Source organism: Pinus tabuliformis, chromosome 5_1 (genome assembly GCF_031772625.1).
Source record: "Pinus tabuliformis cultivar Carrire ecotype Pingquan chromosome 5_1, CPIR1, whole genome shotgun sequence".
In the NCBI taxonomy this organism is placed as follows: Eukaryota; Viridiplantae; Streptophyta; class Pinopsida; order Pinales; family Pinaceae; genus Pinus; species Pinus tabuliformis.
The window spans coordinates 364,011,721-364,155,899 of NC_142305.1; the positions used below are offsets into that span (position 1 = coordinate 364,011,721).

General features: G+C 37.4%; 1 pseudogene; it reads right to left on the reverse strand.

The window, feature by feature from the left end:
- Positions 1 to 33,255: 33,255 nt before the first annotated feature.
- Positions 33,256 to 95,952, reverse strand: LOC149164948 (uncharacterized; annotated as a pseudogene).
- Between the last annotated feature and the right edge of the window lie 48,227 nt (positions 95,953 to 144,179).

Below are 144,179 nucleotides of genomic sequence, written 5' to 3' on the forward strand. Positions count from 1 at the left end.
TGGAACAATAAGAGGCACCTGCATATGCACCCCCCAACACAAGCTTATTGACCAAGTCTTTTAGCACGGAATGGTTTGTATACATCTTGAAATGTCCTCCTGGCAAAGAGTGGCGATATTTTTGGAGCACGTACAACATAGCCAACCCCCCGTATTCGATTGTGGAATAGTTATTTTCCGCTTTGGGTAACCTGTGACTTGCAAATGCGATAGGGTGATCCAAGCCCTCTCCACCATATTGTGTTAGCACCTCACCCAACACTATACATGACATGTCAATATGGACATGAAAGTCCACATCCCATTTTAGGAAGACTAGGATTGGGGCAGAGGCCAATTTCTCTTTTAGTACATCTAGGCTCTTCATGCAATCATCATTCCAGTAGAACATGACATCCTTTTTCAATAGTTTCTCCATTGGCGCAGTGATCTGGGCATAGATTTTGATGAACTTCCTATAATACCCCGTATATCCCAAGGTAGCGCGCAACTGTTTAACACTTCATGGTGCTTCCAAATTCAGAAATACTACAATCTTCATGGGGTTTACCATGGGTCCCTATTCGCAAACCACATGTCCCAAAGATTCCCAAAGGGAATGGGGAATGTACACTTTTTTAGGTTCAGCAAGATTTGCCTAACCAATCCAAATACATTCCAATCATCCAGATAGACCTCTAGGAATTTGTGGATATATTCTTTGAATGCTGCAACAACTATGCACGAAAAGATGGCCGACACATTCTTTAGCCTAAACAGAATAATGGTGTATTGAAAGCAGCCCCACTCAGTCGTGAAGGTTGTCTTCTCCTCTCTTCCGACACGATTTTGATTTGGAGGTACCCTGATAACCCATCAGTAAAAGAATATGATTCTTTCCCGACGACATTTTCCAATACTTCATCTGTGAACGGAGTCGTGAATGGGTCGTGCACACAGGCATCATTCAATTTCCTAAGGTCCATGCATATTCGCATCATGCCCTTCTACTTCTTCTCCTGCATATTCATAGGGCTTACCCAGTCGGATTCTTCCACTGGCTCAATGATTCTAGCTGTGGGCATTTTGTCTAGCTCTATGCAGAACTTTTCCTTGTACTTTAGATTCAAGCTGTAAGGCCTCTACTTAACTGACTTCATGTCAGGTTTTAGGGTGATCTTCATCATCCCTAAATCACCAACAATCCCCTTTAAGTTTGTGATCTTGGTTGAGAATAAGTCTTGGTATTCGCAGAGTAACTCAGTGACCTTATTGATCGTGGCATCATCCCAATAGTCACCGAGTGTTGCATACCTAGGTTGGGCCTCCGTACCAATGTTTAACTACTTTGTATTTATTGGTGCGGTAATGTTAGGGTCTTCAATCAATGGCCCTTGAACCTTGCGATATCCTTCAACTTCTGGGATGTTAACTTTTCATGGATCTTCATCATCTCCTTCAATGTTTATAGTGTAACACTCCAGCCTGCAGCTTAGCTGGGTCACCCATTCAAGCTGAAGCACTTCCATTGGCTCCTGGGGTATTTTAGAGATAGTTTCTTTTACTGCTTATAGTGCATCATCAACAATATCCCACCAACGATACTCAAATGTGAAGGTTAATAGGAATCCTTCGTGTAAGATATCCCATTTGTTCGTGCCATGGTGGAGCTTCATTTGTATATATCAATTCATGGGTATAATATCCAGCGTATGATAGAACAAGTGCACCCACTCAGGTTGTGGCTCTTCCCCATAGACCTTTGTCCATTTTGTGAGGTGTGCACGTCGATCATCCCATCCATCATACTTGTCTTTTAACCGCATCTGAGGCTTCCCAAATCACATGTGCATCATCCTTCGATAGTCACACCAGTCCTCAAAACTTCTTTCATGCATACCCCACCACCTTGCAGACGTAGCACGCAGTACCCATTTCAGAGCGTCGAAACGTTGTTGTTCTGGTACTTCTCTTTCAAATTTGTTCAGGAGTCATCCACCTCGCTTAACCCATCATACATAGGCAGATATCTTACCTCTGTTGCTATGCAGCGTAGTGATCTCGTCATCATGTTACAGTTGAGCGTGGTTACCTCATCTAACTAGTTTTGTCATCATTCTATCTCCTCGTCAGAATCAGATGTGCAGGAGCTTTCATGCTTCCATGATATTCGACCATCCATAGTTGGATTTACCCAGTCCTGCTCATGCGCGGTTATCTTATAGATGTAGTCCAGATAATTTTCGCTATCATAGTCGCGCACCAACTCCATGTAGTGCGATCCCTCTGCATGGTCTAAAGGTACCACTACATGCAGTGACTTTTTCGCAAAGATCATCTTGCACTTCTTTAGATTTATAATTCCTTTCATGTCAGTGGCCCAATCTATTCCAAATAGCATTGAGTAGGGATTGTTGTCATCAACAATCTCTATCACTTTGAAATCTGCTAATGCACTTCCTCCTTTGATATCTACTGTGATTCCCTGCAATCTCCCAATAGGTAGGATCTCTTGTTAGTTCACCATCTGCAGTTGGATAGGAGACCATTGCAGCACATGCCTACCCATGTGCTCCCATGTCTGCTTTGGTAGGACAGTCACATCCAATCCTAGATCTAGAATCACTTGGTCCAACTCATATTCCACGATCTACGCACTCAATCTCATCTCCCTTCCTGTTCGCATCGTTTGCTTCTCGAGCTTCCAGACTACGTGCGGTTCTCCTAGTGTAGTCCTAGTGCATCTAGTTATGAGTTCTTGCAGCCCCTTTACAGTGTTGCTGTCAAGCAGCAACTTCAGGCATGTCTCCAACAACATAGTGAGCATCGATGGGTCCATTTCTAGCTCCATTTTGTCTTTGCTTCCTAAAGTGGAGGCATCAACGAAGCTCCTTTTGGTTTCCATGAAGGTCTCCTTAGCATGCTCCAAATCAAATTTTGTTTCCTTCGTTGGAGCCTGGCGAACCTAAGTACTTTCACGATATTTACATTAGGGACTTCCTCGCGTGACTCAGACCTCATCATTTGCAGGTTCTGAGTCGGGGGAGGCTAGAGTTCTCCTTTATCATGAAACCTTTCTATCAATGTGGGATAATCCTCCATCTCATGGTCAAACAACATACAATAGAAGCATGATGATCACATTAGACTCATACAATTGCAGGCATAATGCCTTGGCCCTCCGCAATTGTAACATGTCAGTTGTCTACTACCTCTTCTTGGCCCCCCTCCACCTCAGCATTGTCTGCACTACTGAAATACGATGCACGCCATTCCTATGTTTTAATCAAGGGGTCGTGTTTCATCCTAAACTCTGTAGGTAGGAGTTTGATCCATCATCAGTTGATCACTTCTACAGGTGTGCTCATCATGTCCTACTGACCTGCAAAAATTACAGAACAACTACTCTAAATTCTACGTATATTTACGTAATAGATGGCAGTTATCTGTAGCATGTTTTCCTCCTATCCAAAAAATCATGCACCATAGTGCAAGCACCGCGCTTGGTCCTTCTTGTGCCTCTGGTCTTAGTGGCATTGGCCCTCCTCCCATAAGGTAATTCGCGAATACTGAGTGGTGGTCCTTATCGTGCCCTTGGCCCTTGCATTTTACACACCATACCTCATCGTGCATCTCTGGGTAGGTTGTTCTATCTTGTTTGAAACTCTGCATCTCCAGGCACAAGTTTCTCAACTGCGCATGAATCTACTGAACTCCTAGGTTAGGATCTTCTATTAGAGTCTCGTGCAATCTCATCATGACCTCCAAAGCCTCAGCCTGAGTGGTTAGCCTTTGTTGCAACAATACGTTCTGTAGATAGGACGTTAATAATGCTACAGACCATTCGTGGTGTTGCCCATCTGTTAATGTCATGTTAACTTTTGGAATTGTGCACTTCAGTCATTGTTGCAATTCGTACGGGTCTCACCTAGTAGCATTGTGATCTCCTTGAATCCAATGATCAATTGTGCCTCGGAATTTGGCCTTCTAAATTATTTGTTTAGCGCAACTTGGATATCCGCGATCCCTGTGTTCAGATTGTCATTTGAATGCTTAATGTACCAGGTCAACATGCGATCTTGCAGAGCATTGACCAATGTTGCCTTCTTTATATTGTCATCTATGACACCCTGTGCTTTCCATACAAATTTTATCACAAATCAAAATTGGTCCGAATCTTCGTTCCCTACTCCCTTGAACACTGTTAGCTTTATTATGTTTTCCATAGTGCTTTGCGGTGGTGGTAGAGGTGGTATGGGCGAAGATGGGGGTGAAGGCAGTGAAACTATTGGTGGTGTGAGCGGGGCTGTTATGCGCAAAATTCTCTGTCTTATCAGATTGATCGCACTTCTTGGTGAGACCTTCGCGAGCTCTTCTTCACCCCCTCGCAGAGGTGAAATCAAGGTGTTAGTTTCTAGTTTGGTGCTACCTTCGTTTCTGTAGATTCTCCCACTTTGCATAGCCCCAAACATCAATTTATTCATATAGCCCACTTTTCACACAGTAGCATTTTAATCCAAGTGTTCAAATATTTAACGTACTTACCTCGTGGTCTCTTGAGGAAGCATCTTTTTTCCTCGCTATAGCTGACTAAAGTATCTACTACGAATTCAATGATGAATCCTCCTATGATTCGATCAAGTCAGTGTTTGACAACATGCACAATCTTATCTTCTGATGCTTCTAGTCTGTGCAATGACTATTAAGTCCACACAATAGGTTTGTTGAGTTTACACCTTCATTGGCTATCTGCTGGCTTCATGATCCACTCGTATAATTCAATGGGGAAGGATGCAAATAAAATTTTGTGGATATCCGTATACAAGTAGTAGTCTAAGCACTCTTCCTTTGATAGTCACAAATTCCTATTTTCCTGCGCCGTGAACTCGTGAATATTTTTGTCCAACCTATCTTCAATTCCTTTCTTTGTCAGATTCCAGTGATACGACATCAGACATCACTATGTAGATCTCGGTCCCAGCAACATAACTATTTGTTGGCTTGTTGGGGCCTGACCTAGCTTTGGAGTTGATTAGCCAAACAAATCCCTATACTACTGGCCCTTTCGGTAACAGTCCACAAAGCGCGAACTGAGGTCTCACCTAAAGTAGTATGGGAGGGTGCTAGAAGCAGGTTTCTACACCCTTGAGATGTCTGAGAAGTACGACTATTTCTCTATTTTTTCCTACGCGCAAGTCGCTTCGTCCACTTCCCATTAATCATGGCCTGATACACTGCCTTCACGCAGCCCTAACTAGGGGCTCTGTCATGCTCTGTGCTATTACCCGATATCTTACTTATCTTCCAGTGTTAATTAATTACCTTCACCTACTTAAATGTCTTAAGTTACAAATAGCAATACAAAACATTCATACATGATCGCGTAGTAAATAAATAGTATACTTGCAAATTATATCTAATCATGCATTAAACTAGGAAAATATACACATAATTATAGCAAAACTTCTCTTTATTGATTCTCCCAATGGTTATAGGCTCAACCTATCATACACACTCAGCTGCAGGGGTCCACGCGCTCAGCTGCATACTACTAGGCCTCTCTGCACTCAGCTGTAGAGCCTTCTCCTACTCTACAACCCACAAACACACCTTACACTTTTACTCAATCACTTAGATTTCTCATGCTTTTCTTCTATTAATTTCTTAGTTATCTTTTTCACTTAGAGCCTCTCTCTATTTATACAATCCCATGGTCTGCAAACCATGGGTAGGTCTATCCAGCTGACATTACATTACAAAAAGTAGGGTGGACAACCCTATGAATTTATTATACTTTCACGCCCTGCGCCTGCAATTCACAGAGCTTTTACAAAAAGATTCAGTCAAAACTTGGGCTTTAAGCCCCAAAACATGCCTTGGGTGGATTCCATGCCCAACAATACTGCAAATTAACTACTAATAGTCATATATGTGCAAACTTTAGTCTTCATTTTAATAAAATTTTTATCACTTGCAGTAACCATTTATCTTTTTTTGGCATTTTCATATTCATTATATAAAATATTGATTTAGTAGTTTCTATTCATTTCATTTAATTTCATTCATAATCATTATAAACGATTAATTTAGTCATATATTCATTTAATTCATGTTCATCATTAATTAATATAAATTACTAATTTAGTAGTTTTAGATTGATTTTAAGTGTTCATTAATAATCAACATAAATTAATTAGTATGATTTTGCAACTAAATTTTAAAAAAAATCCATACAATGTGCATGTTTATCTAATATGATAACACAAAGTTATATATGTTAATTACAAGACTACAATTTACATATGAAATTTTGTTTCATCATTTAAAAACATTATCACTATGTTGCCAAAGCATTGCAAGTGAATACACCAACTTTGAAGGCCTTACCATTAGTCTTTATCAGTGTGTCTTATACAATATATTGGCTCTAAAGGTATCAAATGACAAATTCTCTTCTCTCTCTCATTTTTCATTTGTTGCTCCAGTGTTATTGTTCTCCTCTTTCTTCAATTGTTGATTCTTACCATCACTATTGAGTTGTTCTCATGAAAATGAAAGAAGATACAATGTAGAGTATAAGACATGACACACGATGAATACTTGAATATAAAATAAAGTAGACTATAAAAGATTTATACGACATATACCTCAACATTCGATAATGGCCACTATGCGGCTAGATGACCTGTATAAACAAGGAAAATAAAATGTCACCATAGAAAATAACACTTTAGGAACTTAGTATTCAACCTTCAACAAAACCTTAGGCACAATCATATTAACTAAGTTACATGTTAAAAATATTAGGCAATATATAACTTGTGAAAACAAATGGAAAAAAAAAAGACCAGTGTAAAAAATATCCATATTGCTTGTTCTAAAAGAGTCATGTTCCTTAAATTTGGATATTATTTTTCCCACAATAAAAATATCTCGCTATTATGACCTATGCTTTTAGAATCATGAGATTGATCCAACATCTTATTGGATCAAAACCTCACTTGGTTGAATGAAGGTGCTAGCTGTGAGTAGTGTCAAAACCTTAGGGAATCAGAACACTAAGGCCTAAGAAAATATATCACCACTTATCCACTGAAAGAAATAATTTCAATCCCACAATGGCCTGTAGGAGTACATTTCATTAGATGGATATCACACTCTGAGAGATGGTTGTCGAATATAATGAGAAGTGTACATATACTGTCACAATGCCCCTCACAGTTAGATCCTATAGTTGTGTCCTATAATATTAATCATATTATACTCTTTAATTATAAATTATGACTATTAGATAATTATTAGTTTGAATAATTAGTCTAAAATTTCGTTTTTAGTATTTTTGTATACATGAAAATATTAAGAAAAAAGGCACTTTTTGTGACTAGTTAACTTCGAGTGAATATAAATATACAAGAAATTATGGTGCCTCGGTGTTTCTATAGTGGTTATCCGCTCATTGTAACAATTTATCCCATGTCCTCTACTACTTTTGGTGAATTCCTCTTTGATTATGTCCAATGCCAATGCAATGGACATTTATCCTTGATGTTTGTCTGAGCCAAAGGGAAGCTCCAAAAGTAAAAACCAACAAGTAGCCTCAAATATATTATTGGGGGCCAAAATGTAGTAATTATATGGCAAGCCAAGAAACACTACACGTTAATAATATTCACTTTAATATTGATTAATAATTTCTTTACATGATCATGTAATACTAAAGTGTCAAGTACAGACATTTAAAATTAGTCATCCATCAATATCACCTTTGAGAGTGATTAGTAGTTAATACTTCCTATTACACACACAATAGATCACCAACTACAAGGATAACAATATAAACACAACAAAAATGAAATTAAAAGAAATGTTAGGAGGTCAAAAGCGACTAATCTTGATTCAAGAAAATACCAAGTCCTTAACATTAGCAAGGCATTATTAGGCACTAAAATAGAAAATCCTTCGATTGCATCATTTTCACCCTTTATTTAATTTCTCTAATTGAAAACATAGATATCAGAAGAAAAAAATTCGTTGAAAAAGTTGATCCAAATTTAAATAGGAATGAAAAAAATTATAGATATAACCATACATATAGAGATGCAGTAGAAATAATACTTCATTTCATTACTGTAAAATACTGAAATATGCTTACAAATAGAAATGGAAATAAACTAGCCAGGGAGATGGTAGCTTATCTCTGAGAAGAGATGTGGTGGCTACATGCCTCCAAACTGTGTTAGAATGAGGCTCAAAGGCCTATATATTGTTGAGAAACAATGGAAAACCCTAAACATCGAAAATCTAACCCTACAAGATGAAACGCCAAACTGTGGGCCCCGGTAGGGTAAATTGGTACATCAACTTTCTAGGGTCGTAACTTCGGCATACGATCTTTGTTTTACATGCACAATATCTCGTTAGAAAGATCTATCTGAGATCTACATCTTTGGGAAGAGCAACATCAGTCCGTGGACCCATGTTGCTCCTAGTTTTCCCAAAAAACCATCATTTAGAGCCTCAAAATGGCTCTAGAAGTCCAAGACCCGAAAAACTGCTAAAAATAGTAAACTATGCTACAATTAAGGAAACTGAAAAGCTGAAAGAAACAATGGTGGGGGTCCAAGTGGACTTGGCGGGTGGCCACAGATATCCACCCAGGTCATTCCTCCCCCATTAGGAAGCAATGGTCCCCAGTGCATTGAGTTCCTCCATGAGATGAGGAAACTTCTGCTGAAGTTGGTCCCTGGTAAGCCACCTTCCCTGGTGAAGGAGTTTCCTTGCTTTGAAAGCTCGATATAGTTGGATATTCTGGTGGTGAGTGTGCTTGATCTATGTGTCCATGATCTGATTAGTTGCAGTTTGTTTCATGCAATTTGGATTTAACTCTATGGGTGTGAGCTGTTCTGGAATGTCGGATGTGTCTAGTAATGGTGGAATGTATGGCTGAAGGTGGTCCACATTGAACACTGGGTGCAGGCCAAGGAATGGGGGAATGCTAAGCTCAAATTCATTGTCTCCCAAAACCTTGTTAATGGTGTAAGGACCATATCGGAGTGGTCTGAGTTTCCGATAGGCTCCGGTAAGGCGTTCCTTTTGGAAATGCAACTACGCTTTGTCGCCCACCTGAAACTTGTGTGGCACTCGATGTTGATCATGTCGTTTCATTTCTCTAGAATGTCATGGACCTACTGGTGAATATGTTGGATGTGCTCAATGAAGCTATTTGCCTTATCTGTTTCTGACAGGACATGAGCTGAATCTGCGTGAGTAGCTGCAAATGGCATGGCCACATCATTAGGACATAGTGGTTGGAATCCCATGCTCACCAGAAAAGGGTTGTTGCTAGTCAAGCTGTGGAGAGTCTAGTTCTAGCTGTGCTGAACATAGGGGAGGCTCTCATCCCATGTGTGTGGATGCTTTGAGTTGTACATGCGCATAATGTGTATGATCATCTTGTTGACAACCTCTGTCTCGCCATCATCTTGAGGATGGAAGTTTGTGGACTTAGTGAGTTTGGTGTCCAGCATCGACCATAGACTAGACCAAAATGTACTAATGAACCTGCTATCTCGATCTAAGATGATAAACTGTGGGATCCCAAAGCGTACCCACACTCGTTCAAAGAAGAGTTTAGCAGTGGCTTCTGTTGTGATATTCTTCTTGTAGGCCGCCATAATGTCCATCTTCAAGAACCTATCGATGACCACAAAAGCACAGTCATTTCCATGCTTATTAAAAGGAAGGCTTGACATGTAATCCATGGATATGGATTCTCAACGTCGACTAGGCATAGGCAGTGGGGTATAGAGGCCTTGCTTCTTGATGGTCAGTTTGGCAATGGAACAGAAAGTGCATGATCTGATGTACTTCCCCACATCCTGTCGAAAATTTAGCCAATAGAAATACTTTTGCAGTACTCCCACCATTTTCGCGACCCCGAAATACCCTATAGGCCAACTGTAGTGTGCTTCCCAAATCATCTTGGCATGCTTGCTTGAAGGAACACAAAGGTGACCCAGGTGGCATAACAGGGCATCCTAGTGGTGAAAATTTGGAACATTCTAACCCTCCAAGAGTGTCTGGTATGTGTGGCGGAATTCTGGGTCGCTTTTGTAGAGAAGTGGCCAATCATAAGTATCGTGCCCATAAGAGTTTAGCACGGTGGTTAACACCATGATCGGTGGTTGATTGAGGCAATCTGCATCATTATTGGTTCTTCCCTTTTTATACTTAATATTCAAATGGAACTGTTGTAGGTATGTGGACCACTTCTTATGCGAATCATTCTATAATTTCCCTTGGGTTTGCATGAACTACAGCGGTTGGTGGTCTGCGTTGATGACCATTTCCTTCCCCAAAATGTAATTTTTCCATTGTTGGCAGGCCTACACAATGGAATACATCTATTTATCATAAGTGGGATAATTCTGGACTGTGTCTGAAAGCGTCTCACTGTGATATGCCACTGGATGCCCATGTTGAGTAAGGATTTCCCCAATAGCATAGTCAAAGACATCTGTCTCGACCTCAAATGGTTGTTGCATGTCTGGTAATGCGAGCCCTGGTGCCGAGCAGAGGCGATCTTTCAACTTTATGAATGCCTTCTATTGAGATTTAGACCAAAAGAATTTTTCTTTTGCTCCTCCCTTGGTGACTTGACTCAAGGGCCAAGTGATATGAGAAAATCCCAACATGAACTTGCGGTAGAAGTTGGCAAGACCTAGAAAGCTATAGAGCTTTGTTAGAGTGGATAGAGATTGCCATCCCCGAATGACTTGGATCTTGGCTGGATCCACATGCACCCCTTGTTCGTCAATAATGTATCCCAGATACTGAACCTGGGTCATGCCAAAATTTCATTTCTCTAAATCGGCACATAACTTGTGTTGTCGTAGTGTTTGGAGAACCTGTCGGATATGGTGGAGGTGCTCTCCCCAACTCTAGCTGAAGATCAGGATGTCATCCAAGTATACCACTAAAAGTGAGTTGGTGAATTCCTGCAAGATGTCATCCATTAGCATCATGAAGGTTGCAGGAGAATTCGTCAATCTGAAAGGCATAACCAACCATTCGAAAAGGCCCTCCTTGGCTTTGAAGGTAGTCTTCCACACATCAGAGGGTTCGACTGGTACCTAGTGATATCCTGACATCAAATCAATCTTGCTGAAATATTTTGCCCCCTTTAGTTGGCCTAGGGGTCATCAATCCATGGGATCGGGTACCTATTATGGATAGTGATCTTGTTCAGTGCCCGATAGTCAATACAGAGTCTCCAAGTCCCATCCTTTTTCTATACCAACACAATCGGGCTCCCACCAGGCAATGAACTTGGACGAATGTGACCTTTCTAGAACACCTGCTGAATCTTCCTCTTGATTTCATCGTTCTACAGAATAGAGCATTGAGAGATTGGTCCATTGGGCAATGACGCAGCTAGGGTCAGATCAATGGAGTGCTTGACCTGAAAGTGCAGAGGAACCCCTGCGGGGGAGGTGAAGATGTCCTCGTACTCCTCCACAACCTTGTCCATCTATCGTTGTCATGCGGAGGGGCCCTGTTTGGAGGTTGTGGTCACTCTCTTCTTCTTTCCTTGAGGGCGTATCATCAAGGAAAAAATTTCCTGGTTTTGGAAATGATCTTATTGCATTGTTTTGCAGTAACCAAAGAGATGGTGGTAGGCAGTGCTACCTCCGGTATCATGTACAAATTATTTCCCAAGGTAACAATAACAACACGGGGCCTTGATTCATACACATGTCGCTTCCACAAGTATGGTTGTCCTAATAATTCATCACAAACGTCAAGGAGAGCAACGTCACACAATACCTCATCCGTGAAGGGCTTGATGTTGTATTGAAGGCGACACTGTTGGCTCACGCAACGATCATGTCATTGATGAAGCCACCCAATGGTGTACGATTGTGAATGTGCTATGGTCGGTAAGACTAGCTGCTTCATGACCTTTGTTGAAATGAGGTTCTTTTGGCTCCCATTGTTGACAATGAACTATAGCGAGGAGCCCTTTACCCACATCCAGGAGCGGAAGAGACTCGCCTCCTCCTCTGGATATTCAAGTTCCTCCTTTTGGATCTTCATGGTGGCAATAATGGTGTTGGGCTCTGCATCAATAATCTGCTTCCCTTTGTCATTCCCCTTATTAGGTTCTGACTCAGTGTCAGAACATGCATATGATTCTGAAACCTTAGATATGGGAATGTCAAGGTTAACTTGTACCTTAAAGGGTGTGGTGCTTCCAGAGTAGCTGTTGGAAGTAGATGTGCCGCCCCTAGGTAGCTGCTGAAGGATTTGGGCAAAGTTGTCCATCATCGCATTCCTTTGTCACTCAAGGGCCTCTTTGAGAAAGATTTTGATAGGATATCCTACCCCCTCATCTTTCTTTTCATCCACCATGGGATGCCATAGGGATTTACGAGGATGGTAATGTAAATTTTCGACCAGTTCAAGCCCTAACTCCTTATATCCTGACCTCATTGGGGACATGAAAAAAAGACAAAGAAAGAGTAGAGCACTCTGATACCACTAGTCCAAATTTAAATAGGAATGCAACAAATTACAGATATAACCATACATATAGAGGGGCCATTCTGAATGATACAGTGAAATACATAAAATATTTTCAGTTATATTACAACATCTCTACTGAAGAGAAGGTAGAGGAGAAAGAATGGCTTCAAAAAACGTAGCTACTATAGTGCTTGGCCAAATTGCCTCAACACCAAATCTGCAAGCTGAGACACAACTACCCACTTCTTCTCCCATGGCTTGCCTCACCATTGGATCCAGATCAAGGTCCTCCTCTTCTCCTCGTCGGCTCCATTCTATTGCTTCCTCCCTACTGGAGGTCAAGTCCAGGCTCGAATTGGGCACCACTTCTAACTTGTTTGACCTTGAGAATGATATTGTCTTCATTGTTGCAGCGTAATTTGGAGGTGCCAACAATGGCAGGAGCAGCCAAGGAGTTGTCTCCATGGCCAAGAAGAGAGTCGGGGATCTGAAGAAACCCGATCTTAAGGGCAAGAAAGGTTATGTCCAGGTCAATTTGAAGGTCCACCTTAATGAAAATCAGAACATCACTAATTATATGCATATCAGGGCCGCCGTTTCCACCATCAAACTCTATCAAAAATGAGGCCAAGGTTATTCTTATAAGTCATCTTACGGGGTAGGAAAATTTCCTAGGCATACCGGATCTGATTGATTCCTTGGGGTTTCGTAATCACACCCTAGATCTGGTGCACAGTGCAACCAATTAGGCTCTCATATGGTCAAACCCCCTTCAACTTGGAATATATGTAGTAGATTTCCCCCTGAAATAGCCAGATTTAAATCAATATTTTCAGATCCGAGGGTTCCCCTAGCTCAAAGACAAGAATGAACTGGAGAAGGTGTGTGGCAAAGCAAATATGGGGGAAAACATGACTGATAGCAGCCTTTCAATGCAGAATGACACAACACTGAACACCACAAGGCTATAAGATCCATCAGTTAGCCTAGATCTACCGATGCAAGAAACTGACAGAGCTCTGATATGCTCAGATCTAGACACCTGGGTAACAGATCAAGCCCTTTCTTTGACAGATCTATACCCTACTGAGGCGGATCTTATATAAATATTCATCAAAACATTGGAAGGCAGACATCTTTGCTGGAGGATTTGGAAGGGGAGCAGGATCCAGGATCTAAGGTATAAAATACAGAACCACCTTGGTATACCAGCATATAGGTAAAATCTGATTTATGTGGGTCTCAATTTACAGGATAACTACACCCTTCAGGATTATAACATAACCACAGACTCGACCATCATAATGAACCTCTGTCTGTAGGGTGGATGTTATAGAACCAGCTCAAAGAGAACAGGCTCCTTTAAGGATGTCGTCAAAGTAAGGGAAAAACAGAAACTAAACCAGCAACAATGCCAGAGCTTCCTGGGCCCTACATTGTAGAATAAAAAACTGAGAATCCTGCTCTCACCATCGCATTGCCTGAGGTAAATATATTCAAATTCACTGGATTTTGGCCCAAATCTGATGTTTTACACTAATGGATATATGATACATGGTCACCAAACTATGAAATATACTTATGCCCCAAGGGGTTTCTATAGTCAGATTCAAAACAGAACATGAAAGGGAACACATCCTCAACAAGGGAACATGGTTTTGGGGAAATGCAGGGCTCTTCATGATCCCTTGGTTTCAAGAATTCGATGCTAACACAATGGTGGTATCAAATATGCATGTTTGGGTGAGGTTTCACAACCTCCCACTACACTTCTGGCATCATAATGTATTAATCGCCATAGGGAACACTCTGGGAAAGTTCCTAAAGATTGATGGGGATAGACTTACAAGGGGAATATTTACTTTCACCAGAATATGTGTTGAATTAGATCTTAGACAAGGACTACCAGGAGGTATAACACTGAATTTTAATAATACACAACGGAGACAACCTTTAGACTACGAAAATACAACATTCTGATGTCGTGGATGTCTACAAATAGACCACCTCCATAATGTCTATCCACAAGCAAAACAAATCCCCAAATGGAACAAGAAGCAACAGAGAAAGCCAAAAGGATGGCAATACACAGCCCCCTTGGATGAAGAAGTAGACACAACAAAGAATAAAGCATAAATGGATTATCAAAAAGTCCAGAACAGTACACTAAAGAAAGAGGAAGACCCCAGCAACCCCCTGCAGCAAATAGAATGCTAGCCAACAGGATTGGAAATATCGGGCAACAAGAAAACTCATGGATCAGAAGGATCTAATTCTGACAAAGACTCTCCCATAAATACAATTGAAAATCAGTTATCCATTATAACAGCCACCCCCAATACTGGAGGTTGGAAAAAGTTGGAGAAAAAGAAAGGGAGAAAAGGATAGCATTTTACCTTTTATTTTCTATTTTTTGTTGTTGTTTAGTTTCCGTGAAAACAGAAATATACCATATGCATATGCTTCTTAGCATCTACAAAATGTAATTTTGTCTTATGAATAAAATTACGACTTTTTCCAAGGGAAAAAAAAAAAACATTCATATAGAGATGCAACAAAAATAATACTTTATTTCATTATTGTAAAATAATGAAATATGCTTACAAACAGAAATGGAAATAAAATAGCTAGGGCGATGGTAGCTTATCTCTGAGAAGAGATGTGGTGGCTACATGCCTCTAAATTGTGTTACAATGAGGTTCGAAGACCTATTTATTGTTGAGAAACAATGGAAAACCCTAAACATCCAAAGACCTAACGCTAGAAGATGAAACACCAAACTACGAGCCATGTTTGGGTAAATTGGTACATCAACTTCCCGAGGTTGTAACTTTGGCATACGATCTCTGTTTGATGCACAAAATATCTCGTTAGAAAGATCAATTCAATAACTACAGCTTTGTGAAGAGAAATGTTGGGTGAAGGACGCAAGTTTCTCCTAGTTTTCCCAAAAAACATCGTTTAGGGCCTCAAAACGGCTCTGGAAGTTCAAGACCTGAAAAACTGGTAAAAATAGTAAGCTGTGCTACAATTAAGGAAACTGAAAAGCTAAAAGAAACAATGGTGGGGGCCCAAGTGGGCTTGGTGGGTGGTCACCAATATCCACCTGGATTAAAAGGTCTCAAAACCCTAAGAAATACTCGAGTGATTGTCGTATCAATTAAATAGAAAGGCAATCATTCGATATGATTTTAACTTGCAGAATATATTGAAGAATATGAAGCTTTCTCATCCCTTTCTCCTAATAAAATTTTAATCTATGGGTTCTAGTAAAGTAACCAATTTCCCTCCAATATAGTTGAGAGATCACTTTGGAGAAGGACTTCTGGAAGCATTGGGATAGTAGAAATCGAATTAACTAGGAGGAAAATGAGGCACTTTAGTGGGTGCTCCAAAATATTTGAACGCAACTGAAAAATGATTTTATACTCCCTCCACACATTTCAAAACAGAAACCATTTAGGTGCATCTAATTTATTTTCCACCTTTCTATAATATGTAATTATTTGAGCAAGAATGGAGCATTCATAAATATTGTCATGAAAGAGGACTCTTGATAATCCTAATAAGATGGGCTCTAACAAATAAACAATTTAATGTAGTGAATAAATATTACAGGGTAGATTTCAGTGATTAAAATGACAACTTTATTTTTTAATCTCATTACAACAAAAAGAAATTCAACCCTAACTAGTTGGGATATAACAAATAGGGAATTTCATGTAGTAAAGAAAACTTACATGGTAGATCCAAATTTTTTGCAATGACAAATTTATTCTTGATCTTATTACAACATAGATAAATTCAAGAGTACATACATATTTCCTTATCTGAGACAAACTTTGAACACATTCCGAGATTTCATAGAAATATAATGCTACGATTTACCTGTAGGACATGAGAAATCTATCTGCATATAGCACTCGTCACTGGACAATAATGTTATTGAGACACCATCTCATGGAATTAGAATCATATAGATAGATAGTGCTATAGAGATACCTTGCAACACCTATTTAACACTACCTTCACGCTTCAAGTTCATCAATTGATTTACTTTAGTAGCAAATTCTAGTGGAATTTCATTAAATACAACCCAACAAAAGCCATTTGTGATAGTTGTCATTTCCTTCTCTGGATATAGCCCCCTATGGAAATATAATAACTCATAATCCTGAACTTTTGAGGTAATTAGTTCATCTTCAACATGGGATATTGGGTTCTTCACGTGGAAAAGGTTGCAAATATTAAATGTATAATGGAAACAAGCATGCAATTCAAGGTTGCTCCTAAAGTCTCTTGGGTGAATTATAAAACAACATCTACTTAAAACATGATATATGGTAGTAACAAAAACCTACCCAAGATCCAACTCAAGAATTCAAAATGTTTCAAATAGGAGATGTCTTAAACAATATCAACTATTTAATTGCATAATCACACTAAAATAAACAAATCTTTAAAGTGTTGAAAAGTGTGAAAAAAATGGAGTTGGAATATTATAGTTATGTTAGGGTAGAGATATCTTTGTAAAATGTAACTTCTATCTAAAACACTTAAATATAACTTTTATAGCTACATGAAATGCAACTTCTATATAAAAAAATGGAGTTGAATATTATAGTTACATTAGGGTAGATATAGCTATGTGAAATCTAACTTCTATATAACATTCTAAATATCCTTTTTTCATTCATTTAAGAGACTAACATTTTTTTTATCTCCAGTTAATAACTTAATACTCCACCAAAAATAGCATTGAATTGGTTCTTCACCAACCAAGGGGAAATTTTAAACCACTTTGAAAATGCTTATTCATTCCCCTGCCATTTTTCTAATATTTTATTTGTTTGTGGATTTAAGCTATTATAATGTAAATTCTACATATTTGAAAATTTACATGTAAAAAATTACCCAGATTGAAGTTATACAATTAAAATATGCACAATAAGATACAATATGCATAAGTAATAAGTAATATGATGTTTACATGTTATATCAAGACAAACCGTTTCTCATCTCATTAACTCTTATCTTATAGCTAGTGATGGATATAGCATTTAAAATTATGATCCATCCTTGTCATATCTGATATTTAAAGGTGAATATAGATTTTAAAAGCATCAACCTTGTTTGTTATTTTATGTGTGGACAATTTAAATTGAAGTTCCCATAATTTTATTCAATATTGTCTTGTACAACTGGAAATAAAATGATGCGGGGGTGGTCTTCCTTGTGGTTGTCGAACTTGTTTTAATTACCTAAATTTAGCCTATTTAAAATAAACAGGGGTGGTGTTTCTAGTGATTTTTAAACTTGTTTTAATTATCTAAATTTATCCTATTTAAAGTAAATAGCTGCACTGACCATATTATCTTCAAGCCAATAACTAGTGTTTCTAGTGATTTTCAAACTTGTTTTAATAAGCTAAATTTAGCATATTTAAAGTAAATAGTTGCACTGACCATATTATATTCAAGTCAGTAAATTTTCTTGAGGGAATTTTCACGATACTCACCATCTTTGAAAATTATGAATTATTAGTACCATCTTGCACTAAATAGACAATGTTGGCATATAATCTTTTATTGTGTTTTTTACTCTCTGTCACAAATTTATTGATAGTTTATGATTCTTTGTTTCGATTTCCATGTTATAACTCGATTCATCATTCCTGCTAGGATTTTTAGTTGTGCACACATCATATTGTTCACTTCTAATTGTATAAGAAATAGTGAGTATGCACAATGACATGTAGTGACATGTGAGTGTCTATTTTACTTAATGATATGCTTGTTTTTTAACCCATTCGAATCCTACCACAATGAAATTAAGAGAGACAGGGACACAAGAAGGACTATCAATAAAGGAAATTAGAGGCTTTAGAATGTAACTCATATTGTACCTGAATGTAACGATAAGTATTTGCAACTTCCTAGTCACCGATGAGCATTGAATCACACTGTAAAAAATTCCTTGCATTATGAGTATTTGGTTGCACCTACACTAATCCTCTATAATAGTTCCTTGACTTTCCTATAGATATAATTTTAGAAACAATCTTACTCCTACTATTATTCCCTATATGGATCATCTTTGTCCCCCCTATTGACTTGCCTATAGATATAATTTTAGAAACAATCCTACTCCTACTATTATTCCCTATATGGATCATCTTTGTCCCCCCTATTGACTTAGTCAACCAAATAGAACTCTACAATTGCATCATCACCTTTCAAAACAATGCTTGAGTATTTCGTGGTGATTGTCGAACTAGTCTCTACTTAGGTCCACAAAATCATTGACTTGCCTCCATCGCACAAACCTCTTTTCGTAATAAAATTATAAATCCCATTTTTTCATTCCTTGTCCCCTACATACCAATTCTTTCCAGTGGAATACTTTATCGTTGCTTGCTCAGTGCCATAGAGATCCACTGCTATGGCATGGAGAAGATTAGTGTCATAAAATGGTGCAGTGCATCATTCAACATATGTCACAGAACTCCTCTCATCTACAACAATAAGAGTCCTCTCAGACTTCCTGGTCTCCATCTCATTCATCCTGAAATAAGTGGATATTTCCATGGGTGACAAAGTGTGCTTGGGGATTTAATAGAACGAGCTATCACAAAAAAAGAATTACATTAAAGCATAATAGTTATCATCAGAAGGAAAAACCTTGCAAAGCTACTTCCTAACTAGATGAAGATACTCCTGAATTACCTCTACCTATGCATGGTAGGAATGAAAACACTGTCAAAAACAACATATACAACAATGTTGGGAAATCTCTTCTTCTAGTCAAGGGCATGGACAACTTTTGAAAAGTGTCAAGCAGATCAAGGTCCACCTCATCCAGGCTCCTCTAGTTCTTCTACTCTGTCTGTTTAGGTTATAATAATAGAAAAGGTCTTGTAAATTGATGGGTGGGTGAAATTTATCAAACCATTTGGGTTCTTCAATTTTTAATCATTGTCTGTAAGCATTGAGTCTAAATTTTAGAAGCCATTCATGTTCCTTCCTTTTAGCTGAAATTAACCTAAGCTTTGGAGAGTTGTAAGGTTTAATGGATCTAAGTATATTCTACTTAAAATATAGTAACATTGTTTAAAACTATAGGCATTGAGATTAGAATCTAAGGATGAAATAGAAAATATTTTATGTTCATGATTACTAGAAATTTTAATTTCATGTAACAAAGTTTGAGGAAGGTATAGTATTTTCATCCTACTAGAAAATTTGCTTGCATCACTCGATCCCTTTGAATTTCGGCATGGTAGATTCCATTACATGAACAACCAACCACTAAAAAGAAAGGCAAAAATAAAAATGAAAGGAGAAAATAAAAAATAAAATTGCATGAATTCTGACCCTAGAAAAGTTAAGGAGGAGAAAATTGATCTAAACAATAAGGACATGAAAAATGCTTACTTGTCCATTTTCTTTTGATGAATTATTGGCCACACTCAATATCTACATTATCATAATCATTAAACCCTTTGTACAATAAGCACATGCAAAATGTTTAATTGTGCATTGCCTTTTGCTGAATTTTTGGCTGCAATCAACATCTGCATTACCATAGTCATTAAACCCTCAACTCTAGATGAAATTTATGCTTTGATCATATAAAATATTTATCATTTAAATCATCGAAATTGTTTACCCATAAGAAGAAAAATCATCTTTATTAAAAAGGAAGAACTCTCCATAGTCCAAATTCATAGTCATGTACAAATGGCCATGCACTTCCTCCATCTAATCGTTGAAACTCTCCTAGGGTGTTTCCCATGAAAAATCCATTTGGGGTTCGAATCCCATGAAATCCCATACAAACTCCATTTGGGTTCAGGTTCAAATCCCATGAAATCCCATGCAAACTCCATCTGGGTTCGAATCCCACGAAATACATAGATCACATTGATAGTCTTCATTCTTCTGGAATTTCCACGCATATATCAACAACGTAGAGAAAAATGCAGTGCTACAATGTGATGTTGTAATCTGTGAATATTTTATTTGAACCTAGGGCTAAACTGGAAATAAAAAAGCAAATAAATATTTATAATGGAAAAAATAAAACAAATATTTATAATATAAAACAAAATATATAAATTGCAATTAGGTTAAATGATTTATTTTTAATAAGAATTTGTTATTTTTGCGTAAGATGCTAAATCAAAAGGAAGAAGAAGAAGAAGTTAAAAATGATAGTGGGATGAGTGTAAACATTTAAATATGGCCTCAATTAATAATAAAAAGTTAAATTAATAAAAATAATAAAATTCAATTTGTTATATTTTTATTTTGATATTCACAACAAAAATAATAAAATTGAATTTGTTATATTTTTATTTTGATATTAACTTGTGAATAGGCTTTGTCACAATACCATGGGCCAATACCATGGCTTATCAATACTACAAGTCCAAAAACCATAGCTTATTTCAAAACCAAAATATTTTATAATAATATGACAAGATTCTTAACTGTGGATATTCACCTCCACATTATAGTAGATATTATTAACTTGTAAAAAATATCCTTTGTTACAATACCACGCATTATGAATACCACATGCCCAAAAAAACATAAATTATTTCACAATCAAAATATTTTATAACAATATGACAATATTGTTAACCATGGATATTCACCCTCACTTTTCCATGGATATTAACTTGTAAATCGGCTTTGTTACAGTACCATGGGCCAATACCATGGCTTATCAATACCACATGCGAAAACCATAACTTATTTCATAGTAAAAATATTTTATTTTAATTTAATTATACAACATTTTTTTAATTGAATCTAAAAGGGAAAATGTTACTATTTGAGATATATCTAAACCTTTATCCTCATGACTATTAAAAATATTCCCATAGAAATTAAATTAAGGTTTTAATAAAATTACTCTAAGATGGATCTATGTCGATTATATATATATATATATATATATATATATATATATATATATATATATATATATAGAATTGGCATAGATCCATCTTAGCTAAGGATCCAAGGGATGACAGAAAGCAAATTGACTAATTATAATATATTAAATATAGTGAATGATTTTTTAATGTTTTTCATTATTTTATTTTCTTTGACATGATTAATCCAAAATATAGGTTTAATATTTTACAACAAAATAAGTTTTTTTTTTTTTAATTTAGATCATTTCTTAAACACAATACAATGTGACCAAATTTAAGAGAGAGTTGGGGAGAGGGCGGAGAGAGGGAGGGAGATAGTGAAAACGTTGGAGGGAAGAGAAAGAGAGAAAGAGAGAGTGAGGTGGGATAGAGGGAAAGAGAGGAAGGAAGAGAGAGAGAGAGAGAGAGAGAGAGAGAGAGAGAGAGAGAGAGAGATGGAGTTGGAGTGGGAGAGAGAGGGAGGAAAGAACAAAGACATAGTGATATAGAGGTGGAGAGGGAGAGAGAGAAGTGAGAAGGGAGAGATGGTGACAGAGTGAGGGAGAGACGAGAGGAGGGAAGATAAATAAGAGGAGAGGATAGAGATAGAGAGAGAAAAGGAAGGGAGAGAGATGGAGACATAGAGATGAAGAAGGATATAGAGGGGGGAGATAGTGATAGATTTGGACGATAGAGAGAGAGGGGGGGAGATTGATTTGGGGGGAGAGATAGAGGGAGATTGATGCTTTCCATGCAGTTGTTTCTCTCCAACAAACTTTCTTTCTTTGTTGTTGTTGGAATCTTGAACTCCCTTTACATGGGAAGTTGACACTTCACCCTTCACAATCTTGGAGCCTGGTTTTTCCTTAAAACCCAAACTAGCCTGCATGAATGGGGATCTTCTCTTAACAAGACTCTCATCTGAGGTGTTTATGCTCCCATGAAGCTTTTGATATTGAGATAATTATTTATTTTACTTTTCTAAGTCATGTCTCAATGAGATTTCTTTATTTTGTAGTCTCTCATAGTAAGCTTCCTTCTGACTTAGCTGATTGGTTAGCATCCCAGTTAGTCTTCTAGCCTCTTCTTGTTGAGCATTCAATTCAACTATTGTTGTCCTCAACTTCTCATTCTAAAGCTCATAGATTTTCAGTGGCTCTTCTCGCTTGAGATTTTCCTTTGATAGGTCATTGATCTCCTTTAGAGTCGCGATCAACCTCTTTCCTAAAAAATATACTTTCATATAGATCTTTTTCTTCATTGTCACAAGTGTTGGCTGAGTTACCATAGAGATCTAAAGCCAACACTAGTAAAAAATGAGAGATTAGTGAGTACACGACTAAAAAAATTAGTCACCACAATTATTTCAAGTGAATTACTACTAAATTTGAGCAAGTTTAAGTGACACAACTAAAAATGACTAACTTAAATGAGTAATTTATTATAGGGATAAATATATGACTAGATAATAAGTGACCCAACTAAAATGGACTAACTTATATGCCTAATCTAGTCCAAGACTAAGATATATGACTAGATAATAAGTGACAAAATAAATAAAGATTAATGTAAACGACTATTATAGTCCAAGAATAAAAATATACCAACTAACAAGCATAAAAAGTATATGAATTAGTCATTTATGTTAGTAATTTTTAATTGTGTCACTCTAGAAATGGAAAATTGCATTTTTTATACTGAAGTGTTACATTTCACTAAATTTTAACACTAAAAATGGTTTCATAAGTGTTAAAATTTTGAGACAAAGGGGTCTCTGAATCCATTTATGGTGTTAAAATTTAGATAATCCCTTAATCTTAAATCCAGTTGTAATGCTAAAAATTAGGTATATGGATTGAAAAAACCCCTTAAAGGGGTTTATGAATCCATCAATAATGCTAAAATTATATCAGTTCTATACATTATAGAGAATAAATTTACAATATATAATAATTTTTTGCTCCATTTGGAAGGAGGGACAAGAAATAGAATTTGAAACTAATATAAAAGGGTTTTAAGGGTTAATAGGAATTTGATACTCACATCTCAGAGAGATGACAAACTATTTGTTGTGGGGTTTTTGTGTTGTTGTTACATACCTCTTATGATGCCCATATCTCAACTTAAGTCCAAAGATTCATTAAAGAAGATCTATGTGGTTTTTACGTCTAACTCATATCCCTTGAGACTAAAAAATTTCTTGTAAGTCATAATTCCTTTTCTCACCCCCCTTACCCATGGTACATTCCTTCACTCCTATACACAATATGAAAAAAATCCTAATGGAATTGATATCCCATATATCCTTAAGATTTTTTTAGAGAGGATCTATGTTGTTGTTCAATTTCAAATTCATGGTCCTTGATCATGAGAAGCTTCATTTTACGAGTAAAGGTCTTTTTCTCCTTCCTTCATACTAATTCTAATTATGCAAGGAATAATAGTTTGCTCATATTTCGGGATAAGGTCCTCTTCATATCCATTCGTAAAGGCCTTGAAAGTTATTCCTAGTGTCCAAATTCTAGTAATGTTGTCCAAATATTAGTAAAGATAAAGGCCCCAAAAGAAATTCCTCCATTGGTCAAAATATCTCATAATGTTAAATCTAGGAAATTGACCTCATTGTCATAGGCGGAAGCTTAGTTCAAAGAAATAATAATTATTAAACCTTTAGGAGAAAAAATATTATCATACTTTTCTATATCCATGTTGATATCAAATACAGATATCATTGCCCTGATGATGGACTCACCTAGCTAGTCCGAAACGTTGGTTTCATAAATTGCTCATAGGTTTTTCCATTAGCATAAAAAAAAGCGAAAACCTTGACATAATTTTAATTTTGAGTCTTTTAATTTGAATCAGAATATGAGAAATAGTGGTCACATAAAAAACTAGAACTTGAATAGGTTATACTCTTTGACCCACATAAATATCATGGCATAAGATCACTAATTGCATACCCCTTTGTCCATGTTATTGTAAATTTTGTACATTTAAACCAAATGAAAGTTGACCCATGTTATGGTAAATTCTCTCCATTTAAACCAAATGAATGTCCAAATCAATGTATTTTGACAAACGTTTGGCGCCACAATGCTATGTAAATTCTTTGCGTTTAAACCAAATCAAAGTTTTTCGACAAAATTTTGGCACCACAATTTGTTCCACCTTAATTTTTTTTTCATCTCACAATGTGGGGTATGTATAGGCATCTTTCGATGCCCATGGCATCGATTAGCTTGGGATGCTACGGCTCAACAGTGCAACACATATTGCTCGACCTTGCAACACATTCAAAGCTTTCAGTCCTCAAATTCTATTTATGGATCACCTCATCCCACCTTTCTCATTATTCAATGCTCTCATATGATGCTCATTTATCTCGGTAGGCGTAGAGTCCACAAATAACAAGTAAAGGTATGCTGCTTTCTTTCAATATTGTCTTTGATATTTTTGTACTGTAATGGTATAAATGATGGGCACAAATCCATTTTATTTGTTCTTTTTGCTATTAAACACATTTTTTAAAATCATCTATTACTAAAAATAATCATCTGAGATTGAAGTATCTGGCTTCATCCTTACTCGAGCTCTCCTCTTTGTTTTGTCCAGGGTTTCTCATCTAGGGTTTGTGCTATAAGCCTGCTAATCTATTTTAGTGTGGGGTTTTTGTGGTTCAATTTTAGTTGATACACTATAAGTTAGTCAAGGAGATTTATAATGTAGACCCATATTTAGAGTAAAATTCAAATAGAGACAGTTTCATATTTCGTATAGGAGTTTGTATGAGCTTACAATAAAACATTAATCTTTGGTCTTTGTTAGAACTGTTGTTGGTCTATTTTGGGAATTACAATGTAAATTCATGTTCATAGTAAAATACAAATGGAGATAGTTCTAGATCTTAGATAGGAGTTTCTATGAAATGACAATCGAACATTAATTTGTTGGCCTCCAACAAATTCTTATCAACTTATATTATAGAGTGTTATGTTGCCAATATAAGTTCAATAGTCATGGGGATTACCATAAACACTATAAACACAATTAGGAAGATGATTATAAACTTAGATCCAGTTGAAACATGGCACTATGTATACTAGCACATCAATTTGAACATTATTATCTTAAGTGGTATTGACATCTTACCATTCTAACAATGTATCAAAGGCTTTTTTATCCTAGCCAAATCCAACAATAGAAGGAACAAATGGAGAAACATATAGTAATTTATAGAACAAGAAATCCAATGGTAGCTTGAGATAGGGCTTGACAATTAGAGATCATGCATGTCAGTTTGTACCTATGGTATGTAGCATGTTGTGTGTTTCTATAGGAATTTTCTGTTAAAAAAAAGACAAGTATTCATGGATTAGTTCACTTGTTGCATGGGTTTTCTCTTGTAGCATAGTGGAAAAGGAGAGAAGTGGGAGAGAGAGAAATTAGTTAGTCCTAGATCCAATAATAACATCATTTTTTTCTTCAATAACTTAACTCTTTTCATTGTAGAAAAGGTGTTGGGGTAGTGTACCTTGTTTTGCATGCACACTTCATTGGCTAAAATAGTCTTTGAATTCTTTATATCTTTGAGTACTATGGAATCATGGATCCACTCTCACAATCTTCACTGCAATGTAAATCAACTAGATCTTACCATTGATGTCTACACACAATTTCAAAATTCTTCAGGTACCAGACATAGCTTTTGGATTACTGCCACGAATTTGGAATATCTTTGAGATAATATAATGTACCTATATTCCCTCTTTCCCCCATAATTCATATTTTTTATTTCCTTTACTCTCAAATCATATTATCCTTCATTGTTCAATTATTCTTATGACAAAGGAGTTGAATTAGTGTAACGGTTGAAGTTGGTCCAGTAGCTTTCAAAAGCATGTGTAGTCATTCCCTAGCAAAAGATATTTCATGTACTATTGCACCATAACATTCCAGCAACACCCTAGGAGAAATATTTCTTCTATGCACTTTTTCCAAAGTTCCCTTGATGTTGGCATGAATCTATTGACCACTTTTTTTGGTGAGGATGACATTTTCTGTTATTATAAGTCCCCTAGAAAGTGCCTGGATATAACTACTCAATGGGCTGCAAATGTAGGAAACTCTTTCATTCCCTTAGCCTTGACATTCCAAAATTTTGAAGGGAAAGGTCAATAGGAGTGTAGCGAAATAGACATGATAACATTACATGGGAACATGGTAAAAATATAGGAGAAAAGACAAGGGGACTACAGGTTGGGGCACACTCTATAGTCCAGTTCCAGAACCCAACAATATGTAGATTCTCACAATCCAGATTGAACATTAAACACGCTGATGACATCAAAAAGAAAAAGAGGAAATTTGTACAACTGGACAAGTAAGTAGTGAGCAGTCAAATTCTATTGTATCAAGGCAAGTTCAATCCTTTCGAAAGCAAGTTCTTTAGATGAATTGAGGTCTACGTTTCGAGAATTCAATCATCCCATCCTTTGTGTAGTATTCCTCACCATGAACCTAGAAAAGGAGGAACAACCATGTAGCTAGAAATTGTGAGACATTCAAATATAATGGAGATCACCAGGAGTTAGACTAATATTTTCTTGTCTTATTGCTTCACCTGGTGCTACAAATAATTAGCAGAGTGTCAATATTATCTCACTCAAATTGATCTGGTTGTTACTGCAAACAGGACTGTTAACTGGTATATGTTGCTTGTTTTGAATAATGTCTTGGTTACACATATTACATATGGGTTCTTACTAGTGTTAATAACATAGCCCTTCTACTATGGTTTACAATGGAAATAATATCAATTGTTTCTTGCTTTTCTTATGTTCACTATCCTCTTCAAAGTTGGACATTTTCTCTAGATGTTTTGGTAACTGTTGATCTAAATTTAACTTTTTCTATTATATTCTCAAATATATATTTTCCATTACAATTTTCACGCTGGAAAATTTTCTAATATGCTTTTTCTTAGATCTCATGAGGATATACATCTTGCCTGAGATCTACATAGCCAACTTTGATCTAAAAATTACAAGATCTAAAAAATGAATGGAGTAGTTAGATTATAAAAGGATACTTCAAACCATCTCTTTCATAAGGAGATACATATCATTCTTATTGCATCATGATCTAACACATTATTTCCTACTTTTTGGGGAAACCATTTATCCTAAAATGGGGCCACTTTTCTACAAAGAATGATAACATAATGAGTCCTATACTTAGCAGTCACCAATTTTGAAAACCTTTGGAAACCCTGTAGTTTCATATAATGTGCTGAACTGTCTCTAGCCATTTTTATTTATTTATTATTTTTAGTAATGAGTTACCACGTGCACTATCAAAAAAGAGGGCCTGGCCATGCTTATTTTATAGGTTTCTGAAAAATATTGCTTCTACATCAATGTCTCTATGAGTTATTTGTTTTGCACTCTTAAGTTGAATTAGATTTGTTTGAGGCTAAAGGGAAGCATGCTAAAAGTTTGAATCTATTTTCATTGTGCCAACTTTGTCTTTGGTCCATCCATTTTTAGGTTTTGATATATCTACCTCTACAAAAGGTTTGATTTGCGCTCTTTATAAGAAGTAAAAACACTTGTGAAGTTTAAGCGGAACAATGATTGGATAAATTGAATGGTGTTTGTTAAGTGTAGGTCCCTTTATAACTAAAAGGTTTAGAATGGAAGTGGAAATGAGCCAAAGTTAAGTGAGCCACTTAAAGATTGATGATGAATATCTCCTTCTTATTTCCGAAGAGGCCTCTCCAATACCACAAAGAAAGTTGAAAATGCTGAAGAGAGCAGGGCAAGCCCTTAGTAATGATAGAAGGTAAGTTCCTCTTACTGATCAAAATAATATTGTTGATGCAAGTGATCTCATGGACTACTTGAATTCTAGTGAGTTCGTGAGAAATGGTCAAGGGTTTACTGCTAGTTTGGAGCAAATAAAACATGTAGAGGAACAATGCATTTCCCAAAAAAGGTTTTGCAACCTACTAGGTGAAGCAAACAAGGAGGATGATAAAGAAAATCATGAAGTTGATAATGTCCATACTGGAATTGACATGCTTGAAACAATAAACACATCCATGGATAACTATGTTGCTGAAAGCGGAAAAGGCTATGGAAACTTGAAAGTCCATGCTTGTATAAATGTGCATACAAGGGGGATTACCCTATCATCTAAAATCAAAGCTTTTCTTGCCAAACAAATGCTCCATGGCATAATTAAAATGCATTTTTGGAAACCCTTTGTATTTTCATTCTTCTACAATTTTTTGGGGCCTGCTTCAATTGAATCTCCTGACCAAAGAGATATCAATCCTATGATTCCATCCATCTGTTTCCACACCTTTTGAGAGAGTGGAAATGACATGATGATATGAAAGTTAGATTCACCATTTGATTTGCAAATACTACACTACCCAAGACAATGATTGTTTATCTTTTCGAGGATGTCTGATACTAGTACCTCATTATTTACGACTTAGAAGTAGTCACATGAAAAATGGGGTTTTGGAGACAGTTGAATCTCCAGACCTTGGAACTCCACCACTTTTTGAGGATCCATGTCTCCCTAAGTAGCCAAGGCATTATAGATTTTATTAATGTGTAATCTACAATATACTCTGGAAATAAAAGGGACTTGATAGTAATTGACTTTCTAATTCATACAAAAACTATTGGAAACACATTTTAAAGAAATATTTTTGTATCCTTGGAATCAGACATTATATATTAAAGACCGAAGAAAATATGGCAATAAAAGGAAAAACCAAAATCATCTCCCTTTTTCTCACAAAAAGTTGGGTCATCAAACATTGCAACTCTCTAATTGACGGGCCTCTCAAGGAGACCATAGAAATTTTGACCAATCTATTTTGCATAGTTGTTTGGAAAAGTGGAAATCTCGGAAAAAGTGTCCTGATATCTTTTCTAATTCTGTGAAAACCCATATATTAGAAAATATTTTTAAAGGTTTCTAGATATTTTGTTGTAGGGTATATTTCTTTGAAATAGTGAGTATATAATTGAATTATGCCTTTTGTTGAGAAATTAAATTTAGGAATGTTAACTGAAGATAATTATTGATATTTCAATTATTCTATTCCTTAAGTGATGCAAAGTAAAATGAATAAGAGAATTTATATCCCTGGCAATATGTCCATCTGACCAATTTGTGGGAATTTGGAAAATTTTGTGTCCCATATGTTGTGTCAAAAACCATAACTGGTAACCTTATAAAATATGCTAAAGAAAATCAAAATTTTGATTGTTAAATTTTTATTTAATTATATATGACATTAGTTTGATAGAGGAAACTTCATTGTGATGCTTCATGCAAATGGTCAGAATGTTTCTTGTTAAAGTCATAGTTAATCTAAGTCTCTTTCTGTCCATGTATGTGTGCATTCCTTCAGAGCATATGGATTCATCTAAACCTCTAAATTTCAATGCCAAAGGATTCTTACTTATACTTTGAACCTTATTCTATTGCTGATTCTAAATATTTGTTTCTTTTTCATGATTCTTCGATTCACACTTTTTTCTTGTGCTTATCTCTGTTTAGATTGCTTGGAATTAAAAAGTTGTAGTCCAATTTGACATTGAACATTCTAGATGTGGTATTTTTTATGTTACAAGTGGCACTGAAATGAGTTTCTTTGTAGATTAGATGTTAATTGAGACCCAAGCTATAATGTTGTTCGCTGATAGTGGAAATCCCTTAAACACTAGCTTTATAAAACCAACAAGTTTTGCTCAAAAAACCCCATGTGTTTCACCTGTAAGCTCTCGTTGAGCTCCATGCCAATAATTTTTTTATCTCTTCAGACTTCTGGAGCGAATTATGAGGTGGGAACTCCTACCATACCCTTGCCAAGTAGTCCAAACCATCACCAACCAATTTGTAAGTTACAAGCTGCTAAGGCATCCTCGTTCTGCCAATTATGGTTTTATTTGTGTTCCATTCTCATGTTGAGACCATGCGACAAGAAAATATTTATAATTTTATTTCTTATATTAGATGTTACTGTTCGCCTGATTCCCAACCTTCAGTAGCACATTTACCTCTTTGTTACAACTTACACAACCCAAAGGAAAGCCACTTTACCAATCAACATTGAGCTTGCATTTGATCCATCAATATCCATAATGTAATATTTTATACTCAATGGATTACTACCTCATACATTCCATGACCTAGGTTGTTTACACTATTTTTTCAGAACACTGAAATGCAACTAAACTATAAATTTGGTAGTAAAGAACTCTCTTAAATTCTCAACACATCTGGTCCAGAAATGAGGCATAGCAAATAATTTCAATACCCAGCTAAGACATTAATCTCGATAGAGATTTTTATCAATATATGCATTTAGTCCTTCAACTTATTTATCTCCAAGCCCAAAGAAAATTGAATGTTAATGGGAGAAGGATATATTTATCAAGCTATTAAAGCACACACTATCCAAGTTACTACAAGGTACATATTGATTCTCCAATGCACCCCATGCAGCTTAGTTCCCATGGATTTATTGGATGGTTTTCCCTTTCCTTTGATGGAAAAATATCCACATACATCCACATTGAAGTACTATGATCTTTTGCATAACCTCCGAGGCATTCATGCACAAACCTGAGTTCCCCTTCAAGTCTATGTTCTTATCTAACTTGTGCGAAAAATTTGAAGAGAAAGGGAGTGCCCCTGACAGCGCGTTACCACTCATATTAAGGTGGTACATGTGAGAAATATTACCTATAATGGAAGGAATACTTCATGAAAATCTATTGTTATCCAAATTCAGAAATATTAGATTCAAAAGTTCTCCATAAGCCACGGGTATTAGACCCGAGTTCCCAGAACTAGAAAGCCTATGCTCGTAAGCTTTCTAAGCTTTCCAAGTTCAACAGGAAATGGAGAAAACATTGGATTCTTATCTATTATGAAGTACTGGAGGTTCTGTAAACTTCCCAGTGAAGGAGGGAATTTGATTGTAATCTTATTTTTGTTGAGAGATATGAAATCAAAGTTTTTCAGGTACACAAGAGTTGCAGGAATGTGGCCTATGAGGGAATTAGAGCTCAAATCTATCTTCTACAATGTCCTCATATTTCTAAGGGATTATAGAATGGGTCCTCTAAGATTGTTGTAAGTTAAATAAAGGTCCAAAAAATTGAGTAAACTCCCCATTCTCTGAGGGATTTTTCCCTTGAAATAATTATAACTCAAATCTAAAATTAAATGCATGAGACTATTTAGCCTCCCCAAATCTGGTAGGATGCACCCACAGATATTGTTCTGAGAGTGTAAACACTTGCAATCCCCTCAAGCTACCAAAATCCCTAGTAATTTCACCAGTCAGACCCTTGTTAGCATGCAGGCTCAACTACTCCAAATTGGGGGCCAGCTTACGAAAACCCAAAGGAATTGTGATGTTGTCATGCATGAAATACTGGAGCATAAAGAGTGCCTCCAAAATTGAGAGGTTGAAAATTGAAATTGGAAACATAAAATTTTTCTTGTATGAAGGATTAGGTTTGTACCCAAAATTAAGCCTGGAAACATGCAAGAAATTGTTTTTCTCTTGTTTGGACTCCAAGCCCTCTCATGTTCCTTATGCACAAGGACGTGATATTTTTTTCTCCATTTGCATCTGCACACATATATGCCATTACTTCAAATTGAGCTTATGTTTCCTTAGGATTCATTTTCACATTAGAGACCTGTTAATCTACCTGGCCTCCATGATTTTTATAATGTGATTCTCCATGAATTCTTACCAGTAACAACAAAAACACTCTCATAGTGTATTTATAAGGATACATTGAATGTTCAAGAGAGAATAGATATACCAATCTGATAAACAAATTTAGTTCCTATAACGTGTCTTATGGATTGGGATGTTAGAATGTGTTGGATAAATGTTTACATCTTGTGAGGAGGTGATAGAGAATCCCAACGATATTTGTAGGGAGACTTCAAAACTACTCAGTGTGTATCTTCCTGTGGTGCAAGGGTTGTCTTTGGTAGTTGCAAGGTCAATGATTCTTTAATCAAATAAATTAAAAAATCAAATCTTTTATCATATCTTGTTATATTCTACTAACATTTCTACTATTGAATCTTTTATCATATCTTCTGCATATTTTTTGTATGCAATGAATCTTATGAGACTCCTGGTTTAAATTATAGTCATATGAAGAAAAGCTAATCACAGAAAATACTATACAATAAAGGTTATTTGTGGGTTATCTTGTGAGTTGAAAATAACTTGACTCATAGAGTTGCAACTCGCCTTCTAATTGTTCTTAATTAAGTCGATAGGGAATGCTTGGTTGATTTAATTGGAAAACTAAGAGAACGATGTGACTCTTACATGAATGATATAATCTTCGGGTCAATTTCTTCACCTTTGCATCTTTCAAAGTCCAAAACCTCACATGTCACCAATGAGGTTAGATCATTGGCTATGTAGTATGCCTCTGATAACAAATCATTTGGCGATTTGTTAAATGTTCCCACCTCACACCAAGTGGCAGGTAAGCAACTTCATGTATGGATTATATTTTATCTTTGTACCTGAGCTTGTATTCAATCCCAATGAAAGCAATATCGGTATATAGTTGTTTATTTGAATATAACTAGAAGCATCACTTGGCCCAATATATTAGGGCTCATGTTTTTGTTTTCTCAGAATATATTCAACAAGAACATTTGATACATTTCTTTTCAAAGTTCTATTTTGTTTTTTTTTATCTTTATCAATATAAAAAATTCACATTTTCAAATTCCTGTTGCATTCAGTAGTGCAATTAAGCCCCTGTCTTGGCATTCCTATGTTCTTGACTCCTTGAAAAGAAAATTGGATGATACAAGTGCATTGCATGTAGCGTGACTGCCATGGATTTATTAGATGATTTTCCCCTTTCTTTGATGGGAAAATATGCATATACATCCGCACCCAAGCACTGAGATTTTTGCATAACCTCAGAGGCATTGATGCACAAACCTGAGTTCCTCTTCAAGTCTATGTTCATATGTAACTTGTGCAAAAAATCTGAAGAGAAATGGAGTGCCCCTGTTAGCATGCTACCACTCAGATTAAGGTGGTACATCTGAGCAAGATTACCTATAATGGAAGGAATACTTCCTGAAAACTTGTTTTTGTTTAAATTCAAAGATCTTAGATTCAAAAGTTTTCCATAAGCCATAGGTATTGAACCTGAGTACCTAGAAATAGCAGGCCTAATCTCCTAAGCTTTCTAAGCTTTCCAAGTTCAACAGGAAATGGAGAAAATATTGGATTATTATCTATTATGAAGTACCAGAGGCTCTATAAATTTCCAAATGAAGGATGGAATATGCTTGTAATCTTATTATTGCTGAGAGCTATGAACTCCAAGTTTTTCAAGCTCACAAGAGTTGCAGGAATGTGGCTTGTGAGGGAATTAGAGCTCAAATCAAGCTTCTACAACATCGTAAGATTTATAAGGGATTATGGAATGGGGCCTCTATGATTATTGTAAATTACATCAAGGCCCAACAAGTTTCTTAAACTCCCCATTCCCTGAGTTACTTTTCCATTGAAAGAGTTATAACTCAAATCTAAAATTAAATGCATGAGACTATTTAGCCTCCCCAAATATCGTGGGATTCCCCCATGACGATTGTTTCGAGAGTGTCAACACCTCTAATCCCCTGAAGCTTCCAAAATCCCCGGTAATTTCACTAGCTAGACCATTGTTAGCACACAGGCTCAACTACTCCAAATTGGGGACTAGCTTACGAAAACCCAAAGGAATTGTGACGTTCTCTTGAATGAATCTTTGGAGCATAAAAAGTACCTACAAATATGAGATCTTGAAAATTGAAGTTGGAAAAATTGCATTTTTCTTGCATGAAGGATTAGGTTTGTACCCAAAATTAAGCCTGGAAACATGCAAGAAATTGTTGTTCCCTTGTTTGCACTCCAATCCCTGCCATGTTTCTTGTATCAAGGGACATGATAGTTTTTTATCCATTTGCATCTGCAGACATAGATTCCATTACTTCAAATAGAGATTTTGTTTCCTTAGGATTCATTTTGGCATTGGAGACCTATTAATCTGCCTCGTCTCCATTATTTTTATGATGTGCTGCTCCATGAATTATTACCAGTAACAACAAAAACATGCTCACAATGTATTTAGAAGGATACATTGAATGTGCCATAGAAAATAGATATACCAATATGAGAAACAAATCTAGTGCCTATAATGTGTCCTGCGGATTGGGATGTTAGAAAGCGCTTGATAAATGTTTACATCTTGTGAGGAGGTGATAGAGAATCCCAATGATATTTGGAGGGAGACTTCAAAACTACTCAGTGTGTATCTTCCTGTGGTGCAAGCATTGTCTTTGGATGTTGCAAGACCAATGATGCTTTAATCAAATGAAATAAAAAGTTAAATATTTTATCAAATCTTTTCATATTCTACCAACATTTCTACTATTGAATCTTTGATCATATCTTCTACATATTTTTTATATACTTGATATTATGTGGCTTAGAGATTTGTAAGTTTGTAACCGCTAGAGTATAGTTGGTTGATACATCGATACTTAGATAATCACTTACTAATATATCATGGATGACATTTCTAACTTCACAGTAATGTAGTGTTTGTCTAAAAGTAGCACCCATATGCATGTTTTCATATTTTCTACGACTAATTTAGCATTTTGCATGTTTTTTTTAATAGATGCATTATAACATAACAATATATATTCTATAGAAAACAATTTGAATACACTTCACTCCAGGGTTATTTTCAGAGATGGCTCTCATGCTCCTGTTCCTACCCATGTTAAATCTGTGCTCTAGCAATAGTGCATAGAATCAGTACAATTTTAAATTATTATGCTAGTGGAAAAACCAACAAATGCATTCCATGGGGTCACCCATTCCATTGACGTTATTTTTTTGTAATATTAATTGCTACAAGGGATAGCTAAATTTAGCATTTAGAGAAACCAACCCCTTACTAACTATGAACCACCAATTTCTATGACAATAAAGATTTAAAAGTAATCTACTAACATACTATTAAACAAGCTAGAACTGTCCTAACTAAAACAATATAGACTAATTATATGCATATTATTTCTAACATGAGAGATCGCATTATATGCTTCTTGACCTTGAGAATTAAAAAAATAACAAAAAGCAAAATAAGTCAAGCAGGGGAACCTTACTAAAGGAGTTTGTATAGTATCCAAATCATAACATATTCTTCAAAGATGGAATTAGTTAGGATTCCCATACTTTTTGTGAAATGATGGATTTAAAAATAGTTTTGAGGCTTCCACAAGAGTTTGGTGTAACACAACTACAATTTTTTCATAACTCAAATCTAGTTACTCAATGGATACGAAAAGATATTGTTCCAAGTAATTTCACCTTACAACCTCAATTAAGATGACGTTCTTAATCCCCTCACAAGATTTTTATACATATCTTTATCTCATATTTACAAAAATAGAAACAATATTACATATAGGACTCTTAAAAGCTCAATCTCAATTGGCAAGAAGAACATAGATCATCTCTATAATCCAAAATGAACACTCAACTAAATATAGCCATGAAATTGGATCTCGCTGTTAAGATATTAAGTCTTTCTTTATGTTTTTGTTGTTGTTAAAACAATAGACTATTTCGGGACTTTAGGTTGAATGGGTGATGTAATATTATGATCATCAGTTTTTCATTTTCAGAAGTACAAATGTAACAACTTAGATGTAATCTACAATTTTATTTTGAAAGATTCATGTACATAGGAATGTCAAGACAAGGGCTTAATTGTATTTTTACGGATAAGCCTGGATTTCTAGGGAATTAAGCATTAGGTGATTTCTCTTATTTAGATAACTTCTTGTGAATTATTTTTACTTCTTAGATTAGTTTCTTCTTTTAATTATTCTATTATGGTGTTCTTCTTCATCCAACAACCATCAATGCATAAACATAAAGAGACAAGAGACACAAAATATAGGGTATTAGCCAGGGGAAAAACCTCTCACTCTTTGAGAGGAAAACCCATACAAATTCTTCTTCTTATAGAGATTCCAATTGCCGAATACCAAGACCAGGACTCTTGACCTATTTGACCTCTCCAAGACCAAGACACCAAGCTTCTTACCTTTCCCTCCTTAGTCAATGATAGTCAACTGCCTGCTCCTTCGTTATGCTTTGAATTTCCTTGAAATCTCGACTTCCTTTCCTTTTCTTAAGGCCTGCGACTTCTTGGCCCTAAATTAGGAACCCTAGCACGTGTATATGACCATCCTTTCTACCTTGATATCCTTCTCTTGAGGTGGATGATGCCTCTTTGGAAACTTGTCTTGTGTTGCACCTCAATTTCTCCGAGATCTAACCTTCAAGTATCATAGTAGAACCTCGGCTTCTTCTCCAGTATACAAGTCTGCAATTTGGTATGTGTGGTGGTAAGTTGGCCCACCAAAAGGTCCCAAATAAACACTAGATACCTCGTTTCTCTTTCCTTCATCCTCACTAGTTATTAGACTCCCTTTATTACCCTTGCACTTCTTCCAAGCTTCAAATCTAGATTGAATTGTAACTCTGAAATTCTGCTCTAAAATAGCGCTACACTACCCTATTTATAGTGGTTGGAGCCTCATAATTATATGACTTGAGAGAGCCGAGTCGTCATCGTTGTTTGAGTAGGTTATATACTCCATATTCTAGCTGACTTGAAGGAGTTGTTTTGTGGTTGGTCTTGGAGGGCTTACTCACTGATTTAATGAATCATACAAAATGTAACATACCCAAGAAGGGTCCTTCATACACGACATTGATTCAATTTGACTTTATGACCAATCCTAAGAACTCGCAATGGGAGTCATACTGAAAATAAAATTCATTTCTCATGAAACCCTTGAGATAAGAATTACAATAATAATTTTATTTTTCTTCTTTGCATCAGTTACATAAAATCACAGTCATATATATCATTATTAAGACTGACCCCAGTTACATTTTTCAATGAAGGGAAGGTTTCCTAGTCACGTCATCAAGGACATATTGATGAGAAGAAAAGGGAAAAGGGACTTACAATACAAAAATAGAAGACTTGGGAATTACAGAAGAGGAATGCCCTAGAGACAGAGAGATATAAGATATTAGAAGACACCTACAAAACAATTCAAGGATGGAAGTGGAAGAAAAGGTTAAAAAGAAACAAAATAATTACATAGAGTAGTTTGATCCCATCTATGAAACAAAAATATAAGAATTCCTGACAACTAGTATCCCATGGAAAGATAAACAAAATTTGGCTCAGATGAAAACAAGTTTGAATGGATTCAAGTGCAAAATAGGGAGGTTGTAAAAACATAAAGAAGGTTGGGAACATAGAACATGACAGATACATGGATCAGAGGAGGTCGAGACAGAGCAACATTTCTTCATCAGATGTACAAGTTGCAACCACAACAAGAGGAGGCCAATTCTAGACAATGTCAGCTGAACATAACTACTTTAGGACAATCACCTAGGAAAATAGGTAGAGGTCCACTAGAATGATGAACCATAGGGACGACCTCCTGAGGTTAACTAGCACCCCCAACAGAGGCATACATATGACTACCCCTTCAGCAGGGAATCTAACCTGAGAGTTCATCCCCACACACTTATTATCATATTGTTTTTAGTCTTAATTAAATGTACTTACATCATTTTTAGCTAAACAATGTCTTTTAGAAGTTCAACAATATGATGATGATATTCATCCCATCAACTATTTAGTCCCACGAACATTTAATAAAAATGTATTCTATGATATTCTATTGTGTTCATTCCATGATATAGAGAAAGAAAGACATACATTGCATAATATGTGATTCAAACCATGTATGCACTATCTGTTATTACATAAACAATCCATGGAACTATTTTGTAAATCTGAATACAATGCAAGAACCTATTAGTATTAAAGAGGGTTACATGACTGATAATCATAATTGTTAAAAAAGGAGATTTTGATACAATAACATATCTGAAGCAAGTTGACTCCTTTTTGCATCATTAGCAAAGCACATGATTCTCATAGCACAAACTTACACTTCCAAAGTCTAAGAATTGTGAAGTGTGGACAGTAGATCTTATATTAAGAAATTATTTTTATAGATAAGCTTAGATGTAATCAACAATTTTCTTTTGAAGGATTCATGGACATAGGAATGTCAAGATGGATAATGTTGGTCCTAAGGGCCTTATATGGGCATAAAAAAAGGATATGCATGATTAATCTAAAGCTTCACTTGAGGGGTGATATCAATTCCTAAAGCTCCATTGTGTGATAAGAGTCAACTTGTTTGAGACTTTTTTCTAGTATTTAATTTGGTAAATGTAAAAAACGTGGTCTTTTTAATATTCTATTGTATTAATTCGATACAAAGTTGTTGAAAGCACAAGAGAAACATAAAAAACACCACCACCATCACCACCAGTATAAACAATAATAGTAGTAGTAGTAACATCAACAACAACAACAAAAGAAGTGGCAACACCATCACCACCATCATCAACAATAGCAACAACAACAGTAATAGTAGCAACAGTATACCAACAACAACATCTACAAATTCAATAGCTTTGAATGTTGCAGAGGAAAGCACAATAACAACAACAATGAAAAGATGTGTTCCATCTTTAAAATGGATCTTCTAATCGATTAGTGAGTAATGACTCCCTTATATGAAATAAAGGGGCCGAAAACACCATGCCAATGAAGATGTATGAGGAATGTCTAAAGCTATTACATCATAAAGATTCCATGGATGATGGATTAATGAAGGTCTTGGATAGTGTTTAGATGTTTGTTAAATAGTGAAGAGACTACTGTGAAATTCAAATGGTATTGATCATAATGTATTTCTTGCTCCTAATTTTACATTCATTGTTTTATTTTGTTATTATAATTGATAGGTTACAACCAGTGGTTGCTGCCCCCTTTAATTTTTTGCAGAGATTTGGAGACAATGTTGGTTAGCTACTAGAACCAAACCAGAAAAATATACCAAAGTCAACAACTACACATGATCAATATTCAGGGTACTATATTCTCTCACACAGACTTGTAATTCAATCTTCTACAATTTCTTTAAGGCTCGACCATGTAGGTTTTTCTACATAGTGTCTAGCAATTTGTCACAATTGAATTATTTTTGTTTGACTAGAACCACTTTCCTAGTAAACAAACATTAAAAGAGAGAGTTTGATTGTGATATTTCCTATCACAATATGGGTTTAGTTTCTTATCAGTTTGCATGTTACAGATACATGTAATTTTTACATAGTACAACATGTAATAGGGCAGCTGCTCTTCAGCGGGCTCAAGATCATAATTAGCAACTTCATGTGGCCACACAAGTGTGCTAAGGAACTTTCTCGATAATGTATATACAGATCATTAGAGCCATCCATTTCTATTTCTTCCTTATATAGAAATTTAGTGTATGCAGAATGGACATAGTTACCACTATCAAGGCCATTCAATTATAGCCTTTTTCCCTTACAACGTTTTTTTTAATTTTTATGATTCATAAAAGATATCATTTTGTTAGGGATTATTCAATGGTGCTTGTCTCATGGTTAAGTGGCAATAGTAAACAATCAAGCTTGACACTAGATATTCTGCAAAATAAAATAATTCCCATACACAAGATTGCCTTCGTCAGAGATATTTCCATCACCCAGAACTTTTCCTTAGATCATCTCAAGGGCTTAAGACTGAATTTGTCATGTATTGTTATTAATATATAATAATTAAGTATTGTTGTAAGAACAATTGTAATAGAATCTAAAAAAAATGAACTAATTATACATTAATTTTACTTACAAAAAAAACCATTCCTTACAATCCACATTTTCATATGTCGAGATTATCTACATCTTGAATGTTGTTAAACACATCTTTAGTTACGAATAGTTTAATTCCAGGAGAATTTTGATCACCCTACAAAAGAATTATCAAACAATAAGAGTTGATTCAAGACCAAAGTAAGGATTCTCTTAGAATATATAACTTCTAAGCTATAATTCTTGATATTTTTTGTGCATTATCCATGTTACTAGAAATATTACTTCCTACAAGAATGTCCAACTGTGTCAAAATATATAACTTTGCGGTAGCTACTAGAAAGGAAAATGTAAAATTTTGGTAAAGATCCATGTGAAATGTCTCGAAAGTCTCAAGTAGTCAAAACTACCAATGACAAGAGATGTAATAAATATAATCTGCCATTGCTTTGGTTGGGTTCTGCAGAACATGTTAGTAAGGCATCATGAGGTTTCCATTCTTAGTGTAAAGTTTCAGAGAAACTGAAAAGGACACTGGTAGGTCCCAAATTTCCATGTTAAATCCCTCGTTTGAACCAAGTTGGGAATATATAGGGCATGCATGTGCACTGTAGAGACAAATGCAATATTTGAAGGGGAAATACAATTTCCCTACACTAATATGAGGGCATCATCATGTTATAAAGAATATAAATCCAATTTAAAGAATAATGTATAATGTGTAGGTCTATTAACACTCAAAAACATCTAGATAAACTAGGGAAGGTTCTAAAGTAACCTTACAAAATCACTTCGCACTTCATGCTACTGCTTTTCTAGCTTCAACAGGGGAATATCTAACATAACATATAGAACTTCAAACTTTAAATATAATTTAAAAAAGTCATTAATGCCTTAAATCTATTGGTTGATGGAGTCAACGAGAAAGAAAAGCTCAATCGGGTAGGTTATACACCCAAAACGTGGGTTTAAAAAATTGCACATTACAACAACCAACATCATCAATAAAAAAGACTCGTCATGAACAAAAAATAACCTTTATTTGTAGAGCTACATGTTCAAGAAAGTCTATAAATGCTTGAATCACCCTAAAAATGCCAAAAGGGACAAAAGTATCACTTCCTTAGCACCTTATCCCCATATTGGACTGGGACATGCTCACATGTAAACTACAATAGTAGCTTTAAATTCTCATTGACCAACTAGCTTGATTACAATAACATGCAAGGACTTACAAGGAGTAGAAATGATAAAAGAAATGGAAGGACTGAAGAAAAACCAATCATATCAACCAACTCTCCATCTCTTATAAACTGAGAAGGGTAGTTTACAAAGCAGGTAACCAAGGAAAAGATGAGTAAAAACTAAAAAGATCCAAGTAAAACACTTTCCTTTTCAAAATGGAAAAGTTTCTTTCTTATCAAAAAAGTGTGCTTTCCTAAGTAAGAAAAGCATGATATAATAAAAGAAAATTGGTTTTTTCTCACATAGGGCACACATTCTCCAAACATAAGAATAGGCAAAGAAAGAATAGCACATATAAGGAGCATATTTCCTTACTAGGGTGGCATTATGAAAATAAACATTAAGAATTAAATAAACATTAGGTAATAATTAGTTAATTAATGATTAATAAAGCGACATGTGAAAGGACATGTCTCAACTAACAGATGTGACTCTTATGAAATGGCACTCCGCCTAGTCTTTATATGGGGACTTTCGTTGAACAATCATCATATCATATCACTTGTTCTCAAAAATTTTATATAAAAATATTATTTATCCTATGATGGATATTTTCATAATCCAAATATTCTAAATATAATTGTGTGATAACAAACTTTGTTCGTAGCAGCCTTCAGGTGCACTTTTGTTCAAGTGAATGGCTTAGGTACGGGTCCCAAAAGTAGATTGCATGGAAATTTTTTCAACAAAATGCCTTTCTTCCTAGAATAATTTTTTTATAACCAAGACTACCAAAATCATATGTAGAAGCCTCCGCCAAGCTTACTAGTTTCCAAGTGTAGAAGGACAAAGTAGGGTCCTGTTGTAGCGGCTACAACACCATCCAAAGTTTTTCCCTGCAACCAAATTTAGAGCCTTCCATGGTTTTTCCTTGATGATTGCAAACATTCAGGCTCATCCCATGAGCTCATGTCGAGTCTTTACACCCTCTTTGATTGACCATTCACTGGTCATCTTTTAGCATGTTGGGTGCAATGTCATGCTTGTAGTCTTGTTATGGATATGTTGAAGGTCTATCTTTGTGTGTACAAGTTGTGTGCACTATGTAAAAATATGTCACACTCACACACGAAGTTGTATGTAATGTCATGCAAGTGTCGTCATGGTCATTTAATGATCTATCTCAAGTTTTGCACTTGTCGCTCTCACCATTTAGTCAACGGCACTAAGCATATGTTTTCTTATTGGTTTGAGGTATCTTGTCATTGAGTCATGTTGAGTCTGTGTTTGCAAGTTCATGTATACATGAGTTCACTCAATCAGACACTTAACCATTTTTCCGAAGATCTGTCAACCAGACCACCCTCCACTAGCCGGACCTCCACTGAGCTACACTGTGCAGTCTCATCCCTTAGTGACCAAGCACTATTGCCCAGAACTGCATAGAGCTTGAGGTTGCCTTTCAAGCAATCTGTATTGTGCAATCCTCAGATAAACCTTGTTGACTGTCACCTAGAAAAATGCAAAAGTTGGCTAAGAATCCATCTCAATCTACACTTCCCGCAAGCCTATCCATCAAGCCTCCCATTGGTCAATTGAAGAATTTGATAGAAGCAGTGACCCAGGGCCACACTCAACTCCAAAATTTCACAGAAAAGGCCATCTTGCCTTCTTTCACTGCCTAAAGGAATTACATAGACAAGGAGAGCAAGCACCTATTTCCTATCACTGTACTATCTCTGGAAAGTGTGTAGTTTTGTCAGTCAGTCCCCCTGCTTGCCTACTTGCCACTCATAAAAATTTCATATTTCTGATGGATAGTCCACCTGCTTCGCAATACCCCACTTAGCTTGGAAAATGCATAGACATGTCCTGCATGACTCCCTCCCAGATCTATGCAGTTATGGCTAGCAAGATCCCAGAGCCCGATCTCGGCCTCATCTAGAAATCTACACAATTTTCACTACCAGTGCCTCCTGCTACCCACAATGCCTTCCACGAAAAATCTATGCAATTCTGCTTCCCAGTTGAGTGAGATCCTATAGATGTCACTGCTATCCTGGACTAGTCAACCTAGCCTCTCAGTGACCTTTGCGCAATTTTTCCCAACAGTTCCGCAGAGCCTCGTATCCCAGCCTGAAATGCTCTATGCACATTTTTAGAGCCTTTTCCTCTCTCTTGGTCACCTACACCCAAAAACGAAAGATGATGCATCATGGTAGACTAGGGGATTTTTGGATTTGATTTTGTTTAATCATGTGTGATTGCATAAAAAGGTACATGGATGAGACATGCCATGACGATGAACGAGATGAACAAGGAGTGGATGCTAGGAGACTTGTTTGCAAATGAATGAACACATGAAGCATGCCAAGTACCAACGAAGGGGATACATGTACATGAAATATCAATCGAACACCAAGGCCATTGATGACTTTTCACACCTTGTCCTGTGGAGGTGAAGTGATGATACACCAAGAGCACACTCATCACTCAGTAGCACAATAACTCGACATGGACACCACCATCAGCATGAACATACCTGTAGTGTCATGTTGAGTCATGTTATGAGTCATCTCGACCACATCACTATTGTGGTCCATACTATTATAAGAAATGTAATGTAATGTAGACATCCAAGAGACACACATACGAAGTTGAAGTGTCATGTCAGTTGAAGAGTCATGTAAGTCAAATAGTCATGAGGGAAGTCAAAGAGTCACAAGGGTGTGGTTCACCCTTGGCTATATATACCCATGAGTTGTACATGGAAAGGACATTTCACCTTGCCTCCTCCCACATAGCCTTGAGGGTGTGTAGTATTTTCTTTGAGGATCGAGAAATGGCTCCAACGCTGCACTATCAGGGTTAGCGATGTATGGTGTACGGATGTGTCTTGGAAATTTCACTTAATTCAGAAGCCTGTTAATAGGCAAGCACCTTTTGACACATGTATTGTATTTGTTTGTAAGAATATTCTTTGGATGCTTGTAATGCATGTTGCTTTAACTTGTACTAAGATAGTTGAACTATTTCAGTTGTTTTATTGCATATGTTGCTCAAAATGTGCTGTATCACTTGCTATCGTTGTCTCACCCTTGTGGACTACTCCGCCAAACACTAAACAAATTCATTCTTGTAAACTTGTTATAATCACAATCGTGTGGACTACTCCACTGGGTGTTGTATGTGTTATCTATTCACCTTTTGTTGTTTTCTTCCACATGCATGTGGAATACTCCGGCGGAAGCTGTGCCAATCCTGTTGTGTTGTGTGTCTCTAACTGAGTTGGGACTATTCCCTTTTCACTTGAAACTCACTCTCACCCTCTCCCTCTACTGTGAAATAACTTAGACACAAGTTACACTAAGCACTCACCAAGCACATGAAGCTCATTTTTTGAAGACTAAATATACCACTCTCATGTGCTAAGAAGCAAGATCTAAGGCATACATTTAAGATAATAGCAACCAGGCCATCATACCAATTATGACTCCTACACCAAAGGATGTGCGGTCTTGTTGGGACTTCATACTGGGGAGATCCTCTGCATGTTAGTGGGTCCAACATCGTCAAAAACTTTGGTGCTAGAAGGAGGGTCGTTAGTTGTTTATGGTTGAATGTCCTCTCACCCGCACTCATCAATCATATGGTCAAGGAAGGAACTCGAACTCCCTCTCACCTACATGCAACTCTGAAGTTGGTTACTCCTCACCTTCAAGATGTGAACAAGAAATTTCATATCAGCATCTCTGCTCTATCCATCGCATCACCCGTCAATTTTCCAAACCAGTCAGACTGGTTCCAAGAATTATACAAGATCTTCCATATGCATCAAAGAAGCCAAAGACCACTCCCACAGGATTTTTCGTCTCATCAATGAAAGAAGAATTCCTTTCTTCCCTCGAAGGTCTGACTGTTGGATCCCTATAATACTAGTGATTACCCTATTACTATTGTAGTTGTATCCCTTATTAATATTGTTGTGCCCCTATTATCCACATATTGTTATTACTGTGCCCTATAGAATCCCTCTATTGTTATTTTTGTGGCTTTATATTACTATTGTTAGGTTAGTTGGGTTATACTATGATTCCTTAGACTCCTATATATATAGAAAGGAGGTTTTGTCATTTGAATCATCCAAGGATTGTTCATTTATGTAATGTAAAGGAGGTTGCCCCCTCGAGGAGGCTGATTTATAAGGCGTTTTTCTATCTTTTCTTGACCTGGTTTCATAACATTTGGTATCAGAGCTTTGGATTCTAGGGTTTCGCTGCTCCAAATAGGTCATCGTGACATTTTTACTATAACTATTTTTCTGCGATGTTTCAGAAGCTAAAAAAAATCCCATTTTAGAAGACATCGAACTGAACCTCAGATCCAAATTTCAGGGTTTTTTGCACTATATTTGCGGAGATATGATCTGCGGAAGTTGGTCTTTTTGCAGACTCCTGAATTACATTCCAAACAGGCGACCTGGGGAAAATCCTCATAACTTTATCTATGAGCATTGGATTGAAATTTTGTAAGAAGTTACAGAAAGAGGACATAATTTAGTTTCTTGTGAATATTTTTAGAGCCAAAGGTCGAAAAAATGACTCATGGCATGTCGTACAAGTTTGCTCTACTGAACTAGTCTATAATCAAGTCACTGTGGGAGATTTCACATAACTCTTCCTTGGAGAATCCAATTTGGGTCAGACTGGTGGCATTGGAAAGAGGACACAGAGGGATACTGTAGGTCGCAATTTCAAAAATGGATGATTAGAAAGTATAGAGATACATCAGAGGCAATATCGAGCTCCTACAAAGTGAAAAAAAGGTGTGTAGATTTTTTAAAAGTTTTGCTTAAGCTTGATTTGAAAATTTATTTTGAAGGAATTCAAAGGGCATAGTAGAGAATTATTATCGGTAACTGATGCCCCGAGGAAAGAAAATGCAAGCACCTAGTAAGCAACCTGAAAGCTCTAGCATGATTCATGAAGAAGAGGAAGAAATGCTACATGATATATCAAAATTACAAGAACAAGTGCAACAAATGTCACTCTCACAAAAGCTAACAGAAGCTAAGATAAATGGCATTGAATCTAAGATAAAGGGCATGGAAGCTAAGATGGATGATGTAGATAGATTTGAAGAGAGATTTGAAGAGAGACATGGCAGATTTGAAGACAGGTTTGACAAATTTTCTACAAGAAGTACTTACTAATGCTGAAAAGGTAATAAAGGAAACTCATGATGTGAACAAAAGAAATGTTAATAATGATTTCTTAGACTCTAATGTGGGATAAAAGACCCCCCATATTCCAAAAATTGATATGAGGAATTTTTATGGCAAGGATCTCGCAACATGGATATTACAGATGGAGCAATTTTTCGATCTCAATAATGTGAAAAACACACAAAAGGTACGTATTGCAACTTTATATTTGGAACCAAATCAGTTTGTATGGTATCAATGGCTTTCCTCTCGTAAACAGATTATCACTTGGGCAATTTTTACGGAAGAACTGACAACACATTACAAGGATACAAAAAGAAACACTTTTTTTAGCCAATTGATAAGTCTCAAACAAAAGGGTTCAATAATGGAGCACATTGAGGAGTTCCAAAAATTGAACATAAGGGTAAACAATATTCCAGAGGAGCATAGGATTGATGTGTTCATAGGGACTTTAAAGGATAATATCCAACATGATGTTTGCCTTTGGGAACCCGATTCATTAGAGAAGGCAATCGGGTTAGCAAGAAAAATGGAAAGCAAAATTATGGCAACCAGGAAGCATACCACTCACAACTATAAAGATGGAAGTATTGTTGCCCCTAATCTTCCACAACCTATAAGGTTGACACCAAAACAATTGGAAGAAGAAAGAGCAAAAGGGCTTTGTTACAGTTGTGATAGAAAATACACTAAAGGTCATAAGTGTGCTGAGAAGAAATTATTCTACATAGATTACGAAGAGGAAGAAGAAAAGGAGAAAGAAAGGTCAAAAGAAGAGGATATACTCCAAGAACAAAGCCTAGATAAAGAAGAAATGAATCTGACCATATATTGTAATGCATTGGTGGGAATTACCACTCCTCAAACCATCAAGATAGAAGGACAAATCAAGAAGAAAAAGGTAATAGTGTTGATTGATTCAGGAAGTACCCACAATTTTATTCATTGTAAGGTAGAAAAAGAATTGAATTGCTTCTTATATCCAGCACTAGAGTGTCAAGTGATGGTTGCAAATGGAGGAACAATAAATTGCTCTACAAAGTGCCATAATATCAAGCTATCAATGGGAGAATATGTATTGACTAGCCCAACGCTTTCCATTCCAATGGAAGGTGCTGATGTACATACTAGGAGTCTAATGGCTACAACCGTTGGGTACAATAGATTTCAATTTTCTAGAAATTTTCATGAAATTTTCTATGGAAGGAAAGGAAGTTGAATTAAGGGGTATTGTAGGGAAACCAGGAAAGATAATCAGCTCTAACGATATGACAAAGCTTCTAAAAAAGGAACAAAGGGGTGTAATTTCAGAATTATGTTTGCTAGATGTTTCCACATTGCAATCATCTATTTCTCCAGATCTCCAAAAAGTCTTGGACAATCTTTCCAAGGTATTTGAGACTCCCAAAGGTCTCCCACCTATTCTTGATCATGATCATGCTATTCATCTGATTCCAGGAAGTGTTCCTCCAAGCATCAGGCTGTACAGACATCCATATGCCCAAAAGAGTGAAATTGAATGTATGGTTGCAGAAATGCTAGAGGCCTATATAATTCAACCGAGTCAAAGTTCTTTCTCTGCTCCAATAGTATTAGTGCACAAGAAGGATGGATCATGGCGCATGTGTCTAGATTATAGGGAGCACAACAAGCTCACTATTAGAGATAAGTTTCCCATTCCCATCATTGATGAATTACTGGATGAATTTCATGGATCAATTTACTTCACCAAGTTGGATCTTCGATCAGGATATCATCAAATCAGAATGAATACTGAAGGCATTCCGAAAATAGCATTTAGAAATCATGAGGGTCATTATGAATTTTTGGTCATGCCTTTTGGCCTTACCGATGCACCTTCAACATTTCAAGGTTTGATCAATTCCATTTTCAAACCATTCCTTAGAAAATCTGTGTTAGTATTTTTTGATGATATACAAATCTACAGCAAGTCTTGGAAGGATCATGTTAAACATGTTGATAGGGTGCTACAACTATTGGAGGAGAAACAATTATATGCAAAAAGATCCAAATGTTTCTTTGGAGTATAAGAGGCGGAATATCTGGGTCATATTGTATCTCATGAAGGAGTTAAGGTAGACCCTAGCAAAATTAAAGCCATTAAGGAATGGAAAATCCCCACATCCATAAAGCATATGCGAGGATTTCTCACATTGACAGGGTATTATCCCAAGTTTGTTAAGAATTATGGGAGAATCGAAGCACCTCTAACAACATTATTGAAGAAAGATTCATTTTCATGGACTCCAGAAGCAACAAAAGCCTTTGAACATCTTAAAGAGGCAATGTGCCAAGCACCGGTCTTAGCTACACTGGACTTCACAAAAACCTTTATTGTGGAATGTGATGCTTCAAGAAAAGGAATTGGTGCTATTTTAATGCAAGATGAAAGACCCATTGCTTTTGAAAGTCGTCCAATCAAGGGAAAGCTTTTACACAAAGCTATTTATGAGAAGGAAATGTTGGCAATACTCCATGCGCTTAAGAAATGGCGACCCTACCTAATGGGAAGACACTTCAAGGTAAGAGTGGATCATGATAGCCTTAAATACTTTTTGGAACAAAGATTATCCTATGAAGAGCAACAAAAGTGGGTCACAAAGATGTTGGGTTATGACTTTGAAATCATCTACAAAAAAGGGAAGCAAAATTTGGTGGCAGATGCACTCTCAAGAAAGGATGAGGATGTGGAAGCATTGTTGTGTGCCATTTCTATTATCCAACCAGATTGGATAAACGAAGCAAGGGAGGAATGGAAGAATGATGAAGAAGTGTGGGCAATTATTTGAAAGTTACAACAAGTTTCTAGTACGTCTGATACATTTAGTTGGAAAAACGTTTCTTTATGGTACAAATATCGCTTATACCTCTGTAAGAATTCCCAACTACAATAAAAGATTCTTATGGAATTTCACACTTCTCCCTTAGGAGGGCACTCAGGATTTTTAAAAACTTACCACAGGGTTAAGAAGGAATTCTTTTGGGATGGCCTTAAATCAGATATTCAAAACTTTGTGGCGGAATGTTTGGTTTTCCAACAAAATAAAGTTGAAACAATTAAGACATCGGGTCTATTACAACCTTTATCCATTCCAAGCCAACGTTGGGAGGAGGTTTCAATGGATTTTATCATAGGTTTACCCAAGTCTGAGGGAAGGAGTGTCATCATGGTGGTAGTTGACAGACTTACCAAGTATGCACACTTTTTTGCATTATCACATCCATTTAAAGACAGTACAATTTGTACTGCATTTATGGAAACAATTCAAAAGCTACATGGAAACCCAAAGATTATTGTAAGTGATAGAGATCCCATTTTCACTGGAAATTTTTGGAAAGAATTATTTTCTTGTCTTGGTACTCAGTTCGCTCATAGCTCATCTTATCATCCTCAATCTGATGGGAAAACTAAGATAGTAAACAAATGTTTGGAAGGATATATTCGTTGCTTTGTATCTGATAAATAGACACAATGGGTCAAGTGGTTGCCTCTAGCTGAATGGTGGTATAACACTTCCTTCTATACAGCAACAAAAATAACCCCATTTATGGCACTTTATGGATATCAGCCACCATCCATCACATCATACTTAAGAGAAAATTCTAAGGTTCAAGTAGTGGAACATCACATCGAACATCAACAACAAGTCCTCCAACTCTTAAAGGATAACCTCGTGTTGGTACAAAATAAAATGAAACAACAGGCAGATCAACATCACAGCAAAAGAAGTTTTGATGTAGGTGATTGGGTATTCCTACGGCTACAACCATATAAGCAAATGTCCCTCAAGAAAGCTTAGAGGGATAATAAATTATCACCAAAGTATTATGGTATGTACAAGGTGTTGCAGAAGATTAGTACTATGGCATACAAATTAGAGCTTCCTGCAGCTTCTCGATTGCACCCAGTTTTCCATGTTTCATGTTTAAAGAAGGTTATAGGGGACAAGCTCCCAGTTCAAACATAATTGTCAGAACTTGACAAAGAAGGAAAAATTATATTGGAATCGGAAGCAGTCACAGAAACAAGAACTCGACAACTACGAAATCGATCAATTTCGAAATATCTTATCAAGTGGAAGAACTTATCCGCTGAAGATTCCACATGGGAGGATGAGAATTTTATACAAAGCATCTAGAACTACTCAAGCATTGAGGACAACTCTTTTTTGAAGGAGAGGGGCATGTTGGGTCCCTATAATACTAATAATTACCATATTACTATTGTAGTTGCATCAATTATTAATATTGTTGTGCCCCTATTATCCCCATATTGTTATTACTGTGCCCCATAGAATCCCTCTATTATTATTTTTGTGGCTTTATGTTATTATTGTTAGGTCGGCTAGGTTAAATTGTGACCCTTTCGACTCCTATATATAGAAAGGAGGTTTTGTCATTTGAATCATCCAAGAATTTTTCATTTATGTAATGTAAAGGAGGTTGCCCCCTCGAAGACGCTGAATTCTAAGGCGTTGATATATCTTTTCTATCTATTCTTGAGCTGGTTTCATAACGCTGACAGAAGCTATTGAGAATGGAGAGGAACCTCCTGTCTTCTGATATGGAGAGTAGGACACCCTCATGATCTTTGGCTCAGCCTCTGATACAAGAGGTGGAGGGGAAGGAAATGGAGGAGGTGGAGGGGGAGATGAACCAACAAACTTAGAGTCAGGGCCAACATATTCTGAAGAAGAGGAGGAGAATGAAGAAGAAGAAGCCATGGCCGACCAAAACTTGGAATGGATGACATAGGGACCGCTGGCTCTCCCCGGTGCTTTGCACAAGATGCGAAAGGGTTCAAAGAGGATGTTGCAAAGTATGACCTAGACAAAAAAGTGAAGGTGGAAGACCACTTGGGGAACTTCTACCTACAACTACAAACACTTGAGGTACGATACAATGATTTTGAATGTAGATTGTTTCCATGTACCTTTGATGGTAGAGCAATGGTATGGTATCATAGCCTTCCTGTCAACTCCATCCAGAACTGGGGTATGTTCCAAAGAATGTTTTTGGACAAATTTGCTAATGATAAGACCGCTTCCATGTTGCTCAAAGAGTTGGGCAGTCTCAAGATGGAGTCAAAAGAGAAAGTGAAAGACTTTAATCAGAGGTGTTTATGCATCTTGAACAAGTTTACATCATACACAAAACCCCATGAATCCATCACTATCGATTAGTACACGTCTTCACTTCCAACCAGTATTGCGCAGTTCATCAAGCGAGCTATGAAACCAACATTACTTGAAAATTACAAAGAGGCAATCATTGTGGAAAAGTACCTGTGCGTGATTGGAGTCATCAAGGATGATGAACCAGTAAAGGAGTCTAAAGATGCAAGAAACAAGCCCTAGGCTACTGCGAGTAAGGGGAAATACAAGGAAGCAAGTGACATTAAAATCCTGACTCGTCTTGTAAAGAGCTTGACAACAGAGGTGTCTGAGCTAAAGAGATGCACGGTCAAGACATCTACTAGTATCCGACTTCCCAGACAACAGAAGAAGAGTGTGTCATCAGGAAACGACAACTACCTGGCTAAAACTACACAGAGCTCCAACTCAGTCTTCCAGACAAAAATGTGCACAAACAATGAATTTTCCTCATTCCATGAACACCATCACACAGAAAGGACTTGTCCAAATTGGAAATGAGTTACAGAATTGGTGCACAATGGTATGAGAAACATCATAAAAAATGCGTAGTGTCAACTAGAATATGAAGATTGTGAAGAAGATGTTGCATTTGATGAGCCACCAAGTACTAGGAAAGTCGTCAACATGTATCAATGTGCATGCGTGCAACACAGAAAACAAACACTGAGAAGCAACCAACAAAGAAAAATGGTCGATACAATCTCAGAAGTCAAGGGGCTTCCCTTACTATTTGGGAGTTGCAAGAAAATCTTAAACTGACGAGGAAGGTTGATCCACCAGTTGTCCCAAAGAAGAAATCAGAAATAAATCTTGGGAAGATAGCTGCAAACAAGAGTACGTCCATGAGCAGTAAACTTCATAACACTCCTCTGGACAGTACAAACATGAGCTTAACCCTGTACACCTTGGTGAGTTTACCCACTCTTAACTATAATGTTGTTGAAGATATGAAGAAAACTCATGAAAACATCTATTTGTTCGAGTTAGCTAAACTCAAGAGTCAGCAGGGTATTCTGTTGCGCGCATTGGGGCAAACATTCACATATAGCACAACCTTTACTAGAAAGGGAGAAAGAACATCTCCCAGCTCATTCACAGCTGTGCTCAACACACTCTGAATGGAAGAATCAAACTCCATTTTCCCTCTACTCTTGCTCTCATTTGAAATGTTTAACTACAATGTTCATAATTTCTTGGTTGACTCTGGTGCATCATCTAACATCATGGCACTCTCCATTGCGAAGAGGATCATTGTGCAATGGAGAAAGACATTTGCGTAGATCATCCAACTAGATTGAACATGCATACCAACCATTGGTGAACTACGAGATGTGATCATCCGACTATCCCATGACGGCCAAGTTCACCAATGCATTAACATTGTCATTATGGACATACCGAAAGAATATTGGTTTACTGCTTAGCAGAGACTGGTCTAGCAAGTTGAATGGACACTTTGCCACAAACTGGTCACACTTATGGCTTCCGTACCATGGAAAAAGTAATTATATATGGGTGTTATCTCGCACAGCAAGCTCCAAACCCACCAGACACATAGTTGGGTCTCTTTCCTTGCACAACTAATGGAAATGAATCATGTACAATACATTGTGACACTATTAGCAGTAGCAATAACAGTAGTAGTACTAGCGCCTTAAGCGGTTTGTCTACAATTTATTTGTGGACCATGAATTTTTATGTATCAAAGACACATGATGGCTCTGGAGTCAGGTGTGCCTTGATACACCCAAAGCAGAGGAAGCACTTGATCTCAAGCTGCTTGGAGTTCGAGTGCATGAACAACACTGCTAAATATGAGGCACTCATATTGGGCTTGGACAAAGCCAGTAGCCTCAACGTTATTGCACTCAAAGTGGCAAGTGAGTCAGAAATCATGGTATGATAAGTATGTAACACTATACAATATTTGTCACCTCATATCAAAAGTTATCAACAAGAGGTATGGTGACGGATCTCTAACTTCCAAGATTTCAATATCATTGTTGTGCAAAGAATACATAATGCAGTTGTTGATGCCTTAGCTAACACAACTGCTAGGATGACACTTCTTAGGGATAGGTTTACTATTGAAATTTTATGTAAGCCTTCTATTCCTGATAACATAACTAATTTACATATTTTTGATGATGATGAACAAATACTACACTCCATGGCCAACTATAATGCCTTCAAGGATGAAATAATTGATGAGGTTGAACACGAGCAGTCTATGAAATCCACAACTAATCACAAGAAAGAAAACGTCATCCCCAAGAGTATGGTATCTCTCGAAAAGGTATATGAATTGCATAAATGCTTCCACTTGCCAAGGAATAGAAAAACCCATAGTTCCACCATCATGCATGAACAAATCTACTTGGGAATAGAGCAAGATCTTAAGTTTGTAAATCTCATTATGTGTTGCACAATGCAGGAGTGAAAAGACTTTGTTTGCTTGTTCAAGCAGTACCGAGATGTGTTTGTGTGGACATATGATTGTCTGAAAACCTAAGACACGTGATAATCTAACATGTGATTCTGATCAAAGAAGGGTTCAATCCATTTTAGCAGAAGTTGAGAAAAGTACATCTGTCACTTGCACCCATAATATAAAAAGAACTGACTAAGTTGTTGGATGCATAGATCATCTATAGAGTTCGTCATTTTACATGGGTTTCTACGTTAGTTCTTGTACGTAAGAAGTCTAGGGATATCCAGTTATGTATTGATTTCCAAAACCTGAACCGCGCCTCAGACAAATACAACTACCCCATGTCGTTGATGGAAGATATTTTATAGACATTATCTAGAGTAGAAATGTTTTCTCTACTCGATGGCTTTTTGGGATATAATCAGGTTCTGGTATTGGAACCTAAGAGATTGAAAATTACCTTCCATACCAAGTGGGGTACATTCACCTACAAAAGAATGCCATTTGGGCTTGTGAATGTTGGTGCAACCTTTCAGCACACCATGGACATCACCTTCCATGGACTTATTAGATAGAGCATAGTGGTTTATCTTGATGACGTAACTGTATTTTCCAAAAAATAGTCAGACCACATATGCCATTTGAAGAAGATATTTGAATCATGTTGAACATACAAGATATCTTTAAATCCAAAGAAAATAATATTTGTAGTGTCTGAGGGGAACCTCTTGTTATCGAGAATAGTGTCTATGCAGAATTGCTAATCCCACTAAGGCTGGTAGCTACATTAGAAACAAACAAACTAAAACTACTTTCGTTTTCCTTTATGAAAGATAGATGAGAGAAGAATAAAGGAGACCAACCTCTGTCTTGCGCTTGGTTCCTTGCTCGATTCCTCTCCCTTATGATAGTCCTTTTCTACTTGCTTTCATACCCAGCGTCACAGAGTACCCGTAGAATCAAAGCAGCATAACACTATATGAGAACATAGATCTATTATCATAAGCAATACAGGATCAGATGTATATTAACCACACAAATGCATAAAACATCAATCACACAAGTGTATGGAGAAAAAATTGAATAGTTTTATTGATAATCAAGAAAGAGGCAAGAGAATTATAACCAATTGTTCTGACCCAACATCATCCTCTCAGCAACTAAGCCCTTCTTCACCTCATGAAAAGCTTAGATCACCCAACACTATGATGTTGTCTCAAGAAACCAACAACAATTCCTTACAAGATGCAAAATTCCAGCTTCTAGATCTCTGGGATGAGGTATCCATATATAGATGTCTGCAAGGGAGGTGAGTCAGCTTGAGATTTGATTAGTGTCTTCCCTTTCATATTTCTTTATTCCACTTGGAGATTGATGATCTATTACTCATCCCTAGTTGAATTCAGAGAGGCAAGTGTCACAGGAGAAGTTTCTGGAAGATTCCATGCTTCTCCACCTTGCGGATTAACCCTGCCATTTGTCCCTTCTCGCCCATCGCACCCCATAGAAGGGCTTTTTGAAATGAAATGCACCTACTGTGTGTATTTAGGTGGGATGCAATGCACTTTGCCTATGGAGCAGGTGAAATGGTCCAGTTTTGACCAGTTCTGAGTAGTTTTTCATGGAGAACTTCTGGGAGATGTTGTAATCAGTTGACCTTGTTCTTTTAGGGGTTGGAACAACACATTTAGGGACTTAGGAGCCCTTGGTTTATGGACATTTATTCTTGGGGTTGCAGTGCCGAAAAATGTCTATAACAGTGGCCCCCTAAAGCATGAGGTCGTTAATCTTTTGATGTCGGGTGAAATGCTTTATCATGAGGATCCGAAGTTCTTTCATGCTGGAAGGAGACCAGTAATAAGATACAATACAATACATTATCTTCATAATATTTTCATGATCTAGCTGAGTCAGGCATTCTGATGCTCAGCTTTATAAATTCATTTTCATGTACATAGGACAGAGAATCGTCTGAGTGTAGACTGATGATTCTGGTAGATCCCTCATCCCTTAGATTGGATGATTATCTGTGTAGAAATGATGTGCATATGATGTCTTTATTTTCCTGAATATATATCACAGCCCGGATGGATGAAACTAGATCCGGGGTCTTCAATCTCATTCGATCTTCACTCAAAGTACAAGTCGATCCATGTGAGCGATGTTCTGGAGTCAAACATGGAAGGACATCGCCTGATTACCAACCAATGATGTAAGTTGTTAACAGGCGCGAGAGGAATCACCGGTAATGATAATGATCCTCAAGGTACTACAGTACAATTCACGTGGTGTGAATAAGGGACTTGGTGTTGAACACCACGTAAAATCTTTCGGTCGAAGGCCATTGATGTAAACCTGTCTCCCGAAGTGAGAAACTTGCCACTGAGGCATGCAAGCTTCAAAGTACTGAAAGGGTTGTTCATAGATTGACTTCTTGGATAATGAGCTGATGTCAACAAGAAGCGATCCATCATAGGAGGTCCTTAATGAATCCCACATCAATGACACGGAATGGAGCAAATGATTTTAATGGAGGTGAAAACAATCTGGTGATATACGGTTCAGGGTGGCGGTCATGAAAGAATGGAGTGAAAATGTATTATAGTGGGCGAGACACAGGTGAATTCTCTGAGTGAGTTCTCTTGAACATATCGGCGACACTGACTTGATGGATTGGTAGAATTAACCCTAAATGTGGATGGTGTGATGGAACCATGGTGATGTGACCACTGAATGGAACAACCCAACCCGACTTGGATGCAGAGTGAAAGTGTCATGTTCAAGAGCGACTTGCTACCAACAAAGTTTCTTCAAGTTTTCTTCCCAATTTTTCCCCATTTATTGCTGACCAGTACCTCTTTATTTTTGTCAAGCTTGAGGAGGATAACATATGCTTGTTCTATAATTTTCCCTTCGGGCAAACCCTTCGCTATGTTTTAATGAGCCTAGCAATAGTGAAACTCGTTCTTGTCTGTTATGGACAAGTTTGTCGCTATTAGGTTTTAACGAGTTTAAAGACAAAGATAACTCGGTCCTTTTCAATTTTAGAGAGTCTGAAAAGGAACGTAAAGGAAACTACAATATCCTTTTTCGTCATCTAATCCATTAAGTCCAAAAAAGTATAAAATAATATGAAAGGGATGAATTCTCAGTACTTTTAATGAGCTGAACAAAACAAGCGCTCGATCTTTTTGTGTAATAATCCCTCAGGTCCAAAAAGATTAAAATCTAAAGGAGGGATACCACCTCCGGTCGCTTTAACGAGCTGGAGAGGCCAATAGCTCGGCAACCTTTTCATATTTTACGAGTCAGTTGAAAAGAGCTTAAAGGAGACTCGTTTTTTCAGGAACGAGTGATAAGTTTAGGTAGAAGTTGATTCTAGGTAATGTTTGGAATTTTCCAACCACGACAGCGTCACAAGGATGGCTAACAAGATCACTCTTCATAGCTGTTACTCAAAAGGGGTAAACAATCAAGTGGAGGTGAATGATCGGCCAATACAGAGTGGAGGTGATGATGAGAACACGACCAAGGCTTTAAAGGCTGAAGTAATACATTCACGATGTTTATTTACCGGAAATTGGTTCATTTTTTAGTGAGCTTAAACACTAGGGGAAACACTTGCTCATGGCTTATGGCTTTGCCCAACATCCTTTCTTTATGCAAGTTAGGAAACGACCAATCCTATGATTTTAGAGGGTTAGAGGACCTACAAATTTAAAAAATAAATGGTTGCTTTTCGCTTGCACGCCAAAAGGTTTGCATGCCCCCAGGTATAGTGAAATAGAGTTTCAAGGTTACCCCTCAATTTGCAGAAAAAACATTTTTTTATTGGGAAAGGCCTACCTTTTCAGGTTACCCCTCAATTTGCAGACAAAACATTTGCTTTATTGGGAAAGGCCTACCTTTTTTAGGTTACCAAAGATTGTTCTATTTGTGTCACAAACAAAACATTTCTTCGACGATGTCTACCAAAATAGACAAAGGTGAGTGGCGCAGATGCCTCCACTCACATAACTTTGACGAGGGAATCTTATTCTAGCCTAATCCCCTTTTCCTTAAAGGACGAGAGTGTCAGACTAGTCAGATATCCTTCTTGGAAACCTACCCTATACCTAAAGTTTTCTTGTCAAAACAGGCCAGGGTGCATGCCCCCTGGGTTTCAGTCATGCCCTCCGAATGACTCGCGCTCATCAGAAGGATGGACTGGGGATTGATGAGACATTCCTTGCGTAAAAAGACCATTCAGGGATGGTATATGACTATTTGCTATGCGTGAATCGAGGAATGAAAGTTGGTCTATGAGCTTGACCACTCTTCCTTCGTGTGGAAAACACATTACTCTAAAGAGTGAGGAGACAATGGCTCCCATGCAATAAACATAGTCTCGTCCAAGGAGTAGATTATAATCCACGAGTCCATGGACTACCATTACGTTCATGTGAACGGTTTTCCCTCTCAATGTTATGGGCACATTGGGAAGGATCCCTAACGGTCGACTGGTTCCTTTGTCAAAGCCTGTTAGATTTCTCATTTCAAGCAAAAGCGATGGCGAACCAAGCGCTTTCCAAGTAGCTGAGGAAAGGATACTCACAGAAGCCCCTTCATCTATGATGGTACCGTCCATGACCATTCTATATACTTGAGTGATGATTCGGAATGGTATACTAGCCGGTAAACGGGGTCTGCCTAGTAGATTCCAGTCAAAGGAAACAACCAGGTTGCTTGGAGGTGGGACCAAATAGACAGCCAGGTATGACTCTGACGAACTTCCTTCCTACGGTAAAGGAATGGGTAGACTGCCCCCATGTTCATTGGAGTCTGTGTTTACGAAGAGAATTTGAACGGTGTCGTTCTTGTTCTCTGCGGTGACTGTATCATCTGAAGATTGATCCTCTAAAGGTATGACCGGGTCAACTGCCGTCTTGACCTTTTGAATTTCGTTTGGTATGGATTCAGATGGTTTATCTTCAATGATAGACGCTTCGGCCGACCACAAGGGTGTGTCAGCCAGATTTTCAACTAGTGACGGACTCGGCAAGAGTTTCTTGTATCCAGGAGGAAACTGTAACGGTGAAACCGGACGGTCGTCCAAGACTATTTTCGCTTCGTCTAAGAAGGGACAACGGTGGACGGCGTGATCGCCTTCACACAGTTTACAAGGAAATTTACATTTTCCTTTTTGTCCAAGGGCTTTACTTTCATTATTTGACAGTGTATTTTAAACATGATCATCAGAGGTTGACAACACCAGGTTGTGCAAACGAGGAGACCAGTCCCTTAATATTCGAGGGATGCAAGGACAATCTCGATGATAGTGGTCTCCTTTGCAAATGACACATGGCGATTTAGGCTGGGTCGATGCAGTGTGTGGATTTTCACTAGATGATGCTTGGTTGCCCCTTTTCGCCTTTGGCTCCTTCTTCTTCTTCTCTTTCTTCTTCTTTTCCTTCTTCTTCTCAGGTACTTGACTTTTGGCTTTACCAACTTCATCAAGCGAAGAGGAAGGAGGAGAGGAAGAATTGGATGAAGTAGAGGGTTGGGGGGTAACTCTGGAATCGTTTAGTTGCTGACTCAGTTGTTCAGGAATCGCGGTGTTCTGAACGACGGAGGTTGAGAAGAGCCATACGGGCAAGCCTATTGTCAATCCTGGAAGTGACAATGTGGCCATATGGGGTGCACCAACATCTCCCCAAGAGGAGAAGGGACTAGGATTTCCTCTAAGGGGAACTCCTTGGTTGGTGGACTCCATTTTCCTCAACCTAAGACCAACGTAGGAAAGGTGATAATTATTCCATTTAAAATAAGTTTTAGACGCTTTGACACAACTTGTTTTTTCAATTTTTAAGAGTCGAGAAAAAGCAAATGATGACTCTAGCTGCCTTCGATTTTTAATGAGCCTGAAGTGACAAGTGCTCATATGGACCTTTTCCGTTAAGCAGTCTGAAAAGGAACAAAAGGGACTGCTCTAGAAATCTAGGCAGAGGGATTACCAAACCAATCACAAAACTGCAGAATACTTTTTACGGTACGGCAGTCAATCTTCCCGAATGCTGTGTTCAGTGCATTGCAATTGGTAGGGCGGCAGACATGGCTTCCTATGGATAAAGGATAAAGCCTATTGTGGTCTCCCAAAATATACTCGACGGTATATGGGAGCACAAGTCTGTACTGGCACTTATCATCTCAAAGTGGAGGAATCACCCAACCAACAGTGAAAACAACAGTTACCAGGCTTTACGACACCGGAATACGTCTTTAGCCTAGACTTCTAGATGTTGTGCATTAGGTTCCCAAGTGTTTTTAGATTCATTAAATTTATTTTATAGTTGATCTTGTTTAAGAAATTTTCCTTTCAGGTTCACCATGTGATGTAGATGTACAATTCCTAAAATGCAATCTAAGATGATAAACAGTCGTTTAATCTTCTTTTTGCAAATGAAAATACTAGCTACTAAGGAAAGAGAGATGGCGTTCTTTCAACAAAGAGCAAAGAGCACACACTATATGCACTGTCCTAAATCAAACCAACAAATAGTCTAAATGCAAATGCACATGCATGTATTTTTTTCAGCCTTCTTAATGTGTAAATGATGAAAAGAAAGCTAATGCGCAAATCTGAATTATTTTTCAAAGTGACAATTACTAACAAGTTTCTTTTCAAAACAAAATGAGGACAATGACAACACTTTGTGATTTGGAATTGAAAACTTGCTTTCGACACTAGAAAAACTATTAATTTAGATCAAATATAATTGTAATAGGGTAATCGACTATCAAGAGCAATCAAACTCTGTTCTATGACTGAAAACGACACTAGCGACATTTTCAAATCAAGAAATGACAGTACAATTATGCTACTTCTTTGTAAAGGAGAACTGAAAATGACTCAAAAAGTACATCAAAACATTTACAGTTCTTTGCACAATGGAGGTGGAATAACAACAAGGAAAGATGTTTCAAACAGAGGTGTACTAACTACAGGCAGCAAAACTCCTGAATAGAGCTGAAAAGAGTGAACACAGAAACAAAAATTCAGGAACAAGGCCTTTTCTGATCAGTGTACCTGTAACACAGTGAAATTGAAATGCAACGCACCTACTACACTCGAGAAGTGCACTGCATTTGAAGTTCACAGAACAGATAGTGTGTTCGACCAAAGACGAGACTTTGATTGGATTCCGGGTCACAGTTTGTAGCTCAGTTCAGGGATTTAGGCCAAGCAAGTGGTAATCAGTAAATCAATCACAGGGGTGGATCTAAGGACTTTACTAGAGCCACCACAAGGGCAATTAGAGAGCTTGTAAATCAATTGTTTAACTCATAAACAAAACCCGAAGATTGACTGAAGCAGCATTGATCTACTTTGCACTTGCATAGCAAATGCAGTTCAAAGGCTAGCTAGCTTGACTTTAGGCTCCATCTGTAAGTTTATAAAGTAAACAAATGTAGATGAACAAACAATCTACTCACTCCTCAGTATGGTCGCCATTTTGTTACTGGGAATAGTGTCTATGCAGAACTGCTAATCCCACTAAGGCTGGTAGCTACCTTAGAAACAAACAAACTAAAACTACTTTCATTTTCCTTTATGAAAGATAGATGAGAGAAGAATAAAGGAGACCAATCTCTATCTTACGCTTGGTTCCTTGCTCGATTCCTCTCTCTTCTGATAGTCCTTTGCTACTTGATTTCGTACCCAGCTTCACAAAGTACCTGTAGAATCAAAGCAGCATAACACTATATGAGAACATAGATCTATTATCATAAGCAATACAGGATCAGATGTATATTAACCACACAAATGCATAAAACATCAATCACACAAGTGTATGGAGGAAAACTTGAATAGTTTTATTGATAATCAAGAAAGAGCAAAGAGAATTACAACCAATTGTTCTGACCCAGAATCATCCTCTCAGCATGTAAGCCCTTCTTCACCTCATGAAAAGCTTAGATCACCCAACACTATGATGTTGTCTCAAGAAACCAACAACAAGTCCTTACAAGATGCAAAATTCTAGCCTCTGGATCTCTAGGATGAGGGATCCATATATAGATGTCTGCAAGGGAGGTGAGTCAGCTTGAGATTTGATTAGTGTCTTCCCTCTGATAGTTCTTGATTCCACTTGGAGATTGATGATCTCTTACTCATCCCTCATCGAATTCAGAGAGGCAAGTGTCACAGGAGAAGTTTCTGGAAGATTCCATGCTTCTCCACCTTGCGGATTGACCCTACCATCTGTCCCTTCTCGCCCATCACACCCCATAGAAGGGCTTTTTGAAATGAAACGCACCTATTGTGTGTATTTAGGTGGGATGCAATGCACTTTGCCTATGGAGCAAGTGAAATGGTCTAGTTTTGACCAGTTTTGAGTAGTTTTTCATGGAGAACTTCTGGGAGATGCTGTAATAAGTTGACCTTGTTCTTTTAGGGGTTGGAACAACACCTTTAGGGACTTAGGAGCCCTTGGTTTATGGACATTTATGCTTGGGGTTGCAGTGCCCAAAAATGTCTATAACACCTCCTCAGGCACATCATTACCAGAAGTGGGATCAAGGTTGATCCCGACTGAGTTCGAACGATCACACAGATTCCTCACCCAGGAAACAAGAAATCCATGCAGTCCTTACTGGGAAAGATCAACATCCTCTACAAGTTCATCTCAGATTATGTACGGACAATGAAACCTATGCAAAACATGATCAAGAAGGATGCAGTCTACAACTAGGGTAACAAGGAAAGGAATGCATTCACCCATATCAACCAGGCTGTAGCAGATGTGCCTGCACTTTATAGCCCAAAATTTAACAAGGATCTCTTAATATACACCTTCGCCTCCAACACTTCGCATGTTGTAGTACTCACTTAGAAGGGTGAATTGAATGATTAATATCCCATATCCTTCATGAGTGCAAGCATGAAAGGCCCTGAAGTCAAATTCCCCTCCATCGAAAAAAAAGCATACGTAGTATACAATTAGTGAAACACTTCAGACCATACTTGATGAAGAACCATTGCATAGTCTTTGTGCCACAACCAATAGTCAAATCATTTCTTTTACAACAAGAGTTGGGTAAAAGATGTTCGAACTAGATGATAGGCTTGCAAGAATATGATCTTCACATTAAGCCAGTTCACATTTTGAAGGGTCATGGTCTCTGCAGACTCATAGCCAAAGCAGTCCATGCACAGTTGGAAGAAGAAGAGCTCGTTGGTTGGGAGCAAGAAATCGAGATGTATGATGTAGAGTAAGCACCACCCACTTCATATGGAAACTCTTGGTATGAATGTGTGCACCAATAACTTGAGCATAGAACCATACCCTATCACCTCTTCATGAGACAGAAGAGGGAACTTCACCTCAAAGCATTACCTTATCAGTTGGTGCATGGAGTGCTTTACAGAAAGCACAACAACAAAATTTTTCTCAAGTTCCTAGAGGCACATGATTCAGAGAAGGTCTTGCATCATCTGCATGATGGACCAGTCGAGGGCCACTTCGTGGGAAGTGCCACTACACACAAAGTCATGTGAGCCGATTTCTACTGGACCACATTGTTCAAGGATGAACATGCTTATGCCTGTAAGTGCCCGGTCTATCAGCGATGCGCCTACAGAACACAAAGGTCAGTAGCCCCGCTGCACGCTGTTGCATTGAGTGAACCATTTAAATAGTGGGGCTTAAAAATCATTGGGTAAATCTTCCCACATTCATCAAAACAACACTGCTACATCTTGACAGGTACATATTACTTGACGCGGTGGACAAAAGCAGTTCCAATTAAGAAAGTGAATGACCAAGAAGTCATTCAGAACATCATCTCACGATTTGGCATTCTTGTATCACTTTTTTTTTACAATGAAACTTACTTTTTTCTTTAAATATTTATGATTTTTCATTGAAATATGGTATCATGCTTAAACACTCAACTAACTACTACCCGTAGGGAAATGGTCTTGCAGAATCTACAAATAAAAACCTTATTTGCATTATCAAGAAGACCATACTCTGAATATTGAAACTGGCACTCTACTTTGATGAATGTCTTATGGGCTGACCTTGTAACACCCAAACCCTCTTTGAACACTTCACCATACTTCTTGGTTTATGGGAAAGAAGCCATCCTTCCACCAAACATCTACTTGCCTTTTCTCCAATCGTCCCAAGAATCCCAAGGCAAGCCTTGTCTGCTAGTTCAACGTAGGATGGATACACTTCACAAATTGCAGAAAGAAAGGATGAAAGAAAAATAAAAATTCACACTCCACAAGAACTGTATCAAGAGTTGGTTTGATAAGAAGTCTGTAGGGAACACTAACTTCGATGTGGGTGACTTGGTCTTGAAATGGGAAAACCTGATAAACATAAAGTAAAAAATACAAAGTTCCAATCCCTGTGGATTGGTCTATACACTGTTCAAAAAAATCTTGGCCCACACACATACCATCTGAAATCACTTGATGGGAGGATTGACAACATTCCTATCAATGGCCAAGACTAAAATCATTATTTTTAGTAAGTCAGGGTCGTGCCCCATGCTATGTACATAGTCTATTTACTGCTATTTGTCTTTTTTCTTTGCCTTTCTATTTTTGCTTCGCTTTATTTTGTTTTTTTAATATCATGTTATTTTTGGTTTTTTCAATAACTACTTCTCTCCACTGAATGTTGGCTTTTAAATGAGGATGTGGATGAGATCCAAAGAGTCTCATGACACTGCAACACTTGGTTAGTCCTATGTCCTTCCTCTCTGTGCTTGGTTGTAACCTTCCATCTTTGAAGTCGTGGCGGGAAATAAAAGCCGTCTACAAGGGAAGCTCTGGTCTAACCATGAACCTGTGCCCACACTAGAAAACCCCATTCATAGACTCAGTCTTATGCTCTATGTGTTCATGCTCATCCAACTAGTAGAAACAGAGAAGGGGGGGATTATAAACGAGCAAACTTAAGTCAAAGGTCTTACATGCTTCTTTGAAGGGACAACCTCTTCTACTCTTAATAAGTCAGCATCCATCTTCATCCCCAAAAATAAATATGTTCCTATGCACAAACCTCTTTCAAAAAAATACAAAGGTGAAAGAAGAGAAAGGCATCCTGCACCGAGGGGTGAAGCATGCAACTCCACTAGGATACTGACTAGGCTCACTGGCAGTGGAGAAATTGTTTGTTCCTATGTGACTTGGCTAGGGTATTGTCTAGGCCTGCTAGTAGTGGACCAACACCAAAGATGAAAACTTATACTCTAAAAATTTTAAACTCACGAGCCAAACTACCCTTCCTGATTTTGAAACATTGTGATCAAGCTGAAACTTGTTGTTGTCTTTGATTGAGTTGGAAAAAGTTGAACCATGTCTGTCAATGGGGTAAGTGGGGAAACCGAAGTAACCCACACAATGATTCAATACTCCCAAATAGACAAAGGCCTTGTGCTATCAATGAACCAGAACAGAGAAGTTGGTATTCAACCAATGTGTCGCCAAGTGTTGTAGTCGCTGCAACACCCTCAAAAATTTTGGCCTGCATCCAATTTCGGAGCCATCCTTGGTTTTTCCTTGATGATTACAAATAATTTGGCTCATCCCATGGTCTCCTGTCAAGTCTTTACACCCTCTTTTCTTGACCGTTCACCAGTCGTATTTTATCATGTTGGTTGCAACGTCATGCTTGCAGTCTTGTTTTGGCTATGTTGAAGGTCTATCTTCGTGTGTACAAGTTGTGTTTTCTATGTAAAACTCTCTCAAACTCACACACAATGTTGTATCAAATGTATTTCAAGTCTTGTAATGGTCGTTCAATGATTTATCTCAAGTGACGCACTTGTCGCTCTCACAATTTAGTCAGTCACATTGAGCATATGTTCTCTTGTTTGTTTGAGGTGTCGTGTCGTCGAGTCATGTTGAGTGTGTGTTGACAAGGTCATGTATACATGAGTTCATTTACGCACACACTTAACCATTTTTTTGAAGATCTGTCCACCAGGCGACCCTCCATCAGTGAGACCTCCAATGATCTGCACTATGTAGTCTTAGCCCTCAGGTACCAAGCATTATTTCCCAGAACTGAGTAGAGCCATTGGATTGTGTTATATTCTTTCCATGACTAGCCCACGTAGTTAACAAGGGGTTAGAGAGGCGGGGTCATAGGGGCTTTGAGGCATACCCATAACCCCACTTTATGGGGTCCACGGTAGCGCCCTGGAAAATTTTGGTTTTAGACCCCATGTTAGGTTGGGCGGAACCACCTATGGTTTTCTGCATGATTTTCGCACATGTTTTTGGACGCGATGGTTTTCGGTCGAAGGTATTGGACATGATGGTTTTTGGTCCATGGTATTGGATGCTTCAACATGTATAAATATGTATTATAACATTGAAAGGAACATAATGAAAAATCAAGCTGGTAGTCCCAGTTTTGGGATCCAGGGGAAAATCTCTGTGTATATGTGTTTTATGTGTTATGCTCTTGCATTGTTTATTTGTTTTGTTTTAGAATTCGTATGTAGGTAATTTTTGTACGGGGTTAAAACCTACAAGAGCTTGAGGCTACCTTCTAGGTAGTCTGTACTGCACAATCCTAGGAGCAACCTGGCTCACTGTCACCTAGAACAGTAAAGAAGTTGCCCAAGAATCCATGTCAGTCTATGCTTCCCACAAGCCTATCCATCAAGCCTCTTGCTAGTCAACTAGAGAATCTGACTAAAGCAGTGACCCAGGGATGCACTCAACTCCAAAATTATGTAGAATTTACCAACCTGCCTACTTGCACTACCTGAAGAAATTCTATAGAGAAGAAGGACAGGCACCTGCTTCCTATCACTACACTCTCTCTCGAAATTGTGCACTTTTTTTAGTCAGTCCCCCTACCAGCCTGCTTGCCGCTCCTCCTAAAACTTGTATAGTTTGCATGGACATTCCACCTGTTTCCTGGCACCCCACTTAGCCCAGAAACTGCATAGGCATGTCCTGCATGACTACCTCCCATATCTGTGTAGTTCTGGCCAGTAAGCTCCCATATCCCGATCCCAGCCTCCTCTAGAAATCTACGCAATCTTCACTGCTAGTTCCTCCTACTACCCACACTTCCTTCCTTGGAAAAACTGCACAATTATGTTTCCTAGTTCAGCCAAATCCCATAGATTTCTTTACTATCTTGAACTGCTCAACCCAACCTCTTAGTAACCTCTGTGCAGTTTTTCCCGATAGTTCCATAAAGCCTCACATCCCAGCCTTAAATGTGCTCTACACATTTTCAGAGCCTTGTCCTCTCTTCGAGTCACCTACACCTGAAAATGAAATATGATGCATCATGGTATACTAAGGGATTTCTGGATTTGATGTCATCTCATCATGAGTGATTGTAGAAACAGGTACATGGATGAGACATGGAATGACAATGAATGAGATGAAGAAGGAGCACATGCTAGGGAACGCGTTCACAAAGGAATGAACACATGAAGCATGCCAAGTACCAGGGAAGGGGAAACATGCACATGCAACATCAAGTGAACACCAAGACCATAGAAGACTCCACACACCTTGTCATGCGGAGGTGAAGTGATGATACACCAAGAGCACACTCATCACTTAGTAGCACAACAACTTGACATGGAGACCACTATCATCATGAACATACTAGTAGTGTCATGTCAAGTCATCTCATAAGTCATCTGGACCACATCACTACTGTGGGCCATACTATTGTAATCGATGTAATGTAACATGGAAGTCCAAGAGACCCACATACAAAGTTGAAGAGTCATGTAAGTCAAACATTCATGAGGGAAGTCAAAGTGTCACAAGGGTCAAGTTCACTCTTAGCTATATCTACCCCTCAGTTGTACATGCAAAGGAATTTTCACCTTGGCTCCTCCCACATAGCCTTGAGAGTCTGTAGTATTTTATTAGAGGAGTGAGCAGTGGCTCCAATGCCCCACTATCGAGGTTAGTGATGTATGGTGTACGAATGTGTCTTGTAACTTTTCCTTAATTTAGAAGCTTGCTAACAGGCTGGCACATTTTCACACATCTATTGTCTTCATTTGTAAGACTATTCTTTGGACGCTTGTAATGCATGTTGCTTTAATTTGTATTAAGATAGTTGAACTATTTCGGTTGTTTTAGTGCATATGTTGTTGGAAATGTGTTCTATCATTTTTTATAATTGTCTTGCCCGTGTGGACTACTCCGTCGGGCATTAGACAAATTCATTTTTGTAAACTTGTTATAACGACTATCGCACTCTTGTGAACTATTCTGTTGGGTCTTGTACATGTTATATGTTCTCTTTTTGTTTTTGGTTATCGCATTCGTGTGAACCACTCCACCGGAACTTGCACAGATCCTAGTATGTCATGTGTCTCTAACTGAGTTGGGACTATTCCCTTTCGACATGAGACTCACTCTCACCATCTCCCTCTGCAGTGAAAGAACTTAGACACAAGTTACACTAAGCACTCACTAGGCACATGAAACTCATTGTTTGAAGACTAAGTATACCACTCTCATGTTCTGATAAGCAAGAGCTAAGGCATATCTTTAAGTTAATGGCAACCAGTCCATCATACAAGATGGGGCTCCTACGCCAAACAGTGTGAGGTCTAGTTGGGACTTCATATCTGGGAGATCCCCTAAATGTTGTCAGGTCCACAACCATCAACAGGTCCTTATATGAAGTGCGTGAGTCTTTACCCTAGAGAGCATGACCTTCCATGTATAGAAACTATCAGTAGAACTTACATGGTTGTTGATTTCCATGCTCCTCGAAATGGAATCAAGGGTAAACATGTTTCACATCTCCTATGGGAGTTATGTAGGACCCTACTATAGGAAGCACGAGCCTGTATGACAATGCCCCAGCTACTCATTTTGGCATGCTAAAAATACTTCAACTAATGCAGCATTTAATAGACTGCAAATGCAGCCTACTCTATAGTGTGATCACCTTCTAAGTACATAAACTATTAGTAGAATTTACTTGGGTTAAAATATTTTCTTGTAATAAATTTCTATCTAGAATATTCTCCATATCTTGGATGTTGATTTTCATGTTTCCTGCAATGGAATTAAGGGTATTCATGTTGCACATATCGTACATTTGTTATGCAGGAAGAAAGGGTCTTTATGAAAATGATCCCCCTACTCATTGTTGCATGCTGAAAGTACTTCTGTTAAACTGGCATTCAACATATTGCAAATACATACTATTGCAGGAAATATGTGTAAGGAAAGAAAAGGTTGTGTTTTCCGATGTTCCACAAAATTTCCATGATGTTGTAGTGGGGAACCACATCCAAGGGACATGTGGAAGAACGCACAAAATTCTAGGAAATAACATAGGGGGAATATAGTCTCCAACATAAGGGACCCTTACTGAAATAGTAAACAAAAAAATTAAAATATATGAAATCTAAAACATAAATCATTGAAGTCTTACACAACAATGAACCATTATGTCAAGTGGCTCTAGCCCAAGTGGTTGTGAGGAAAATTGTTATCCTCCACACCAAGATTCAAATCCCACATTGTGACATGATGCTCTTTGTGAGCCATTTACCGAATATCATGATCATTATGAGATTGTTGATAAAACCATGAGCTTCTACACAAGCCAATTTAGTCTGGGTAGAATCTTTGGAATGATGATAAGTGCCTGGTAGTTTACCCAGGATATATATTTCAAGTAAACATAAAACACAATTTTGCAATAACATAAATCATTATATGTAACATAATAAACCATATATATATATATCCAAATCCATTAAATTTGTAGTAACCGTGTAAACCCCAATAGTTGTGTTGCATATCAACACCAATACTATTTATCAACGTAAGAAATAAGTGTCAAAACTCATTCTATAGAATGTAGATATTACCCAAGCTTGAGGGCATCTTTCCACTACAAGGTTTTGATATACTACCTAGAAAATTCACTTCTTTTTGTTGTTGTTAGTATTCTATGAATTTATATCAATGGTGTTCTTTTTGTTTAATCCTCGTAGTTTGAAATGGTTTATGTTTCTTTATGAATACTAAGCCAATGTTCATGCTAGGGGAAATTTTTTTAATTATTTTTGACCATTTATTTTCAATGATGTTGTGCTAGCATGGGCATTTGAAGCAAACTGCTTCACAGAAAAGGTCTGGTTATATTGAAGGTCTTCCTATCACTACTTTACTAGTAGTTAAATTTAAAAAATGCACCCTTTCAATTTTGAAGACGTCATCTGAATATCTTTCTTCTTCCTGAACCCAAATTATTCCTATGTTGGCTATAGGATAAATATGAGATTGATAGCCAAGAAGAAGGGGAAGGATCAATACCTCAAGTAAGAAGAAGGTTAAAGATGACAACTCAACTGATGTAGTAACAAATTCCTCCAATACCTACTGTGATTGTTCATGTAAAAGAAAGTGTGGAATATGAGATTCAAACATATACTCTTGCTAAAACATCCTTGCGAGATGCATGCAAGTTAGCTTCCACCTCCAATAAGGATATGGGAAACAAAGCTGAAAATAAAAACTTATATGTATTTGGTTGGTTTCACTTAGAATAATCAATCAACTGTATTACAATTTGGATTTTGTTAGTTCCACATGTAGGTTTGTATCCAATCTACTATTTTGTAATATTGACCATCTCTCTTAAGTTGTTTTTTCTATCTAACATATGCAAGTATTCCTTATAACAAGAAGTCTTCTCAGAAATGTTGTACAAAATATTTTACTTTCTTGAATTTTCTATCACATGGACAAACTATATTTTTTCAGTACCAGAAGCATTTTATGAAAATCAATGAAATTCACTGCTTCATTTGGCAAGGCATTTGGGCAGCTTCAGAAACCTAAAAGATTGAATATGAATTGTGTTTTGAGGATAGGAGAAATCTTCATGGATAGAGAAAAGAATTTGGAAGATGAGTTCTCCAGGTAGTATTTATTTTTGAACAAGGCGACTAGTTGTAGTGGATTGTCAATATTTATAGTTGTTTATCAAGCTTTAGCAAAAAGCTTATCTTTTGTTGATTGATTATTAATTGATTGATTTCTTATTTCTACTTGTTGCTTTTTCTTGAAGTTTTTGTGCTAACAAGTTTGAACTAATTGAGGTTCAAACATTGCTCGTATTATTGTAATATGTTAAATTCTTGTTGGTATTGAATCAAGTATTTGTTGTAAAATATCAATCGATGTGTTATATCTTGGAAATTACAAGCATGATAAATATGGGTATTATAGCACCATTTACCACTCTTGGTAGATTTGATGCTCTAGCTATAGCCTAGGGCAACCCTTTCTTTCTAGACTTGGTCCAAATTCTAAAAAATAGTGTTTTACTTCCCATACGCTATTTTTCCATGTATAAAAAGTGTGTACACATGGGTCAATCTATACCCAACCAGTGTATATGTGTTAAAACACTAAAAAATAGATAATCTCCTTAAATTCAGGCAAGTTTATGGGTTTTACCTGTTACTCACCTACTATAGTCTGTGCGCCAATTACTTCCCAACTAAAAAAAGTAATTTGGAGAAGTATAAATAAAACTCCACAGGAAGGCCTAAGAGGAGGACAGATGAGATACGGATATTATAGTTTATTACATCCCTGATCATATCTGAAGAAATCCATGTGCCTCCTTCACTCTCAAGTTATAGGAAACCTTTGTTTCCTTCTTTGAGATGTCATTCATCCCTTTTATGACATCCTTGTGTATACCGATGGAGGAATATTGCTGAGGCCTAGGCATGATGGATCTAGAGAACGGTTCTGCTTGGACCTAGAGGAAGACTCAAGTTGTAGTTTTCCACATTTCATTTAGCTTACATCAATAAAGAAATGATGTTCTATTCCTGATATTTATTGTGTTTATGCATTAATCTATTTGATGATTTACATAGGAAATCTTATGTTAATGCTCATTTTCTCACTTGATTACATGATTTAACACCTATATCATGAACATTTTTTCTATTAATGCTCTTGTATATGCTCTTCTTGGATAAGTTACAGGTTCTGAAGGCATTGGAAGGAGCAGAGGGTTTGGATCCGACAGGATCGATCTCGGACGTAGAACCTCCAGGTAATACCTCTTCTTCCTACTTCAGTAGTTTAAGCATTTAGACTCTTTTTCTACATGTTTCTTTATGATGTACACCCTCTGCTCTGTTGGGGTTTTCAACCCAAGAACCTAGGGTGTTTCTACTCGCAACAAAATTGGCAACTCCACTAGGGAAAACATTCGTATTTATCCTAGTTTGGGTTGTTTGCTCTTGATCAAGGTTTGTTTTCTTGATTTATTATTTTTATAGTGTTAGTGACTTATTGTCTTCCCATGCTTCAAGTCTGATATTTTGGATCAGGCCTTGATTTTTTATTTTTCTTAATTGAACTTTTTATACACATTTTTTTAGGGATACAATAGCGTATACATGTTTGCTTCCTCAAATAGACTCATGTATATGCGAGTTTCCTGTGTTTGAAATGCGTGTGCATGCCTCTGTGCCTTTACATAGTTGCGTATACCTAATTTTGAATTAATTTTTCAAAATATTTTGTCTAGTTAAGTCTATTGCCTGGTGACTTTTTCTATTTTCTGGTCATTCATTGTTAGTAGAGCTCCGCTCTCTTGCAAGTTTTCAATTTCAAATCTTCTTCTCGGTGAAAAACCTAGTTGACCTAGAATTTATTTTTTAGTAAGGTTTCAGTTTGCGTTTTGGGTTGAAGCATTCTATCAAAAGTTTGTGGTTGTTCTGGCTTTCTAGAACAAGAAATTAGTTTCAATTTCATTTATAACCCCAATTTTAGATTTCTTTGCTTTTCCCTTTTGGTTGACCTATTTTGCTTTTCATGGTTTTTGAGTGTCTCTTTGGTAATCTTGAGATTCGTTCTTAACATTCTGTTGGTTTGCTGAAGTCTTTTGTACTGCTATTCAGATCAATTAATGCAAGTTTGTGGTCCTTTCTCATTTCAAGTCTCATTTTATTGATGAGTTGGATAACTTGTGAAGTTCAGGGACTCTTTATGCTTGTTTCTTGATCTTTGAAGTTTACTAATCTTTTGTGACCTCAAAAATTTCTTTGGGTTTTTAAAATAAAAAGACAAAAACATATCTTTTTCCTTTCTTTCTCTCCTCAAGTTGTTTTTTTTTATTTCTTTTTTTTTTTGTTTTTAAGCAATTGTGAACTTTTTCAATTGGTTTTGCTTGGTTTTGAGGGAAATTTGTTATTTATTTTTTTCCCTATTTATTTTAAAGTTGGATTATTGAACTTCTAAAAGAACACATTTGCTTATTATATGAGCATTCATAGGATCTTGCACCATCATTTGAGTTTGCATCATGTTAGTTTGTACAATAAGCATTTTTAGTCCTTTTGTTAGATTTTGAGTGTGTGGAGTTGATACGGATTTAAACAAGAACACAAAAAATTATAGATATAACCATAAATATAGAGATGCAATAGAAATAATACTTCATTTCATTAATATAAAATACTGAAATATGCTTACAAATAGAAATGGAAATAAACTAGCTCAGGTGATTGTAGCTTATCTTTGAGAAGAGATGTGGCAGCTACATCCCTCTGAATTCAATTACAATGAGGCTCAAGGGCCTTTTCATTATTGAACAATAATATCAAACCATAAACAACCAAAACCCTAACCCGAGGAGATGTAACACCAAGATTTTATGGGCCCCGTTGGGGTTATTTGGACAACCAACTTCCCAGGGTCGTGACTTGGTCATATTATCTTTATTTGACACACATGATACTCCGTTGGAAGGATCTCTCTGAGGACTACGACGGAAAAAATGATTTTATCTAAAATCCTTTGGAGGTAGATTTCCAAAAACAACTTTGTTTAGGGCCTCAAAACAGCTCCAGAAGCTTAGGACCTAAAAAATTTCTAAAAATAGTAAATTGTGCTACAATTAAGGAAACTAAAAAACTGAAAGAAACAATGGTGGGGATCCAAGTCAAATTGGCAGGTGGCCACCAATATCCACCTGGATCAAGAGTGTTTCTGAAAAAGAAAAGAAAAAAGAAATATCTTGCTTATATACATTTTTGTAGAATTAAGTAGAAATCCATTTTCATTGAAGAAAATAACTGCATACATATAGTTAAGTTTCTATTGATTTATTTTGCATTGAAAACACCATAAGATTCACTCTCATTGTACCTTTGACTTAAAGAAAATCCCTCTAAAATCAAGCGCTTTAATAAAAATAACTAGAAATTTTTTAATTTGTCATTAGTTATCGGGAAATATAGTGTCCACTCGGAGCTGCTAGTCCCACTAAGACTAGTAGGTATCTTAGAAACAAACAAACTAAAACTAATTTTGTTTTCCTTTATGAGAAGTAGATAAGAGTGGAATGAAGGACACCAACCTCAATCTTGCGCTTGGTCCTATCAGGCAGGATTGTGCAGTGGCCTTGAGAAAGGCTAAGCCGCCCAAGAGTAACCTCAGCAGAGATGAATCTTTAGCTCTCAGATCCTTAAACCAGAACAAGGATATCATTGTTCTTAAGGCTGACAAGGGTGGTGCTGCCGTGATTCTTAACATGGTTGATTACCGCAGCAAGATGTTGGATCATCTTCATAATAGTGGTAGCTACAAAAAGCTTTCCAAAAATCCCTTGAAGAAGGTTGCTATAAATGTGGCTGTGGCCATTAAATCCATTGGCTCGTTGAGTTCCTTGCACCATAAGCTCATTGAAAGCAACCCTATTACTCCTAGAATCTATGGCCTCCCAAAGATCCACAAGGAAGGTGCCCCCTTAAGGCCCATCGTCAACACCATTGGAGGTCCTACCTATCTTCTTGCGAAGTTCCTGGCTTTAAAGCTTAAGCCCCTCATTGGTCGGATGGAGTCCTTCGTAAAAGACTCTGCCTCCTTTATCGACGAGCTCAAGGACATTAAGCTTGATCCTGGGGACATTCTTGTCAGTTTTGATGTTGTCTCCCTGTTCACTTGCATCCCTATTAATGAGGCCATGATTGTGATCAACCGCCTAATGGATCCTGACACGGCTAGGTTGGTTGAGATCTGTCTCACTTCCACCTTTTTCAGTTTTGAAGGGGAGTTCTTCGAGCAAACATGTGGGGTTGCTATGGGATCCCCCCTTTCCCCTGTTGTTGCTAATCTGTTTATGGAAGATTTTGAGTCCAAAGCTCTGAACTCTTCCCAGCTCCTTCCTAAACTATGGAAGAGGTATGTGGATGACACCAATGTCATATGGTCTCATGGCCAGGATGAGCTTGATCTCTTCTTTGATCATCTTAACAGGCAGTCCTCAGCCATTAAGTTCACTAAGGAGCAGGAAGTTGAGGGATGCCTTCCTTTCCTTGATATTCTTATTTCTAGGAATGATGATGGTTCCCTCGCCCATCAAGTTTTTCGAAAGAAAACTCATACGGAGCAGTATCTTCATGCAAGTTCCCACCATTTCCCAGCTCAAAAGATGGGTGTTCTTAGTACCCTTGCTACTCGGGCCATGAGGATCTCAGACAAGAAGAGCTTTGAGAAGGAAAAATCCCATCTGTTGGATGTCTTTGTGGAGAATGGTTACAGTAGATACATGGGTCATAGGCCTTTCCTTAAAGCTTCCAAGAATTCTCTGGTGAAAAGAGAGCCAAAAGATCGTGTTCCTGGTGTCCATCTACCTTATGTTCAAGGGACCACTGATAGAATTGGTAGGATTCTCAGGAGACATAGTATCCCTGTGTCCTTCAGGCCCCTGAACACCATTCGTTCGTCTCTCAGATCGGTGAAGGATCCCATCGACCCTAATGATATGAAGGGTGTTTATATGATCCCTTGTTCTTGTGGGACCCCCTATATTGGGGAGACTGGTCGTTCCATTAATCAGAGGATTAGTGAGCACGCAGCGGATCTGAAGCATAGGAGATTTAAGTCTTCCGCTTTGGCTGAACATGCTGAGAAAACCAATCATCATGTTTCTATCGAAGAAGCCAGTGTTATTGCTAAGGTTCCGCATTTCCATCATCGAAAATTCAGGGAAGCGCTTGAGATCGAAAAGAGACCAAGCAATCTCAATAGAGAGGATGGTTGGAAAGTCAGTAGGTGTTGGGTCCCAGCCCTCTCTTCCTAGTCGTTTTTTCATCCTCTTTGGTTTTTGGTGTCTTTTATCGTTATTTTCACTTATTTATTTATTTTATTATTGTTATTATTATTTTTATTTATTTATTTATTTATTTATTTATTTTTTAATCGTGTTTATAGCAACCTATTTCTTCTGATGCCTTTCCTATTATTTTTATTGATTATTTTATTTAAGAGCCTCCGTGTAACTAATTTCCTTTCTTTACTGCTTATATTTCTAATCTATCATCCTTTGTTTTTCTTTATTACCTTTATTATTTAACACACAATTTTTATAATATTTTTAAAATAAAATTAATTTTATACATTACTCTATACATCTAATTTTTCCTTTTTATTTTTATTTTTTACTTATTTATTAATTTTTTATTTTATTTATTTATTTATATTATTTTATTTATTATTATTTTATTTTTACTTTTATTTATTTATTTATTTTTATTTTTATTCTTATTTTTATTTATTTGTTTATATATTTTATTTTTATTATTTTTATTTTGTGTTTTTTGTATTTATTTTATTCATTTATTTATTTATTTATTTTATTGTTATTTAATTTGTTATTATTATTTTTATTTTATTTTTATTCATTTAGTTATTTTTATTCACATTTAACTCTTATTCACATTTAGTTACTTATTTTTATTTATTTATTATTTTATTTATTTATTTATTTATTATTATTTTATTTTTATTTATTTATATATTTTTATTTTTATTTTTATTTTTATTTATGTGTTTATTTATTTTATTTTTATTATTTTTATTTTGTGTTTTTTGTATTTATTTTATTTATTTATTTATTTATTTATTTTATTGTTATTTAATTTGTTATTATTATTTTATTTTTATTCATTTAGTTATTTTTATTCACATTTAACTCTTATTCACATTTAATTTATTCATAGAAGCGGTCCTTTGCAACTAATTTCCTTTTAAAAATAATTGACCTTTAATTTTTAAATATTTATTAATAAACTATTATCACTAATTTAAATGATTTATTGGTCTCCTAGATAACTTATCTCCTGTTTTATTATAAAAAATGTTTTGATCCCGGTCCATTAGTCAATATTAACGGTTGGTCAAACTAGCCGTTGGAGGCTCTGCTCGGTCTATATAACATGCTAAGCTGGATCTGTTTCTTCAACTTGCCCTGACGATGAACCACACTGGTTGGTTCGAAACGCGTCGACAAATGAGATTCCATGTGATTTTCGCCGAAATCTTTCTCTAACTTGATATGGATCACAGAAGCCTAAACTCTATTAAGGAAGCCAGTGGCAAAGACCTACCAGAAGAGAGAGGAATCCAGCAAGGAACCAAGTGCAAGACAGAGGTTGGTCTCCTTATTCTTCTCTTATCTTTTTCTCATAAAGGAAAACGAAAGTAGGTTTTAGTGTGTTTGCTTCTAAGGAAGCTACCAGCCTTAGTGGGACTAGGAGCTCTGTATAACACTAGTTTTCCCGATAACAGTAGCATTAACCCTAAATATGGATGGTGTGATGGACCAATGGTGATATGACTAGTGAATGGAACAACCCAACCCGACTCGGATGCAGAGTGAAAGTGTCATGTTCAAGAGCGACTTGCTACCAATACATTTTCTTCAAGTTTTCTTCCCAAATTTTCCCTAGTCATCGTTGACCAGTACCTCTTTATTTTTTTCAAGCTTGAGAAGGATAACATATGCTTTTTCTATAATTTACCCTTCGGGAAAACCCGTCGCTATATTTTAACGAGCCTAGTGACAGTGAAACTCGTTCTTGTCTGTATGGACAAGTTTGTCTCTATTCAGTTTTAACGAGTTTAATGACAAAGATAACTCGGTCCTTTTCAATTTTAGAGAGTCTGAAAGGGACATAAAGGAAACTCCAATAATCCTTTTTCGTCATATAATCCCTTAAGTCTGAAAAAGTATAAAATAATACAAAATGGATGAATTTTCGGTAATTTTAACAAGCCGAACAAAACAAGCGCTCGATCCTTTTGTGTAATAATCCCTCAGGTCCAGAAAGATTAAAATCTAGAAGAGGGATAACACTTCTGGTCGCTTTAACGATCTGGAGAGGCCAATTGCTCGGTAATCTTTTCATGTTTTACGAGTCAAGTGAAAAGAGCTTAAAGGAGACTCGTTTTTGAGGAACGAGTGATAATTTCGGGTAGCAGCTAATTCCGGGTAAGGTTTGGAATTTTCCAATCACGGCAGTGTCACAAGGATGGCTAACAAGATCACTCTTCGTAGTTGTTCCTCAAAAGGGGTAAACAATCAAATGGAGGTGAATGATCGGATAAAATAGAGTGGAGGTGATGATGAGAACACCACCAGGGCTCAAAAGCTGATGATAATGCATTCACAATGGTTATTTACCGGAAATTGGTTCAATTTTTAATGAGCTTAAACTCTGGGGGAATGTTTGCTCATTGCTTCTGTTTAATTTTTAACTAGCATGAACTCCACATAAAAACTGCTCGTGCTAGTCGTATAATAAGGATATCTCATCTAAGATACATTTTTTATGGAGCTTGCACCTTTCAAAGCTTTGCCCTGGATCCTTTCTTTATGCAAGTTTGGAACGACCAATCCTATGAGTTTAAAGGGTTTGATAATCTACAAACTAAGAAAATAAATGGTCGCTCTTCACTTGCATGCAAAAAGGTTTGCATGGCCCCAGGTATAGTGAAAAATTTCCAGGTTACCATATAGAAATTCCTGCTTTCGCAAGATAGTTTCCATCCACACCGCAGATAGAAACACTTCCTAGCTTAGTCTGTCTAGACTAGGGTGGTTCTAAAACCCAACCTCCTAACCTTGACGAAGGAATCTTATTCCGGTCCAATCCTGGACGGGTATCGGATCAGTCATTTTCCTTCGTGGAAACCTACTCTATACCTAGAGTTTCCATGCCGGAGCAGGCCAAGGTGCATGCCCCCTGGGATTCAATCATGTCCTCCCGAATCACTCACGCTCATGAGGTGGATGGACTGGATATTGATGAGACATTCCTTGCGTGAAAAGACCATTTAGGGATGGTATTGGACTATTGGTTATGTGTGAGCTGGGAAACAATAGCTGGTCTACGAGCTTGACAACTCTACCTTCATGCGAAAAACACATTACTGTAAAGAGTGGGGAGACAATGGCTACCATGCTATAAATATAGTCGCGTCCAAGGAGTAGATTATAATCTAGAGGTCCTCGGACTACCATTACGTTCATGTAAATGGTTTTCCTTCTCAATGTTATGGGCACATTGGGAAGGGTCCCTAACGGTCGACTGGTTCCTTTGTCGAAGCCTGTTAGATTTCTCATCTCAGGCAGAAGCGATGGCGAACCAATCGCTTCCCAAGAAATTGACGAAAGGATACTCACAGAAGCCCCTTCATCTATGATGGTACCAACCATGATCATTTTGTAATCTTGTACAATGATTCGAAATGGTACATTGGCCGGTACCCGAGGTCTACCTAGTAGATTCCAATCGAAGGAAATGACTAGGTTGCTTGGAGGTGGGACCGAATAGACAGTCGGATATGACTCTGACGAGCTTCCTTCCTACGGTAAAGGAACGTGTAGACTGCCCCCATGTTCATCAGAGTCTGTGTTTACGAAAGGAATTTGGACGGTGTCGTTCTCATTCTCTTTGGTGATTGTGTCATCTGAAGATGGACCTTCTGAAGACAAGACCGGGTCGACTGCCACCTCAACCTTTTGACTTTCGTCTGGTATGGGTTCAGTGGGTTTATCCTCAATGACAGATGCTTCAACCGACAACAATGGTGTGTCGGTCGGATTTTCAACTAGCGACGGACTCAGCAAGAGTTTCTTATATCCAGGAGGAAGCCGTAGCAGTGAAGCCGAACGGTCATCCAAAACTCTTTTAGCTTTGTCTAGGAAGGGACAATGGTGGACGACGTGATCTCCTTCACACAGTTTACAAGGAAATTTACATTTCCCTTTTTATCCAAATGCTTCGCTTTCACTAGTTGATGGTGTACTTTCAACATGGTCTTCAGAGGTTGATGACACCGGGTTGTGCAAATGAGGAGACCAGTCCCTTAAGATCTGAGGGATGCAGGGACAATCGCGGTGGTAGTGGTCTCCTTTGCAAATGACACATGGAGATTTAGGCTTAGATGGTGCAATGTGTGGATTTTCACTAGATGATACCTGGTTACCCCTTTTCGCCTTTGTCTCCTTCTTCTTTTTCTTTTTCTTCTCCTTCCCCTTCTTCTCCTTCTTAGTTACTTTATTTTGGGCCTTACAAGATTTATCAAGTGAAGAGGAAGGAGGAGAGGGACAATCAGATGAAGTAGAAGGTTGGGGGGTAACTTTAGTATCATCCAGTTGCTGACTTGATTGTTCAGGAATCACGGTGTTTTAAACGACGGAGGTCGAGAAGAGCCATATTGGCAAGCCAATCATCAATCCTGGAAGTGACAATGTGGCGAAATGAGGTGCACCAACATCTCCCCAAGAGGAGAAAGGACTAGGATTTCATCCAAGGGGAACTCCTTGGTTGGTGGACTCCATTTTCCTCAGCCTAAGACGAACGTGAGAATGGTGATATTATTCTGATTAAAATAAATTTTAGATGCTTTGACACAACTTGTTTTTTCAATTTTTAAGAGTTAAGAAAAAACAAAAGATGACTCTAGTCGCCTTCGATTTGTAATGAGCCTGAAGTGACAAGTTCTCAGATGGACCTTTTCCTTTAAGGAGTCTGAAAAGGAACGAAAGAGACTACTCTGGAAATCTAGATAGAGGGATTACCAAACCAATCGCAAAACTGTAGAATACTTTTTATGGTACGACAGTCAATCTTCCTGAATGCTATGTTCAGTGCATTGCGATAGGGCGGCAGACACGGCTTCCTATGGATAAAGGATATAGCCTATTGTGGTCTTCTAATATATACTCGATGGTACGTGGGAGCACAAGTCTGTACTGGCACTTGTCGTCTCAAAGAGGAGGAATCACCCAACCAACAGTGAAAGCGACAGTTACCAGGCTTTACGACACCAGAATACGTCTCTAGCCTAGACTTCTAGATGTTGTGCATTAGGTTCCAAAGCATTTTTAGGTTCATTAACTTTATTTTGTAGTTGATCTTTCTAAAGAAATTTTCCTTTCAGGTTCATCGCATGATGAAAGAGAGATTATATTCTTTCAACATAGAGCAGAGAGCACACACTAGATGCACTATCCTAAATCAAACCAACAAGCAGTCTAAATGCAAATACAGATGCATGTATTTGTTTTCAGCTTTCTTAATGTGTGAATGACAAGAAGAATGCTAAGCACAAATATGAATTATCTTTTCAAAGCGACAGTACTAACAAATTTCTCTTCAAAACGAAAGGAAGATAATAATGACACTTTACTATTTTGAATTGAAAACTGCTTTCGACACTTGAAAAAATACTAATTCAAATCAAATACAAGAGTAACTATATAATCGACCATCAAGAACAATGGAATTCTTTTCTTTGACTGAAAATGAAACTTGCGACACTTTCAAATCAAAAGATGATAGTTCGACTATGCTACTACTTTGTAAAAGAGAACTGAAAATGGCGGAAAATACATAAAAACATTCACAATTATTTTCACAATGGAGGTGGAATAATGGAAAGGAAGGGGGTTTCCACAGTGGTATACTGATCACAGACAGCAAAACTCCTAAATAGAGTTGAAGAAAGTGAACACAAAAACCAAAATCTGAGAGCAGAAGAGGTCTTGTCTAATCAACACACCTGTAACACAGGGAAAGTGTGATGCAGCAAACCTACTGCACATGGGAAGTGCAATGCATCCAGATTCCCAAGTAAAAGGTGCGATGGTCCAGGGACGAGACTTCAACTAGGTTCCAGGTCACAATTTGCAGCTCAGTTCAGGGATTTAGGCTGGGCAAGTGATGTACAGTAAATAGAAATCACAAGGGTTGATCTAATGAGGTTACTAGAGCCACCACTAGGGTAATTAGAAAGTTTTGCAAATCGATTGTTCAGTCTATAAACAAAACCCGGAGATAGAATGAAGTGGCATTAGCAAATGTAGTTCGAAGGCTAGTTGGCTTGACTTCACGCTCCATCTGTAAGTTTATAAAACAAACAAATATAGACAAATAAATAATCTATTCGCTCCCCAGCGGAGTCACCATTTTGTTATCGGGAAATATAGTGTCCACTCGGAGTTTCTAGTCCAACTAATACTGGTAGCTATCTTAGAAACAAACAAACTAAAACTACTTTTGTTTTCCTTTATGAGAAGTAGATCAGAGTGGAATGAAGGACACCAACCTCAATCTTGTGCTTGGTTCCTTGCTCGATTCCTCTCCTTTCTGATAGATCCTTGCCACTTCTCCTTCGTCTACCCAGCTTCAAAGAGCACCTGTGGAATCAAAGCAACATAATACTATAGAAGAACAGAGATCCACGATCATAAACAATATAGGACCAAATGTATATTGACCATACAGATGCATATATCATCAAACATACAAGAATGTGGAGGAAAACTTGAATAGCTTTATTAATATCAAGAATAAGCAAAGAGGATTACAACCAATTGTTCCGACCCAACATCATCCTCTAGCATGAAAGCCCTTCTTTCGCCTCATGAAAAGCTTAGATCACCCAACACTATGATATTTCAACAAGAAACCAACAACACTTCCTTACAAGATAAAAAATTCCAGCCTCTGGATCTCTGGGATGAGGGATCCATATATAGATGATTGCAGGGGGGTGAGTCAGCTTCTGGGATTTTGATTAATGTCCTCTCTCTGATAGTTCTTGATTCCACTTGGAGATTGATGATCTCTTACTCGTCCCTGGGTGAATTCATAGAGGCAAGTGGCACAAGAGAAGTTTCTTGAAGATTCCGTGATCATCCACCTCACAAACTGTCTCTGTCATTTGTACACTCTTGCCCATTGCACCCCATAGAAGGTATTTTCAGTATGCATCGCACCTCCCGTGTGTATTAGGTGGGATGCATTGCACTTTGACCATGGAGCAGGTGAGATGGTCCAGTTTTGACCAGTTCTGAGCAATTTTTCATGGAGAACTTTTGGGAGATGATGTAATCAACTGACATTGTTCTTTTAGGGTATGGAACAACACTTTTAGGTACTTAGGAGCCCTTGTTTTATGGACATGTTTGATTGGGGTTGCAGTGCCCAAAGATGTCTATAACAATTAACAACACCAAAAATTTTAAGTTCTTTAGGGCCTTGGAATAGTTGAGTGGAGAGTTAACTCTCCAAGGCTGCTCAAACTATCAAACATAGATGTTGAATAATGAGTGAAATCTAGAGTCATTAGAAAGACTAGGAAAGCTCTATGACTAGGACTTAAGCACGATGGAGAGTGAAGGAAAGGAAGAGAGATATCCCCTCTCCTACTTGTTGGATCCCACCCCGAGACTGTTCCACTCAGCTTTTGATAAGAACAGGTGCCCTTAGTTGTTATTCCTAGGGATCTCATTGGTGGCTGTGGAGGGAAATCCCATGGCACCTAAGGTAGACATTGCATCACATTCATTAGTACTTCTGGATGGTACCCTTGCAAAGCTTGGGTGCTTGCACTGGCAAAGGCTTTTGTCTGGAGGTTAGCGTAGCTCTTTCTGTTACCTTTTCTAGTAGGCCTGGGCCATCATTATCCAAGACTAATTTTGGAAGGTCCTTGATTTTCAATTTCTTATATTTTGGTGTCTGGTCCTCATCACCAGTAGTAGAAATACTTGGAAGTAGCTTGATTGACTGTATATTTTAGGTACTTTGTTAGAAAGTGCTCTTTGCTCCTAGTTGGTCTAACTTTATAAACAAAATGATTATTTAATTAGTTCTCTTAAAAATAATTAAAAGTGGTTGATCAACCAATTCATCATTCTAGGAGGGTTCATGGGATTTCACCTACGAGTGTTGAGCCTTCTTCTAGAAGGCGTAGCAGCAATTCTACCTGCTATTTCCAATCAGTACCAGCAGATGCAATGGAGATGGATCCTCTACTTGAATTGATTGATTCATAGAACAGACCTGGTATAAGTAGAGATTTGGAGAGGAACACTCTAGTCCTTTCTAGATTCCTCTTCCAAACGGAAGACGCTATAGATGTTGAAGAACTTCTTGAGTCTCCATTGACTCCTAATTCTCATTTTCCTCCCAATCATCCAGACATTTTATTATACATCGAGACTCTAACCCACAAGCCTTCGAGCCCAAGTCTATTTTGATCTATTCCTTTCATGGCCACTTCTGGGAGCATGGTTTCAACCATGAGTGCTACTAGTATGCAAACTCATTTATCAGTACAAGGAGTGGGTACCATTTCCATACCTTTAATCACTCCTAGCACTACAATTTTTGGCTCTACCTCCATTCCACCTTCGAGGGGGGCACCCAATATTTTTCCTCTTGGAACTAGTTCTTTCCCCTTTGGAATGCCGATCAACACACTTCCCTTGGTTCTGTTAATTTTTCCATCTGCTTCCTCCACATATATGACTTCCATGGCAAGTGGGTCAAATTATATTTAGGGTTTCCCTTTTGGGAGTGGTCATATACCACATTCTAACCCATCTTTAGGATCAATACCTTTTCCCTCCACCGGTCAAAGATATAATCCTATCCAAGGATGGACTAACCCACCTGTCAGCAAACTTGGAGCGAGGAATCAATTCTCTTTTGGCCAGCAGGGGAATAGATTGTATTCCTCTGTGAGTTCATTCCAAAGTTTTCTCCCTATGCTCATGCATGGAACCCTTACCAAGGGCTCTCTGCTCCATTCAACATCTCTCTAGGGGGGAATTTCACTCGATATGGAAATTTTTCTGCAGGAGTTGGGCAGAATCCAATTTCTTCTAGGCCACAAGGTTCTCCTTATGGTTTAGGTTTTTCTATGAAGTACTTTAGGCAACCTGGTGATTTCACAAATCTAGGGTATTATTTTCATAACGTCGGAAATTCTGCCTAGACCAAGTGGAATCCATAAGATCCTTCGTGCTTATCTTTCCTGAAAACATTAAACTTGCTAGATCTATCCAAATTGACTAATGATTTGATCCGATATAACCCAGACTAGCCTCCAGTTCCAACCAAAATTCCATCGGATATACCCAAATTTGAAGGGAAGACTGGTGAAGATCTGGGATCATATAACCACTTTCCACTTATGGTGTTTGTCAAAGTCCCTAATAGATGATTCAATTAGGTTGAGATTATTTCAACATACCCTAACTGGGAATGCCGCTAAATGGTATATTGAACTCCCAGGGGGCACCTTCACTTTGTTCGGTGATTTGGCTACTATAGTTTTAAACCATTTTCAGTTGTTTGTTCGTTATAATGCTGGAACTGAGCTATCGGCTAATTTCCACTAGGACTAGGAAACCCACATTTCGAATCATATCCAGGAATGGAGGAGAAGGAAGAGGCTCATTAAAGTCGATATTATGCAATAACTCCTTCTTGAATGGTTTCTTAAATCTTTGTAACCCAAGATTTCTAAGGGCATATCGCTCTTCGATGTATTCACTGAAGACGAGGATATTTTTAGAGCCCAACAACTAGAACTTATATATTCTCAATTTGTGGCTCTTCAGAAAATTTTGCCCGATTCTCCTAGGTCGAAGCTTGATTTAGCCAAGCTGAAGTCAGGTCCCCATCCCGATGGGCTAGTCGAATCCATTGTTACTAACTCGGATAACCTACTAAATCAATTGCAACAGTTGTCTTTACAAACTGCTTCTTCTATGCAGCATTCTCCATCAGCGCCTATGCCTCCTCAACCTTCATCTATAAATTTTGTTCAAACTTATAACCCCAAAGGAATCCAACAATCTGATGGGAAGAAGAAAGAATGTGGTAGGAAAAAGAATCAGGATGGGAAGCGTAATGAAAACAAACCTGGCAATGATGTTGGAGGGGGTAAAAAAGAGTCTAAGAAGAAACTAAAGTTTCCATGCAAGTTATGCAATGGTGCCAATTTGACTAATCTTTGCCCTAAGATTCAAGATTTTCGGCTCTTGTTGGTTTAATAGGGGTCTTCTAGCTCCCAGGCTATTGTAACTAACCATTTTCCCTAAGGGCAACAGTTTTTTGCTGGCACGAATTCTAGTACCGGTACCCCCGTTGGGGGAAACTAGGAAGGGGAAAATACATAAAATGTTTACATGATGAGTTCACATATTGACATTGCTACATGGTCACATGATTATGGTGAATCAGAATCGTCAAAGGCTAAATGTACTCCTGATGTTTCAAAGCCACTCCATATTGAGAGGCCCATAGTTGAGTCTATACCTCATATGATGAAAGGCTTCGAAAAACGCTCGACCATTAACCCTAATGCTAAGGCAACCCAAAAATACTCTATTGTAGAAGATTTGGCTCAGCGTCCTTGTGCTATGTCAGCGTTAGAGGTACTCCAATCGTGCCCAACACAAAGGAGTGCATTGCTTGCTGCGATCAAAGCAGTTGATCCAAAAAAATCTCTTGTTCTTACATTCGATATGCCAAACATCAAGAAGAGACTCCCACATCATATGGATTTTCAAATCAAGTCTACATATCAGAAAACTAATATCTTTCTAACTATAGTTGATGAGGGAGCTTCCACAAGTGGAATGTCTATATCATGTTGGAAGGATATTGGATTGCCTCAAGTTGTTCCTTCACTTACTCTATTAAAAACATTTGATGGTCATTCTCATAGGCCGCATGTAATTATTCCCAAGAAGGCTATAGAGAATTTACGAGTTGGAATCTACTCTTCCTTAATGGGTACCTCTGACTTCCTACTCCTATAGCTATACTTAATGCAATTTCATCCTCCAAGGCACCTTCTCGAAAAGAGTTATTTAGAACTCATTATTTTTCACTTCTTGGCCCTAATGAAGCATTTATTTAATATGAAAATTTTAGAAGGTGGATTTGTTACTGATAATTCAAATGAATTTAATACAGTTACCAGTCAGTTAAGTTCTGTAGGGGAAAATTTTGATGATGAAGTTAGGGCTCTGTTATTTCTGTGCTCATTGCCAGAAAGTTGGAATGGTTTAATTATGGCAATTAGTAAATCTGTCTATTGATCTAGTACTTTAAATTTTGATGATGTTGTCGGTGCAATCCTTAATGAGGAAATGCGATGGAAAAGCTCCGGTGAGACATTAGGTAATGATTTGACTGCAAAGACTTGGGGAAGAAAAATAGAAAGAGGAAAGAGCCATGGATATCGTAGTAAGTCAAGAAAAGGTGGATCAGTCCAGATCAGGGATATCGTGCTAGAAATGTGCGAAGAAAGGACACCTAAGGAAATACTACAAGTCTCGGAAGGGAAAAGAAGGAGATGCACAACAAGAAAATAATCATGAAGCGAATGTAACATGTGATGTGTTGCAATATGCTTTGATTCTTTCTTTAGAAAACATTATTGATGCTTGGGTGGTAAATTCAGGGGTCTCATTCCATGCCACACCTGATAGGAAACATTTTCATGATTATGTTCAAGGAGATTTTGGACGGGTTCGATTGGGTGATGATAAACCCTATAAAATCATTAGAATGGGTATAGTTTTCATAAAACAACAGAATGGAAATAAATGGCTATTGATGGAGGTAAGGAATGTTCCAGATCTAAAGAAAAATCTTATTTTAATAGGGTAGCTAGGAGGTGAAGGTTGTGTGACTACTTTTATAGATAAAACCGGGAAGGTCACTAAAGGATCCAGGGTAATAACAAAAGGAGAAAAGGTTGGTACATTGTATTTATGCAATGGTATTTCTAATTCTGTTAATTCTTTAACCTCTATGGGAGGATATATGACACCGTGGCATCATAGGCTTAGGCACATGAGTGAGAAGGGGATTTAGATTCTTCACTCAAGAAATTTGTTGCCAAGTTTGAAGCATGTTGGTTTAAAATTCTGTGAGAATTGTGTTTATGGAAAACATAAGAGAGTCAGATTCCTCAGAGTTGGGAAAGAAAAGAGGAGTGAAAACTTAGAGCTTGTGCATATAGATGAATGGGGACCTGCTCAAGTATCATCTCTTGGTGGCTCTTATTATTATGTTGCTTTTATTGATGATGCAACCAGAAAAACATGGATTTATTGTATTCAAAATATATCTTATGTATTTGATAATTTCAAGAAATGGAAAGCTTTGGTTGAAAATGAGACAGGAAAAAGGTTTAAGTGTCTCAGATCAGACAATGGAGGTGAATATTGCAGCAAAGAGTTTGATAGCTATTGTTCAAAGAATGGAATTCACAGAGAGAAGACAGTTACAGGAACACCACAAGAAAATGGTGTGTGGGAAAGGATGAACAGGACAATCATGGAGCGTGCAAGGTGCATGAGATTGCATGCATGATTGCCTTTACAATTTTAGGCAGATGCTATAGATACTATTGTTTATCTAATAAATAGAGGGCCTTTAAGTTCCTTGGATGGTGGTATTCCAGAGGAGGCATAGAAATGTAAAAAGGTAAACTACTCATTTTTAAAAACTTTTGGTTGTGAAGCCTTTCTCCACATTAAAAAAGAAAATAGAACAAAGGTTGAGGAACAATCAAAGAAATGTACCTTTATTGGATATGGTGTTAATGATTTTGTTTATCGATTTTATGATTATGGAAAACATAAAATCATTAGGAGCAGAGATGTCGTATTCAATGAAAAGTTTTTGTATAAGGATCAATTGCAGGAAAAGAAACAGGAAAAAGAAAACAGAGAATACACAGTGCTTGACGAGATCACAGAAAAAGTGATGGTGCCTAAAAATCATAATGATCAACATCTAGAACAATAACCACAACAACAACAAACACCTCAAACACCTGAAAGTGGTGCTAGAAGATATACCAGGATAAGTAGACCTCATGAACGATACTCTCCTTCATTATATTATGTATTGTTGACTGATGCTAGTGAACCAAAATGTTATGAAGAAGCAGTACAGGTAGAAACCAGGAAAAATTGGGAGCAAGCCATGAAACAAGAGATGGACTCCTTAGCACATAACTAGACTTGGGACTTAGTCAGGTTGCCTACAGGTAAAACAACATTGTAGAATAAATTGGTTTACAAGTTGAAGGAAGAAGATGGAGGTAGAAAAAGGTATAAAGTTAGACTTGTGGTGAAAGGGTTTGCACAGAAAAACGGTATAGAATTTGATGAGATATTTTCTCCTGTTGTTAAAATGACTTCAATCATAACTATTTTAAGTCTAGTAGCAGCTAAAGATTTACATCTGGAAGAGATATATATGCAGCAGCCACAAGGATATGAGATAAAAAGGAAGGAGAAACTAGTGTGCAGGTTGAAGAAGAGCTTGTATGGCTTAAAACAGGCTACAAGGCAGTGGTATCTAAAATTTGACAGGTTTATGTCTTAAAAAGGTTGTACTATATGTCACTCTAATAATTGTGTTTATCTCAAAATGAAAAATGATGGAAACTATATTATATTGTTATTTTATGTAGATGACATGCTTGTTGTAGGTTCTAACATGCAGGAAATAAATGTGCTCAAAAGAAAATTGGCGAACTCATTTGCAATGAAGGATTTAGGTGCTACAAAGCAAATCCTTGGTATGAGAATAACTAAAGACATGAAGAATTGAAAATTAACATTATCTCAAAGTTAGTACATAGAAAAGGTGTTGAAAATGTTTAATATGCAGAATGAAAAAGCAATTAGTATACCTTTGGCTAGCCATTTCAAATTAAGTAAGGAGAAGTGTCCCAAGGCTCAGGAAGAAATGGCTCATGTGTCTAAAGTTCCATATGCATCAGCACTTGGAAGCTTAATGTATGCAATGGTCTGTACAAGGCCTAATATTGCACATGCAGTGGGAGTTGTAAGCGGGTACATGAACAATCTAGGGAAAGAACATTGGATGGTGGTGAAGTGGATTCTCAGGTATTTGAGAGGTACCAAAAATCAAGCATTATGCTTTGATGGTTCAAACATTGCTCTATAGGGATATTTTGATGCAGATATGGTGGGTGATAGAGACAACAGGAGGAGCACAACAGGGTATGTGTTTACTATCGATGGAACCACTATTAGTTGGGTCTCAAAACTGCAAAGTGTTGTTGCACTCTCAACAACAGAAGTAGAGTATGTTTCTGCTATAGAGGTTAGTAAAGAAATGATTTGGTTACAAAGGTTTCTAGATGAATTAGGTAAGAAGCAGGAGTTGGGCCGGTTATATAGTGACAACGAGAGTGCCATACATCTTGCAAAGAACTCTGCATTTCATTCCAAGACTAAACATATACAGCTTAAGTACCATTCCATATGGTCAGTGTTGGAAGATGGATAGTTGAAGCTGGAAAAGATACACACTAGCCATAATCCTATAGATATGTTAACAAAAGTTGTAACTAGGGAGAAACTGAGAATCTACTTAGTTTCAGTTGGTCTTCAAGTATGATGAAGAAGATGAGAAATAGCCAGGTCCAAAATGGAGTCATTGTCTAGCAAGTGAAGTTGCGGTGGAGTTGCTATAATCAGTCTCCAAGTGGGAGATTGTTAGGTGTGGACCCTGATTATATTATGTATTCAAAGGTATCACCACATTGGACCCCAGCTCATAATGGGGCAACAATGTCGCTCATAAAATATTCGCTGCAGGGAGGTCCATGCGGGGCAACTGTGACCTTTGGGAGCCTCCCCTGTCGGGGGGATCGGGGCAGCACCCCAAAAGCTAAAAATAGATGTAAAATTGCCTTGTAACATTTTGTAATTCTATAGTCAACAGGGAAAATTTTAAGAACCCCCCCTAAATTTATAAATATAATAAATGGGCGAATCTCCATGGTATATAGGAAAAACGGAAGGCGATTTTATCAATAATATAATATGTATATATAATTTTTTGGCGAATCTCTCACTAGGCATGGCGAATATTTTACTCAATTATAAAATCTTGTAAGATCTTGGCGAGTCTTTCACTAAATAATAAAACTTTGTAAAGTCCTAGTGAATCTTAGTATAGGCTACATGCTGGTTTAATTCCCCCATTTAAATAGGCTACATTCCAGGTGAATACCATGGGTCAATACCATGTGCCATTTTGGTGAATACCATGGGTCAATACCATGTGCCATTTTTATTTTTATTAATTCTAATATTAGGGTTAATAATGGTTTTTTGCATGGTATTAATAACAATCTAGTCCATGGTATTTGTCCCATAGTATTTTGGCCATAGGTTTCACCTAAATATAACCCATTTTTTGAGTGTTCGTAAATATAAGGTGACTTATGGAGTAAATATAAAAAAATGTTTTATTTTTTTACCATACCTCTCGTTTATTTATATTTTTATTAATTTACCATACCTCTTTTACAAATATGGTATTTGGCCCATAGGATTCACTTAAATAAAACCTCTTTCTTGAGCCTTCATAAATAGAACGAGGGTGATGGACTAAATATAAAAAGAGGTTTTATTTATTTACGATACGTCTAGTTTATTTATATTTATTTATTTACCTCTTTCTTGAGCCTTCATAAATAGAACGAGGGTGATGGACTAAATATAAAAAGAGGTTTTATTTATTTACGATACATCTAGTTTATTTATATTTATTTATTTACCATACCTTTTGAGTAAGTATAAAAAGACGTTTTATTTATTTACCATACCTCCACTTTACTTATATTTTTATTTGTTTACACCCTTACATGTATATAAGGTGACTTATGGAGTAAATATAAAAAATGTTATATTTATTTACCATACCTCTCATTTATTTATATTTTTATTAATTTACCATACTTCTTTTATAAATATGGTATTTGGCCCATAGGATTCACTTAAATAAAACCTATTCTTGAAAATGGGCGAATGGATTCACTTAAATAAAACCTATTCTTGAAAATGGGCGAATGGAAGGTTGTAAGTCCTAATTTCAAGGGCTAAATTTACCTTTTTTACCCTCTCCCTTAAAATAAGGTGGGCTATTTGAGGTGATTTGTAAAAATGTACTATGATACAAAATATTCGCCCACTAAAAATTTAAAACCCCGTAATTTCGCCAAAGGGCGAACATTCATCCCTAAAATTATCCTTGATAGTCAATCTGGGACATTCATTAGGTAGAGATCTGATGGTAGAAATTATGTTTAATTTAGGGTTTTTTGCCCTAGAAGGCAACCCCTTGCTATATATGAGGGAATTGTATTGCATCTATATATATTTGTATTCTGAGTGAGGAAGAGAGAGGAGATTGAGAGAGAAGATGGAATTACAGCAGATCTACTGTAGGTTGTATCTCTTCAGTTTGCTAGATAATATAAAAGGAAGGACTGGCTATTTCTCCGTGGACATAGCCCAAACTAGGTGAACCACATATATCTGTGTCTCTCTTATTTTGTGCATTTTCTTTGTTTATATTTGTGCAATATTTTATGTGTTCCATTGCTCTGAATATATTATTTTCTAACAGATACGTCATACCCAAGCCTCAACAATCTTCCTCCATCGATATACACAAGGATGTCATAAAAGGGATGGAGGGCATCTCAAAGAAGGAAACAAAGGTTTCCTATAACTTGTGAGTGTAGGAGGCACAATGATTTCTTCAAACTTGAATGGGGATGTAATCAACTATAATATCAATATCTCATCTCCAGATTAGTTTTTTCAGTTGGGAAACAGTTGGCGCACGGGCTATAGTAGGTGAGTAATAATTAAAACCCATAAAATCCACCCGAATTTAAGGATATTATTTATTTTTTAGTGTTTTAACACATATACGTAGGTTGGGTATAGACTGACCCTCATGTACACGCTTTTTATATAGGGAAAAATAGGATATGGGAAGTAAAACACTGTTTTTTAGAATTTGGACCAAGTTTGGAAAGGAAGGGTTGCCCTAGGGCATAACCAGAGCATCAAATCCACCAAGAGTGATAAATGGTGCTATAACAATGGGATATTTATTTGTGCTTTGCATCTAAATATGAAAAATAGATCAAAACTATTATTTTCTTTTCATTATAATGATCATTATTGTTTTGAGTTTGAGTGGCTGAGGATGGCCACGGGTGTTTGCTCAAATTGGAAGTTTGGTGTTAGAATTCAGTGTGGATTTTCCATTCAAGAATCATATAGCAACTAGAATCTAAAAGTTACATTCCAAAATAATATTATTTGGGGGATTACTAGTGGTGATTGCTACATATTTTCAATGTTAGAATTTTTCTCTAAACCATAGCTAATATATATTACCACATGTCAGGAACAAAATGGGAAGGGAATTGTCTTTGCAATTTATCCACTTATACTATAGTGATCCATAAATATAATAAAAACATTAATACTTTGTTATAGACTAGTTGGCTTATTCATATGTGATAATGGACCCAAATATTAGTTGTTATTTGAAGAAATGCTCACCATACTTAGGAATTCTTAACATCCTCGACCTCTAGCCCTGGACTTATTCACTTAGCCTTCTACATTATCCGGTTATATACATGTATATGAAGCTATCCTATTATTTGATCCTTTTTACTTCATTTAGTTTTACTCTAGACTTAGTTTTAGCATTTTATAGGAGTTTTGTTTGTAGTCCCACATTGTATAAGTAATCTACAACTTGAGCTTTATAGCATGTAACTTAGTTCGCATGATTTTTCCTAAACTTCCCTTGAACGTTAATACTAAGTTTACTAAGGTGTTATTTTCTATGGTGATGTTTTATTTGCTTTGTTTATACAAGTCATCTGGCTACATAATGGCCACTATTTCCCAGCTGAATAAAACTTGTTCGACTTTCTTTCTTTTATGGGGAAAAATGGTATTTACAATATTGTTGATGTTGAGGTATATATCATATAAATCATTTATAGTCTATATTAGTTTATATTCCAGTGTTCATCATCTTTCAAGCCTTATACTTTGCGTTGTATCATCTTTCTTTTTTAGAAAAGAAACTCAATAGTGATGATAAAAAGAAGGAATTAAAGAAAGAGGAGAAAAATAACCCTGGAGCGACAAAATACAAATTAAAAAGAGAGAGAAGAGAATTAGTCTATTGGTACCCGTAGAGCCAATATCCTATGTAAGCCACACACATAGAGATTGATGGTCAAATTTTCAAAGTTGGTGAATTCAACTGCAATGCCTTCGCAACACAATGATAATCTTTTGAAGTGATGAAACAATATTTGATGTCTAAATTATACTCCAACCAATATTACGTTGGAAAATCGTATTGTAATACTTGACATTTTATATAATATAATTTATGTGGTTGAAATTATTTACAGTTGCACTTGATAATCTAGTATTGTAATTAACATATTAGATGAACATGTACATTGTATGACATTTTTTTCAATTTACATGCAAAATCATACTAATTAATTTATGCTAATTAATAATGAACATATAAAATCAATCTAAAACTACTAAACTCATAGTTTATGTTGATTAATGATGAACATAAATAAAATTAATATATGACTAAATTAATTTCTTATAATGATTGTTAATGTAAGTAAATGAAATGAATATGAAACTACCAAAAAGAGATAAATGATTACTACAAACGATAAATTTGTGATTACAAATGGCGACTAAATTTTTCATATATATGACTATTAGTAGCTAATTTACACTACCTTATAACACGACCAAAATTTAGTCATATTTGTTTAGCCATTAATTTCTTTCAGATGATGACTAAAATTTACATATATATGACTATTAGTAGCTACTTTATAGTATCTTATAACTCAACCAATATTTTGGTCATATTTATTTTGTCATTAATTAGTTTTCTCGGGTGATCATTTAATAATATCTTTTGTTGTGTATTTGGTCACTAATTGTGACAACTAATGACTAAATCATTGACTAAATTAATGACCAAATTTATGACTAAATGTACTACTAGACTGTAAAATTGATATAACTATTTGATGACTAAGTTAAAAATGAATAAAAGTTGGTTGTGTTATAAGATATTGTAAATTAACTACTATTGGTCACTCACCAAAAAATAGTCGTTTATATGAAAAATTTAGTCTCTTTTTTAGTAACTGATTAGCCATTTTGTACTAGTGCATCTCTATGTCCATGAATTCTTCCACAGTTCTAAGCGTTATCCTTCCTTTATCACTTCCTGGGGTATTCTCGTTCTCTCCTATGCATGGACACATAGGGAATATCTCTTCTTCCTCTAAGGATTCCTCATTTTATTTTGATACTAAAATGGGTCCATCTTCATTAAAGATACTATATGCATGACCCTCTTTATCTTCAAGGGATTCACATGAACATATAGATAATGAATGACCTATTTCTTTACACTTACAAAAAAGAAATAGCTTACCTTCTGAGCAACAAGATATGCCTTCTGAGACTTCTTCATCACCACCAGGAGTGTGATCAACAACAATTTCTCCATGTTCAGGTTCATTGCTATGGTACTAGTAGGGCTCCTCATCCTCTTCTTGAGCGACATGGCTACCTCGACCACATAGACATTACAGTATATCTAACACTTCCATTGCTGACACAAAATGCCTCACTTTATCAGCATCCGGCTTAGATAGCCTTCTCATGATGACCTCCTTGGCTTTTACATTCTGCTCATTATTTTCTCTATAATATACGGAGAAACTCATATCATCATCCACAGACATCAAATAGGCTTTTATTCTAACCTTCTAGATTTCATACCATAGCTCATGGTCTAGTCTGTATAAAAATGGAACTCCTTCTGTTGTTCTCCAAGGTTGATTATCCATTGTTTCCCTTTGATCTACCTTCTAGCGACTAAGTTATTCCAGAAGAAACGTGGCTCTAATACCCATTGTTGGAAACAATTATAATACTAAGAGGGGGGGAGTGAATCAGTATTAAGGCTAATTTTAAACTTTTGTGGCTATTTACTTTTCTTATTCAAGCATGGCACTGATCCATATAATCAATAGCAATATGAAACATGGTAGCAACATGAAATAAAAATACAAGAATACACACCATGAGTATCATAAACATGAGACACAAGGTTTTTCACATGGAAACACTTTCAGGAAAAACCACCAAGATTATTGTTGTTATTGATATAAAATAAGAGAACCTACTCTCTTACATCAATCTATTTTGTGAGCACCTACTCACAGGAAGCACCAACTCCCTTTAATTTTCTATTAGCATAGACTAGCTGGAAGCACCAACACCTCAATCCTTCCAAAGAACACACTAGATATGGAAGCACCAACTTCCTAAATGTAGGCTCCAAGCCAAACTCAAATAGGAAGTCAATGTTCTCTATAATTTGGTACCCACTCTTTCTGACATCAACTCTGTTGTTCATAGACATTGGCCCACGTAGCACTCTCTGCACCTTTGCTTGCTCTTCAGCAACACACTTATCTTCTCAACAACAGTCACTCACCCCATTCCATGCATCTCTCTATTCTCTTCAATTCATCAACACTCAACTCTCAACCTTTTTCTCTTCCACAACACAGACTCAGCTCTCAACATTCTTTCTCTGCACAGGCACTTCAACCTTACACAAAGCTCACAAGAAGCTTCCTCTTTACACACAGAGCACAGGCAACATCAGCCTTTCTCACACAGTGCAGCTCTTGGGGTCTCTTACCTCTACATAGGAACTCTCGGCCTTTCAACAAAACAGGCTCTCTCTCAGCCTTACATAGCAGTTCACTCACATAAAGATTTTTTCAATTAGATCTCACTGGAAACTATGCTACTTCCCCCCATATTTCTCATCTGAGCTCCTGGGTTTTGTTCCTCTGCTGTTCCTCATTTGATGCTACCACATTGTCTTGTGTTCACATTGCGTGGGTGTACTTTGACATGGCTCTTCATTCTTCTACTATTTATAACTTGATCTTTGCCACTTCATCAACCATCAAAATGGGCACTTGAAATTTTCTCCATACTGAGAATGAATTCCCAGTCCACCTGCTCACACAAACTAGGCATAATCCTCTCTGTGAGCAACTCTCCTGTCACCAAGGCTCTCCATGCTTATTCATGGTTTCACAGTACTTCGACATGGCTTCTCTATGGACCATTTTCATTGTTTCCTTATCTCATATTTTTCTATTGATCCATCTAACTCACTGAGACCTGCATCAGATAACAGGAATAGCTTGTCTCACCTCAAGGCAGACCTAATACTCTTTCCTGAAGATTTTGGTCCTTTCCCATGACCCAACAATCTTTGATAGTCACCATTTACTTCTAAGACCAACTCGTCTACCTCTGTATTCAATCTCACAGCTACCAACCTATATTCCTTTAGCTCTCTATATTTCCTTATCGAAGCTTTTACACCATAGTACAATTTCAGTGCCCAAACATCTCATAACACTATTAATAATATGTTGTGATATTACAATATTATGATTGGCCTTTAGCCAGTTCTTCTTAGATCCTTATTGCATATCCACCATACGATTATTGCCTATGACCATCAGTATAGAACTTAGGTTCTAAGTGCTTTAGCATCCTATTGGGGGCCTTTCTCCTTATGTTATTGCTCTATGCCCTTGGATTTCTGGGCTCCATGACCAAGTGCCTATCAACACTGAAAGCTTCACATACCATAACTTTTCTCCAAATTTCATTTAAAGTGGAGTTCTAAAATCTCCAACTTTTATATGCTCCACAACATATAGGTGCTAAGCCTCATTCTACACACTTGGCTCTATTAGTTTCCTCGACCAAGTGCTAGCCAAATATCAAAGCCCCTCTTATCAAAACTTTTCAATAACCAACTGTTATAAAGTTCTAATATCCTCAATCCTCCCATCACTCACTTCTGATATGACATCATTACTTCCACATGGCGAGTCCTTAGAGGTCACACATGTCACCTAGTTATGGCCCATTAGCCCCCCCCAAAACACCAAAAATGCCTACCACATATCCTTCCATTATGCCACGTCATGCTGATGTCAGTTCCCACTTGTCCCTTATCAGAGCCAATGAGAAGTTTCCATGTGTCCTTATCAGATCCCGTCACATGCTTCCACGTGTCCTTATCAGAGCTAAGCATGTGCCATCATGTGTCCTGCTAGAGGAGAGAGAAAATGGCCTTGCAAACTTTGGTTTTGTGATGAAATCCTTTGTTAATTCTTTATCAACATCCCTAATGGCTTTTAACACTAACGAAAATTTAAAAAACATCACAAATTTTTAAAGGTTTACACTTTCATAAGTTACGATCCTTCGATTACCAATGTTTTGATCTCCTCTAAGCTTCGACGTTGCCTACTCTAATGTATTGTACCTCCGCCGATAATGGAGTCGTTGATATATCTGACCTCCGATATACGATTGCTAATATCTTTTGAGCTTTGATGTTGCAATCTCTGATATCTCTGGCCCTTTGATATGCAGTATCCGATATTCTGGATCGCCAATCTTTGATATGCCGATATTCCTTCTTGCCTAAGGCTTCAAATCCCTAAACTTCAGCAGGCCATAACTTTTGAACCAGGAATCCATTTGTGGACTTCTGCATATCATTCAAAACCTCTTCCAGATCGATTTCCAATGGAGAGGGTCCGATGTAGGCTTTGATCCTATCCTCTACCTCTAAGATGTCTCCAAACTCTTTGCTACTCTTCTATTCCTTGACTCTTCGGAAAACTGAACTAATAACCACCAAGGTGATCCTTTACATGAAGCCTGCAACTACAACGGAGTTCCATCTTTCCACCACTGTAATCATCATTTTCTGGCTTCTTTAGTAATCCTTTTACTATGACGATTTCTATAAGAAGCATGTAGCTACCATGAGATTCTTCTTGGTCCATCACTACCAACATTTGCTGCAACAAGCATCTAAGCTAGTCTAGTTAACATCAATGCCAACACTCCTGCCAATAGTTAGGAAGTCCCAATTGCCCTCTATGTCTCCCCAACATAACTATTGACATCAATTCCAACACAGTTGCATATTTCTTCACTAGACCACTGGCCATCCAGAGAATGCCAACTGTCCAACAATCTCCCCCTTTCGCATTGATGGCAACACTCCATCCTTCTCCTCATGTGATTCCCAAACCTCATGCTTCTTCGACACATCTCATTGCATGAGACACCAATGGCCTTATTTCTTATGCACAAGCCATCATAGCTTCTCCAGAAATTCTCTCCCCCTTTGACATTAATGGCAAGGGGCTACAAGCTTCCACAATCTCCCCCTTTGACATTGATGGCAACACTCCATCCTTCTCTTCATGTGATTCCCAAACCTCATGCTTCTTCAACACATCTCATCGCATGAGACACCAATGGCCTTATTTCTTCTGCACAATCCATCATAGCTTCTCCAGAAATTCTCTCCCCCTTTGACATCAATGGCAAGGGGCTACAAGCTTCCTTTCTCTCCCCATGAAATCACTTGGCTATGAAGACAAGAGTCTAGCTATTGAGATGTAAATTCTACCTCACAGACATATATTCCATGATTGTCACTGCTACAAGTCCATAAATTAGGTATATGTGATATGCTCACCCTGAACATACACTGCCTTTAATTTGAATGCCTCCAGTTTTGGATACCTTATTGTTGTTGGTTGAGCACTCTCTCCACTAGTGCATATTTTGTATCAAATATATTGATACCCATTACACTGCTCATGGTATTTTTTCTACTACAAATACCAATAAATGATGATGTGCTTCTTCTCGAACTTCAGTGTTATTACTACTTTTGAGACTGTGCTTACTTTATTTCAGCATCTCGACTTCTCCCCTTGAGATCATATCTTTACAACAGGGACTGCTTCACAGCTAATACCAATTACACCAAAAGAAATGATACAAATGGAACAATGTACTAGGCAAACCCTAATATTTATTTTCTAAAAATGTGCATTTGCACACAATATTACTTAACATGAGCCCACCACAACCAATTGACATAGCGATACCAATTGAGGGTTAAGGGACATGAAAAGATTACACCAATTGTGCTTCATGAACACAAGACTGCTATGCATAATCAAACTCACAACTTAAATTAAGGAAGGGTATTTAACCAAAGATGCACACCTTTCATTTTCTCAACGTTCTTCTTTTTTTAGGCTTCCAATTGTTGCATCCTAATGCTTATCAAAGTAGCTCCCCCTGAGCCAATTATCTTTCATCTCCAGCAAATGCTTTCTTGCCTCTGCATGGGGACTGATCTTGTGGATGTGGTTTGACTGTGAGCTTCCTATATTCCACAATTCCATTGTAACCCATCTTCTTCCCTCAACATAAGATATTATTGTGGACATATGATACATTGAAAATAAACCATTAAATTCTTGTAATCAGCGAGAAAACACATCCATACCTTCACAATCATAGGTATCTTTTTCTTAATTCTTTTCAGCTTCTTGCATCTAATTTATTTGGCCTCCCTTAAGGCCATTCTCTTCCTTCACAAAAGAGAAAAAGAGGATCTACTACCCATAAGAAGATCATCCTCCTTCTTCCACTATACCTTCAAAAGTCGAGTCCTGATAGAAGCATTACCATATTGCTTCCTATTTACCCTTATTTGGACTTCTTCTTAGCTCCAAAAGGATAGACGAAACTTCTGTTTCGACTCATATTTCTTCACCCAGATCCACTTGGAGCCTTTCTACCTTACAAAGGAGTCTGCTACAAGAGTATGAGGATTATTCTTTTGATTTCTTCCTCCTTTATTCACCCTTCTTTGTCGACACAGAGTATTGAAGAAAAATGTGTATCTCTCAACTCCATTCTTTATTGTTGTCTTCAAATCCCAAGCTACTTCATTCACATGCATATTCTAAGAAGCATTCCATTTCTTCTCATTTATGCATCCAACTCTCTTGTGCCATACATTTCCATAGTTGTAGCATTCAACATGAATTAAGAATGGGGTAGAGGAGTTATTCTTTTTTACAACATTCTTGTGAAAATTCCTATTACGATTAACATGCATTCTTCTGGCCTCTTTATGACTTCCTAGGTTGCTGCTCCAAACACATCTTGTTTCCTTGCATGCCATCTACAATCTATTGCTTTACGTCCAAAATTATTGCAAGAAAAGAATGCGCATAATAAGGCATTCGATGACAGAGGTTACCTTTTCTTTGAAGGCTCTGTCTTTGAGAAGGAAGAGACTTCTATTGGCTCTTCATATGCCTTCTTTGACAACTTTCATTGCTACCATGCATTCTTTCTTGTAGCTTCCTAGCTCTCTTCTGCTACACTACCAAGTATTACTTCTTAGCCTTATTCTACTACCTTTCATTCTCTCGTTGTTGTTTCTTTTTTATGTTGTTGTTGCTGTCCAACAACCTTTCTTTCTTTTTCCTTATTGGAATCTTGAACTCCATTTACATGGGAATTCAACCCTTTAGTCTTCAGAATCTTGGAGCTTGGTTTTTCCTTAAAACCCAAACTAACCTTGATGAGTGGGGATAACCTCTTAACAAGACTCTCATCCAAGGTCTTTGTTCTCCCGTCAAGATTCTAATATTGAGACAATTCTTTATTTTACTTTTTCAAGTCATGTCTCAATGAGACTGCTTCATTTTATAGTATCTCACAGTAAGATTCCTTCTCACTCAGCTAATTGGTTAACATCCCAGTTGGTCCACTAGCCTCTTCTTGTTGAGCATTCATTGAACTATTGTCTTTCTCAACTTCTCATTCTTAAGCTTATAGATTTTCAGTTGCTATTCTTGCTTGATATTTTCCTCTGATAGGTCCTTCATCTCCTTTAGAGTCGAGATCAACATTTTTCTAAAAAATATCCTTTCATCTAGATCTTTTTCTTCACTATTAGAAGTGCTAGCTGAGTTACCACAGAGATCTAAAGCCATCTCTATGTCCATGCAGTCTTCCACAGGTCTAAGCATTATCTCCTCTTTATCACTACCCGGGGTATTATTGTTCTCTCCTATGGATGAACACACCAGGAATCTCTCTTCTTCCTCTCAGGATTCCTCACTTTCTATTTCTACTAAAATAGGTCCATCTTCATTAAGACTACTAGATGCACGACTCTCTATCTTTAATGGATTCACATGCACATCTAGATAATGAATGACATATTTCTTTACACTTATCACATAGCAATATCTTACCTTCTGAGCAACAATATCTGCCTTCTGAGACTTTTTCATCACCACCAAGAGTCTGATGAGAAATAACTTCTCCATGTTCAAGTTCATTTCTAGGGTAGCAGGGCTCATCAGCCTCTTCTTGAGCCACATGGCTATCTCCACCATACAAACATTTTGGTCTATCCAACACTTTTGTTGCTGACACACAAGGCCTCACTTTATCAACATCCAACTTATATAGCCCTCTAATCATGACCTCCTTGGCTTTTACATTCTTCTCATTCTTTTCTCTATAATATATGGAGAAGCTCATATCAACATCCACGGATGTCAAATAGGCGTTCATTCACGTCTTCCATATTTCATACCAGAGCTCATGCTCTGATCTATATAAAAAAGGATTTCCTTCTATTGTTGGCCAAGGTTGATTATCCATTGTTTCCCTTTGATCTCCCTTCTAACATTTAATTTATTCCTGAAGGAACATGGCTCTGATACCAATTGTTCAAGACAATGATAATACTGTGGGGGGGGGGTGGTTAATCAGTATTAAGGCTAATTTTAAAATTTTATGCCTATTTACTTTTCTTTTTCTAGATTGGCACAAATCCATATAATTAGAAGCAATATGTAACATGGCAGAAACATGAAATCAACATATAAGCATAGACACCATGAGTATCATACACATGAGACACAATATTTTTCACGTGGAAACCCTTTCAGGAGAAAACCACCAAGCTTGTTGTTGTTATTGATGTAAAATAAGAGCTCCTACTCTATTAAATCAATCTATTTTGTGACCACCCACTCACAAGAAGCAAAAAATCCCTTTGATTGTTTTCTACCACCAACTAGCAAGAAGCACCCAAAACCTCTATTTATAGACACCTATGTAGCTTACCATAAGCACTATATGAGGCATCGACCTCATCGATTTTTTGCTAGTCTAGACTTGCAGTTCCTTGGATTTTGGCAAGAACGAACTCACAGGAGACACCAACCCCCCAAGCCTTCTCAAGCACCGACTAGAGATGGAAGCAACAAATTCCTGCATGTAGGCTCCAACCCACACTCAAATAAGAACTTAATGTTTTCTATAATTTGGCATCCACTCTAGCTGATATCCGCTATGTTGTTCACATCCCTTGGCCCATGCAACACTCTCTGCACCTCTGCAACAACATGTTGATCTACTCAATAGTAGTCACTCATCCCAGTCCATTTATCTCTCTATTATCTTCTCTTCATCAACACTCATCTCTCGACCTTTTTCTCTTCCACAACAGAAACTCAGCTCTTAGCCTTCTTTCTTTGCATAGGCACTTTAGCCTTACACACAGCTCATAGGAAACTTTCTCCTTACACACGAAGCATAGGAAACATCATCCTTTCTCACACAGCATAGCTCTTGGGGTCTCTTACCTCTGCATAGGAACTCTAAGCCCTTTTCTACACAACATGATCTCTCTCAGCCTTGCACAATAGTGCACTCACACAAAGCCTTTTCCACTTAGCTGTCACTGGCAGCTATGTTTCTACCCCCCACATTGCTCATCTGATCTCCTAAATTTTGTTCCTCTATTGCACCTTGAACAATGCTGCAAAATTGTCCTATTTTCACACTGTGCCAATGTACCTTGGAATGGCTCTTCATTCTGTTGGTGTGTCTAACTTCGTCTCTGATACTGCATTTAGAATGAGAATGGGCACTTGAAAGTTTCTCCATATTGAGAATGAATTCTCAGTTTGCCTTCTCACACCAACCAGGCATAGTCCTCTCTATTATAAACTCTCCTATCACTGAGGCTCCCCATGCTTATTCATTGTTTCACAGTACTTCAGCATGGCTTATCTGTGGACCATTGTCCTTGTAGCCTTATCCTAGAGTTTTCTATTGATCCATCTATCCACTTGATTCACTAAGCTGTGCATCAGAGCACAGGAATGGTTTGTCTCACCTCAAGGAAGACCCAGCACATTCTCTTGAAGACCGTGGACCTTTCCATTGACCCAACGATCTCTGATAATTTCCATTTACTTATGAGACCAACTTCTCTGCCTCTACATTCAATCTTGTAGCTTTCGACCCATACACAATTAACCATATGTGCTACCTTATCAAAGCTTCTACACCATAGTGAAATTTCATGCCCGAACATCTCATAACTCTATTAAGAAGATGTTGCGATATTACAATATTTCTATTGGCCTTTACCCTCTTCTGTTTAGCTCATTATTGGATCTCCACCATAGGACCATTGCTTGTGACCTTCGATATAACACTTAGGTTCTAAGTCCTTTAGCATCCTATCGGGGGCATTTCTCCTCATGTTATTGCTCTAGGCCCTTGGTTTTCTAGGCTCCATGACCAACCACCAATCAACATCGGAAGCTTCACATATCATAACTTTTATCCAAAATTCATTTAAAGCAGAGTTCTAAAATTTGTAACTTTTGATATGCTCCACAAAACTTATGTGTTAAGCCTTTCTCTATGCTATTGGCTCTATTAGTTTCCTTGACGAAGCGCTAGCCAAATATCGGAGCCCCTCTTATCTGAATTTTTTCAATAAGTAACTGTTATAAAGTTATGATATCCTTAATACTTTGATCATCGACTTTCGATATGACATCAATACTGCCATGTGGCGACTCTTTAGAGGTGATATATGTCACTTGGTTTTGTCCCATTAGGCCCCCTCAAAACACCAAAAATGCCTGCCTCGTGTCCTTGCATACCAGCACATCATGCTAATGTCAGCTCCCACTTGTCTATTATCGGCACCAACCAGACACTGCCATGTGTCCTTATCATAGCCAATCATATGCCACCACGTGTTCTGTAAGAGGAGAGAGAAAAGGGCCAACCGACCTTTGGTTTTGCGATAAAATCCTTTGTTAATTCTTTATCGATGTCCCCAACGACTTTTAACGCTATCAAAACTTTTAAGAATATCGCAACCTTTTAAAGGTTTTCACTTTTAGAAGTTACCATCCTCCGATTTCCAATGTTTCGATCTCCTCTGAGATTTGACACTTCCTGATCCAATGTATTGGACTTCTAACATTGTGATCGTTGATAATGTGATGTGATGATAATGCGATTCATGATATCTCTGACCTCCAATATGCGATTGTCGAAATCTTTGGAGATTTGATGTTGCAATTTATGATATCTCTGGTCCTTTTATAGATATTTTGGATCGCAGATCTTCAATATGTTGATATTACTTCATGCCTAAAGCTTCAAATCCTTGAACTTCAATAGACCATAACTTTTAAACCAAGAATCCATTTTTTGAGTTCTACATATCGTTCAAAATATCTTCTAAAGAAATTTATAATGGAGAGGGTCTGATGTAGGTTTTGAGCCCATCTTCTACCTCTAATATGGCTCCAAACTCTCTTCCACTCTTCTACTCCTTCACTCTCCATACAACTAAACTCACAACCACCAAGGTGATCCTCTACATGAAGCTTGCAGCTATGATGGACTTCCATCTGGTCCATCACTGTAACCATAATTTTCTAGATTCTTTAGTAAGCCTACTATTGTGATGATTCTCTAGAAGAAGCTTGCAGCTAACATGAGATTCCTCATGGGCCATCACTGCGAACATCTGCTACAACAAGCATCCAAGCTACCCTAGTTGACATCAATTCCAACACTCCTGACAACAGTTATGAAATGCTCCTACCAATAGTTAGGAAATTCCAACTACCAAACACATCTCCCTGTCATGAAAGTTGACATCAATTCTAACATACTTGCAGATGCCTTCACTAGGCCACTGGTCATCCAGACAATACCAATTGCCCAAAAACAAGATGTAAGTCATTAGGTTGCAATAAAAAACAACCATAGTCTTGTGAGGAAGCATATAGTGACGAAACCTTTGGACATCTTGAACAACTGCCAAAGCTTTAACATGAGTATATTTGATCTCGGTAGCATTCAATTTCTGACTCAAATAATAAATGGGATGTTCGTCCCCAACATCGTCCTCTTGGAAAATTACCATGGCTATGGTAGTAACTATAGAAGTGAGGTAAAGGAGTTAATCACATTGATAATCTAGGGGATACAACAATGATGCCCAAACTAGAACAACTTTCAAAGCATAAAACAGCTTTGGGGCAATGTTGTCCCAATGAAAGGGAACCCATTTCTTCAACAATTGAGTAAATCCTTTTGTCAATTGAACATAATTGGAAATAAATTTCTATAGAAATTTAACCTTCCCTTGGAGTTGTTGTAAATGAACAAGAGAGGAAGGAGCAGGTAGATCTGGGATCACCTGAAATTTCAGAGGATTGATATGAATTCCTCACTTCAACACAATGAAGATGACAAGTTGACCAGATTGCACACAAAACATGCATTTGTGTGGATTGAGCCTGATGTTGTAATGTCAAAAATGTAAAGATATATCCCTGAGATGTATGGGATGATCCACATGATGTCTTGAATGGGAAGGTAGGTCATCCAAATATGGATTTACAATGTGTTTTATTTCTTGGAAGCATAATTCATTTCCCTCTTAAAATTTTCCCCAACATTTTTAATTCTAAAAGGGATCTTTTGATATGAAAATGTTCCCCACAAACAAATAAATGAGGTTTTATGTTGGTCTGATGGGAGAATCTTCATCTGATTATAGCCAAAAAATCCATCCATAAGTGAAAAGAATTCACTTCCAGCACAATCATCAACAATCTGGTCGATAAAATGGGTAGTATAATTATACTTTGCACAAGCATGAATGATGTCTTGGTAATTGACACACACACATATCGTTCCTTGTTTCTTTATGACAGGAACAATGTTTGACACCCAATTAGTTAGAGGTACTGGGTATGTGACACCAGCACAAAGAAAATTTTCAACCTCAATCTTAATAGAAATAACCTTCTTAGTATGGACAGGATGTAGGCTTTAACAAACTAGTTTAGCATTGGGATATGTTCTGATTTCATGTAAAAAAAATTGGATCTATAAGTAGCATTTCTTTGTATGGCCACGCAAAAAATTCTCAAAATTCTTGTAAAAGGTTTTGATAGATCTTGATCTCAACGAAAGAGCAAGGTGAACCAATAATCACATCCTTGATAATTTCGTGCTTGATCAAAATATCAGGAGGGATAGTTTCTTCAATATTTGATAAATTCTTCTCAAAATCGATATCGTGGATAGATACAAAATTCGCAGATATCTCAACGATATTGGGTGAATATATATCACTAAGATTATCCTCGAAGGAATTTGGCAGGGAGGAACGATGATGATTATTGTCCCATGGCACATCATCTGCCGTCATGACCTCCATGATGTTTTGACTAGTAGAGAATGTACCGAAGAAATCATCAGAAGATGTACCATAACCTAAGGAGTGATAAACCTATTTGATTGAAGAGAAAAAATTGGATTCTGTTGAAACAACCAAATAGATGGCCTCATATTCGAGCTCAATGCCACTAATGTCATGCGGTCACAAAAGGTATCAATATTAGATGTATCTGATACTATCCAAGGATCAGATGGAGTAGTACAATAAGATCTCATGTTGATGTAGGCAACTGGTTTCATTGTGTCAAGAAGGGCATAATGAAGAGCAGGAAGAAGGGAAAATTTTCCCATAAGGGAGGAATCCTTAAGAAATCCCACCCCAACATGCTCATATGGATGTGGGGTTTTTCCAACAAAAGTGATGCTTCCAGTAACTTGGGAATTGGTGGAAAAGAAGGTGAGTTGATCAATGGCCATTATGCCCCCTTTGTGATGGGAAGATATCATTCTAAAATAATTTGAAACAACAACAAATATAGTGTAAACCCATGTATGAATCAATAGAAGGTTATAATCTAATGGTCTATCAATAACTTTGACTTCCACTAACATCGTCTTGCCACCAAATTCAACCTTTGTTGAACTAAATATTCCATAACACTTGAAGCCTCTTCCGTTAAAGGTCTTTAGAGTAGATGGTTATTGATTGAGTTGAGGAGAATTGATGGCCTTCCAGCAAGAAAGAGAGATGACACAAGTTGAAGCTCCTTCATCCATAATGGTTCGAAGGATGGGGAAGATGCAAACTACAACCTGAATCATGAAATCCAATTGTGTTGGAAGTCTGGGCATATAACTCTCATGATTAAATATTACAAGGTTAGAATCTAAACGATCAAAAACTCTAATTGCAGCAAGTAAAGCCTTCTTGGGCAGGACAATTTTACAACAACTCGAGAGTTGACATAGCTGAAGGATATTAAGCGAAATCCTCGATTATGTTATAAGTTTGTTCGCCTCTCGCATGAGGGTTGATCGCGGATTTATGAATAGTGCCCTTGGGAGGTTTAATTGTTATTTTATTAGGAATCAAATTTGGAGTAGGATCCAAAGTAGATGAGGTAACACTAGCAGGTGGATAAGTATCTTGACCAGTCGAAGCATTCACATTAATGTAGTCCTTATTTTTCGTTGCAACCATAGCATCATTTTTGGTTTTGGTGGAGGAAATCATCAGAACATAGGAAGAGCAAGAAGGATCTAGAGCAACCATGCTAGTCTCTTGATTATGAAAGGGACCTATCAACACAACAGTCACAATAGATGATTGAATTAATGGATTCACTTCTACTTGATGTGGACAATCATGAGTGAAATTATCCTCATTACAGATTAAGCAAGGGTAATGTGGTTTCTACTTTTCTTCAGAAGATCGATTATTTCATTTTTCCTGTGGAGGATTACCTTTCTTCTTTTTTCCTTTTCCTTTCTTCTTACTTCCTGGTTACTGAGATTTTCCCTTTGTGGATTGGACAAAATTAATCACAAAAGTAGAAACCACATGAACGATAGGAGAGGGATTTTGGGAAGCCACAGTAAGAGTTGAAACAAATGGTTCATTTACTAAATATTGGCTAATAGAACCAATCATACCATCAACTACATGTAATTATTTACTAAGAGATTGAGGAACAATATTTCAAGGTCGCAGAGCATTTGGTATTTTATTATAGAGCATGCCGGAATGGGTTTAAGTAAGATCAAGATATTGGGCATGAGTAATTACTTTCTCTTTAGTCACAATCACACCTTTAGTGGCATATTCTATTATTAATGGTAATATAGACTTAATAAACCATTCAACTAACAATTCGAAAGGAATGAAAGTCTTGACTAAATGATGACGATGTCACCACTCATGAATACAATAAGAAATATGAGGGGAATAAGATCTTTTGAAGGAAGTAAAAAGTTCAATTCCAGTCTTATAGCGAATGGCTAATTCAAAATTAGTTAATAATGTGGTCTCTAAGGTACTAAAATTGTTGAACGAAGCTCATGGTAATTCAATATACCATTTTTTTGTCATACCAGTACATGTCCACTATAAAAGACGTAATTGAATAGAATCATCATTTAAAGAGTTGAAAGAATACCATAAATGATACATCATGATGTGTGTAGACAGATCTTCTCCAAGATTTCCACTAAACGTTGGGCTATCACTGGGAAATTTCATAGGAATAACCAGCCACCAAGGAAAGCCACAAATCGGATCATTTCTAAGCTGGGTCAAATATGGAAATTCAACAGTTGCCACAAATGGAAAGTACAAGTTAAAGTTTGGTTTAGGATTTCCTTAGTAGGATGGGATGGCTTGAGAAATAGGTATCTACACTCCTGATGGGGAGGATTATGATAACCTTGATAAGAATAATCTTGCTACCTAGTTCTGGGATAGCTATGTTGTCCAGTTCTAGGATAACCTTGCAAAGGCTGAAATGGTTTGGTTTTCATTTGATGACCTTAGTAAGGCATTTTAGGAATATCTTGATATGGTTTCCCTATGGGATTTTTTATCATACATATATAAGATGGGATAGGTTATATCTATGCCATACCATATACAATTTGACCCATTTAGAATTTAGGAATATCCTAACTAAGCAATGAAGGTTGTAAGACACCTTGTAGAGGTTGGGTAAGTGGGACTTGGGAAGCCCTAGATACTAGTGGAAAAGGTTGAGTTTAAGGTGCAACTTGCAAAGGTTGACTTACATGAATTTGATTTTGAATAGGTTGACACATAAGTTGACAAATAGGAATCTGAGATGTGGGTGGAACATGTTGAAAGGTTTGAACTTGATTCACAACCAAGAAACGTTGTATGAGAAATGTAGGTGGCCAAGGACTGACAACCATTCCTAGATATGGAGGACTCGAATGAGGCTAAGTTCTAGCTTGTGGTATTTTATTAAAAGATGGAAACATTATGACAACAGGTTTTCCCCCTACTGAAAGAGGATGGGAAAATAGAGATAATTATCCCCCGGGAGGAGGGTATCCAACATAAGGTAGATTGGGTTGTTGTAGGTTTCCATACCCGCTAGCATAAGGACCAGATTGTTGCTCTACTGAAGGTTGGCATGGAGGAGAAAGAGCATACTATGTATCACACATCAAAGAAGTGCCAGATGAAATTTGCAAAGAGGATGACATGGGAGAAGTCCATGGAATAGATGTTGCACCAGAAAAGGTACTAGATAATGATTGGTAACAAAGTGGGATGAATGGCCACCATATATGTGTCTCTGGTGATATTGCAGACATAAAATAAGCTGCAACATTTTTTGTATCAGATATAGAAGTAGATGGAGGTTGAGAAACAATAGCAAACTTAGTGAAGGTTAAATTATCCAAACAAGATTGTTGGGCATGGAATCCCCCCAGAGCAAGTTTTGGGGCTCAAAGCCCATGTTTTGGACAAAGCTTTTGTAAAACTCTGTGAATTGCAGGCATGGAGTGTGAACTAGAGGTTAAGTCATAGGATTGTTCACCCTAAAGTAATGTAATGTAATGTAAAGTTATGTCAGTCTTCCCATGGTCCGCGAACCATGGGATTGTATAAATAGAGCAAGGCTCTAAGTTGTAAAGATAGTTGATGATGGAGAGTAGCGAAGGAATTGTTCGAGCTTGGAGTAGGATTCTAAATGTATTGGGTCGTAGTAGTAGGAAGAGGCTCTGTAGCTGAGTGCACAGAGGCCTAGTAGAGTCCGCAACTGAGTGTGTGGACCCCTGCAGCTGAGTGCACAGAGGCCTAGTAGAGTCCGCAGCTGAGTGTGTGGACCCCTGTAGCTGAGTGCAAAGAGGCCTAGTAGAGTCCACAGCTGAGTGTGCAGGGTGGTGTCAAGTTTGTAAGCAAGGTTGAAGATTAATAAAAGAGAAGTTGATTCCAATTTCTATGTAATTGTTGTGCATTATTTTCTTTATGTTTGTATTCGTTTATGTATTGCACGCACTAATATGATTGTTGAATATGTTGTAATAACCATAAATATTACACACAAAAGTTAAGTAATCGGTTAATTAGCAAGGAACTTGGTTATTATATGGGTCACACACCAAGTAGGGCTACATAAAAGCCACACCGAAGGTTGCAAAGGGATCGCAGGTGCACATAGCAACAGGTCAGTCTGCGGACCTCCAGAAACCCCTCAAACATCCCAGAGGTGCAGAAACCTGGTTCTATCACCCTCCCATGCTACTTCGGGTGAGACCTTAGTCCGCACCCCACAGACTGTTGCCTAAAGGGTTAGTAGTACCGGGATTTGCTTGGCTAAATCACCTCTGAACCTGGGTCAGGGCCATACAAGCCAGCAAATGGTTTATTTTCCGGGATCAGGATCTGCATAAAGGATGTCTGTTGTTGTGCCACTGAAATCCTACAAAGAAAGGAGTTGAAAAGTGGTTGGACAAGAAGATTCATGAGTTTGTGGTGCAGGAAAATAGAAATCCGTGAGTATGTAAGGAACAATGATTAGATTGGTACTTGTACACTAAAATCCATGAAATTTTCTTTGCATCTTTTCCGTCTGAGCTATATGAGTGGATCGCAAAGTTAGTAGACTATCAGGGAAGGTGTAGTCTTGACAAACCAATAGTGTGGACTCCGGAACTAGTGCGCAAACTAGAAGCCTCAAAATATAAGACATCACAAGTTGTGGACCCCTGCCTCGACCGAATACTAGGAGGATTTATTACTGAGTTTGTAGTAGGCACGACCATCAACTACAGTAAGGGAGAGTGATGTTTTCTCAAGGGACCATGAGGTAAGTATATTAAATATTTGAACACTTGGATTAATATAATATTGTGTGAAAAGCAGGTTATGCGAATAAATTAATGTTTGGCACTACGTGGAGCAGAAAGATCTACAAAAGTAGTGAGGAGTTGGAAAATAGTCCCTTAATTTCACCCTTGCGGTAATGTAAGGACGAGCTCACTAAAGTCTCTTTGAGAAGCACAGTCAGTTTGATAAGACAGAGAATTCCACATTTACTACCCCCACCCACACTGCCACTTGTTCCACCCTTCTCACCTCCATCTCCACCCACTCCACCTTTGCCAGCACTGTAGCTTAGTATGGCAAATGCGATTAAACTACTAGTGTTCACAGGAGTAGGAAATGAAGATCTAAACCAATTGTGGTTTGTGGTAAGAGTAGTATGGGAAGCACAGGGCGTCATGGATGATAATATTAAAAAGGCTACGCTGGTGAGCATGTTGCATGATTGTGCATTAACATGGTATATCAGGAATGCTAATTACCACCAGAACGCGAGAACTGTAGATAACTAGACCACACTGAACAAGGAATTTAGCAGGCCAAAATCAGAGACACAATCAATCATCAGGTTTAAGGAGATTGCAATGCTCCCAGGCAAGATCCCCTCGAATATGGACCAAAGGTTGAAGAGCATGATCTGCGAAGCCAATATGACATTAACAGATGCACAACATCACGCATGGTTTGTGGCCTCACTTACGCCACACTTAAGGATGACACTGTCACAACAAAAACTTTCCACCCAAGCAAAGCATTAGAGATGGCAATGAGGTTGCATGAGACTGCTATACAAGACCCTAGGTTGGGAGTCCAACAAATCCATGCACAACTGCAGAATCTATGTTTAGAGATGCAAAGTTTGAAACAAGAGAGGAAAACTCGGTCGAAGGTGCGTGAGGAAGTATGGTGCATAAAATGTAAATGCCAAGGGCATGACCAGGACCACTATCTAGTGTTCGCGAACTACTTGGCAGGGGGAGGGCCAATGCAATTAAGACTGGAGGCACAGGCAGGGATGAACATGGCATTTGAATTATGGTGCGCGATCAGCCAGATAGGAGGAGAAAATACCACGGATAATTGTCATCTGTTGCAGAAGCATACATAGACATCCCATCAATTGTTATGTAATTTCTGTAGGTCGGTAGGCCATGACAAACGCACTTGCCGAAGCTATGAACTAATGATTGATCAGACTCCTGCCTACAGGGTGAAAATTGAAACGTGATCCCTCGACCCAAATGTAGGGATGGCATGCACTGGGTTCATGGGTGCAGTTGGGGTCGAGGTGGAATGGGACCAGGAGAGGGTCACAGATAGATAATTTTTTACAATTGCAGAGGGCCAGGGCATTATGCCCGCGATTGTACAAACTTGACTAGGATATCATGTTGGTACTATAATCAATTTGTTCATGAGGTAGAAGATTACCCTTCGCTGATAGTGAAGATGCATGAAAAGGGGGTACTCCATCCCCCTCCGACCCAAAATTTACAAATGATGAAGTTTGAACCACGCGAAGAAGACCCAAATGTAAACATGATGCTCAATAGTGGTATGGCCACGGGAGATGATAAAGGGAAGCAACTAGAAGACAGTGTGTGGGTTCACCAGGCTCCTACAAAGGAACGTGAGTTTGAATTAGAGCGCACGAAGGAGACATTCATGGCAGCCAAGAAGAGCTTCACGGAGACCTCCACTTCATGTAGTAAGGATCAACTAGAACCAGGAATGGATCCTTCAATGCACACTACCTCTCTAGAGATATGCATGAAACTTTTTCATGACAACAAGGCAGTCAAAGGGCTACAGGAACTTATCACTAGGTGCGTGGGGTCAGGAGAACTACGCGTGGTCCAAAAACATAGAAAGAATGCATTGCACACAGGAAGGGAGATGAGATTGACTACACAAATAGGCGAGTACGAAATGGATCAGGTAATCCTAGATCTGGGTTCGGACGTGAATGTACTACCAAAGTAAACATGGGAACGCATGGGTAGATCCACATTACAATGGTCCCCTATTCAGTTATGAATGGCGAACAAACAAAATATTATGCCCATGGGAAGATTGCAAGGGGTAACAGTCGATATGGAAGGCGCGAGCATGCAGGCGGATTTTAAAGTGATAGAGATTATCGATGACAACAATACCTATCCCGTGCTACTAGGAATAGACTAGGCTACCGATACGAACGGAGTCATAAATCTAAAGAAGCGCAGAATGACCTTTGAGAAAGGTCACTACACATAGTAGTACCATTGGACCTAGCCGAAGTAGTGCGATACACTGAACCGGTGCACAACGATGATACTGATGACAATCTCAACTGTATCTATAAGGTTTCTGCACAAGGTGAGGATTGGATGAATCCAACTGTAGATAGAAGGATTTCGTGGGAGAGTGAAAGCTCTTGCACTTCAGATTCAAACAAAGAGATAGAGCGATGGTAGAATCAACTACACGAAGTAACAACACTGAATTGCAACATGATGATCAGGTCATTGCATTGCATGACAACAGAGAAAAGGGAGCTACCGACGTATGAAAGATTTTCAATGGTGGATGAATTTCTAAGAAAATTCAAAAATGCAGTAGTAGAACAATAGCAGTTTGATCAAGGAACTTTTGAAGACTAGCGCGGATGCAGAAGGATGATGCACCTACGATTTGGAAAACCCCATCTTCGAATAAAAGCCAATCAGCTGGGGCAGAACAACTTGCATGCCCACCTTTCTCGATGGGTACAGACATATGTTGTATAGTCCGCACAAGCACACACCACCCCTACCCTAGAGAATCAGAACAAACCACAGAAGCAAGAAAGACGACGCATGTTACCAATTCTCCATGACGAGGCATTCCATAGGGTGCGCAGAGTACTAAACAAGGTTCACCAGGTGAGACGAACTAATTGGGACCTGTGCGTGCCAATGATTCAATGGGCCTATAAGACCATATGCAAAAGCCTGAGTGCAGAGATGATTCCAAAGTTGCGAAACAAAGTAGAAACAGAAATTTCTGAAGGGAGTACCAAAAGGAATCCACGCGTAATAACTCCCGTAGTTATGAAAATGCACGAAGACCAAGACGAAGGAATCACATAGCTACGCGAGGTCGACCATATAAGGATTTAGAAAGCCATTCGACGATGGATCCTTAGACTTCGTGGACTCAAAGAAGATTAGGTACGATTGAGAAAGAAAAGCATGTTGAAGGATGCTAAGATCAAAAGACTGGAAAATGTGGTCACAGCTGCATGTCTCGTCGATAAACCAAGGATGACAAGGCAAGATACGGAGGGTCATACCACTACATTAGAAGATTGTCAGTGAGAATTTATGATTCTTCTACCATGGCTAAGACCGCACCTTAGCAAAGAAAGTAATAAGGGGAGCGCACCACATAAGATAAAACAAGCGATGTCGGCTATCGCGAGGGCAATTGAGGAGTGTCCACATGCTATACTGGAAGGAAAATTGAAGTCCCACATAGACGGTGTGACTACCTGACTAGCCGTAGGGAGCATAGTCTCAACGCTCCAGGTAGTTGAAAGAGAGTGTGGGACTCTAAAAGAGTGTGTTTGGGAACTGCGATGAAGGAGGTGCGCACAGAATTAGCATGGTACAAGGTTCGCGCCTATGCATGGGGGGCTGGGTTGCCATGCAAGTAAATAGGGAAGTAACCGTTGGCATCATTGTTCATGATGAGATGTCCAATTTAAGGAAAAAGGGAGCGGGCGACAACCAATTAAGACACGAATTAAGAGCTAGGTTTGGAACAATCTTTCGCCAAGAATGAATTAATGACTCAGAAGGGAGGGGAATGGTCAAATTCAAATTCAAAAGATGCTATAAAACTCCCAAGGCTAGCCATGAGACAACACTTGTTCATTTGAGATTTGAGCTATTACGAAGAGCACAGAGTGTTGAGCACCAAGTGGTATTTGAGCCCCCAAGTTTGCAAACAACCACAGTCAGTTCAAAGAAGATGACAACTACCAGGAGAGATGATGTTTTTGTTGAAATTATTGCCGAGGAAGCCGCGTAGAGCCCTATGGTGCAAGTAGGGGATACGTTGGAAATTTTGAAATCACCTCAGACGCTGAGGCCCAAGAAGGATAAACAGGCAGCAGGACCAGTCCATATGTCCCTGTCAAATCCGCAATTTGGTAAACCTTCCATGGAAGAAAAGGGAAAGGTTGTCAACCTTGAGACAGATGAGGAGGAGGAGGACTTCCAGGCTCTCAAAGATGAGATAGAGGCAGATGAAGAAATGGAAGAAGACATCCAGCCAGTGCATGCTACAATAAAACAAATAGATCATGCAAATAGTGGATGAAGTGTGCCGATGCGTTCCAAAATTATCCATCCCCACAGACCTCCCAAATGAGATGTGGATCCACTGTCTGGAAAGTGGACTCTGAAGCATGAGCAAGGAAACAACACGAGTGTAGCCAGAGATGAACCTCCAGACCACTAAGTTGTGGATGAAGGTGCAACCTTCCACTCCTCCAGTGTTCAAAGAACAACACATTAGCATGATTCATATAGGATTGGCAGAAGTTGGAAGGGTAGTGTAGGACTGCACCGGTATGTTTGACCAAGCGTTCGATGTCCTGACATCCCTGCAAGAGGACCCCAACATACAGTTCCTAGAAATAGAGGTGCATGAACTACAACAACAGTATGACAGTATTAGGGGAACAATGTAGATAGTCATCCTCACCTAACGACTGGCAAAGATGTACCAGGCAAGGGCACTGAAGGAGAAGGTGGATGCTGCAAGATAGAAATAGGCCCTTCTCAAAGCACATGTCCAACCTTGGATTGATGAGGCATTCACCATTACGGCCGATATTTAGGGCAAGATCGTGTAGATGCAAGGACTATATGTGCTAAGACAAATATCGAAGCCTCACAAAGAATCAAAAAAAGAGTGCATGTAGCAGGTCCAGAAAACAACAGAACAGTGAACTATGAACCTCTGGGCAATACAGGAATAGCTGGAGGGGCTCAGTGCCAAGATTGTTGCACTAGCAGAGTGACTCAGGACGAGTCACAATGATTGTGTTGGGGGCCTGTTGGGCATGGAATACCCCCACAACAGTATTTCGGGCTCAAAGCCCAAGTTTTGGTCAAAGCTTTTGTAAAACTCCGTGAAGTGTGAAGTAGAGGTTAAGTCATAGGGTTGTTCATCCTAAATTAATGTAATGTAATGTAAAGTCATAACAACCTACCCATGGTTTGCGAACCATGGGATTGTATAAATAAAGCAAGGCTCTAAGTTGTAAAGATAGTTGATGATGGAGAGTAACAAAGGAATGGTTCAAGCTTAGAGTAGGATTATAAGTGTATTGGGTCATAGTAGTAGGAAGAGGCTCTGCAACTGAGTGCACAAAGGCCTAGTAGAGTCTGTAGCTGAATGCGCAGACCCCTGCAGCTGAGTGCATAGGGCGGTGTTGCATTTGTAAGCAAGGTTGAAGATTATTAAAAGAGAAGTTGATTCCTATTTCTGTTTAATTGTTTTGCATTATCTTATTTATGCTTTTATTCGTTTATGTATTGCATGCACTGATATGATTGCTAAATATGTTGTAATAACCATAAATCTTACACACACAAGTTAAGTAATTGGTTAATTAGAAAAGAACTTGGATATTATATGGGTCGCACCCCAAGTAGGGCTATGGAGAAGCCACACCAAAGGTTGTGAAGGGATTGCAAGTTTGTGTAGCGATAGGTCAAACCGCAGACCTCCAGAAGCCCCTCATACATCCAAAGGGCGTAGAAACCTGGTTCTAGCACCCTCCCATACTGATTCGGGTGAGACCTCAATCTGCGCTCTGTGGACTGCTGCTGAAAGGGCCAGTAGTATCGAGATTTTCTTGGCTAAATCACCACTGAACCTAGGTCAGGCCCATATAAGCCAGTAAGGATTGTGGAGGGAAAATCAAGGGTGAGTTGAAAATATGTGAATGAGACAAAGAATCTTGTGACAGAGTGTGAGGAGGAGGAAAACAATGGGCCTGACAAAGATGAGTCCCTCTCAAATGGACAAATAGGAGGGTGGAGAATCTTCTTGAGGAATCCCCTCAACACTCAACAGATCAGGTGGAATTTCTTCATTGTCAGGACTGAGATGTATAGGTTATGGTTCAGTCAGAAATAGTAGAGGAGAAGAGGAAGGTCCTCATGTAAAAGGTGTAATTAAATGAGATGACTTCGGTTTCATAATATTAGGTAAAAAAACCTCAGGTACTTTTGTTTCGACTATGTCAGACTCACCAGCTAATTGGGAAGTGATATCAGGTTCAGTACCCACAGGAAGTGACAATTCTGGTTGATCAATTTCTGATTTAGGTCTAGAAGGAGTAGCTTCTGATGTACCAGATTCGGTAATTTGCATCTTTTTGTTCTTTTTATGATGTCTAGGAGTTTCCATCGGTGGAAGAGGAGGCAATATTTTCATCCTACACGAATGATGGGGTTGAGGGGGTTGTTATTCCATGTTGGTTTAATAAATTTTTAAAATTAAAAACAAAAATAAATAAAAAAATGGGTAACTAGGAAAAATGATTTACCAAGCAATTGTGAACTGCAGTATACCTCTTTCAAGAACCAAGGATTTACATACAGGAAGGAAATATCCCTAAATGTTACATTTGGTGTATCACATTGTACAAGGGGGTTGACTTGGTTACCTAAAGTGAGAATAGAAACCTAGTGTGGACTTCCAAAATATACCTGAAGGTACATGGAATTGTAGTGTGTGTTAGTGTTGTCTAATGGGTAATCATATGATGAGAGCATTCCCATATAATTTTCATGCGTGGAGTTCCATCAAATATACCTAAAGATATGTGGTACAAGGAGAACAATCTAATACACTTACATACATGGAATGAGATATCATCCCCAGAATGTAATGCTGGCTAAAGATGACAACTCCTATGTTTATAGACATAGGAACATGTCTCTAACCAAGACCTCTATATGTTTGCATTAATATTTCAAATGCTCCTTAAGATTGATTCAATAAATTTTAACTTTTACCTTGAATTAGGTTTTAGTTTTTAAGGCTCACCACAAATTTCACCTAAATATCCTAAAGATGTAATCTAGCATGATAAAATGAAATCATTTATTTTCAATGAAAATGTATGTATGAGAGGGAAGAAATAGAGAGTAATGCAACATACAAAATGCAGCAAAACAAAATTTGTTAAGGAAAATTCCCTAATGCAAGTGTTCCAATTTCCAATTTCACACACAAACCCTCAATGCAATGCAAATGATGAATGTAATAAATCAAAATGATGAATGCAATGCAAAATGAAAATTTCAAAATGACTATTCTTGCTAAATCACTAATAAGAGAAACCAAAGATAATGATGAATGTAATATCAATTTCTTCAAGAAATCAATGATCAAGAAAAAAATTTCCAATGACCTAAATGACAACAACAAAGCAAAATTTGTAGGTTTTAACCCTATACAGAAATTAACTACAAATGAATACTTAAAAATAGAAAATAAACAATGGCGAGAGCATAAAACATAAAATATATATACACAGATATTTTCCCCTCGATCCTAAAACCGAGACTACTAGATTGTTTTTTCATTATATTCCTTTCAATGTTACAACACACATATATACATGCCAAAGCATTCATAAACACCAATCAATTAACCATGGATTAGAACATAATTGTAGTTCCCTTCACCAGATCTACAAGATACCATGGGTAGAAAACCATGTGCAAAATCTATGCAAAAAAACCATAGGTAGGTATGCCCTTCTAATATAGGGTGAAAAAAAAAAAAATTGTTGGGGCACTACCTCGAACCGCGTAGAGGGAGCTACCTCCTCCCCCCCTTAAACCCCCCGCTTCGGTCATGTGGATAGTTGTGGAAAGAATATAACACACACCAAAAATAATATAGACAAATTTCTATCAAAGGCTAATAATACCCCAATAAAACTAAGTGAAGGAATTTCAAAGACAAGGACACACTCAGAGATAGAAGGAAGACAAGCTAGACTAAAGCGAATTAGAGAGCAAGGAAAGGCTTCTTTTTTTTCATATTACAGGGATCAACACATGTGTAGAACATTTATCAGTGCTCTGCAGCGCAGGTGCAAAGAAGGAGAGAGTGCATTGAAGCATTCTCTCTCCAGACTAGCCGGTGCGCTCAGTGAAATTCAGCAAAAATACAAAAAAAAAAGTCAAAATAATCTTAGAGAATGGTTTTCCTGGGGTCAATCAAGGTTTGAGTGAATCAATAAAGGTTAGTTCAAGAGGTGAAAAATGTGCTAAGGTCAAGGAAACCATTGAGGGAAGAAATTGATCCCTAGTGGATTCACCAATTTTTTATGCGAAATTTACGATTGTGGATAAAAGTAACTTCCCTAGACCTAGTGGACAAGCCTAGAAAAACAAAAGACAAAGAAAATATAGTTTTCCTTAGAGAATTTATAAAATGGAAGAGTCCTACCTCGAATTCGTAGCAATCTTTTGTTTCTTTCTCGCTTGTAAGATCCAACTGTAGCTCCAAGTGTTATAAGTAGAACCCACAGACATGAATAAAACAAAAAAAGGGTCCACAATAACCAAGTAGCATAATAGAACATCCCTATTCAATGAATCAACAAGTCATTAAAATATATGAGTACTAAAATAACATCACAAATATAGGGAAAAAATATACTCTTTGTATTAATAGAAAAACGAGAGAGTTTATAACCATAAATAGTAGTTGATCTTGTAGAAGTCTCCGCAAGTTGGCTTGTCATTCCTTATCACAAAGAACACCTTAATGTCAACCCTAATGCATGAAGATGATTATTCCTTTAGGTTCAAGGTAGTAGCATAGGGTACTATCAATCTCCGAAAGATAACATTGATGCTATGGATGGCAGTAAATTTATAGGAGAGGCATGGTAGTTTAGGATTTACCATAATGGGCCTAAGATCTTGTTGATGGTGCTCGACCCACCAACATCAAGGGATCTCGCTGGTATGAAGTCCCAACTATACCTCACACCATTTGATGTATGAGTCCCTTTCAGTATGATGGATTTGTTTCCATTATCTTAAATGTTTTCCTTAGCTCCTGCTTGTCAACACAAGAAAGTGGTTTGCTTTGTCTTTGAACAATGAGGTTCGTGTGTCTGGTGAATACTAGTGTTACTTGTGTCAAGGTTCTTTCACAGTAGAAAGAGAGGGTAGGATTGAGTCTCAGGTCAAATGTGTGGAAGTCCCAACTCTTTCGAAGACACACAACACAACAAGACATGCACAACTTCCGGAAGAGTAATCCACACAGATGCAGTAGTCACAACACACAAAGGAAGATAGCACGTACAATCGAGTGGGCACTCCGTGCGAGTGCAATGATCATTATAGAAAGTTTTCTAATAGGTTTTGTTTGTTGTCTGGAAGGTAATGAACATGAAAAGGACAATGTTAACAACTTATACAAAACATTTTGATAAATATATGTATTAGAACAACTAAATGAGTTCAATTGTCTAACATAGGTTAAAGCAACATGTATTACAAGTGTTCAAGATTAATTCTTACACATAGTTACAACACATGTAAGAAAACGTGTGGGCCTGTGAGTAGGCTTATGAATTAAGAGAAAGTCCCAAGACACATTGATACACCATACATCACTAACCCCGTGAGCGGGGTGCTGGAGCCACTACTCATTCCTCAAAGAAAATATTACACATCTCAAGGTTATGTGGGAGGAGCCAAGGTGAAAAGTCCCTTGCATGTACAAATCAGGGGGTATTTATAGCCAAGGGTGAAACTAGCCCTTGTGACTATTCAACTTCCCTCATGACTATTTGACTTTCATGACTTTTCAGATTACATGACTCTTCAGATTATGAGTGGGTCTCTTGGACTTCCACTTTCCTTTACATTCATTGACAACAGTATGGCGCATAATAGTGATGTGGTCAACATGACTGATGCAACAACTCGACATGATAGTGCTGGTAGGTTCATGCTGCTGCTAGTGTGCAGGTTGAGTTACAGTGTTGTTGGGTGATGGATCTCTTCTTGGTGTATCGCATCTTCTCCTCCACATGAAACATTGTGCAGAGTCCTCGATAGTCATTGGTTTCACTTGATGTTGCATGTTCACATTGCTGCTTTGTTTGTACTTTAGCATGATTGACATGTTCACCCATTCTCGAAACTGTCTCTTTATAGGTTTCATCGCTCATCCATTCATGAAACTGTCTCTTCGCATGTTTCGTCCATTTGTGAAATTGTCTCTTCACATGTTTCATTCGTTCGTCTATTCCCCAACACATCCCTTTGCATGTACTCTCCTTGTTCATCCCATTCATCATCATATCATGTTTGTTCATGTACCCCTATATGGAATCACTCATGACGAGACAACATCAAATCCATAAACCTCCTAGTCTATGACGACGCATGATCGTTCGCTTTTAGATGTAGGTGACTTTTGGTGAAAATTGCACAGAGGTCACTAGGAGACTAAACTGGAAAATCAAGATCAGTAATGATTGTCCGCAGGATTTCGCTCTACTAGAGGGAAGATCTGTGCAATTTCTAGGGTGAAGCTTTTTGTGCAGTAGAGGGCCTTGGTAGCCAAAATTCCGCAATTCTTGGAGGGAGCTGGCAGCGGGTTGTGGGATGTGATTGAGGCAAAAACTCCACAATTTCTGGGAGGTTGACCTGCTAGCCACCTCTACACAGTTTCTGAGCTAAGCGAGATGCTAGGCTACTAAGGGTCTTGCTCAAAAATATGCACAGTTTTCTGGGTGAGCAGTTGGTCGTCTTACTAGTGACTAGCTGGAAAAATTGTGCAATCCTAGAGGGGAGACATGGACAAACACCTAGTGTCTTTCCGACCTGTCTACACAGTTTTCTCAGATAGCAAAGCAAGCAAGGTCTGCAACTTCTGTGCAATTTTTGAGGGGGAGTGAGTCCCTGGGTGATTGCCTAGTCAAAGTCTCTAGTTGACCAGTAGGAGAGTTGGATGATCAGCTTGCAGTCAACACAGATTGAAATGGCTTGTTAGATACTTCTGCATTGTTCTAGGTGACAGTCGGTTGAGTCAATTGCAAGGTGCAGGTCTGACTATTAGAGGGTGATCCAATCATCAAAACTTCAATAAAATGACTAAGTGTGTGAGCAAGTGAATTTGTGCATATGTGAACATTGCAAACACACACTCAACTTAACTTGACGATAGGACGCCTCAAACCATTAATATAGCATATGCTTAACATGACTAACCGATGATGCAAGCAAAAAAATGTGATGTTTGTGATGGATCGTTGGACAACCGTGATGACACTTGCATGATAGTGAATACAACATTGTGTGTGAGGGAAATAGATGTGTATACATTGAACACAACTCAAACACAACCTTCAACATCACCAGGATGAGGTCACAAGCATGACTTATCAATCAACATGCAGAAGACGACAGTTAGTCGAACAAGTGAAAAGAAGCAAGACATGTAGAAGAAACACATGAGATGACTTTTAGCATTTTCACACATGCATGTTACTAAGGACAGGATGATATGACAATGACAATCAGTCCTACAAACTCAACTAAGAGGTGAACTTTGTAAGATGTTCTTTACTTACCATACTTACCCTTAAGATGATCATGTATCTGGTAGAGTTCACATGCGGTCCTGATATCTTCCATTACCAAGTTCCTTGGTCCTTCTCCACAACTCCATGGAAACGATTTCAACATGTCACCTTTTCCTGTTGTCACTCACAGGTAGATCTACGCAATTTCAGCGGATAATGACTACTGCTGGAATGGGGCCCTAGGAGGCCTGTTTATGCAATTTCTACATGCAAGATGAACAAAAAAACTTGGACAAAACTACAAAGTTTTGAGGCTCAAGGAACTAATTTGGGATAGGGCTCCTGGAAGGACACCTCTGCACAATTTCTGAGTGCAATGTAGGCCGGGGCCTCTATGGGCTGTGGGGGTTCAGCAGGAAAGGGAGGTTGGTGTCTATATGCACTACATGGTTTCAGCAGACATGGGAGGAAGATTGATGGCTGCAAAAGCAAAGCGAACAGTTTCGGGAAGCTAGATGAGGCTCAATTGCTTAGGAGAATGGCTAAGTGTGAGATTAGTGAAACATATGCAAACATTGATAGGACTTTATTTTGATCACACACTGACACTTAGTGACACAATGTAGACCATCCAAAATGCATAATACATACTTTTCGTGAGGAAAAAACCTTCGTGACATCAGTGCGTGAGCTAAATGTGAAACATGTCTATGTGATGACAATCAATCTATACACGCAATTCTGTTGAAGCAAGACAACATTCCCTTTACATGAAAAACAAAATGCCCTATGCCCAAATATGACACATGCTACATGAATATGAGAACACAGATAACTCTTAAGATCAAGGAGAGGAGCTTGAAATCATAAACTTACCAGCAAGAGACCAAGGATAATTGATTGAAAGATCTAAGGTAGGCTCCAAAATTTTGGAGGGTGGTTGTAGCTGCTACAACCCTTGGTGACACACTGGTAGAACTGCAGCTCTCCGAATGGACCTTGTTTCATCAAAAGTGTGTCTAACTCTTCCAGCAACGTTGTTTGATCCTTTGATCATCGTGATTTCCTCACTAGATTGATTGAAAGATGTAGTCCCTACCATTCTCTTGATCAGTCAGCATACTTTCCAATCCAAGTCAACTTAGATTTTTCGATTGGGGATGAGGGGTATATTGGTGCAGAAGTAATATTACAGTCAGAGTTTAAGTTTCATCTTAGGTGATGCTCCACTACCAACAGGTTTAGATAGTACCCCGATGGAGTCACGCAGGAACAAAAGCATCACTCCGCTACCAGCAAGCCTTGTCAGTGCCCAATGGAGTCACTTGCATCACCTCTCTACATAGGAAGCCTTTCTCTTCTTTCATCTTATTAATTTTTTTCTGGATTTTCATATTTTCACTTTTTTCATTTTTCATTTTTCAAAGAACTGTGCATAGGCACTTATTTATTTCAGAGGTGGAAGAGGGATCCCAACTTATTGAGAGCATAAGAGGTTGTTCCTTCAGAGAAGTATATTATGTATACCTTTGACATACTTGTTAAGGTTTTCCCCCTCACCTTACTCTACCTGATTGAGCTAACAAGGATTAACCCAAAATAGATGACTAGAGTAGGTGGTGCTAGTTAGAGTGCAAGTGTTGTGTTTTCACCAAGATTCACTCTGAAAAAAACATACTTTCCATCAAGGTATCATCAACTAAAGAAAAAAAGTTCTTCAGAAGGGAGAGGACATCAGAGAACTAAATGTTGATAGTTGTACAAGTCTTCTTAGATTTGACCGGCTTGTCTAGAGATCCAAACATGGTTTCACAAGAGGTTAACCTATAGGTACAAGCAAGTGAAGAAAGAAAAGACAAAAAAATGGAAGTAAAGTGAAGGAAAATCAAGTAAGAAAAGCAAGCAAGAAAGAAAACATGCAAACTAGAATGTAAAGCAAAGAAAAGAAAGCAAGAAAACCCTACTCCTACTCCTATGCTAAATAGTGCATGGGCCTACTTATCTGAAGTGATACTTCTAATGCATCCACTAGTGCATTGGTCGACCCATGTTGGTGAAGGCATGGTTCACAAACAGCAAAGTCACACAAACTAGCAAACATGAAAGATATAATGATGAAGAAAAACACACTTTGGGTTTAAGTCCGTCCATGGAAAAGAAATGAGTGAAAGCACATGACATGCACTCTGTGGACTTTCCATGGTGTTGTGCTACACTATGTGCAGATGTTAAGCATACACATTCTCATGGTTGTGACATGCAAGAAGATGTGACAAAGGTATACCACTTACGTTGTGAAAGTATGCTTGATATGTAAGATTCTTCCAATGCAAGAGAAATGGGATCATGTGATTCAAGTGGAGGGAGCGAAATCTGTGTGTTTGGTTGATCTTCAATGCAAAGAAGAGAATGATGAGGAGCCTTGCATGTTTCAACAATTTCCTGATCGAAAGTGAAACCAACCCTAGGATAGCGAGGGCCTGACGTAACCATCATCTCGGGCTAAAGTGCCTCAACAAACTGTGGGGTTTTGACTTCATCAACAGGTAGATCATCGAAGACCAATGGCTTAGACATATTAACAGTGAGTGAATCAACATTGTGATCAAATGAAGAATTACAGAGATCATGACAACCACGATCAGGAAATTCGAGATGTTCGTCAACATCCTCATGATTTGATGAATCGTGCAGAGGGATAGATGAGAAGCAAGGATGTTCACCCTCTATGTTTTCAGAAATTGTAGATGACAAATTGGATAGATTTTTAGAGGAAGATGTGTCCTCTTCACAATTTAATGACACACTCACATTCGAGGTGTCCTCTAAATGATTATAAGAAGAAACATCCAGAGATGATTTTTCAGAGGGTAAATCAACAGTGGTGGAATCACAAGGGATGTTAGGATAAAGAAGATGAGGCACAACTAGAAGGGAGTCATCCTTCACCATGAGTTATTCTATAGATTCCCACACACACTCATCATGAATGATGACATAGGTTGGCTGCACAACACCAACTCCATCAACAACTTGATCCTCGTTCACAACAAGTGTGGAGTTTGGAACGGAAGAACACAAGATAGTACAATCCAAAGGATAAAGAGAACATGGGGACAGAGGTTGAGGAAACGAATCCATGTGACAACCAGCAGGCTTGAAAGCCAAATCTACATAGATATCAAGAGCATGTGGGATGGGAGGATGTCACAGTTCAACAAAAATATGTGTGCATTTTCTCCCACATCACTCTGTAGTGGTGAAGCTATTCGATGAGGTGAAGGCGGACAGTCACTTGTGACAACAAGTGTGCCTTCCTGTGATTTCACACCTCCATAACCGAAGTATGCTAGGTAGGATTCGAGTGATTTCAAGAATTGTGGATTTGCAGATATGTAAAGAAGATACTCAAATCTTCCATTGAGAAATTCCCAATCAATTTCATCTTCGAGAAATCGGTATGCAGGATTACAAAAGCGTGTACGAAACTATTCAATGGATTCATCAGGTGCTTTCCATAATTCTATAATTTCTCTATTCAGTGCTTTACGGTCAAAATGATTGAAAGCATGGTCTATCTTCTCGACCAGATGAGAAATATAATGAATAGATTTTTCAAGTAGCATGGCACACCAGTGCATTGGGTGCCCTCGAAGAGTGTATGTGAACAGTGCGTAGGTCATGTAATCTTCAAAAATTCCATGTCTTTTGTATGAGGCTACAACACTAGCCATGTGCCTAACCAAGGCTACGTAGCCTCCACCATCGTATATTTTATGTGAAAAGTTATCCCAGAGTTTCTCTGAGATTTTGAAGTTGTTTCAATAAGACATACACTCCAGAAGGCTAACTCTGTAGTTAGTCATGATAGATATGCAGAGATTCAAAATATATGTAAGGGATCATATTTTCATCTAGCCCTCCTTCTAGCACCAGAATGTTTACGGTGTTGGACCCACCAACATCAAGGGATCTCCCTGGTATGAAGTCCCAACTAGACCTCACACCGTTTGGTGTAGGAATCCCATACAGTATGATGGCGTGGTTACCATTATCTTAAATGTTTGCATTAGCTCTTAATTATCAGCATGAAAAAGTGGTCTTCTTTGTCTTTGAACAATGAGGTTCGTGTGTCTGGTGAATGCTAGTGTTACTTGTGTCAAGGTTTTTTCACAGCGGAGAGAGAGGCTGGGAGTGAGTCTCAAGTCAGATGGGAGGAGGTCCCAACTCTGTCAAATACACACAACACCAAAGCACATGCACAACTTCCAGAAGAGTAATCCACGTGGATGCGGCGGTCACAACAAAAAAAGGAATATAGCACATACAACACCCAACAGGCAATCCACGCGAGTGCGACGGTAATTATAGCAGGTTTTGTAAAAAAAATTGTCTAATGTCTGGAAGGTAACCAACACGAGGAGGACAATGTTAACATTTTATACAATATATTTTCATAAATATATGTATTAGAATAGTTGAATGAGTTCAATTGTTTAACACAAGTTAAAGTAACATGTATTACAAGTGTTCAAGATTAATTCTTACAAATAGTTACAACAAATTTAAGAAAACATGTTGGGCTATGAACAGGCTCCTGAATTAGAAACATCAATACTCTATACATCATTAACCTCGTGGGTGGGGCGTTGGAGGCACTACTCACTCCTAAAAGAGAATATTACAGACTCTCAAGGCTATTTGGGAGGAGCCAAGGTGAAAAGTCCCTTGAATGTACAAATGACGGGATATTTATAGCCAAGGGTGAGACTAGCCCTTGTGACTGTTTGACTTCCCTCATGAGTGTTTGACTTTCATGACTTTTCAAATTAGATGACTCTTAAAATTACGAGTGGGTCTCTTGGAATTCCACTTTACATTACATTCATTAACAATAGTATGGCCCATAGTAGTGATTTGTTTGACATGACTCATGACACGACTCGACATGAAAATGATGGTATATTCATGTTGCTGCTGGTGTGCATGTCGAGCTGTAGTGATGTTGAGTGATGGAGGTCTTCTTGGTGTTTCACAGCTTCACCTCCACATGGCAAGGTGTGTTGAGTCGTCGATGTTCATTTGGTTTGCTTGATGTTTCATGTACACATCTCTCCTTTTTTTGTACTTGGGCATGCTGGACATGTTCGTCCATTCTCAAAACTCTCTCCTTGCAAGTTTCGTCGTTCATCTGTTCACGAAACTTTCTCTCTGCATGTTTCATTTGTTTGCGAAACAGTCCCTTCACATGTTTCATTCATTTGTCCATTCACGAACACATCCATTTGCATGTACTCTCCTTGTTCATCCAATTCATCATCATGTCATGTTTGTTCATGTACCTGTATCTGAATCACTCATGATGAGATGACATCAAATCCATAAACCTCTTAGTCTACCATGATGCATAATCATTCTCTTTTGGATGCAGGTGACCAAGAGAGAAGACAAGGTTGTGAAACTGTGCGAGGCAAGTTTCGAGATGGGATTTGAGCTTCGGGCATGACTGTCGAAAATTTCCCAGAGGTCACTGGAAGACTAAGATGGACAATCTGGATCACCAGTGTCTGTCCATGGAATCTGGCTCGGATGGTGGGCATATATGCACAATTTCTGGGGTGAAGCAGTTTGTGCAGTAGACGACCTTGGAAGAAAAAACTATGCAATTCTTGGAGGGAGTTGGTTGTGGGCCTCAGGAGGCTTGGTAGCAAAAACTGCACAATTCCTGGAGGGAGCTAGTAGTGGGTTGTGGGATGTGCTAGAGAAAAAAGCCACACAATTGTTGCGATGCTTACCCGCTGACCACCTCTACGCAGTTTTGGAGCTGAGCGAGATGCTAGGTAGTTGAGGGGCTTGCTCAGAAATTTGCGTAGTTTTTTAGGTGAGAATCTAGTAAGCTTAGTGGTGACTGGCTGGAAAAACTATGCAATCTTGGAGGGAAGACATGGACGAACACCCGGTATCTGTCCAGCCTATCTCTGGAATTTTTTCAGTTAGCAGAATGGGCAAGGTTTGCAGCTTCTGCGCAATGTTTTAGGGGGAGTGAGTCCTGGGGTGATTTCCCAGTTAAACTCTCCAATTGACCAGTAGGAGAGTTGGATGATTAGCTTATAGTCAATTCAAATTTAAATGGCTTGTTGGATATTTTTGTTTTGTTTTGGGTGAGAGTCGGTCAAGTCGATTACAAGGTGGAGCTCTAGTTGTTAGAGGGTGATCTAAGCATCAGAACTTCAACAAAATGACTAAGTGTGTGAGTGAGAGAATTTGTGCATACGTGAACATTGTGAACACACACTCAACATGACTTGATGATAAGATGCCTCAAATGATCAAGACAACATATGCTCAACATGACTGAACAACAGTGCGATTGACAAGCGCGACGCTTGCCATGGATCATTGAACGACCGCAATGACTATTGCGTGACAATGCATACAAAATTGTGTGTGAGTGCGATAGATTTTTACACGGTGAACACTACTCAAAGAGAACCTTCAACATCATGAGGACGAGGTCAGAACCATGACATATTAATCCACATACAAAATATGACAGTTGGTCGAACAAGTGAAAAGAAGCAAGACATGTAGAAGAAACAAATGAGATGGATTTTTGCATTTGCACACATGCATGTTACTAAGGACAGGATGATATGACAATGACAAGAAGTCCTACAAACTCAACTAAGAGGCGTACTTCAGAAGCTGTTCTTTACTTACTATGCTTACCCTCAAGATGATCATGTACCTGGCGGAGTTTGTATGAGCTCCTGATATTTTCCATTACCTGTCCTTGGTCCTTCTCCTCAACTCCTTAGAAGAAATTTCAACATGTCACCTTTTCCTATAGTCACTAAGAGGTAGATCTGTGCAATTTCAGCGAACAATGACTGTTGCTGGAATTGGGACCTAGGAGGCCCATCTGTGCACTTTTTGCATGCAAGACAAACAAGACAACTTGGAAAACACTGCGCAATTTTTAGGCTCAGGGCACTGCTGTGGGATACGGGTCTTGCGATGACACCTCTGCATAATTTCTGAGTGTTGTGCAAGCTGGGGCCTTTATGGGCTGCGGGGTTCCAGTAGGCAAGGTAGGTTGGTGTCTATGCGCACTGTGGGATTTCAGCAGATAAGGGAGGAAGCTTGTTGGTTACAAAACCAAAACGGACAATTCCGGGAAGCTGGATGAGGCTCGATTTCTTAGGATAATGGCTAAGTGTGCGATCAGTGAAACATATGCAAAAATTGATAGGACTTGAATGTGACCACACACGGACACTTAGTGACACAACATAGACCATCCAGAATACATTAAAAATACATTTCTTAAGACAAAAACCTTCATGACATGAGTTCGTGAGGTGAGTGTGAAACATGTCTATGTGATGGAAATCACTCATATGCACACAATTCCCTTGGAGAAAGACAACATTCCCTTTACATCACAAACATCAACCCCTATGCCCAAATATAATGCATGCTACATGAAGATGAGAACACAGAAAACTCTTAGGATCAAGGAGAGGAGGTTGAAATCTTCAGCTTACTAGCAAGCGACCAAGGATAATTGATTGCAGGATTTGAGGTAGGCTCTGAAATTTGCATGTGAGGCAAAATTTTGGAGGGTTATTGTAGCTGCTACAATAGATTCACATATGATGGTAGGATGAGCTCAAGGAATAAGAGGTGAAGTCTCCAAGATACGATCAGATAGGATTCAAGATTCTTATCCATGGTAAATAGTTAAAACAACCCTTAGAAGCTTCTGGAAGAGGAAGATTTGGAACTATTTTTAATTTTCCTAAATTTCTAGAATTAGTGCACCTACTGAAGTGATCAACAAGTGCTAACCAACCCTGGTACAGAAGGGGAAAACTAGTGCTGAATGAAAGTGGTAAAGGGGAAGAGTTCATTGGGGCTAAAAACATTAATTTTGAGACATTAATCCCAAAAACGTGAACTTTTTGGAAAGGTATTTCTTAGGTCTTTGTGAAGGGATTATGAAAACATGTTTATGGATGTTGATTGATTCGGTTTTCAAGCCTGTTAACCAGACGTGACAAAATGGCCTATAAAAAAGTTCATTTATTTAAGGTTCCCTCTAACAATAGGTGTTATATGCACAACGTTTGGACAATTTATATCAAATGGAACACTTGTGTACTTCTCAAAAATAACTATTATAAACTTTGGAATTTTAGGAGGCTTCGAACCAGGAAAATAGTAGATATGGTTAAGTTATCCAAGCACACCATTTACCAACCCAAATTTAGCCCACAAATTACATGTCAACATGACACACTCTCCATGACATAACAACACCTATGTTCCAACACATCATTGTCGTTGTCAACTATTTATGTTCTTCTAGTCTACTCTACAACACACCTCATAATTGGGAAATTCAATGATTTGATCATCCTCTTATTATGTAGGTTGACCAAATTATTTGATGTAAATAAGTGAACCAAATAATCAAATAAAATATTTTCCTATAGACACAAGCAACTATCAACACGTGACATCAGAAGATCCCAATCATGTAGAGTAGGCTCTGCATTTTTTATATTAGTTAAAATATTACAAAAGGACACTTGTCTGAGATCGTCTCCCTATTTCTTGAATATTTTGTCCAACGTGACAAAAATATTGAAGGTTTCCCACAACACTTTCCTTGTTTTTCTCCCTATATACAAAGGTTTATCATTGATAGGAAACAAATTCCCAAGAAAACCCAGAAGAATCATTGACCTCCCACAAAAACGAGTCTTTGTTTTTATGAAAGGCTTCTCACAAATGCACATCTATATTTATAAATAGCCTCAGACCTTTTTAATTTCATCTCATCAATCAAAACATATAAAATGTGCCACATTTCTTCTTGAAATGTTTCTAGTGCTTGGCCACTCAGTGGTTTCATATATTTTATAGGAAAATTCAAATTTGAGTGTATTTTTTATTACACATATATTGAAAAAAACAATGCCAGTAGGAGTGAGCAACAACACTGGACCTATAACACCTATTGCAGAAGCAAAAATAGCATGGAAAATACAATCAATAAGAGAAGACTTCTCAGTTTCAATTGTTCCTTGAATAATCATTTTCAAAGCATCATTCTTTTCAACATCAACAAAGTGGTGTAAAACAATATCAAAAGAAACTCGCTGTTTCTCAGTTAACTGATCATATTTTATAAAATGGATAACCTATTCCACAATTTCATCTGGCCCCATTATTTCCTGCCAATTATAATCAATATTGTAATCCCTTCTTCCAAGATTGTCTAGATCAGAAATCGTTGCACTGTTTGGAGGAATAATCCAGGAAAGAACTTACCACTCTTCAAAATATTTGTCAACATTATCTTCATGAAAAAGGGGCTTGACATCCTCTTCATTACTCTAATTTTGAAAAGTTCATCAATCAACATGACACACACGATATCTTAGACTCTTCTTATTCTCAATCATAATTTCGCTTGAATTTCCTATTTCTGAAGCAATGTCATGAAATGACTTGTACAAAACCAATTCACTCCAAAAAAATGTTTCAAACTCTTCTGACCCCTCATTCCAAATATAATATAACTATGATGATAAATGAAAAATAGCATGCACATTACACATTATCCATGTATTCTCGCTCTTCTTGCCATCATAGCTCGATGATATAGTTGTTTCTATCAAACAAAAATGCTCCATAAAATGGGGGCAATTTTGATATAGCAGGAAAAAATTATTCTGGCATGAAATTTCATCAGATTACACTGACAATCTTTATAACACTTTATTTCCAACGTTCAATGCAATAAATTTATGACTACACACCACAAAAGGTGGCTTTAGCAACATATGGCATGCTTCTTACGTACCAATGTCACGCTCAATAAGAATTTCTGCAACAAACCTTGTATATGTATAAAATGAAGGAGAATCATATCCACTTCTGCTTGCAACCATTGTCAACATCTCACGATAACTTTCAGATCTTCTTTCTACATTCGAAGGATATTTTGCAATATATTTCAATATTGCATGTCGAGAAACAACTTCTTGACAATCGAAATTTCTCACCGCATAGCTAGAAGGTCCACATTATGGACATTCAAAAGATCATCACTCCATGTTGCTTCATATTTCTTTCTCCATTTCTCATCTATGTACATTTCAAACTCAACATGCACCTCCCATGGAGAATCATAACGAAATTAAATGATAGACCCCTTTTTTCTGTAAATAATAATCAACACTACATTTTATGCGTATTTGCACTCTGTTGACTAAATGTTGATAATATTCATTAGGATTGCATGGAATGATCTATGGGGTTTAGAAAGCATGGATCATCATTAACACTTCCAAGAATCATGACATTACAATGATGTATGTCACTTGGATTCCACTTTGTTACGCATTTGTAAAAGTACAACCTGGCTTCATGAACATCTAAACAGCTGGTCCAATCTAATGTTTCAATATTCGAAGCTCCTAGAAGACACAGAAAACCATGGATGTGTGTTAAGCCCATGTGCTTCCACTCATACCTCCCAAAACAAATTTTAGTTAGCATATAAAAACTATCTAAGATAACAAATGCACCATGTCAAACCCATACAAACTACACCAAAAGGAATCACCATGAAACTATACCAGAACTCTTTAGCTCCAACATATTTCTCAAGAACCAATTCATGAAATATATTAAATATTTGGTGGATGTACATAACAACTATATGCGGTAACTAAATAACATTCTCAATTTTTTTCACATGTTCATTTCATGGATGGCAGTGTGTCGTTGAGGGCATAAGACAATGCAAGTCAGGCCACTTAGTGTGAGCAGCACTCAACATAAAAAATAGAATTAGGCATCCCAATTATGTTATCATGTCAATCAATTCAGAAAAAACACTTTGTTTGATATGCCTTTGTACCCTTAAGAAAACAACCAAATTGCATTAATTTACAGCCAATTTAATGTCAGGAAGATCCCCCAACTGTTGATGCAACTGTTGAATAATTGTAGGTCTAGTCTCATGGATATTCTTTTTCAAGTAGAAAGAATTTGTTCCCTAGCTACGATGATGCATAATAATATTGAACAGGAAATACTGAAATGGACAATGACTTCCAAATCTTTGATCACAATACCTAAGTAGATGAAAACCATATTCATTCATTTCAACATTGGAAATACATGGATACAACCAATCAAAATCACCAGTGGGAAACAACATTGGGAAGGCCGTGTCTAGCAACACTTCGATGTTACATTCATTGACAGGGGATGTGCTAATATCTGACCATTCCACTAATTCACCACTTCTACAATTTTCACTTTCAATAAATCTTATTATTTGTTCGACTTCCATGCACTCCATTGGAATGCAAGAAAGAAACGATGATGGATGGAAGCACAAACCACCAACCTCCAACATTTCAATATCCTCACTTCCTCCCACTATTTCACCAAGATTAGTATCCACAAATTGTAGCTTGAAAGACACATCAGTCAATCATTCTCGTAGAGCATCTATAGAATCCATATCGATTTCAACTTCCATGTAGTATCTATCCATCTAAATTTTGTATACCAATTCATCCAACACATTTTATCTCTTGACATAGAACTCATAATACTTTGACTCAGCATCATGCCTCCTAATAATTAGAAAATAAAATTTCTCTACATGTTGTGGAAGCTTCTTTCAATCAAAGATATGTCTTGTGGAAAAATAATCTATGCCCGATATATTTATATTAGCCACCACGAGAATGTGTCACTTGCAATATTGGATTCAATTGTGCTATTAAAATTTCTTCAACCTACATCAAAACTCCTAGGCCCCTCGAGTTGCTCACCAAGATCCATGTCATTAAAGTGAGAGAAATAGTGAAAACCTCTCTCAATCTTACACATTTTACGAATGGGCTCTTCATGCCATCTCACATCTTGTATACCAGGATACCATTCATTATAGACTCAACACATTTCCATAATAGATGCGTTATCAATCTTGCAATGGAACTTCTTATGCTCCTCAATAATCTCTCTACTAAAATGATTACGCTAACTTCCATTTTATCTGCGAAACAACAATTTAGATTGAGGATGATCTAATACAACCTGTCAGGTTTGAGCATTAGATTGGACATTTCTTTCCATAAATTCATGGAAATCCATCCTTCTATATTGTTGCAATTGGGTTCATTCTAGTTGCATAAAATAAAAATTATAATGCCAAAATGAAACATATAAAAAATTCCAACTTCGTAAGTTTAACAGAAAAATACATACATTTTCTTACTGAATGCACTGACGAAGCTAAAATTGACCAGCCTAAAAAGGTTTCCTTGTTTCTACATTTACTTCACGAGCACCATTTAGTCCAATATTGCTCTGAAAAAAGAGAAATTGGATTAAAACATGCATCTAGATATTGAAAAATACATATTCAAATGCACAAATCTTAGGAAAATAAACCCACTTGCTTGACATGTCCTATGTGATGAGAGCATAGATTCTCTACTAATAACAATATTTTCTACACACTTGCTTCTAAGAAAGCTTGTTCTGACATTCACAACTGGCTGTTGCAAATTGTCAAGCATCCTAGTAAGCATACTACTATCACCAAAAGGATTAGATGCATGAAATCCAACTCAACGAATGCACAAAGTCTTTGATCCTTCCGTCTGTGTCTCTCCACTAGTATTCCTTCCAACCTTGTTCTACACAAAGCAATGAAAGAATAAAAAACATAGAAAAATAAATATAATCCATTCACATGTACAAATCCTATCAAAAGAAAAATTACTTCAACCACTTGTTCTCTTGCAAGAGATTAAGCACAAACAGAATCTGGTGGAGTCTCATATTCACTATATAGTTGCTCAAAGAAATGCCTGACCCCACATTACCACAAGAGTGACCGAAATCCCATGCCATGTCACCAAGCATATTTCTACCACCAATTAAACTCAATGTTGCTCCAGTGGACATTATTCCTAATTGGACTCCTAAATGGGTTACAAATCTCCTCACACAGGCCATTTCTACGAGGACCCTTCTAGAGTCTGAAAGCAGCTCCATGGCACCATGAGAACCTTTCTCTGGCCAACCGCCAAGGAAAGGACGCTAGTGATAGATAGCCTATTTTATTAAAATGTAGGGCTAGTGAATCCTTGCTTCAAGTGATTGGAGGCACCATGACAACCAAAAGAACAAATAACTTCATCAACATCAATGTCGCTTTCTCTCTACATGAACATAGATTAGAAGTAGAGACATAAAGAGTGGAGAATAACACCCGAATCAATCCTACAAACATGGTCTAGAAGTAACCTTTTACATTAATAAACGGGTCTCTCAAACCCTTGTTTTCTTTTAACGTTTCATCCATAGTTTTATGGCCTTCACTATGGCCCATAACTTGACATGCTACTTCTCTCTATTTAATTATGTGTTTCTTTTCAGTAATGTTAAGCTTTTAAAAATAAATTCCATTGAGCTCAGAGTTACCGCTTTTCCTTTATTATCATGTCCTCCATTATAATGTTTCGACATTACATGCTTTTCCATAAACACTTCCAAATCACTTATCTCCTTGTATTTCCTAGTCTTGGGGGCATATTTTCTAGTCAAATTGCTTCGAAATGATATAAACATATGTTCGAATTACAAATTTCACTTATCAATTCTAAATAATCTATATACTCTAGAAAAAAATATTCTAAAGATATATAATAAAAATACAGTATATTTAACAAACGACTCTAAATAATCCATAGATGCATGGAAAAAAATTGACATTTAACTAGATTGTGCGACCTGCAAAGTAACATATCAATACAAGTAATATCCAAGAAAAGTTATGGAAATTTAAAATGGCCTTTTCTTCGATAAGGAATCAAAATTTATATGCCACAAACCTCCAAAATATCTCTCCATAATTAAGCAAACATGATATCTCCAACAATTTCCATCAAAAACTTCTTGAACCCTCAAATGCTAAATCAGGTTATCCATGGGTACTAATGGTATATCGCCAATAGAAAATGTATTTGCAGAAAGTGAGAAAACATTTTCATTTTCAATAACATCATTCAAACCTTCAACAGACACCACATGGAACCCAAATCTTTCTGATAGGGAGAGACCATCTGCAATTGTTGGTGTGAAAATTCAAGTCACCATATCATATACCTTTTGTTTCACTTCCATAAACCCAAACATAAACACTTTTTAATCAAAAACACGAAATGGTTCGTAGCTTGGGAATTTTCTATTTATATCCATTGACATAATTTCAGGCAATCTCCAACTGAACCCCCACTCATCTTCAAAATATTCCAAGCTTTGTCCAATTGCAACTTTCCCAAACTAAAAATTTCTATCTCTTCAAGTGACCAAACAAATGTTGAATCATTATTTATAAGACAAAACAGTTGGTTCACATGCAATCCTAATTCCATAGACCAGATGTCAAGGATATGAACAAATGAAAAACCCCACTGGTTTCTTATAACATCTAACCAATATATAGTGTATACGTATAAAGGATAATCATCATAATCCTTATCTAAATATAACCAGAAAAAATTCCCTTTGTGAAAGATACTCTTCTTTGGGGGTGTTACACCAACAAAATGGGGTTCCTTCCTTCTCCAAACCATGTCTACACTCGTGCAAATTAAAAAATGTGATTCCATGTTTCTGAACACATGTTCTAGCACAACCCAATCAAATTTCCATAGACTAAATTTCTATAACAAAGAGAAGAATCCCCACTCTCCAACACTCAAACTCCCAAGATTTCTTAAGGTCTTTGTAAAATGGTTTACTATGAAAGAATTCTTTAAATACAAAGACCCTCCAAGTGCAATGAATATAAGCATCGATCTAACTGTACATGTAATTATGTACCTAGAGTCCAGAAAAGGGAAAACCATCTGACATATCTATGCTTTGTTATTAAGGTAAGCTCAAACAAAGTAGATATCCTTGATAGAAACTTCCAAAGAAATAAGTCCACATTCTTTGTCACTACATTGATTCCAAGAAAAAAGAAAAATTAGTCTTTCTAACATAAGACTCCATTCTTTACAAACCAAACAAAATTTTATGAGAACTGATAGAGGAAGCCAATGAAATAGAAGCTCAAGAATCTAAAAGGGAAAAACTTCCAAATACTTGGATCCATCAGAAAAAGAACAACTTAATTGAAACCAAACCAAAGATTAGACATTCCATTGCAAAGGATAAAATCTTTAAAAAACTCATCCCATCCAACATGTAAATAATCATATTTAAAATTCCATAAAATATCCTTCTAAAACATTTTAAAACAATTTCAAAAGCATTCTCATTCTTGAAAAAAACAAATCTTTATGACTTAAAACATCATTTGAACTAACAATCATTGGAAAATAACTTTACCCAAAAATAGAAATTTTAAAAAATAGCATGGTTTTGTGAATACACCAAAAACGTTATGCGTCAGGGTCGAGGTTGGGCTCTCTTCATACTAACTTCTACGCAACACCATCCTAACTTCTGACTACCCAACTGAATTCAGCTTCGACCACCAGTAAAATATTTTTTTTTCAATTTCCATGCCAACACTAAGTTTCTCTTACTTCATCTTCTTAAACATCCAAACTATCATATCAAACATGATATAAAATTATCCTTAGCAAACATTTTTTAAAAAAGTGAAATTTCTTAAGAATAACATTATATTAACACCACTGAAAAAAATAATTCAAAAATATGATTTTGTAAGTATGTCGAAAATGTTGTGCATCAGTGTCAGCCTCTACTCAACCTAACTTCTATGCAACACCATCCCAACTTTCAACTGCCCATCTCTCCTAAGCTCCGATCAGCAATGCAATATTGTTGTTTTCGATTTCGATGCCAACAATCAATTTTTCTTACTTTCATCTTTTTAAACATGCAAATTATCATATTAAACATGGTTAGAAATATACTTCATAAACATTTACGAAAATAACATTGTGTCAACACAATTTGGAAAACAAAAATAATTTTTCTGAGAAAAATAAATAAATATATATATATATATATATATATATATATATATCATTTCCCTTTTTAAAACATCTTTTCAACCAATATTTCTTCGAAATTAACATTTCCCTAAAAAAATAATACAAAAATACAAACACTATATCAACACAATTCAAAAAAACTTCCATTTTTGAAACTCAATTTTCCTTTTAAACATCTTTTCATCTAATGATTCTTACAAAACAACATCACTGAAAAAAATAACTAAAAAAAAATTTTAAAGTACGGCGAAAATGTTGCACCCCAGGGTCGGCCTCTGCACCAACTAACTTCTATGCAACACCATCCTGACCTCCGACCAACTGGCTATCTTCACCTCCTACCACCAATAAAAAAATATTTTATCAATATCCATGCCACCAATAGACCTCTGACCACCCGACTATCTTCGCCTCCATCCACCAATAAAAAATTCCTTTTATCAATATGTGTGCCACCAATAATATTCTCTTACTTTGAAATTTTTAAACATGAAAAAATTCATATTAAACATGCTCAAAAATATCGTTCGCAAAACATTTCTTGAAACAAAAAACATTTTTTTTTAATTAACATTTTATCAAGAAAATTTGAAAATAAATTTATTTTCTAAAAAAAAAAATAGTTTCTCTTTTAAAACATATTTTGAACTAACAATTCTCCGAAAATAAAATTATCATAAAAAAAGCATTGGACATCCGGTCAACCTCCCCTTTAGATAACTTATATCCAAGAGCATCTAACCTTCTGATTACCCAACTAATTTCACCTCCAACCACTATACACCGTAACACCTTCTACGTAGGGGTTGGGGTCATGACTTTAACCAACTCATATGAATTTCCATCTTACCTTTCGACTACCCCACTGACTTCACATCTAATTGTGTTTAAAAGATTATTTCTCTATTTTTTTTCGCACCTATCATTTTCCTTTACGGTGTTGTAATTCCCTATATTTGAATTAATCCTTCCCCATTGTCACTTCATTTGACATCACCTCCATATGCATATGTTGTTGCTCTTCGACAACCTTTTAATAAAATTTCCTCCTTTCCTCCTTTCTAATTTTTGTTTCATAATATCTTGTTCACACCCTCCTTACATTTCATATCTCAAACTTACATCTATTTACAAAGAAAGAACTTCCATTTGATGTTGTCACTCATAATTTGAAACATAATATTTTTCCCTTTTGACAAGATATTACATAACAAAAAAAAGGTCAATCTTCTAAACAACTCATAAAAAATTCTATACCTAAACAAACACACAATGCCTTCTCTTACTCCATAGCTGACAACTGGTGCCAATTTTTTATGACAAGTTTCCTTACAAATTCATCAAGATCGCCGACACATTTTTTACATCCAGTCACTACAAGAAAAACACTTGAATGGTCACCAATAGAAATGAGAGCTTTTCCAATTTGCAAATTGGTTCTACACTATTAGTATAATGAGTTGAGACGACCCAAGAGAAAAAAATATTTTTTAATAAAAACATAATCATACACTACATGCAATTATGTAACCACTCACCTCTTTCTATGTCCACACACAGTCCCTTGGTCTTCCTCCATGCTTGTCCCAACCACAAATATTGTACCACAAAAATGTATCCCTCCGCTACAATTACTAATCTGAACAATCACAACTAAATAATGCTTATCGAGACTAGCAATACAAAACAAATCTCATCTAAGCAACACCATAAAACATTTTTCTCTTCGATCTTTAAAATATTGATCTTCTCCTCGACACTGAAACATCTCATTTCGTAATGTGGGAATTTCTCTTGCCTTGCCATGCTCGCCATCATTCACACCCTTCGTTTTTACATGACCCTTCTATCCTTTGCGACCATGTTTCCATGCCTCTTAAAATTCCCTCTTATCGCAGTCATCCATGGAGCTATATTATCAAGAATATTTTGACAATATTCGATCCTAACCCTTGATAAATATAAAAAAATAAAATTCCACTAATTGACTTCCAACATGAGTTGAAATATATAGGCCTATTAGTGAAAAATATTCCAAGCTTTGTCCAATTGCAACTTTCCCAAACTCAAAATTTTCTATCTCTTTAAGGGACCAAATAGACGTTGAACCATTGTTTACAACACAAACTAGTTAGGTCTTGCGTAATCCTAGTGCCATACACCATATATGAGGGATAGGAACAAATGAAAAACCCGCCTAGTTTCTTATAACATCTAGCAAATATATAGTGTAGTCATAGGAAGGGTAATCATCATAAACTTTGTCTAAATATAGCAAAAAAAAATACCCTTTATGAAATATAACCTCATTTGGGGGCGTTGCACCAACAAAAGGGGGTTCCATCCTTCTCCAAACCATGTTTACACTAGTGCAAATAAAAAAATGTGATTTCATGTTTCAGCACAACCAAATCATTTTTTTGGGGACTAAATTTCTCGAACAAAGAAAACAATCCCCAGGCTCCAACACTCATGCTCCCAATATTTCTAAAGGTGTTTGTAAACAGTTTAACTATGAAATAATTTTTTGAATGCAAAGACCCTCTGGGCACAATGAATAGAACCATCAATCCAACTATATATTTAATTTTGTACCCAGAGTCCAGAAAAGGGAAAACCAACTGAAAAATATATCCTTTGTCATTAAGGTAAGATCTAACAGAGAAGATATCCTTGATAACATATGCCAAAGAAATATATTTGAATTCTCTATTGTTACATTGGCTACAAGAAGTAAGAAAAATTAGGCTTTCCAACAGAAGACTCCATTCATTACAAACTAATGAAAATTTTATGAGCACAAATAGAGGAATCCAACGAAATACAAGCTCAAGAATCTCAAATGGATAAAAACTCCAAATACATGGATCCATAAAAAAATGAACAACTTTCCTCAAACCAAACCAAATATTAGATGTGACATTGCAAAAGATAAAATTCTTAAAAAAGACTCATCCCATCAAACATGCAAATAACCAGATTTAAAATGTCATAAAAAAATCCATTGCAAACATTTGAAAACAATTTAAAAAACATTCACATTCTTGAAAAAAAATAGTTTTGTCTTAAAACATCATTCAAACTAACAATCCTTGTAAAATAACATTACCAAAAAAATAAAAACAACTATATTTCGCAAATATGCCAAAAATGTTGTGCATCAGGGTCAGACTCCCCTCCAACTAACTTCTACGCAACACCATCCCCACTTCCGATGACCTGACTAAGTTCAGCTCTGACCACCACTACAATATTTCTTTTTTCAATTTCCATGACAAAAATGAGTTTCTCTTACTTGCATCTTCTTAAACATTCAAACTATCATATAAAACGTGCCAAACAAATATCATACACAAACATTTACTAAAAAAAATAAAATTTCTTAAAAATAACATTATATTAATACATTTACAAAGAAATATCCATCCTTGACAAAAGAAAACTCGTTTTTCTTTTTTTACATCTTTTCAACTAACATTTATTGCTAATTAACACCACCGAATATATATATATATATATATATATATATATGATTTTACGAGTACACGGAAAAAGCTGTTTGTTAGGGTCGTCCTCTATTCTTCTACACAACACCATCCTAACTTCTAACTGCCTGACTCTCCTAAGATTTGAAAAGCAATACAATATTATATTTGTCGATTTATGTGCTACCAATCACTTGTTGGGAATAAAAATGAGAGGGGAATGATTCAGTATTTACAAATTAATAACTTTTTCGTTTCCATAATCATATTTATATATGCTACTTTAGTGAAGAGAACTCATGTTTGCAC